Source organism: Coenobita brevimanus, chromosome 27 (genome assembly GCF_032717465.1).
Source record: "Coenobita brevimanus isolate Jiangsu-jjx chromosome 27, ASM3271746v2, whole genome shotgun sequence".
Taxonomy (NCBI): Eukaryota; Metazoa; Arthropoda; class Malacostraca; order Decapoda; family Coenobitidae; genus Coenobita; species Coenobita brevimanus.
In genome coordinates this window covers 5,980,001-6,105,000 of record NC_136980.1, presented here as the reverse complement: position 1 = coordinate 6,105,000, position 125,000 = coordinate 5,980,001, and the positions used below count along the sequence as shown (strand labels likewise).

The 125,000-nt window shown below is 42.1% G+C and overlaps 2 protein-coding genes, 1 long non-coding RNA gene and 2 other non-coding genes across 6 annotated transcripts in view; 2 read left to right on the top strand and 3 right to left on the bottom strand.

Annotated features, from left to right (window-relative positions):
* Positions 1-17,925: 17,925 nt before the first annotated feature.
* LOC145394612 (5S ribosomal RNA) lies at positions 17,926-18,046 on the top strand. The gene has a single exon (XR_013896469.1). It is a non-coding gene; the product is annotated as a 5S ribosomal RNA (ribosomal RNA).
* A 3,571-nt stretch (positions 18,047-21,617) lies between these two features.
* On the bottom strand, positions 21,618-21,736 carry LOC145394591 (5S ribosomal RNA). Its single transcript, XR_013896449.1, has one exon. It is a non-coding gene; the product is annotated as a 5S ribosomal RNA (ribosomal RNA).
* Positions 21,737-42,268: 20,532 nt separating this feature from the next.
* On the bottom strand, positions 42,269-70,314 carry LOC145394414 (uncharacterized). Of its 2 annotated transcripts, XR_013896415.1 has the most exons (11): positions 70,266-70,314; positions 57,836-57,890; positions 55,987-56,099; positions 51,334-51,402; positions 50,375-50,425; positions 50,040-50,202; positions 49,693-49,764; positions 46,463-46,507; positions 45,342-45,400; positions 43,074-43,122; positions 42,269-42,509 (listed from the first exon to the last, which is right to left on the bottom strand). It is a non-coding gene; the product is annotated as an uncharacterized LOC145394414 (long non-coding RNA). The 2 variants fall into 2 exon arrangements; XR_013896416.1 differs by lacking the exon at positions 46,463-46,507.
* A 9,598-nt stretch (positions 70,315-79,912) lies between these two features.
* Positions 79,913-104,863, bottom strand: car (vacuolar protein sorting-associated protein 33A). Its single transcript, XM_080268283.1, has 11 exons — positions 104,734-104,863; positions 102,919-103,112; positions 102,451-102,640; positions 101,996-102,169; positions 96,655-96,772; positions 92,769-93,083; positions 91,683-91,837; positions 90,116-90,369; positions 86,320-86,456; positions 80,412-80,534; positions 79,913-80,024 (listed from the first exon to the last, which is right to left on the bottom strand). The coding sequence occupies exons 1-11, from the start codon at positions 104,827-104,829 to the stop codon at positions 79,939-79,941; spliced, it is 1,842 nt and encodes a 613-aa protein (XP_080124409.1). The 5' UTR covers positions 104,830-104,863; the 3' UTR covers positions 79,913-79,938.
* A 4,459-nt stretch (positions 104,864-109,322) lies between these two features.
* The window catches only part of LOC145394364 (small G protein signaling modulator 2-like), a 186,205-nt gene continuing 170,527 nt past the window's right edge, over positions 109,323-125,000 (top strand). Inside the window, exons 1-2 of the mRNA XM_080268236.1 lie at positions 109,323-109,433; positions 109,626-109,745. Of these exons, the coding sequence (XP_080124362.1) occupies positions 109,323-109,433; positions 109,626-109,745 (231 nt within the window). The remainder of the gene's footprint in view (positions 109,434-109,625; positions 109,746-125,000) is intronic.

Here is a 125,000-nt window from a genome sequence, read left to right as displayed (position 1 = left end):
ATAGCCGAGACTGCTGTCCTGTTTCAGCTTATTCACATGTCTCAGTGGCAGAAAAAGACATTATCACAGCTCCACACCCTTTCCATAACAATTCTTCATGACAAGCACCATATTCTAATACAATCCATTCCATACAATAGTTCTTTCACATTAACCTGGCCTAGATTTTTGTCCTATTTTAGTTAATTCCACATAACTCAGTGGCAGAAAAAGGTAATGATCAACTCTTCATCCTTTTGCGTAACACTACTTCCTCACGATCAGCATCATATTCTTGTGTTAATCTATTATTACAACTCAGCATTCAAGGTGAAGAGAAGGCTATTTAAGCCAAGTTAAAGTAAAAAGGTGTAGAGAATTAAACTTGTCATAACTGGCAACTTTCCTGATTTGCCAACACTCCTTCACTTCAATTCCACCACCTGTAACTATATTTCTAATCTGGCATGCATTATAGTTACAGGTGATGGAGATAGAGTGAGGGCGTATGGGAAGGTACAAATAAGCGTGAGTTGTGGAAAAGGTAATTGTGCTTTCAAATAAACTATACAGGAGGAAAAGAGTGATAAAATTACATGTAAAGTAAGTGTACAACTGATCTTTCTTTGAACTGGAATTTTCCTGGATTCACTTAGTCTTAGTTATGAGTCCTTCTCTAGACTATTTTTTGTTATTATGTCCACAGTAAATTACAGAACAACTGCCTATTCAACCTGCACTGCTAGCCTACTTATAAAGCTAATTTGACTGTATATCTGTAGGTGAGACGGGTGGGGGGGGAGTGGTCTGGAAAAAGGGCAGCCTGTTGGCAGAGGACTGGGTGACATGGCATAACTGATTTGTGGCCACCATTTACGAGATCAAGATGTCTGAAAATACACAAACATAGACAGACAGACAGTCAGAGACAGACAGATACTTGGACATACATATACAGCCAGACAGATAAAGAGACAGATAGAAAGACAGGTTGATAGACAGACCCAATTTAAATATGAGTTGTATGGAAAATTCTAATATTTTAGAACATACCCTAATCAGGACTGCCTGTGCATCAAAACTAGTCCAAAAACAAAGAAAAATAAAGCACAGAGAGAGAGAACTACCAACAGCATGCCCAGTGAAAAGGCCCACACAATCATTTAAGCCTTCAAAATCCTGGATGCACAGTCAATACTGAATATCCTGTTGCCTCTCCTGTTTGTTTTTTGTTTTTCATTTTTTCATTTATTCATTCACTTTTTGTCAATAAACTTTGAAAATCTGTGTGGTGGACCTGCAGCAACCAAAATCAATGACTTTACTTGCTCACAGATCCATGTCATCAGACAGTGAATAAGTGTACAGAAAACAATTTATACATCACTCAAGGCAGTTCTGTCTGGGTAAAAGAACAAATATCATACTTTCTTCCTTTAAGGCATACAAGCTGAGGCTGGGATATCAGTCTAACGTACATTTTAAGCATTACACAACTGAAAAGACTTCAGTCGTCTCTAGCAGATCCAATCTATGGGGGGATATCACATCAACTGGGGCTTCTGAACACTACACCACCAGGTGCCCTAAGAGTTTAGGGGCCAATGATAAAGTTCAGTCTGTGAGTATTCATCATCATCATCATTTTGGATGTGTTAAAAAATATGACCACTTTTTCCATATTAAAGGTTCCATATTGTAAACTGAGTGAAAACTGGAAAACTGGCATTATAATTGAAAGTGGAACTCTATTGGACATTTTTCCATTTTTTCCGTAATAGCTACAGGAAAAAAAAAAAAAAGGCAGGAGGGGGGAGGAGTGGGATGTTGAATGTGGATTAACAGGTACAGTGAACTCTCAATTATCTGTCATCACAATATTTGGCCCAACATAATATCTGGCGCTGCTGGCTTGGCTTTATTAAAGCAATATCCTGCAAAATCATGCAACATCCAGTGGCAAAATGGGATGTAACTGGCGGTTCTATGCAATATCCGGCATTGAGGTGTATAGACCAGCTCACAGTTGGTAGCCAACTGGCACTGTATTTCTGTATTACTGTACTGTATCATTATTTATTGCATTTTATGCTCAGTTTTCATCTTTTACCCATGGGAAAGTTTGCAGGATAGAGGGTCGAGATGGATAGTAACACAATAACCGGCTCGATGCTGAATGTTGAGCCAATGGGAGGTACTATGCAATATCTAGAGTTTCATTGTATTCGGCATAGGGCTTGGCTGAATTACAACAGATAATTGAGAGTTTAAAGTACAGCAAATACAGTGCACTCGCATAACTCACGGACTTCTAACTCATGAATTATCTAACTCACGGTGTCCCTATCTAAGTCACCATTATCACCAAACTCATGGAAAATGCTTTAACTCGCGGTTTTCCACTAAAAAATGGTTTATTTTCTTAGATGTTCAACTCATGGTACTCTAGCTGAAACTCGCAACTAGAAGCCAATCATATATAAGCACACAGTCCTTGTGACTGTGCAGCCAATCAGAACAATGCTTTCTCCACTCACGCCACCTACACCTAGTGGCAAGTATTGCAACTAGGCTAGTGTACTGAAACCACTATCCGTCTCTCATCGACGTAAGCACTGTCATCAGTAAGATTTAGGTCAATGCTTTTCTGTATCTTTTATTATTACCATACAAGAATATGTAATGTCTTTTAATATTGTTTATTATCATTATAAGATATGCAGTACAGGATGTTAGTGTTAAGTGGTGTTAAGAGGGGTTCCATTAATGTTATACTAGGCTACCTGACACCATGGCAGAATCAAATATATTTTTCCCCATAAAGTGTGTTCTTCTTTAACTCACGTTTTTCCAACTCACGGCATGAGTTCAGAACGAAATTACAGTGAGTCAGGCGAGTGCAGTGTATGTTATAAGATGAGTTTCAAAGGAATATGCTTGGAGGTATCAGAAAAGACTACCCTGAAAGTATTCTTGTCACCCGTATAACTGGTTGCTATCATGAATTTTTGAATATTCTGTGAGTATGCAGTTTGACACTCAAGAGAATTAAATGTATCATTACTGGAGGGAAAAGGAAAAAACTTTCAATATGTCACATCCTTCATGCTCAGCATAAAAACCGTGAACTTAATCCAAACTTTACCTCAGCTGCAGCCATTATCAACACAAGCTGGAGAGTTACACCCACATCTGATACAACTTAACGGTTCTCTTTCCACCCTGCCCTGAACCTGATTTTTGTCCTTTTGCAGCTTACTCCAAGTAGCTCCTTGGCAGAAGACAATATGGTACTACAGCTTGACATCCTTTCCATATCATCTGTTTATGACTAGCACCATATTTTAGTGTTAATCTCTTGTTACAGCTCAGCATTCAAGATTGAGAGATGGCAATTTTATACAGGTTAGAATAAAGAGAGTAGCCTGCAGTCTGAACTTAGTAATCTCAGACTTCTGTAACATGTTTCTTTTAACCAGATGAAGTTCCCTGAACCCTTTCAGCTATGTTGAAGGCACGGTGAACTCAGATTGGTGGGCTGATCTGACTAATAACCAGGATGATTCATTCCTACCTCATAATTAAATCTCATAAAATTTCAAACAACCATGACCTAGTTGCTATTCAAGTTTATGGAGTGACCCAGTTGCCTAAAGTGAAAATAAATGCCTTAACTTCACCATGATGAAGGTCAGATAATCTAACTGTTAAGTAATGACTACACATTTAAACTTTTACTGCCAAGTAAAAGGCAATGCCCTCAATTTCTGATGTACATTTATGGAACACATGTGGTTGTACGATGTGCTTGCCTGCATTTACATTACAGGGCAAAGTCTGCAAAAACTGAGAGGGGCAAGACATGTTCCATCTTCATCAATTTCTTCATAAATTACTTTGACGAACTTGGGGCTTGTCTGACCCATCATGTATAGTTAAAGCTTATGGCCATGAAACTATCTACCATATAAGTCTGTACTCTTATAACTCATACTTGGTCTAAAATGTCAATACAATAATCTCATTACATTCAGACTGGAAAGACTTTGAACTGGAGAGGCTAGACAAAACATTCATTAGTCTCTTCATCTGCTATCCTTGTCTTTGTCCTGCTATCCTTTTCTTGCTTCTGTAGTTTAGTCACACTTACTGGAGCTGCCTAGCACGGGACAACAGGCCTACTCCAATTATCCTCTCATCTTATATTCTTATGCTCATTACAAGAGATCTCACATCAGTTTAATAAAAAATCAACTGGATGCATCAAAATCAAATAATGCTATACATTACCAAACCAGTAACCCACAGGTGGATTAGTACATACATACAGAGGTATACCCCGGTTTAACAATGTAATTGGTTAGGTAAAACCCCATTGCTAAGCGGGGTATCGTATATCGGGGTACTTTTAACATGTAAAGTAATGTGGAGCGTTTACCAGCCTTGCGTTTCCCCCCCCCCCAACCAAGCCCAAAAGCCACCCAAATGAGCCCAAAAACACGTTTAACCCCTACACCGCGGGCATGTTTACCGATGTTTTGCGTGTGCCGCGGGGTTATTCGGGCTCCGACAGACTCTCAAAAAATATTTGCCAAAAATCAGTTATTAGTCCTAGAATATTAAAATTATATATGCTTATGGCACATACCTTCAGCTTTCTCCTGGAATGTTTGTTGAGCCTTCGTCAGTTACCGTAGGAATTGTGGAGACCTCTGAAGTAGGGTAACGAAGTCTCCATTTTACAGTTCCCGACAACCCGTAATATGATTACCACAGCCAGATATAAACACTATAAATACTACTCTATGATTTTCAAGTAGTTTGGGATCCATACTCCAAAAAAAAAACACTGTGAAAGCAATGAAAATTATGAGCGCGTCTGACCGCCGCACTTCCGCTAGTTCACTCTTGGTACTCTGTCATTTATTATTCATAAAACCCCTCACACTTTATATTTCTATAACTACATAACACTTATATATATCTACAGTCTTTATCCATAAGTTTCCTTCAGTAGTATTAGTTTATTGCCACTGTAGGGATTCAATTTCTTTCAGTAAAATACGTAGCATTCACTTTCTCGTCCTGTATACTGGCATTGAGAGTGAATGTCACTTTCATCTTCACTCTCATAACTCATAGTATTCAGACATGCTATAGTGAAACTTTCACTTTCATTACTCCTAGGGTATATACTCGTATTCTTATAATACTGTACTACTCATTTACATTTCTATTTACGTTCTCTATTTTATTTACGTTATTTACATTTCTATTTTATTTACACTGTGTTATGCACTGTCACTTGAAGTAACTTATAAAACTATTTTCCATTGTTCACGTATGTTTACATTCATTACTTTCACTTGCTGTTTACACATTATTTACACATTATTTACAATTCCACTTGCACTGTTTTACTCAATAGAAAGATCGTAGTCACTCTTTTATCAATTGTCAGCCCTTTACCTCTTTCCACACGAGGTTTAGTAGGGGGTAAAGGTCACAGGGCCATTGCATGGGGGTGAAAAAAGGCCCTGAAGTCAGCAAGAGGATGAGCCGTACCTCCTCTTCGTAATCTGAGAGAGAACTGCTAGGAGGGCCGGCCCAGGTTGAGGCCTACTTGAGGGTTATTCAGCACTACCAACGTAGCTCTTGAAACAGCTAAGTCTAGCACTGATATGATTGGCAGGAAATCTAGACAATACATTATAAATTTGGTAGTTCCAGGTGAATGTAAATATCACTTAGGCTTCTCCCTTCCCTCCGTACGTGTATATTTATTACGAAAATAGATTAAAGGCCTACTTAGGAGATATATAATCAGAGCTACCAATGTTAAATCTTGAAACAGCTTTGTGTAGCACTGATATGATTGGCAGGAAATCTAGACAATACATTATAAATTAGGTAGTTCCAGGTGAATGTAAATATCACTTAGGCTTCTCCCTTCTCTCCTTACATGTATATTTATTACGAAAATAGATTATACGGCATATTTCAAGGGGAAAAAAACAGCGAAAATTAGCGAACGAGTGCACGTGAGGTGTTGTCAGGTGATAATTAGCCAATTCCAGGTGTATGGCACTCTCACTTACCTTATTTCTTTCTTGTATATATTATTTGGTATAAGAATACGACATAGGGCTTATTTCAATGGATGAAATCAGTGAAAAATTCCAGGGAAGATTTACTTAGCGTAGCATGGCCGGGCAGGCGAGAGGATAGGGTAATGGAGGGGGGGTAGGGAGGGGAGTCAAGAACGGGGAGAAATGGCTAAATTGTCAACAATGGATGGGAGTACAGATGAGATTAGGAGTGCTGACTAGTGTTGGACATCGGCAGTACTGATAGATGATACAAGCCACCACTTGGAAGCCCGGGTGAATTCAAAATAACACAGAATCACAAAAGCGACGCCCCGCGGTATGATCCCTTGCTCCCAAGCGTCACGAAAGTGACGCCCCGCGGTATGATCCCTTGCTCCCAAGCGTCACGAAAGTGACGCCCCGCGGTTAAGGGGTTAAAGCCAATCTAAATGGCCTAACACCAGTCAAGGAAGCTAACCTAAGCCTAACACCTGTAAATAACTCACTAAAACCAACAAATAAAATCTGAAAATCGTCAAATATAAGTCTGGAAAAAATATATCTATCTATCTATAGCCAGACGCCTCAATCCCGTTTGGGGTGGCCACAAACAAATCGCCTCCAAGTTGCCCTGTCCTCCGCCATTTCACTGCCCTGCTCCCAACTCACCCCCCCCCTCTCTCATATACCTCTCCACCCCATCCCTCCATCTCATCCTCAGCCTCCCCCTCCCTCTTCCCCCCTCCACCTCACTCACATACACTCTCTTCGTCAGTCTAGTAAATTGTACCCCAAAATGACAATGTTCACCCCATCTATGGCTAAACACATTAATCTAAGTCTAAAAACAGTTTATAAATCAACCTAAACATAATTGTAGTCTAAAATATAATCAAAATTGGTAAAAAAAAAATCAAAACCCATCGTTAAGTGGGGTTTGGTAGTATTTCCACCCCCATCGTTAGGCCGGGCATCGCATCTAGGGGTAACGTATATCGAAGTATTACTGTATTCAATTTAAAGTACATCACTCAAGGTTTAGTATGTATATAAGTAATCCCTCTATTATCCGGACGGCCACTATCTTAACAATCCATTACCTGGACACTGTGATCTAGCTGTCTGAAACCATTATTCGTACATTTTTCCATTCTGTTCACACAAAATGCTTGCGTCTGGGTGGAAGTTATGGTCACTGCAGGGTATGGCCTTGCGGTGGAGATTGCTTGTCTGTGGTTGATGGGTCTCCTTGACCATGGTAAATGCCTGGCTGTGGTTTATAGGTCTGCTTGACCAGACAGTGTTAAACAACAGGAACAAGTGCTGTATGATGTACTGTAGTGGCCTTTTATACTAGCTTTCAAAGTTAGGTAATGTACGAAGGGAGGTCAGAGGAGAAGTCCATTATTCAGATGGAGCCATTACCCAGACATGACTTTGGCTCTATTACATCAGATAATACATGGATTACTGTGTACCCTTGAGTATTTAAAAATTCCACTTGGTCACTGGGGTGGGGGCGGGGGTACAACTTGGTGCATCAGGAATGTGATAATGGTATACAGTACTGTATTTCTACCTCATGATTTGTTTTTTTAAGTGATGAAAAAAATAAAAATATCAGAAAATAATAATCATATTTGATATTTCCCATATCCTTAATTAAACAATTTATGGGTTAATAAATCATCAAGTACCAAAACTGCATACAAAATACATCACCGGACTGCTTAATGCTCGTACGGCACAGAAGCATATTATATCTAGGCCTATCTTTCTTGAGTAATTTGTGACCCCAGTATGATGTAAGAGCCTTGAGCTAGAGCTCCTTAACCCTAATGAACAGTAAATATTCAGCTCACATCCACATCACCCAGGGAAACAAGAACAACAATAACTTAATTCAAACGATAATGATGACAATCGTTATCAGTCATGTGGGATACTGTACTATGGACTTTGGTGCTGTTGAGGGATGCCTTCATGTGGTGACACTGATATGACTGGGTGATGGAGCTGCCTAGTTATACAAACATTGCTCAATCCCCTCCCCATTCCCCATCCTTGAAAGGAGGATGGTTGGATGCAAGAAGGGTAACTTCATGATGCAATCCACTGGATTCACATTTCAGATGAACCAGGGGCTATTACTACTACTAGTATTAGTACTGGTACTACTATTACTACTACTGTATTCTGTGTTTTGGGTGGCATAGGAGGCTTCATAATACAGTACCTCTCTCTTAGCAATTTACTAAGCATATTACATCTTGTATTCCCCTTTGTGGCATTATATATTTATATTGCTCATTCATTTTAACTATACATTGTACAGAGATTTCTGTCATTGTGCAGCGTATTTCCCTGGACATAATGATTGAATAAGCCAACACAAAACCTCAGCAGCCTTTCTGTAGTACTACTTGACTAGCATCAAATTACAGTATTTATCTCTTGCTAAAATACAACATTCCAGATGGCATGATGATATTTTATGTCAAGCTAAAGTGAAAAGAGTACGGTAACATGGTTCGCTTCAGTAATACTGTATACAGTACAGGTGGATAAAAAAACATGTAACAAGTAAATTAATCACTCCGGAAGCGAACCTGATACAATCTCAGAAGCAACCAAAAATCTATCTACCTAAAATCTCCATGGCAATGAGGAAACTATCTACCTATCTATCTACAGCCAGACACCTCAATCCTGCAAGGGTATCCAAAAACAAATTACTTCTCTGTTGTCCTTCCTCTGCCATTTGCCTGCCCTCCCTCCAACTCACACACACCCTCTCTCATGAATCTCTCTACTCCATCCCTCCATTTCAGTCTTAGTCTCCTTCAGCCCTCTCCTCCTCAATCTCATTCACATACAATCTCCTACTGTATCAGCCTCTCATTTTCCAGTCAGTTGTAGCAAGAACAAAAATGAAAGAATGTCACAGGACTGGAGGCCAAAACGAGGATGGTAAACTGCAGGCAGGCAACTTCAGCCTACAAATAAGCTAAAGGTACCAATTGGTCTTCTACTACTACTGAACTACTAGTACTACTACTATTACTACTACTACCACCACTACCATTACTACTACATCTACCACTACCATTACTACCTCTATTACTACTGCTACTACTACTACTACTACTACTACTACTGTACTACTACTACAATGGACTGAGGCAAACTAGCAATTCAGCTTAATAGGTATCTCTTTATCTTTTAGAACTTTAATGTGGAATGTTTCTGTAAATAAGGGACTCTACCATCCACTCATTTGATTTAGTGCTGCCTACTTCTTCCTTCACCTTTATCATTCTTTTTTTGTGCCCGCCCTCCTCTCTTTCTTTACCTTCTATCTTTCCTGTCACTATGTACCCTTCTTTCCTTTTCAGGTGGCTTACATTGAGTGTCAAGCCTAATGGTTTCCTGTGAGCCAAGAAACCATTTACAATGCTGGGTGGCAACCATATGGCCAACTCATACCTGTTTCTTACGTGTCAACAAGTGGGTTGGAAGAGGGTTACTGCCCCTCCCCGTAAAACACTAACTCAAAGACAAACAGCCACCCCCTACGGAACTGTGGTGTCTGGTTACGGACTGACAGATAGCAACAAAAATGATGTAAGAAATGGCAACTTAAAATATGCAATTGGCATTAAGTGTAACCCCTTCAAACCAATGACACACAGGGTCTTATTTTTATCTAATTCCTGCCACCTGTAAATCATTTTCATGAGAGACAATTAACCAGTGAAGTTAGATAGAGACAATACTAATCCCTTATCTACAAGGTCTTTCCTGGACTGAAAAAAAAGCTGCATGGAAAGAGCAAGACGGATGTAAAAGTGAAGAGTACTGTATAGTTATTTCAAGTCATATTCCTGACTAGAAGAGTGTAGGTGAATAAGATGGAGAGGGAGAGGGGGAGGCCAAGACCTGAGGATTCAATGGAGGGATGGACTGGATACCGGTATATATATATATATAAAATAAACTTTGGGAGTGTTCACCCGGCCACGTACTGCATTGGCGGACACAAGGGGTGCTGTGGCTGAACCAGTGTCACTTACTGTAAAGTATGATTGCACCCAGTCGGCTTGCGTGAGCCGATTACACTTGGTTCACGGACTACACACACATCCAATGCCACTCCAACACTACAATTACACTTACAAGCACTTCTCACTCTATAGTACATACAATCTCTACCAGACAGCCTAAGCCACTTGGTAGAGATACATTGGCTGTATCATCCCAACTTCGGTCGGGATAGGCCGGTCCTGCAGTGGATACTCAAACGGCTGATGATGATGATGATATATATCGTTTTCGTTTTCGTTTTCGTTTTCGTTTTTAAAGGCTCCAACATGCTTGCATGTGTCGGCCTTGGTCACCTAATGGCGGCTCTCCATGCTGCACGATCCATTGCAGCCTCCCTGTTCAGTCCCTTAACCCTAAGGTCACACTTAATGACCTCGTCCCATGTCTTTCTCGGTCTACCCCTCATAACCCCACCCCCAATATTAACACTTCTCACCTTCCTCACCCAACTATCATCCCCCATCCTCTCCACATGTCCAAACCACCTCAATCTGCCTCTCCTCATCACAACACCAATACACTCCAGTCCCATCCTACCTCTCAACTCTTCCATTGTAAACCCAGCCCCTCCAGGCCTTGGACCCAGGGACGCACTGCACATCCACCTAATCATTGTCATTTCTGTACGTCTGAGCCGGCGAATGTCTTCCTCCTTCACTGCCCAGGTCTCACTGCCATACAGCATTACACTCCTAACACACGCTGCATACAAAGACCCCTTAGCACGTAGGGAGAGCCCCCTCAATGTCAGGAGAGGCAAGAGCTCCCTGAACTTCTTCCAACCACTTCTCACCCTAGCCACAGAGCTAGCTCCAGCCCCACCTCCAGCACACAACATGTCTCCTAAATAACAAAACTCTTCCACACACTCAAGAGATTCACCAGCAAGTTCAATTCTTTCACGTCTGACGATCTCCACCTGCTCACCCCGGCATATATATATATATATATATATATATATATATACAGTAATCCCTCTAATATCCGAATGCCCAATATCCGAACATCCCCACTAACCGGACATACAGTAATCACTCCAATATCCGGATCAATAGAGCCATCGGTAGGTTCGGATATTGGTTTTGTCCGGATATTGGGCCCCAGCTTATGGACTTGTACTTACGGACCCTAACACAGAGAAACACCTATACAACTCCCTCCGGACATGCATAGCACCTATTTAACACCCAAATCACACCAATAAGGCACATAAATGACTGAAATAAATGCAATAGACACATAAAATGTGGGTTTAGAAGTATGTTCATACATTAATAAACATTCTGGTACTTATGGACTCTAACCGAACCTAACCTAACCGAACCTAACCGAACTCTGAAAAACACATTCCTACTGCACATGCATGAGGTAAGTTTAGTATGGAAAGAAGTACAGTATGACACTTTCTGGTAAGTATAGTATGGGAAAAAATACAATATGAAACATTCTGGTAAATATAGTATGGAAAATAGTACAACATGAAACATTTTGGCTACTTACAGCAAGTCCCTGGCCACCTCGATGAATAACCGCCTCCTCTCGGACTCTGACAGTAAGAACGATTTCCTGAAGCACTTGCACTACACTCTTCCTGAAGTCTTGCACTGAACTTAGTCACTAACACACAGAAGTCCGTTCTTTTCACAGTGTTCACTTTAGTCCAAATAATGTTCCATTAAATTTAAGTGTTGCACATTAACTTTTCCCAAGTTTTTTAAGTTTCCAAAGCCAAAACAAAGAAGGTTAGTTACGTTAAATTTCTTTTCTACTTAGTCTTTTTCTCCCAACTTGAAAACCTTAACACAACACACCGTTTTTCACTGCACAACACTCAAAATTCCCGTGTGGTCTAGTGGAGAAGTTCTTGCTGTTTATTCACTGTCAGAGCCCGAGAGTATCACTGGCAGGCGTCCAAGGGGTGCATCGGTGGGTAGTGGTGATGGCGTACCGACTACAGAAGACTCTGAAGACAGCCGCAAACTCACGTCGAGCGGTGACTCCACTGTAGCTGATGTGCTGGGCTGTGGCTCGGAGCATGAGGGCCTGTCTTGGGGAGGCAACGGAGTGGAACCAGGGCTTGGCACAGCGGGGGTCACGGGCCTGAAAAAACTGTCAATCGTTGACTGACGCAAGGACCGACGATTCTGGCGATTGATGATGCGCTGCCGGAAAGCACGCACTTCCTCCACGAGTCCCAAGGGCCCCATCTCCCTGTCGCAGTCCGGGTGTTCCAGGTAGTCTAGGACGAACTCTAGATGTTCCCGGAGTGCGCTCAGCTTGGGGATGGCTGGAGTAGTGTCCTGCTGGGCGGAGTCTGCATCATCATCGCCTTCGTCGTCCGGAATCTTCAAGTTCGGGACTGACACCAGCAACCGAAGACGCGATCTCGATATCAGACAACGTCTGATACCCAGGATCGCCCTCGTCGTCGTCCAACCACTCACGAACATCGTCCACATCAACATCGTCGCCGTGCGTACTGTAGCCGTGCATGGAAGTCATCCACGTCAAACCCTAGGAAATCGTACTCCACATCTGTTCCAAGAAGCAGACGAGACCAACCATTTTCAAGAGTTTTCACAGGGACTTCCTTCCATGCACTAGCCCAGTTGTACAGCGCAGACTTGATGTTGTAGCGGCGAAAGGTTTTCCAAAGTCCGCTTGCCTCGAGTGTCACGTCCTTCCCTGCGCTCGTCCTCGTCCTCGAGAACCACCATCACCTCGTCCAGGAACTTCCGACGGTACAGGCGCTTTGTTGCCACGATCACTCCTTGGTCCATTGGTTGAATGAGAGCAGTCGTATTAGGTGGCAGAAACATGCACCTAATACGGCCATTCTCAGCAACCAAGTCCTTGTCGCACGGGTGGGCAGGTGCATTGTCGAGGAGAAGGAGAGCCTTTACCTGGTCGCGAGGAATTCCCAGTGTCTTCGTCTGGTAATGTATGACCTCCTTGACGAAGTGATGGTGAAACCAGTCTTTGAAAATCACAGCTGTGAACCATGCTTTCAAAGAATGGTACCATACGACAGGAAGGACATCCATCACCCCACGAAGGCACCGAGGCTGCTTTGCACGGCCAACAATAACGGGCTTAAGCCGGTGCATGCCGTTAGCATTGGCACAACACAAAGCAGATATCCGTTCCTTAGAAAGCTTGCGGCCAGGTACACGCTTCTCCGTCTCATCGGCGAGAGTGTTCGTTGGCACCGAGCGATAGAATAGGCCAGTTTCGTCAGCGTTATAGACTTGACCGAGAGTGAGGCCCTCCCTGTCGATCAAGCCTTTCACCTTGTGCCGAAACTCGTCCACCCATCCTCGTTAGCGTCCAATGCTTCGCCATGTGCTTTACGGTTAGTAAGGCCATGTCGCAACTTGAACGCGAAGAGCCAACCCTCGGATGCCTTGAAGTCTAGGGCGTCGTGAAGCCTTGCAAACTTCTCAGCAGCAGCCTTCAGCTCCGTTCCACGTACCATCACACCAGCTGCACGTTGCTGTCGATACCAAATCAACGTGGAGCGGTCGATCTCTGCATACTTGGGAGTAAACATAACCTTCCTCTCCACGTTGCGTTTGCTTCTCGACGAGAAGTCAGCCGTGTACTGCATGAGGCTTGTCTCGGGAACGCTTGATATCAAACAAAGTCGACCGGGCCAGGTTGAACTCGCGGAGAATGCGAGAGGAAGACCAACCCGCATCAACCTTCTCCAATATCTCCCGTTTCTTCTCCAGAGTCAACACCACTCTCTTCCTTTTCTCAGGAGGCGGGGCCATCATCACACACACTAAGAGTAGGGCAGAGAGCAGCAGGAGGCCTTGCAGCAAGTACGGCACCACCACAAAAGCGAGCACGTGGGCAGCCATGACGAAGAGCGTAGGTCTTGTCGCGGTGAGAGACAGGCGGGAAGTGGGGAGGATGCAGCGGCGCTCTATCGGACGTCGGAGGAATGACGAACCAAAACAATGCTCTCACGCGGCGCGCGCGGCAAGTTCAAATTACGGACGGCAAAAAATCGATTTTTTTTCCAATTTTTTTGGATTTTCGGACCATTTTGGGAATGTTTGATCCCAGGACGATAAGGTTCGGTTAGTGGGGATGTTCGGTTATTGGGCGTCCGGATATTAGAGGGATTACTGTAATCGTCCCGGGATCCAATATTCCCAAAACGGGCCAAAAACCGCAAAAAATTTGAAAAAAATCTGACTTTTTTCCCTCCTGTAATTTGAAATTGCCGCGTGGCGCCGAACAGCTGTTACACCATGGTCCCTTCACCCCTTCCTTTCTCCCCCTCCCCCCTCCCCTGTCAGGGATGCCATTTGGTATTTTTCAATACCAAGTGTGGGCCAATTTGGTAATGAAAAATTCGTTTGGTAATGAATCAGAATAATGCATTACTATCTATCTATCTATTGCCAGACGCCACAATCCCGTAAGGGGTGGCCATTTGACTTTGAGATTACCAAATGGATTTTTCACTTGTATGAGGATACACAGGATGGAGATGGTGGACTGTTTGCTCTCTCTGATTAATCTGCTACCCTACATGGCGTGAAAATAATCAACATGGTGTTAATTATAAGGAGAGTGATTACACGTACTGTATTTCCACTTGTTTACTGTATATAATTAGTGAAGAATAAATGCTAGCTTCACGAATTTGGTAATGAGAAGTTAAATTTGGTAATGAAAGTTGAGGAGATTGGTAATGTGGCCGTTGCGATCTGGCAACTCTGTTACCCCGCCATCATCAACAGTCACAGCCAAACTCCGATCAAGAGCTGATGCTCATAGCAGTGCAAGCCACAGGTGCTTGTTTTTTGTGAATAAACAGTGAGTAAACTGCAATACCTCGCCACTAGAACACACGGGAATTTACAGTGTTGTGCAGTGTTAAGAAATTAGAATTTAGAGTGCAGAGGATTAACTCTGGACTGCAAACTGGCGGTTCAAACCAGTCCAGGAGCCAGGGACTTGTAAGTACCCAGAATGTTTAATATTGTATAAACTCACCTCTAAAACCTCATTTTATGGTTCTTTTGCATTTATTTCAGTCTTTTATGTCCCTTATTGGTGTGATTTGGGTCTTAAATAGGTGCAATGCATGTCCAGAGGGAGTTGTATAGGTGTTTTTCTGAGTTAGGGTCCATAAGTACAGTACAAGTCCAGGAGGCTGGGGCCCAATATCCGGACAGGATCACTATCCGGACATGCCTTTGGCTCTATTACATCGGATACTGGAGGGATTACTGTGTATATATATATATATATATATATATATATATATATGATGGGTGTGAGCTGAAGGGAGGGCAGCCAAATGGTATGGGACAGGGCAACATGGAGGTGATAGGTTTGTGGCCACCCTTAACCCCTTAACCGCGGGGCGTCACTTTCGTGACGCTTGGGAGCAAGGGATCATACCGCGGGGCGTCGCTTTTGTGATTCTGTGTTATTTTGAATTCACCCGGGCTTTCAAGCGGGGGCTTGTATCATCTATCAGTACTGACAATGTCCAACACTAGTCAGCACTCCTAATCTCATCTGTACTCCCATCCATTGTTGACAATTTAGCCATTTCTCCCCGTTCTTGACTCCCCTCCCTACCCCCCCTCCATTACCCTATCCTCTCGCCTGCCCGGCCATGCTGCGCTAAGTAAATCTTCCCTGGAATTTTTCACTGATTTCATCCATTGAAATAAGCCCTATGTCGTATTCTTATACCAAATAATATATACAAGAAAGAAATCAGGTAAGTGAGAGTGCCATACACCTGGAATTGGCTAATTATCACCTGACAACACCTCACGTGCACTCGTTCGCTAATTTTCGCTGTTTTTTTCCCCTTGAAATATGCCGTATAATCTATTTTCGTAATAAATATACATGTAAGGAGAGAAGGGAGAAGCCTAAGTGATATTTACATTCACCTGGAACTACCTAATTTATAATGTATTGTCTAGATTTCCTGCCAATCATTTCAGTGCTACACAAAGCTGTTTCAAGATTTAACATTGGTAGCTCTGATTATATATCTCCTAAGTAGGCCTCTAATCTATTTTCGTAATAAATATACATGTAAGGAGGGAAGGGAGAACCCTAAATGATATTTACATTCACCTGGAACTACCAAATTAATAATGTATTGTCTAGATTTCCTGCCAATCATATCAGTGCTAGACTTAGCTGTTTCAAGAAGTAATATTGGTAACTCTGAATAACCCCTAAAGCAGGCCTCTAGGCTAGCTGGCCTGGCCCCTGCGTTATCAGTGTAGTCTCATCTTCCAAAGTGAGAGGACGTATGTTTCATCTTGCTGACTTCAAGGCCTTTTTCACCCCCATGCAAATGGCTCTGTGACCTTTACCCCCTACTAAACCTCGTGTGGAAAGAGGTAAAGGGCTGACAATTGATAAAAGAGTGACTACGATCTTTCTATTGAGTAAAACAGTGCAAGTGGAATTGTAAATAATGTGTAAATAATGTGTAAACAGCAAGTGAAAGTAATGAATGTAAATATACGTGAACAATGGAAAATAGTTTTATAAGTTATTTCAAGTGACAGTGCATAACACTGTAAATAAAATAGAAATGTAAATAACATAAATAAAATAGAGAACGTAAATAGAAATGTAAATGAGTAGTATTATAAGAATACGAGTATATACCCTAGGAGTAATGAAAGTGAAAGTTTCACTCTAGCATGTCTGAATGCTATGAGTTATGAGAGTGAAGATGAAAGTGACATTCACTCTCAATGCCAGTATACAGGACGAGAAAGTGAATGCTACGTATTTTACTGAAAGAAATTGAATCCCTACAGTGACAATAAACTAATACTACTGAAGGAAACTTATGGATAAAGACTGTAGATATATATAAGTGTTATATAGTAACAGAAATAAAAAGTGTGAGGGGTTTTATGAATAATAAATGACAGACTACCATGAGCGAACTAGTGCCAGTGCGACGATCAGACGCGCTCGTAATTTCCATTGCTTTCACAGTGTTTTTTTTTTTGAGTATGGATCCCAAACTACTTGAAAATTGTAGAATAGTGTTTATAGTGTTTGTATCTGGCTGTGGTAATCATATTACGGGTTGTCGGGAAGTGTAAAGTGGAGACTTCGTTACCCTACTTCAGAGGTCTCCACAAGTCCTACGGTAACCGACGAAGGCTCAACAATCATTCCAGGAGAAAGCTGAAGGTATGTGCCATAAGCATATGTAATTTTATTATTCTAGGACTAATAACTGATTTTTGGCAAATATTTTTTGAGAGTCTGTCAGAGCCCAAATAACCCCGCGGCACACGCAAGTAATTGGTAAACAAGCCCGCGGTGTAGGGGTTAATGGGATTAAGATGCCTGGCTATACACAGGCAGACAGATTACACACAAAACCAAGGATGCAATTTACCTTTTGATTCAAGTAACATACTGTACCATGTACTGTACAGTGTCAATTATGTTACCTCCAGATAATTTTATACAGGTTAAGAAAGCCCTGTCATAATGCTGGAGTTTGTGAAGACAACTTCTAACCTCTACAGGCTACAACAAATAAACTCCCCTGGTGGTACAGTAGCATGAATATACGGTATGAAACAGGTGTAGTGCGTTCTTGAATGACAGACATGGGAGCGGGGTTAGGACTGTAAATGAAGAGCTGAGAAGCAAGATGGGACTTATGTGTATGAGTGTTGTGATAAGAAGGGGTAGACTGAGATGGTTTGGGCACATGGAAATAATGGGAAATGACAACTGGGCCATGCCACGTTGAGTACACCGCTTCCCGTCCGATCAGCGAAGTTAAGCAACGTTGGGTCTGGTTAGTACTTGGATGGGTGACCGCCTGGGAACACCAGATGCTGTTGGCATCCCTACGTGTCAAGTGGGGTTGGTGGAGGATTAGTGCCCCTCCCTGTAAAACAATTAACTCTAAGCCCTTGACCACCCCGTTTGGGATACATGGCGTCTGGCAATGGATGGATGGATGGACAACTGGGCACGGAGGATGAGGGGTTAATGTTGAGGGCAGGGTTGGGAGAGAAAGAGAGAGAGAAGATAAGGTCATAAGAGTGGGACCTTAGGGATAAGGGAATGAATACAGAGGCTGCTAGAGGTTGAGAGGATGAAGAGCTCCCATGATCAATGCATGCAGTAATGTTGCTTTAATAAACAAAAACTAAACATTATTGGACTGCAGGGGTTAACACACACACACACACACACACACACACACACACACACACCTCATTACTAGATCTCTCATAATTAGATCTCATATTTACTATGCAAGAAAATGAAACTGACAACATAATTTATCACCATCCTTTCAGCAAAGGTGACCATGCTGTGACAGATTGCAATTTCTGGATAGCATATGATATAGCTATGGTTGTGATCTGAAAATTACAAACAGAGGCTAAGCTACAAAAAAAGGTAACTATCATGACCTACAGAAGTACTTGATGGAAACAGATTGGGAAATGGAGCTAAGAGGACAAGATATAATGGTAAATGTTATAAATGAAAAATTCTGTGAATTTTATGAAACGGGAGTCTAATCCTACAGAACAAAGACTTGGAAATATGGGTAAAGAAATGGTTTAATACTGAATGTAAAAATGCAGAAGAGAAAAGAGATTTGTTGTGGATCAGATACTGATGACATAATAGTGAGAGAGCACATAACAACTATAAGCAAGCAAGAAATGATTCTATCTATCTATCTATCTATTGCCAGACGCTTCAATCCCGTTTGGGGTGGCCACAAACAAATCGCCTCCAAGTCGCCCTGTCCCCCGCCATTTCACTGCCCTGCTCCCAACTCACCCCTCTCTCTCATATACCTCTCCACCCCATCCCTCCATCTCATCCTCGGCCTCCCCTTCCCTCTTCCCCCCTCCACCTCACTCACATACACTCTCTTCGTCAGTCTTTCACCCTTCATCCTCTCCACATGGCCAAACCACCTCAGTGTGTTCCTCATAACGCTTCCTATCACATCCACATGCACACCACAACGCTCCTTTATATCCTCATTCGTCAGCCTGTCTCTCCATGTGACTCCACAGGCTCCTCTTAAATAACTCATTTCCACTGCTCTCACTCTTGACTTGTGTCCTTCCAACAACGTCCAAGCTTCACTTCCATACGTTAGAGTTGGTATCACAATACTGTCATGTAGTAACTTTTTCACTTCCATGCTCACTTCCCTGTTTCTTATCACTGCTTTCAAAGAACCAGCAACCTTTCTTCCCTGCTGTACCCTTTCAAGCACTTCACCCTCCAAACCTCCATCCTTACTCATCACACTACCCAAGTACTTAAACGTACTCACATTTTCCAATTCCTCACCATCCAACCTCGCTGTCCATTCACTGACTTCACCTCTCTCAAAGACCATCACTTTACTCTTCCCTACATTCACCTTTAGATTCCGTTTCTTACACACTCTCCCAAACTCATCCACCAAGCCTTGCAGCTCCCCTTCGTCTTCACTCAACAACACAGTATCATCTGCAAACAACAGTACAGGGAGTTTCCAAACACTCTCCTCTCTCACCAGGGCCACTCCAACATCCAATACCCTACCTTGTACCTCTTTTATTACCCTATCCATGTACAGATTGAACAACCATGGAGACATGACACATCCCTGTTTCAACCCAACCTTCAAAGAGAAAAATTCACTTAGTTCACCATCCACACGCACTGCAGCCTTTGCACCATCGTACATACTCTTCACAGCATTCAACAACTTTCCATCTACTCCATATATTCTTAACACTTTCCACAATCCTTGTCTATCCATCCTGTCATATGCTTTCTCCAAATCCATGAAAGCCGCATACAACTTCTTTCCCTTCTCTAGAAACTTTTCCACTAAAGATCTAAGAATGAATATCTGATCTACACAACCTCTTCCCTTCCTAAAGCCTCCCTGTTCTTCTCCTACTAATTTCTCTGTTCAAACTCTAACTCTATCAATAAGTATCCTGCCATACTGTACACTTTTCCTATTATACTAAGAAGACAGATGCCCCTATGATTACCACACACTTCTTTTTCCCCTTTTCCTTTGTACAAGGGAATAATTGTACCTGACCTCCAATCCTCTGGGACTCTACCTTCCCCCCAGGCCAATCTACCCATCTTCCACTTCCATTCTACTACTATCTCTCCCTCATGCTTCAGCATTTCACCACACACTCCATCAATTCCTGGGGCTTTCCCCGATTTAACTTTCTTCATTGCTTCCACAACTTCTATCCTACTGATTTCTTCCTGTCTTCTCATCTCCCTCCTTCTCCCAGCTCAAAGGCAATTTGAGAAAGACATTATAAATAAAAGTAATGATCAACTGAAGCTGTTTTACAGCTACATACAAAACAAAACTAAAGTCAAAGATAAAATACAGTTCATCATGGATGAGGGGAAAATTTATATCAATGAAGAAGATATTTGCAAAGTACAAAACAAAAAATTCCAGTCAGTTTTTATGGAAGAAATTAGATCTGAGATAGATGAAAATAAGCAAGCATGCCCACACATATTAACAAATATACACAGACTATATTGGAACAAGGCGTCCAGGAAGGGATGAGTAAATTAGACAAAGGAAAAGCTAAAGGTCCTGATGAGATTTCAAGTTGGGTTATTACATGAATGCACAGAAGAGTTACGCAAACCAATACATTTAATATTCAGGGAATCCTTAAGCCAAGGTAAACTACCTGATACCGGTGTATGGAAGAAAGTAAACATTGTTCCCCTCTTCAAGAAAAGAAACAGACAAAATCCACTTAACTACCAACCAGTAGGGCATCACTGACCAGCATCGTAAGATATTAGAAAAGCTGAAGGAAAATATGGGTAAATCACCAGGAAAAACTCAATATAATAACAGAAAGACAGTTCTGTTTTACAAAGGAAGTCATGTGTTACTAATCTATTAAGCTATGGAACTGTGGTAGAGTTGCAAAAACACTGCAGAAAAGAGAAGGCTGTGTAGACAGCATCTACTGTATTTGGATTTCAAGAAGGCATCTGACAGTGTACAACACCAAAGACTTATGGAAACTGTACCATCAAGGAGGAATCCAAGGTAATCTGTACTGCTGGATGCAAGATTTTCTCAGAAAAAAGGGAAATGAGAACAGTACTATGGGGGAAATTACTCATCATGGAGAGAAGCGACAGGTGGAGATCCACGGGACTTAGTGGTGGCACCATTCATGTTTTTAGTATATATAAATAACACAGACAGCAACACTGGAAATGGAAGCTATGTAAAGATGTTTGCTGATGATGCAAAAATAGCATTCATTCATTCATTCATTGCCAGACGCCATGTATCCCTGACGGGGTGGCCAAGGGCTTAGGGTTAATTGTTTTACAGGGAGGGGCACTAATCCTCCACCAACCCCACTTGACACGTAGGGATGCCAACAGCATCTGGTGTTCCCAGGCGGTCACCCATCCAAGTACTAACCAGACCCAACGTTGCTTATCTTCGCTGATCGGACGGGAAGCGGTGTACTCAACGTGGCATGGCCGTTGGCAACAAAGTAAAATTACAAACACAGACTCTTGCAGAGAGCTACAAGAGGAATTAAATAAGCTAAGCCACATGAATGGGGCAGAAGATGGCAAATGGAATTCAATGTGGACAAATGTCATGTAATAAAGTTTGGTAAAAAAAAAAAAAAAGACCAGGCTGGGATTATAAGTTAGGAAATTCAACCCTACACGCATCAGAAAAAGAGAAAGACTTAGGAGTGATTATCAATGACAGACTATCACCAGTTGACCACTACAATGAGACAGTACAGAACATGTACCGGTACACTCTGCTTGCTAATGAGAGTAGCTTTCACATACATAAATGAAGACATGTTGAGAACAACAATCACATAATTCATTAGATCAACTCTGGAGTATGCATCTGCAGTCTGGAATCCACATCTTAAAAAACACACAGATAAGACTGAAAAAGTATAAAGGGCTGCTACAAGATGGGCTCCATGCTTAAGGGATCTAAGCTACGATGAAAGACTGAAAAAATTAAACCTACCACCATTACAAGAAAGAAGGATAAGAGGAGACAAGATTAGGTTAAATAAATGCATCACAGGAAAAGAGAAAATAGGCACGAATGAGAATATAACCTATGGGGAAGGAACATTAAGAGGACACTGCAATAAACTATACAAAAGAGAAGTACTAAAGACGTAAGGAAACTCAGTTTCCCAAATACAGCAACTGATTAGTGGAATGCACTACTACATGAAATAGTGTGTGTTGACACTATTCAAAATTTCAAAGACATGCATGATAAAAATGGTTCAAAACATGGGAAGGTATGAGCCTGACTTAATCCTGTAAAGATACAATTAAGTAAGAACTATATCCCATTTCACCAAGTTTCGCATCATCAATGATGTCCTCAATGCCTGTAATGTTGAAGTAAATCCTCAGCACTAGGTAAACCTCTATGTTTTACCTCGAAAACCAATATATAAAGGCAAAACAAAAATGTATATCCAGTTCTGAGGACCTTTATCAATGCTACAGGTGTTAAGAACATTACTGATGGTGCCAGGCTCGATGAAATGAAGTATAAGTACTGTATCATGAGAAAATAAAAACAAACAGAACTGGTGTCATTATTTGGGAAAAAAAAAGGGGGGGGGGGAATATAATAATAATCACAAGAGTATCACGTTAAAGACACAAACTCAATCTATATCCAAACACCTAAATCACAGGATGGGTGGCCACAAACAAACTGCCTCCATGTCACTGTCCTCCACTATCAGGTAAACCTTCCTCCATCCCAAACCACCCTCACTCATAAAATGTAACTCTCCACACAGTCCCTCCACCTCATCCTCCTTCTCCCCCTCTTCTTCCGTCTCATCCTCAGTCTTTTCTCCCTCTAACTCACAATCAGCCTTCCTCTCTCTTTTCTGCTCACTCTCCAAGTCAATATTTTACCTTTCCCTTCCTCCAAATGGTCAAACTTTCATACATTATAAAAACACTAAACACAAAATCACGGGTATCACATTAAAATGGCATCACAGTGAGCAGAAAACAGCAAACATGTCAGCCGTTTTCATTAATCGAATAACCAACAGTCAGCTGGATTTAATTTGCTAGGAGGTTTGTTGCTTCAATAAATACACAAATGAGCTTGATATCAAACTTATAACTGTGAAGGGGAAGACAGGAGGAAACAGCTCCTGTGAGAAGAGTGGAGAATTTGCAAGATACTGAGAAAATGGCAGAGTATAAGAGCATGGTGGAAGAAAGATTGAGAAGGTATGAGCTAGGGCAGATGGAAGGGGTGGAAGACGTATGTAAGACATTCACGGAAGAGATAGGCGCGGTGTGTGAGGTGGTTTGTGGACTGAGGAGGAGTTGCAAGGGTGTGGAAGGGACAGCATGGTGGAATGATGAGGTGAAACGAGCAGTGGAACAAAAGAAGGCATATAGTGAATGGTTAGCGAGTAGAGGTAGGGGAGAAGATGAGAGAGAGAAGAGAGAGGTATATGTGAGCAGGAGATGGGAGGTGAAGAGACTGATGAAGGAGAGTAAGAAGAAAGTGGATGAAGAGTTTGGGAGGAATCTGAGTGTGAAATGGAGGGAAAGTAAGAAATTTTAGGAGGTAAAGAAAGTAAAGCAGTGTGAGAGGGGAAACAGTAGGGGCATGAAAGATAGGAATAATAGATTGTTGGTAGAGAAGAGAGAGAAATTGAGGAGATGGAAGGAGCACTTTGAGGATTTGTTGAATGTAGAGAGTGAGAACAGTGAGAGTATAAGTGGTTGGGGAATGGCTGGGAGAAGAGATGAGAGGAGGGAGGAAGAGATCAGTAGGGCGGAAGTAGTGGAAGCAATGAAGAAGATCAAGTTGGGAAAGGCCCCAGGAATTGATGGAGTGTGTGGTGAAATGCTGAGGTATGGGGGTGAGATTGTTGTGGAGTGAATATGGAAGTTGTGTAGATTGGCTTGGGAAGAGGGAAGGGTTCCAGAGGACTGGAAATCAGGTATAATTGTTCCTTTATACAGAGGAAAAGGGGAGAGAGAAGTATGTGGTAACAATAGGGGTATTTGCCTTCTTAGTGTGACCGGTAAAATATATGGTAGAATACTCATTGATAGGGTTAGGCATATGACAGAGGAGCTAGTTGGAGAAGAACAAGGGGGATTTAGGAAGGGAAAAGGGTATGTAGATCAGATAATTGTTCTAAGATGTTTAGTGGAGAAGTATCTAGAGAAGGGAAAGAAAGTGTATGCTGCCTTCATGGACTTGGAGAAAGCTTATGACAGAATAGATAGGCAAGGTATGTGGAAGGTATTAAGAATATATGGAGTGGAGGGGAAATTGTTGAGTGCTGTGAAGAGTATGTACGAAGGAGCTAGGGCTACGGTGCGAGTGGATGGTGAGCTGAGTGAGTTCTTTTATCTCAATGTGGGACTGAAACAAGGTTGTGTGATGTCTCCATGGTTGTTTAGTATATACATGGATGGGGTTGTAAAGGAGGTGCAAGGTAGGGCAGTGGATGTGGGAGTGGCTCTAATGAATCAGGGTGAGATTTGGAAGATTCCAGTATTGCTGTTTGCTGATGATACAGTATTGTTGAGTGAAGATGAATGGGAGTGGCAAGGTTTGGTGAATGAATTTGGGGCAGTGTGAAGGAGGAGGAAGCTGAAAGTTAATGTAAACAAAAGTAAAGTTATGATGTCTGAGAGGAATGAAGTCACAGAATGTACAGTGAGGTTAGATGGTGAGGATATGGAGTATGTGAGTGCATTCAAGTACTTGGGTAGTGTGATGAGTAAGGATGGAACTCTGGGGGATGAAGTGCATGAAAGGGTACAGCAGGGAAGGAAGGTTGTTGGTTCACTGAAAGCAGTGATGAGAAATAGGGAGGTGAGTATGGAAGTTAAGAAGTCACTGCATGAAAGTATTGTGATCCCTACCCTGACGGATGGAAGCGAGGCATGGACCTTGCAAGAGGGGAACAAGTCAAGAGTGAGAGCAGTGGAAATGAGTTACTTGAGAGGAGCATGTGGAGTGACATGGAGGGACAGGTTGACGAATGAAGAAGTGAAGGAACGCTGTGGGGTGGATGTGGATGTGGTTGAGAAGATTAGGAGAAATACACTGAGGTGGTTTGGACATGTGGAGAGAATGGAGAATGAAAGACTGACTAAGAGGGTGAATGTAGGTGAGGTGGAGGGAGGGAATGGGAGGGGTAGACCGAGGATGAGGTGGAGGGATGGAGTTGAGAGGTATATGAGGGAGGGGGGGGGTGAGCTGTGAGGAGGGTAGTCAAATGGTGGGTGACAGAGCGACTTGGAGGCAATTTGTCTGCAGCCACCTTTTGCGGGATTAAGGCGTCGGGCTATAGATAGATAGATAGAATAAAAAATACCATTGAAGCATGGGCAACTTAGGCTACCTGTACAGGTCTAGTGTACTGTAATTCAAAACGATTCACAAAAATTGCTAACATGTTAGCCGTTTTTGGCCCAGAATGATGCCACCTTTAGTATTATTGGTATGGTACTGACATTTCTTGTATAGTGGAAGTCAATAGTCAGTTCCACAATACACATCATTCCAACCCTAATTCCCCATAACTATTTTCACTAAAACCTGTACACATTAACCATTTCCCTTTGATAATGCTGTTTTAATAATAAGTTCTTGCAGTGCTGCCCAGTTACACAAAAGTCCCTCAATTACCCTCCCTATCTCCTGATTGAAGGATGTTGGACTGCAGAAGGACAATGACTTGAGCCCGCAATCCACATGGTTCTTATGCATGAGTCTGGGGCCTCACCACCACCACCAACAACAACAACAACAAGATCATGCTCATACTGGAAACACACACACACACTCACTCTCACTCTCTCTCTATCACAATTACAGTTCATGGAATTCTGAAAAATGCAGGACTAAGAAGTACAGTAGCTACTGCAAAACTAGCTAAATAACTAGCTGGTGATGGCATGATGATTCCACTGTAAATATATCAGTAGCGATTACAGTAAGAACTCGATATAACAGACTTCAGTAGACCGGAATTCGCTTTTTTCGGAATCGAGGAGCTACCGGACTAAACTCCTAGATATTGGAAAAAGTCCGATAAAGCCAGAAGCAGTCCAGACTACCTGACCACTTCAGCTATGTTCACCACAATAAGGTAAATAAAAGACATGTCTATCAGTGTACAGTATTACAGTATAATATATAATATACCACTGGATTATTGTAGTGAAGGTATAATACAGTACAGTACTGCAGTGGTAGTGAAAACAGTTTAAAAACCGTTGGTGCGATCCGGACTGATGTCCGATATATCGGAAAAAGTCTGGGTTGGGGGGGAAGTCCAGATGTCGCTTTTATCGGAATTTCGCTTTTTTCAGAATGGCTTTGGCCCCAATTACTCCATAATGGTGAGGTCTTACTGTACTGTATTTTAGACCTGTAAAATCATAACCATATATGCTTAATGGATAAGAAGGTTACTAAAACAAAACTATATACCGAAAACTCTCAATTACCCGGCATAATTCAGCCACACCCTACATCGGATATTGCATAGCACCCTCCCATCAGCTCAATATTCAGCATCAAGCCGGATAATGTGTTACCATCCATCTCGAGCCTCTATCCTAAAAAATTTCCCGTGAGTAAATGATGAGAATGACGCATAAAATACAATAAAATAATGATACAGTACAGTAATACAGTGCCAGTGGCTACCATTTACAAGCTGGCTGATACACCTCAATGCCAGATATTCCAAAGAACCGCCGGTTACATCCCATTTCAGTTGCATAATTTCGACGAATATTGCTTTAATAGAGCCGAGCCAGCAGTGCTGGATACTGCATTAGCCTGGATATTGCAACAATGGATAACTGAGATTTTACAGTACAGGTAAGAAGAATTGGTACTAAAATAACAAATACGAGAGTGGTCTATCTATCTATCTATTGCCAGACGCCTCAATCCCGTTTGGGGTGGCCACAAACAAATCGCCTCCAAGTCGCCCTGTCCCCCGCCATTTCACTGCCTTGCTCTCAACTCACACCCCCCTCTCTCATATACCCCCTGGGGGTAGAGGGATTTTCAAGAATACTCCCCCAGTAGCCTATCCCTGCTTGTCGTAAAAGGCGACTAAAAGGGTTGGCGGAGGGTTAGTGCCCCTCCCCGGAAAACAACTAACTAAAAAAACAAACAAACGAGAGTGGTAAGAACCAAAATAATAAATACCATACTTCACTGAAAATAAAATAATGAATAAGTGGACTTGTAAAAATCAAAACCATATGATGTACAGTACCAGCACTGTATGGTAAATGGCTAGGTATGTAATTATTATTCCAATACAGTCCATGTAAAAGGATATAGTACCAAAATACCATACACAGAAGAGTGGTAATGACCAAAATACCTGTAATACTTCAGTAAAAATAATGATTACTGAATATTGCAGGCCTGTAAAACCAAAGCCATATCAGTATCAGCTCAAAAAATATAATGAGTACCATAGGCAATAATCAAAGTTAACCGCAATATATAAAATGAGAGCTCAGACATAAAATACGCTAAATAAGGCCGTATGGAGAGAATTATGACTCCACTATCAAAAAAAGTGAAAAAGAAAAAACTAATAATACCGGGTACCGAATTTGTTTTTCCTTCCTCTGTCCATCTTCTGCAAAAAAAAAAAATAGTAACAAATACACCATCATAATCATATCCACATAGGCCTACACTCACACAAAACCACCACTGTAAGTAAACTATGGTATATACCGCTATATAAAACAAACACCAAGGGAGATAAAATAAGGTAAATAACAGGGCAATAAAAGCTGGATTATGAATCCATTGTATAAACAGTGATTACAATACAGTACCGGGTATTAAACATCTCTGTTCCCTAAAAGCATGTGGGTATTACCTCATAATACAGTACTGTATATACTAATTATAACCGCTCATAAAAATATAATAAAAATAAACAATTAAACAGAGACTGACTAGGAGGGGATTAACTAATAGGGGGCAGGAAGAACAATCCACCATATAATGAAAGATTACTGAATATATTAAACCAGTAGGGTATGGTAAAACTGTAACCTTAGAGACTCACACAAAACTATCACCACAGTTATATGAAAATGTTAAAATTAAAAAAAAAAAAAAATTACATGAAACACCGGTAATAAAGTAATAATGGCTGAATGAAAACTATTGTGTATTATGAATTTTCTGAATATATTATACCTGTAAATCTGTAACCATTCAAATGCAAAAATGTAGCCACACCATCAAGAAAATATGAAAAAGACAGACCAGAGGTGAAATATGTGAAACAAGAATGCAATAATAGTAGAATGAAAACTATCTACACACTGTATCTATAGCCAGACACCATAATCTCATAAAGGGTGGCCGTTTGTCTTTGAGTTAGCCTACCGGTAGTTGTTTTACAGAAGAGGCACTAGCCCTCTGCCAATCCACATGCTGGTACTGACACATAAGGAACACGTATGGTTGGTTGTATGGTTACCATCCAGCACTGTAAATGGTTTCCTAGCTTCCAGGAAACCATCAGGTTTGTTGCTCAATGTAAAGCCACCGCAGAAGGAAAGAAGAGTAATAAAAAGTAACAGGAAAGATGGGAGAAATTGGAGGAGAGGAGGGCAGACACAGAAAATGAATGATAAAAGTGAAAGAAGTAGGCAACATTACATCAAGTGACTATATGATGGTTGCCACAACCTATCACTAGAATGAAAACCACAATGCACCATATTTTAAAAGAATACACAACAGACTGGGCCTGTAAAATTGTACTCACATAGACTCATACAAAATTACAGTCACATTTATACCAAAACATAAAGAAGGACGGAGTATAATAGTGCTATACACAAAATAACAAGATACAGTAGTCTATTAAGAGTAAATTCAAAGCTTCATTGTATATTACAAAATTACTAAATGCATCTGACCAGTAAAACTGTAACCACACAGACTCATAGAGTACAATGGCCACAATTACTACAAGTTCTAATAAATAAAAGAACCATGGGAAATAAAATATCTTAATAACAAGGTAATAACTGATGAATGTTGGCTCAGTGTATAAATAATGATTATCAAAATTTTCAAATCCCTAAAACTGTACCTATATAGGCTTAATGTAAAGGAAGTTTAATATATTAATAAAAACGTAAAATTGGTGATGAGGGCAGTGAAATAAATAACACAGCAGTATGGATGGTAAGAACAATGCACTATTAAGTGATTATTAAACATATCAAACCCGTATAACTATACTCACATTGGCTCAAAATATATAATGCTTTAAATTACACCAAAATACAAAAAAAGACTGGCTACAGAGGTAAAATTAGGTAAATAACAGTGTAGTACGGCCACGAAGAAGGCTCCACTGTAAACACAGCGTCATTTATTCAATATTTAACATGCCTAGGGTTAATTTTGAGCACTCACATGATAGGAGGGTCGGGCATGGCTTCTCCTGGGCTACTCCACTGTGTCCGGGGGGCGTGCTGGAGGCTGGGGTGGCTGCAACATTCAAAACAACACTGCCATTTGCAAAGGTTCAAAACAAACTGACAGCCGCCGCCATCTGTCAGACACCCGGCCAAACTCACAGGCTCAACTCACGCTCCCTCACACTACTTATTTATCCCTTATACTATGAACTACACTAAATTATTAAATACTAAATTATTCTTGAACAAAAAATGACGTTATATATCAGAGTGGAACATTTCTTACAACCCGCATTTTGCCGTTTAAATCTTTGAATAGCATCCCATCTTTGAGCACTTCTTATATTTACTCATTATATTCATAAATATAACCAAATTATTTTCTTTACAAAGTTATTCTTCTGATTAAAATTGGGCTAAATTCACGAGGGAAGGAAAAGCATAGCGTGAAATGTGAAGCACTGTACCCAAGGCCCATAAGCTATCGAGTGGAGCCAGGGTTTCGAGGGTCTGAAAGGTGAATGAATGCGTGTTTGACCCAGTTCATCAGGCATGTTAGGATTTCCAACGTCATAGTCTTTACCTTACCTGGTTTTCCCCTAGGGAAGGCAGAAAGAACACTTGCCCAGTATCCCTGCATGTCGTCATTGGTGGCTAAAAGGGTCCGTTTCGTCTCCAGTCTCTCTCTTCTTGGTGTCTTCTGAACCTCTATGCTATCTCTCCCCTTAATATTTCCGTGTTTCTTCCGCCTTATATTTTTCCTCTACTCCCACAGACAGTGTCATAAAGTAATATGCGCGCTCCCGCCGCCGGATCCCCCACCCCACTATGGAGCCGCAGCCCTACCCCCACCCCAGGAGGACACAACGGCGGGCCAGGTGAGTGAGACATTGGCCCAGAGCAAGACGGGCGCCGATGCGCCCCGACCTTGTGTCCCTCTTCCCCTCAACCTGCCCAACCACGACGTCGCAGGAATGCGACACTACTTCTCGGCCAGACCAGCCCTCGTCAAGATCGGGGTGGGACTGCTTCAGATACAGTCCCAGGCAGTGCCGCGGTAACGGCCACTGAACGTACCGGGGAGGGAACAGCCACTGTACATCCCTCAGCTGTCTTCCCCCTGCACCTCCACGACGACGGCCACTGTACGCACTGTGGAAGGAATGGCCACTGTACGTCCTTCTGCTGCAGCCACATCTGGAGCCCGCCTCGGTGTGACGGCCACTGTACGCACACCGACAGGCAAAGACAGGAGGAATGGAGCCGCGATGACGGCCACCGTAAGCATCAGGGAGGGAACGGCCACTGTACGTCCCTCATCCACCTCCTTTGCCTCTTACGGGAGTAGCCCCACAGTATTGGCCACTGTGCGTACCGGGGAGGGAAGGGCCACTGTACATCCCTCAGCTACTTCTTGTTGAGCAGGCAGACCCGCAGTCACGGCCACTGTACATACCAGGGAGGGAACGGCCACTGTACGTCCCTCATCTGCCTCCTCCTCCTTCGGGAGCAGCCCTGCAACAACGGCCACTGTACGCGTTGGGGAAGGAACAGTCACTGTACGTCCTTCTGCTGCTACCCCTAGGGGCTGTGGAACCATGACGACGGCCACTGTACACGTCGGGGAAGGGACGGCCACTGTACGCCCTTTGTCCACAGTCCTGAAGGTTCTCCTGGAGGAGAAGGTCCCTTGTGCGGCCCACTCTCCATCCCTCGGGTGCACGGGAAGCCCTTCTGTCTCTCCCTCCAGGTGTGGTTCCCCAGAGGTGCTGCCTCTCCAGGAGTGGTGGCGAGGTCCTGTCACTGAGGACGGGGTTCACGCCCTTCAGTCTGCCCCTGGATGACGCCGGATCCTGACAGATGCCCCGCGGGCAAGGTGCCGTAGTCAATCCCTGACAGCGCCCCCACCCAGCGGCGACCGCAGTCCCCTTCCTTCCAGGGCTAGTCCCCAGACCTCAGGGCGGGACCGCTCTGGCCTCACCGTCAGCCCTCCGCCAAGAGCAAGAAGTGGCAGACCCGACTCCTGATGCAATTTGGCCCCAGTCCTGAGGGCCCCTCATCAGGTCGAGGCCCAAGCAGAGAAGGGCCTCCCTGCACCCCAGACCAGACACGCGCCTAGGCCGTGACGCCCCCGAGAGCTGTCCCGTGCCTTCCACAGGAGGGCCCCCCAGGAGGGCTCCCTCCCACTCCCGGGCGCCACCTCAGTTAAGCCCAGACCTCAGCAGCCCAGTGACGACGCCTCCAGACCCCAGTGTCGTGCTTAAGACTTAACAATGACAGTGACTGTAGGTGATATAGAAACAGTGAGACAGAAGCACTACCCATAAAGGTCTCTACTCCAGTTTATCCAGAGTGCTGTGTGTATGTCTAAGCGCCCCAGAACCAGAGTGATATACTAGTGTGTGGCCAAGAGACCAACCTACCACGTACAGTCCAAAGACACCGAGTGTATGAACAGTGTCACTACGGCTATGTGATATTCTCTCGTGTATTAACTCAGGTGTAAACACAGTGCCCATGTGATTATGTTATGCTACTGTTAATTAACCTGTCACTTTACCCCATCCATATTCAGTGTATCTTTGTATGTATATTGTAAGGGAATTGAACTAAGACAATAGATGTTAAGGTGTCCTGCCTAGTTTTTTATGCCCTGTTCCTTTGTAAGTGTTCTATTTCCGGTCTAGAAAGAGGACCCCGCTCAGTCCCTGGTGTCTTTAGAACGAGAAGTCGATCTAAAAACATCCAGCATAACATATAGCCATATCATGAGTTGGTGCTAGTTCTTCATTATGCTTTCTTTTACCTGGCTTTCTCTACCCACCTTATTCATATTGCATGTGGGAAGAAGAGGCAGGATGAAGAATGATGATTCCAGCAACATATCAGGGCTGTGACTGAAATGCTTTGCTTTGAACTTGAGTTTTTAGCAATATTCTAAAACATTTTCTCCAGCGATATTAGTGTTAGTGCGCTTCCTAACTATATTCCAGAATTCAATACTTTGTAGAAATGTTCGAGCTTTGACGTTCTTTCGTTGTAGCAATTTTTACCAGCAATTTTCTACATCTTAGCTGATTGTTTTAACGCCTTTTTAGCAATATTGTAGACAGTATTTTACAAGCGATTTTTCTGTAGTGCTTTCTGAAATACCCACCGCGACGAGATACCACTGGGACATTGCGACCCCCACTGCAGGAGGAGACCACGGAGGGGCTTTGAGGGCATGTGCACTATCCAGGCAGAGTGAGCCTATGTACCCTACTACCTTGTGCCCTGATTCCCCGCAACGGACCCAGTGGGAACTACTCAGTGCTAGGGCATTACCCTTCAGCCGGACCAGCCCTCGCCAGGTTCGGGGTGGGGTTGAATACCCAGTCCCAGGCAGTACCCAAATGACGGCCATCCACCGCACAAAAGCCGTGACGGCCTTTAGCCGCACAAAGCAAGTGACGGCCTTCAGCTGCACAAACACAGAGACGGTCATCAGCCGCTCAACCACTACAACCCCCCCCCCTCCCCTGCAGAAACTGGTGACGGCCTTCAGCTGCACTCGGGGAGGTACGGTAACGCCCCCTCTCCTTTTGCAGCTGCCTCCGGGAGTTGGACCTCAGTGACGACCTTCAGCCGCACCTGCAGGCAGGTGACGGCCATCAGCCACACCTCGACTGCTTGCCACTCCCCGTGCAGGACACCAGTGACGGCCTTCAGCCGCACCTGTAGACTGATGATGGCCTTCAGCCATACCTCGCCCACAGTCCTGCCAGGAAGTCGGGCCCTGGTTGGGGAACGGATGGCCATCACCCGCCCTCCTCCTGTTGCCCACGGGACCTCAGCAACGGCCATCAGCCGCACCAGGGAGAGACACCCCACCAAGCATCTCTCATCCTCTGAGACTTCCCCTGTGGAGGACGACCTTTCCTTGGCTCACCCCTCCTGTCACCAAGCGGGACGCTCCACTGTTTCTCCCCACAGAGGCAACCCCCAGGAGGAACTTTCCTGTCCGGAGGAGGTTTGGTGAGGCCCCATGGTGATCCCAGGAGTGTGCACAGTACAGCCAGCGCCTGGGTGAGACGACCAGCTGACAGACTCCCGCTGGCGGTGACGCCGCAATTCAACCCTGACGGCGGCCTGACGGGAGGGAGACCGCAGACGCCGGACTCCCAGAGGTGCCCCTGCAACCCCGGGGCACGACCTCCCCAGCCCCAGACAACGGCGACCTCCTCCCCAGGGTGGGCGCAGACAAGCGTGCATATACTGTGTCTGGCCCGAGCCCCGAGGACCAGACCACACAGCAAGGCCCCATGGGCGGAGGGCCTCTCACCATGCCCAGGAGCAGCCCACAGAAGATGACGTCGCCCCTGAGGGTTGTCCCGTGGCTTTTGCGAGAAGGAACACCTGACGTGACCCCTCCCACATCTGGCCGACACCTGTAGGGCACCAGACTCAGGCAGCCAAGTCGGAGCCAAGGTAAATGGTCGGAGCCCTCCAGTCTGCCTAGTGTATCTGTGACTGACTAATGTGTGATATGATACTGGTGTTCATATTGTATACTGTGCCTGTCTAGTGCCTAGCTTGTGACTAAATAGTATACTGTGTGTTACGTTCATATTGTGTACTCGTGACTGGATAATATACAGTGATACGTCCATATTGTGTACTGTCTGCTAGTGTCCTTGTGACTGAATAGTATACTGTGTGATACTTATACTCACATTATATGCTACATATAACAGTCCAGTTAGAGCCCTCTACAGTAGTCTGCCTGTGTGTTTGTGACTGAATAGTGTACTGTGTGATACACATACTGTATACTGTGAGTGGAAATCGAGGTAATACAAGTGTAAGGTTGTTGTCCAGAGTTTTTATGTCCTGCTCTTCTCGTGTGTTCTAGCTCCGGTCTCTAGAGAGAACCTCGGCTCAACAGCTAGTGTTTCTATGACGAGAAGTCGACCTAAAAACACCTAGTATAACACTTTCCGTCTTTAGAAAATTTTTAAATTTAGCAATATCTAATATGGCAGCGTACCACCGACCAATCACAGTGAACTAAACACTACGTCAATTATCCCGCAAAATGGCTGATGGAAATATTGGTTGTCGTAAACTGAGGACATATACAACAAAAGGTGGTGGGTCTAGCCACCGCACCGCTAAATCGAAATGTGAAAGTGTTATGCTACGTGTTCAGAGCCCAACTCCTTGCACTCTGGGCGCAAGCGACTGATCCGGGGTTCCCTTCAAGACCTGGTCTAGAGCATGCAACTAGAGGAACAGGGCATAAAAACGTGGGTCAACCAACCTTTCACGTATATTGCTATAAAGATACACAATGCCAAACACAATACATTGTGCAGATCAACACGCTCTCTGAGACAGGACTCGGGTTGGGCTACTGGCGACTGGGTAGCTACAGGTGTCGTCCAGGTATGGGAGAGGTCCCGTCAGGCGTACTCCCCCACAGGAGACACGGAACCACCGTCAGGGGCCGGGTCATCCAAGGTGGGCTGCTGGGTGGTAGAAGGAGGCCTTTCCCTGGTGGGGCCTCGGTGGATAGTTCAGCCCTCAGGACTGGGGCTGAGCAGGGCAAACAGGCGCACTTCCCTGCACCAGCTCCTGGAGGAGGATTAATCGTCAGTGGGGCTGGGGAGGTATCATCCTAGAGTCCTGGGGACACCCATGGGTGGCTGGGGGCTGCAGCCTCGCTCAGGTTGAGGGCCGTCAGGGGCTGCCTGCGGCGTCTCCTCCAGGAGTCCGGCAGTGAGGGGCAACGTAGGGGCGCTGGCTGCAGGAAGCAGATCCCCAGACTCACGATGGGGCCTCTCCAGAGCCTCTCCAGCTGCAACCCTGTCGGGGGCTGGCTCTGTGGGGGGAGCGAGAGGGATGTACCACTCAGCCTCTGGAGGGGTGAGGCGAGCAAGGGACGCTCCCCTTGAGGGGTGTCACAGGGGTAGCAGACGAGGGACGGACGGTCGCCAATCCCTCCCCGGGGTGGGCGATGGCCATCGCCGTGTTTCCGCTTGACCCTGGGACAGCAGGTGAGAGAAGGACTGTGGCTGTTCTCTCCCCGGTGCGGATGGTGGCCGTCACCACCGTACTGCTCCCTGTGGGGGTAGCAGATGAAGGACAGATGGTGGCCAATCCTTCCCCGGCATGGACGGTGGCCGTCGCTACGGTTCTGCCTTGGCCCTGGGACTGCAGATGAGAGGACGGTGGCCGTTCTCTCCCCAGAGCGGACGGTCGCCATCGCTGCAGTTCTGCTCCAGCGGAGGCTGCAGGTGAAGGATGGACGGTGGCAATCAGCGCAGTCCTGCTGGGGGTGGTAGGTGAGAAGCGTACGGTGGCCAACTACTCCCCAACGCGGATGGTGGCCATTGTCGCGGTTCTGCCTGAGACTGTGGAGGCACAAGTCCCACCCTGATCCTGACGAGTGCTTGTCTGGCTGAAGAGTAGTGTCAATGTCTGGACATTGAGTAGTGTGCCATGGCGGCATGCCTCTCGCTGGCTCTGTTGAAGGGAAGAGGGGCGCATGGTGGTGGGGGACATAGGACCGTCTGGCCGGGTCCCTCTACGCGCCTCCCTGTGGTCTCCTCTTGGGATGGGCATTTCACCACCCTGTCCGTGCTCTCCCCTTGGGGTGGGTACTTCAGAAGGATTTATTAACCATAAGTTCCTGATTGTCTTTCATTATCCGCAGAGCTACAGTTAAGAATGAGGAAAATAAAAATAAAAAATCAAATCGAGAGAGACCTTTGATCACCTAATGGCAGTGTTCGATCTCTGCCAGGCAGCTGTCTGGTTGTACAAATATTCCTAGAATTTCTAACCCCCCCAGGAGGAGGATGGTGGATTGCAGTTTGACACTTTCAGACTGCAGTCCAATGGTTCCACATTTCAGATGAGCCTAGGGTTGCAACTACAGTACTAACATTAGTACCGCCCTATTTACTCATCCCTTATCTGTAACGAAGACTGCCGCTATTCACACTTAGTTCAGCTTTCTTATTGTGGAAATTAAGTAGCTACCTGAAACTTATCTGAATATGGTATTTTGCAGTGCTCTTTCCATGGTCTGGTGGTAGAAATCTTCGGGTGGATAAACGTATTGACCTCTCACTCAAGGGATGTTTAAATTTTACCTTTGCGACCAGGCACTTTCATTCAGCTTAAGAAAGGTCTCGTCCCTCCAGTTTAGTGTTTTAAGCTGAAAAACACTGGATGGCAACGTTAATGACAAACATCCCCAGGCTCAATGGCTTAACATCCTGTTAGTTCAAATCACTGTCATAGGATTTGCCATCAAGTAAACACTGTCAAGGGTATAGGGTAGCCTAGTCTGTGGTTTAACCCTTTTAATCCCATATGTACCATACAGTTTACTACTCCCATGATTTTATTTACCCAAAGTTTTTAACTGATCAACCATTCACAACCAAAGATCCTGAAGTTTACCAAAACTGTCATGAGGGTGAAAGTGAAATTTGAACGTGAGTTGTGGGTGTTTGTGAGTGCATATGGGCCTGGTAGTGAAAGGGATGAAGAAGAGAGGGAGTCTTTCTGGAATGATGTTGATGAGTGTCTGCAGAGTTTTGGAGCGAATGTGAATGTAGTAATGATGGGAGATCTGAATGCCAGAGTGGGAAATGTAGCGGTTGAAGGTGTAGTTGGTATGCATGGTGCGCCTGGAAGAAATGAAAATGGGGAACGAATGATAGGGATGTGTGTTGAGCGAGAGATGGTGATTGGAAATACGCTGTTCGAGAAGAATGATATTTATAAGTATACATGGGTGAGACAGGAGGGTGGAATGGTTGTCGATAAAGCATTGATGGACTATGTGGTTGTGTCTAGGAATGTAATAGGAAGATTGTTGGATGTGAGAGCTCTGAGAGGGGAGGGTGGAGGTATGTCTGACCATTACCTGGTGGAGGGAAAGTTAAGAGTAGGTAAGAGATGGGTGAGAGCTATATAGGAGGGTTAAGTGTGGCAGGGAGGTTCTGAAAGTGAGTGAGTTGGATAAAAGAGAAAATGATAGAGTATCAGGAGAAATTGAAAGATGAATGGAACGCAGTGAAAGATCAGGAAAATGGCAGCGTGGAGGAGGAATGGCAGTTGTTTAAGAGTGCTGTGGTGGGGCATGCAGAAGAGGTGTGTGGTGCGAGACGTGTGGGTGGTGGTGTAAGAAAGGGAAGTGAATGGTGGTGCGAGGAAGTAAGTATGGCTGTGGCTGAGAAGAGGCATGCATATGAAGTGTGGCTGCAGAGGAAGGATGAGGTGTCATATGAGAGGTATAAGGGAAAGAGGAATAGGGCGAGAAGGGCTGTGCGTGGTGCTAAAGTGGCAGCAGATGAAAGGTGGGGTAGGCGACTGACTGAGAATTTTCGACAGAATAAGAAAATGTTCTGGAAGGAGGTGAAAAGGGTGCGAAAGGGAGAGTCTGGGAAGGAAGAGATAGTAAAAGCAGATGATGGAAGGATGTTAAATGAGATGGATGCAGTAAGGAAGAGATAGGCAGAGTATTTTGAAAGACTTAAATGTAGTGGAGGAAAGGGTGGCCGAGATTGTGGCGGATGGAAGGGTTCAAGGAATAAATGTGTTGGGAGAGTTGAATGATTCTTTGATCACGAAGGAGGAAGTGGAGAAGGCAGTAAAGGAGATGAAAACAGGGAAAGCTGCAGGTATGGATAGGTGTGCTGTGGAATGCCTGAAGGGTGGTGGAGTGACTATTGTTGACTGGTTGGTAAGACTGTTGAATGTGTGCTTTGTGAAAGGTACGGTGCCAATTGACTGGGCAAGTGCTTGTGTGGTCCCATTGTATAAAGGCAAGGGTGATAAGTATGAATGTACTAGCTTTAGGGGTATAAGTTTGTTGAGTGTTGTAGGTAAGGGGTATGGTAGTGTTAATTATGAGAGTTAGAGAGGGTACAGAGGAAGTGATTGGTGATGAGCAGTGTGGCTTTAGGAGAGGGAGGGGGTGTGTGGATCAGGTGTTCGCTGTGAGACAAGTGTGTGAAAAGTATTTAGCGAAAGGCAAGGATGTTTTGGGCATTCATGGATTTACAGAAAGCGTACATTAGAACTGATAGGGAGGCTTTGTGGACTGTTTTAAGATTGTATGGACTTGATGGTAGGTTACTAAAAGGGGTGAAAAGTTATGTAAATAGTAGAGCGTGTGTAAGAGTGGGTAATGCTGTGAGTGACTGGTTTCCCGTGAGAGTGGGGCTGCGACAGGGATGTGTGATGGCGCCTTGGTTGTTTAATATTTATATGGATGGTGTTGTAGGGGAGGTGAATGCAAGAGTTTTAGGTGGAGGTCTGAGTCTGGTGAATGTTGATGGTGGAGAGTGGAATCTGAAGCAGCTGCTGTTTCAGATGATACTGCACTGGTGGCTGATTCAGAGGAGAGATTGAGACAGTTAGTAGAGGAGTTTGGAAGGGTGTGTGAAAGGAGGAAATTGAAAATAAATCAGAATAAGAGTAAAGTGATGAAGTGTACGAGGTTGGTAGATGGTAGGGGGATGAATATAGTTTTGAATGGTTAGTTGCTTGAGGAGGTAGAGTGTTTTAAATATTTAGGGTCACATGTTGCTGTGGATGGAAGAATAGATGCAGACGTGAAGTTTAGAATGAATGGAGTAGGTAAGGTGCTGGGAGGAATGAAGAAATTGTTTAGATGTCGTTCACTTAGAATGGATGTAAAGAGAAGGCTGTATAAGGGTGTTGTGGTACCGACTGCGTTATATGGGGCTGAAACATGGAATATGGGTGTAGCAGAGAGGAAAAGTTTGAATGTAATGGAGATGAGGTGTCTGAAGAGTATGTGTGGAGTGACGCGTATGGATCGAGTGCGAAATGATGAAGTGCGAAGGAGAACTGGAGTTGTTCGGGAGATGGCTGGTAGAGTTGAGCAGAGGGTGTTGCGATGGTTTGGGCATATGGAGAGAATGGATAATGAGCGATTGGTGAAAAAGGTAACTGGATCTGATGTGAAAGGTGTAAGGCTGAGGAGACCACGAATAGGATGGATGGACAATGTGAAGAGAGCGCTGGATGCGAGAGGGATGTCTGTTGAGCAAGGAAGAGTGGCTGTGCGTGACAGAAATAAATGGAGAGAAATTGTGAATGAATAAATGATGACGCAGCCCTGAAGGGATATTCTCCCGCATTTGGTCTGATCAGCTGGTCAGGTCAGGTGCGGGTAAGGGGATGGGTCTATTATGATGTGGCAGGGGTAAACCAGCTCTGCTGTCAGGCCCTGCTGCGGATGTCACTGATTGCACTTCGCAGTTGACCCTTGTCCGGTATGATGCGGTGAGGATCTGTTCCTTCTCCCATTTGAGGCTAAGATGCAAATGAATGAGTTTGAATGGATGAGTAATAGGGAGTGTGTCGTCCTGTCTCGGCTACCTCCCTTTCCTTGGGGGAAGCAGCCTAAGTATATAGAGTGTCATGAAGGAGAGATGCCATTGGACGAAAGAGCTGGATGCACCCTACAAAGGCCATAAGTACCATGATTTTGAGGGGCATGAATAATTTAAAAGAGTGAAGTTCTTAACTAGGCTTGCTTGTTATACGAGGGGTGATTAGAAAGAAATGACAGCGAGTCCATAAACTTTTATTAGCATAAAGAACTATCAAACTATGACTCACATTCCTTCAAAGTACTCCCCTCCAACCTCTATGCAGCGTTCCATTCTCTTTCTCCACTTCATGAAGCAAGCGTGGTACTCTGAAGACGGTATACTGTACTTCGGAGTTCTGAATTGACGGTCCGTGCCAAGTCTTGGATGCGATGAAATTCCTTCCCAGCGATGGCAGATTTAATTTTTGGAAACAACCAAAAGTCACAGGGAGCCAGGTCAGGGGAGTAGGTACGTGGGTGGGGGAGCAGAGTTATACCTTGTTGTTCCAGGTACTGCATAGTGAGGCGAGCTTTGTGGGGTGCAGCATTGTCGTGGTGCAGCAAAAGGCGAGACCGACGGGGGGTTGGTGCGGTGTTGGCCTTGTGTTCCAAGACTTGTGGAAGGACCTGGTCTGTGTAGTATTGGGCTGTGATAGTGGACTTTTCAGGCATCACATCCACGCATATTGGTCCTTGAGAATTGAAAAAGATGGTGAAAAGGCGCTTCCGGCTGCGAAATCCTTCCTTCAAAATCTGAGGTCGAGGGTCTTCATCGCCCAACCACACCATGTTTGACTGCTTGTCACGGGTTGTGAAGAATGAAATCCAACACTCATCTCCAGTAGCAACATCTGAGAACCGTTTTGGACCATTTGGTTCAAATTCAGCAAGCCAGACACGACAAATCCTCACCCGTTCAGCCTTTTGCTCATCAGTCAACAAATGGGGTATCCATCGACAACACTTCTTCCTCAGGTGTAATTGTTCATGCACGATGTCATATGCACTCCCATAACTGATATCAAGCTCCAAGGCTAAGAACCTAAGAGTTACAGTTGGATCCTCGTCAATGATGGACCGTGCACGGACAGTTGTTCCTTCGGTCACGGATGTCCAGGGGCGTCCAGAGCATTGTTCATCTTTCAATTCAGTTTTTCCTGCTGTGAAAGCACGAATCCAGCGGAAAACAGTTTCCAGGGGAGTAGTGTCTGGATAAACTTGTAATAATTTCCCTCGAATCTCTGTTGCTTTCTTTCCCAGTTTCCACCTCGTAAAAATGTAGAACCTGCAGCCTTCTTTCGAGTAATCCATGTTTCTGGCCAGAGAGCAAAAACAAGAGTGAAGCATTCACTCACAACAATAAAACAAGAAAAGTCAGGCATACGGCGACAAGTTCAAACTCGTAAGGACAGGCAACTCTGCACTCTCCTTGCTCCCCTACCTCCCATCATTCAAGGTTTTCATGTTATAGCACGAACTGTCATTACTTTCTGATCACCCTTCGTACTTCCCGGAGTTCTCATTCCTACCGTTCTGGCGTACTTCACCCACCCTAATATAGGAACAATCAGGCAGGAGCTGCCTGTTATGGAACAACTGGATTATTATCGTTTCATGTTGAATAAATTAATTACCTTTTCCACTGCGAACTCAATCTTCATTCCTTAAGCACTCCCATCCAATTATTAATGGGAATGATAATGTACAGTACTCCCTTGCCTCATGTACATATACAATATATAAACAGGTAGTTTTGAGTTACAAATTAATTGCCTACTTTCACTTACGTCATTTTGATCGTTAATCCCTCATGTACCATATACGTTCACATCACACTCCTTAAGCACGTAAAACCCTTGAGTACCCAAGTACTCCCTTCAGTGTACACCACTAAAATTATATCACTTTTGAAGTCTGTCAAGAACACTACATATTACCTTCTCAACAGCAGCAAACAATTGAATGACCTTGTTAAAGTGGAATATCATAGTATGCACCGATTCTCAGCGCTGGTTATAGCATTGCTAGTATTCCCCCCCCCCCCTCATTAATGGAATCCATGTATGAACATGAAAATTGGTATGGATGAGCATCAGTATGTGAAAAGATTTTAAGGATAGAAAACTCTTAGGTCATTAAACATTTATTAGGTAAAAGTAGTTCATGTTTTGTGCAGTTACCCATTCAAGTTCCTGGCATTAGAGGCTGCAAGAATTATACTGACACAGAATAATTTCACAATCTCGAGGTTTAAGTATTCCACTGGGAGGATGAAACACAAGCTTCATTACCATCGATAATTTGATAGGTATGTTCCTTTATCCAAGAGCTTCCTTAGCATCGACAGTAATGTTCCTCAACCCAATCCGCCAAGAACCCTGAAAAAAAACAGTCAGAATATTTATGCAAATTACAAACTAAGTGCATCACTAACAACCAAATTACTACAAATACCTGTCATGGAATCTGTTAGCTAACTTCATGGAAATCAGCTCTAACTATTCCATATTAATATGTGCACATGAACGCCATGACTGCCACAGTCTGCAGGCAGGAGCTGTAGTGCACTTTTCATGCTGTAGTTCATACTGGATACTTAACAGTACAGTACATCCAATTTATGACACTTGCAATGGTGGATAACTACAGTTGTTTCCCTATTTAAAAATTATTTACAAGAGTTGAAATTGTTAGGTGATTTTCAGTCACACATAAGTTCCATAGATTATACCATCTGAAGCTGCAGACCATCCTATATCCCTAGCACTGTGTCAAGTGAACTGAAAATACATTAGGCCAACATTCAGGTAGTATGACTCAATATGGATTATAGTGCCTTTCTCTTGAAAACAAGACAAGACCCTTAGCAAGCTGTCTACCCTAAAGTGAATTAAATGACGCAGAATTAGCCAACAGAATTAGGGCATTCATAATATACTGACCTTGGGAACTGCCAAGATTGTGATGAGACACGAACACTCCACTGCCACTCTGAAATAAGTTAAATGATTCAGCTAGCATTCAGCACAGATGCAACAGCTGTATACTGGGCAGTATTGGAAGATTCCTAGTACCTCTCAGTACTGGTTTTGCATATTATACCTTAGCATTCTAAGTTAACAAACTTGCAGCAATAACACACACAGATACTGACAGTTCTAAGTGCAGAATAATTGCTATGGAATGACTGACTGATTAAATGAAAATAATCTGCAGTGCAATTGCCACTGAATACAACCCTTAATCCTAATCACATCCCAATTATTCTGAATGTACTAGTATTACCCAGACACTGGAAATTCTCACATCACTACAACTAAATGTTACTTCTAAGTCCAATCTCACAAGCTATGTCACTGGTTAATTTGTTATCTGGCCATTTAAAACAAGTGCAAGCACTATTCATCTACAGTTAAAAGGCGATAGTTAAAATTTCCCCAGTACCTGAGAAAGTTATGTGATGGGGTCATACTTAAACATGTAATTCCTACTCTTTTGTCATGAAACTTCGTGTGACAACTCCCTAGGGTGGGGAAGCACATAGCGGTTCCATATTTTTTCTCTGCACATGAACGCCATGACTGCCACGGAAGTGCAGGCAGGAGCTGTTAGTGCAGTACAAAAACAACACTTTTTCAATAAATCATGGCATAATACTGTCCCTCCACCCTGAACACAGAGCTGTAACAAACTATCCCTCCACCCTAATGCTTTATCAACAAACACTAGGATGATGGTTGTCATGAAGAGCTACGGAAAGAATGAAGAGCTGTAGCACTGCATTCTGCAAGTACGCTCGTGCTGAACGATGGAAATACAGGCCTGAACCAAGCTGAAGGTGAAAAGACTATATACAACGTCTTGTGGTAGGTGGGCGCGCTCACCATCCACTCACTCGATGTAGTGCTGCTGTCGGAGGTCTGCCCTTTCCTCTCCTCCATCCATCCACCCTCGTCTGACTTCCTTTACTTCATGCTTTCCTTGTCCTTCTGCCTACGGGTAACTTTACATTCCCTCTTCTGTCTTTCTTTCCTTCATTCTTTCCTGTTCCTTTTGCCTGTGGATGACTACACTGAATGACAAGCCAAATGGTTTCCTGTACACCAGGAAACCATTTACTATGCTGGGTGGTAACCATATAACCAAATTTTGGTGCCTGGTGGTTTGGCGAGTAATTATTGCGCTCCAGTCGGATTTGGCCGGCGAAGGTTTATATCCAAGGGATGGTTGGGGTTGATTGCTCATGTAATGCCACTCACGGATGAGTGAGGCTGGTCACTCTCATCTTAAATGTCGGTACCATCTGCTTAGCCCCGGGCTCCTACGCTCCTCATGGGGCAACGTAGGATTGGATGATTGATGGATGGATGGACATCGTCCAATCCTCTTACTACCAGGGCATGGCCTACTGAGTCTTCATGTGTAATAAACCATGTACCATTACTCAGAAGCAAGAGTACCATACCATTTAACATAAATGCAATGCTTAAACACCTTCTACCAGATTTACGGACAAAACAAAAACCCTTTCCTGACTTACAATAACTGCCTGCATTTTAACTGCTTACAATTATGGTAGACTTATTCCCATATATGGATTTTGGTTTAGAAGAGGGCAACTCAGGGTGGGAAGGATATCCAGTACTCTCTCAATTTGGGGGTACCTACAATCCTGTTAATCCATCCACCATCCGATACTATGTCACCCCATGAGGAGCATAGGAACCCGGGCTAGGCAAGTTGATCCTGACATTTAAGAGGAGAGTGAGGAACCTCACTCATCCCCGAGTGGCATTAGGTGAGCAACAAACACCAACCACTCCTTGGATATAAACTACACAGGCTCAATCCAACTAGAGCACCTTAATTACCCACTAACCACCAGGCTTGGTTATATGGTTACCACCCAGGGTAGTAAATGGTCTCCTGGTGTACAGGAAACCAATTGGCTTGTCACTCCGTGTAGAGATACCCATAGGCAGAAGGAAGAGGAAAGAATGAAAGAAAAAGATGGAGGAGGAGGGAAGGGAGGAAAGGGCAGACACCCAAAGCAGCACTACATCGAGTGGATGGTGAGCGCCCCCACCTACCACAATCCTGTTCATATGGGGCAAAATGGGACAGGATGATATTGCAGTTTAATGTGTAGGTCTAATTCTTTCATCTACAAAAATTTGTGGCTACAGAAATCACTACTATTTGCTACTTACCACAATGACTCGGCCTCAACAATCCTTCCAAGGCTCGGCCATCAATCTCCACTTTCACCCTGAAAGCAAAGATGCCACGTTAAATTTTTCATTTAAAAACCAAGTTCCTTGTTTTAACATGTTATCCGCATGCTGAGACACTGGTGTACCATTTGATGTCTTCTCTCCTAGAGCGCTGGTACACCGATGGTACAATAATGAGTAATAATTTGTTTTCACTTTTTCATGTATTTCACCTTCACGAATATTGACTGGGCAGATTTTTTGTTGCTGTTTCTACAGTAGAAAGCATTTTGAATAGGATGATACAAGATTAGTGTATTTATTAAGAGAATATTCAGTATATCAAATTTCCAGTAGTGACTATTACATTTTATTTAAAGATCAAACAATACTATTACTTGCACAAAAACGTTGCAAAACAACCTGTCTTGCAGAACTAGTGCCATGGGACGCAAAAAACGCTTTTCGGGGGGGGGATTTACTAATGATAAATATTTTTTTTTTTTTTTACTGGAAGAAAAAATGGAGTAACCACTCCTGTTTTGAACAATTCTACATTTACTTTGTTGGGGGGGGGGGGAATCATACAGTAAGTCCTGGATGTTTCTGGTTATTAGACATTTTTTAACTAATTATAATTAATTAATTATAGTACTTATAATTATCCTTAGCTTGATTTTGCCGATTACTATTATGGCATTCAACGTACCCAGCTGCCACGATGTTTGGTTATAAGAAACACTGTCTTCGGTGACTCAAAAACCTTCAGAAGGCAGGTGACGAGATTAGGAGGAGTAAATAGGAAGAAGAAACAAGATACTATTAAAGGTAGTGTTGGACCTTTCCTTGGATTTCCTTCAACTACCTAAATAGCTAGGTGCCACCTGGAACTTCACGACAAAGAATGACATGGTAACAAACCAATGAGAACGGAAGATCCAGGTAAGGGTGAGCGGGGACTACGCCACCTGGGCCAAAGTAGTACACCACATCAGTGATCCACCAGGGGTGCAACACGCAATACGAGAAGAAAATGTCAGGATACCACGTGTTGGGCCACCAGTGACATTACTTTTATGAAGGCATATCCCTCACTGGGACTCAGTGAAGCGACATACCTCCTCTCCCTGTGATAGCTCCATGCAGACTGGTGGGAAAGCATTCTGAAATGAACCGCAGCCTGGGAGAAAACTTATATTGCCTAAACGCGGATAACGTGTTAATTAACTAAAATCAGTTAAAATGTTTAAATCAATATAATCAGATGGGCGACTTTTGTATTTCTGCATCATATACTTTTTGATAGTTTCTCCTACTTAAAAAAAAAAAAAAATCAATATAATCAGATGGGCGACTTTTGTATTTCTGCATCATATACTTTTTGATAGTTTCTCCTACTTAAAAAAAAAAAAAAAAAAAAAAAAAAAAAAAAAAACAGGTACCCCTGGGACAAAACATGACTGAAAAACTTCCAGCCTTTTGGGCAGTGGCATACCAGAAAGTTGAAATTTTTTTTTTTTTTTTTTTTTTTTTTTTTGAGCGAGCTTGTATGGCCGTGGGTTCGGAGTGGGAAGGGAGGGACACTGAAGCCCCCCCCAAGAAAAGTTTGCATTTTGGCTAATTTTATGATCATTTACTAATGATAAATGTGTTTTTTTACTGGAAGAAAAAATGGAGTAACCACTCCTGTTTTGAACAATTCTACATTTACTTTGTTGGGGGGGGGGGAATCATACAGTCCTCGATGTTTCTGGTTATTAGACATTTTTTATAACTAATTATAATTAATAATTAATTATAGTACTTATAATTATCCTTAGCTTGATTTTGCCGATTACTATTATGGCATTCAACGTACCCAGCTGCCACGATGTTTGGTTATAAGAAACACTGTCTTCGGTGACTCAAAAACCTTCAGAAGGCAGATGACGAGATTAGGAGGAGGAAATAGGAAGAAGAAACAAGATACTATTAAAGGTAGTGTTGGACCTTTCCTTGGATTTCCTTCAACTACCTAAATAGCCAAGTGCCACCTGGAACTTCACGACAAAGAATGACATGGTAACAAACCAATGAGAACGGAAGATCCAGGTAAGGGTGAGCGGGGACTACGCCACCTGGGCCAAAGTAGTACACCACATCAGTGATCCACCAGGGGTGCAACACGCAATACGAGAAGAAAATGTCAGGATACCACGTGTTGGGCCACCAGTGACATTACTTTTATGAAGGCATATCCCTCACTGGGACTCAGTGAAGCGACATACCTCCTCTCCCTGTGATAGCTCCATGCAGACTGGTGGGAAAGCATTCTGAAATGAACCGCAGCCTGGGAGAAAACTTATATTGCCTAAACGCGGATAACGTGTTAATTAACTAAAATCAGTTAAAATGTTTAAATCAATATAATCAGATGGGCGACTTTTGTATTTCTGCATCATATACTTTTTGATAGTTTCTCCTTAAAAAAAAAAAAAAAAAAAAAAAAAAAAAAAAAACAGGTACCCCTGGGACAAAACATGACTGAAAAACTTCCAACCTTTTGGGCAGTGGCATACCAGAAAGTTGATTTTTTTTTTTTTTTTTTTTTTTTTAAGCACGATCCTGTATGGCCGTGGGTTCGGGGTGGGAAGGGAGGGACACTGAAGCCCCCCCCCCCCAAGAAAAGTTTGCATTTTGGCCAATTTTATGATCATTCCGAGGCCATATGGAATGGGTATACGATATAAATATAGCATATTTTAACCCGTTAACTGCGCATGGCGGTTTTTGTGGTGCGCAGATATAGGGGTAAAAATGAAATTTCCCAAAGACCAAATTTTGTCTTGGGAATTGAGAGAACACATGCCAAAGTATATAGTAATGAAATATTAGTTCAATATTTAACTTAGTAAAGCCATGGATGAACATCGAAGTGTCTGATTCCCCATTGGAATGTATGGTTTTAGTTTTCTTTTTCGGTTTCGGATTTGGAGGTTCAAACATGCTTGCATGGGTCAGCCTTGGTCACCATGGCATTAAATTCAAAATTTATCAGCGCAGCCAGGGCTGTATTGAGCAGTCCCACTCAGAACAGCCCAGGCTGTATAGAGCAGTTAACAGGTTAGTCATGTTTTAGTACTCTGTGCCACTCAGTTATGATTCAGTCTCTCCAACAATCTTATACTATGGTGGTACTACTCTAAACTGGCAGCTAGGGTGGGGCACCAACCTCTGTACAGTGTTGCTGTTTCCCACTCTCGCAATGTGAAACTGCTGTTATATATGTAAAAGGCATCACAAATAAGATAAACACATATGAATACATTGTTAACGTATGTATTATTATACATGAAAGAACAGTAAACTTATTATGCATGAAATATTTATACGGCAATACAGACACATGGCATAAATATTTAACAGCATTGCTAAAAAAAATGTAGTCACTTTTATTGTCTTCTACCTTAGTTCCAGGGTGGGTAATAATGTCACAATTATGGTTATAAAATAATGTGCAGGAATATAAGTAACAATATGCCAATTTTCTAGTTAAAAAAAATAATACATTAAACCCTCGTGAGCGGCAACACACACACCCAGTCTGACCTGGCCAGAGCTTCCTCGTGTCACTTTCCTTTGTGTCCTTGACTCGAGATGGCAGCTCAGCTAGCCCACTCCTCACATCTACATAGTCAAGCTAAATATAATGTAAAAGAAAATAACCAAAATGTATCCTAAAATACCACAGGTGGGGGAGAGAGAGAAAGAGAGAGAGAGAAGGGGGGGGGGCAGTGTTGAGTGCATTGTCAAGCTGAGGGAGAGATGTTGGAAGGGAGGGAAGGAGGGAGAGAATGATTGAATGAAAAATGATGGCACCACAACAGCGAGGTCATCTGGCGCCATACGTAAAACAATAATATTTTTAAATATAACAAAAACAAAGAAATGAAAGCACAAGTTTATAACTGTTACTCATAAAAGAAACAAAATTCCCCAGGGTGATGCACATCTCTCCCCAGGAGAGAGAGAGAGAGAGAGAGAGAGAGAGAAGGGGGGGGGGCGCCATCGCGGGTATGGAAAACATGCCAACACTGTACAGAAGTTGGCGCCCCACCCTAGCCACCAGTTTATAGTACCACCATAGTAAAATTCAAACTCTCATATTTCGATCAAACATAAAATAAACTAATAAATTTTATATATATATATATATATATGCAAAAGGGGTGGGGGGAGGGCATAGCCACATGCCCCCGCCCCTTGGTACACCACTGCTTTTGGGGAACAGACCTGTGCAAGACTCACCGATATGGGCATCCTAACCAAAACTCCATGTGTCTGTATAATAAAATAGCTCATTACTTACCAGTGACATGGCTGCATATATTCTTCACTGCTTCCAAGGCCTTACTATCACCATCCCACACTGTCCTGAAAGCTATTACACCTGGTCAGATCCTGTAGGTTTTAACTAAGATCTCCAAATTTTAATGATACATAAATCAGTTAGAATGCTGACATCAATACAATCAGAAGTTCAACATGTGCATTTAGGCATCATTTTGTACTTTAACCCTTTGTGGTTCCAACCAAAGAACTTGTACCTGATTATGGAAATGTAACTTATTCAGCTCAACAATTGCCTTCCATAGCATGAAGGTTGTGCAGTAAATTATGTTTTGCCTGAGAAATAATTCATATATAACAGCTTACCACACTGTCCCAAGTGAGCCAATTTTTATGCGAAGACAGCTGAGCAGGGAGTGATTCAAGACCCTTGTACTGAGGCCAGTCCTATGATGTGGCAGACAATACACAACATACTGCCCAAGCTTCAATCATCCTTCCATGCCCCAAGGCTCCACTCCAGACCATCCTGAAATCATTATATCAGATCAAATATTGCCAAATGGAAACATTCCACATTTTACCTAACTGTAATCAGTTTGAAATGTTTTACTTCAATATTCATTAGTAGTTCAACATGTGCATTGGGACATCATATATTATCCAACATTCTTATTACTCTATTATTTTTTAACACTCACCTGAAGCACTGACTGCTTTCTTGAAATCACCCAGGCCATATTTAGTAAATTCTGCAAGGAAAAGGTACACTAATTACTAGAGAGGCAGGTATTTTAGATCCTGTATATTCATTCCCATCTAAATCTGTCCTGGTAACCTAAAAGAAATTCCTCAAACCTTATTTGCATCTAAAAATGCAGGTGGGATACTAATTACCAGCCTTGTAGAAACCACCCAATTCCCATATGCAAGATAATCCAACTAAACTCTTCACCTTCACTTGGCCCATGTTGTTGTCCATTTGTTTTTCAACCGTTGCTCAATAGCAGAAAAAGAATACTCTGGTTGCACCAAATCCTAATGTTACACAGCTACAACTCAACAATAAATATGGACATGGCAATTTTAGACGAAGTTAAAGAAGAAAATGACACTGGTCCATCCATATTCATGGGCAATGCATATAACTCTCAGTGGGATCAGCACACAATCTGGCTCCCTAAATAAGCCACTGCAGCTGCAACTATGACAACACAAGCCTTTGCAATCTCTAAATATCATACAATTTCAGTGTACCAAGAATGCCTCAAAACCACTGGAATAAACATAAATATGGAGGGACTCTTGTAAATTCACTGTCATGGAACTTCGTGTGTCAACTCCATGAGAGTGAAGCAGCACATAGCGGTTCCATGTTTACTCTCTGCACTATTGCATCTGACTGCCACAGTGTGCAGGCAGTTGCTGAGTGTGCAGTATTATTCACTGAATCTATGTGGTTCCCTTTACACACATCCGTGATATTCATTTTTCTAAGCAACAACAGTTTATCAAACTATCGTTTGCTTGAGGTTTAAATTGCAAAGGGGAAGGCAAGCATCCCAATTTTTTATGATCCTTAAAAACCACAGGCTTTCCTTCCCATTTGTGGTATGGCCATATGTACTTCAAGGTCATGAATATAGTGTACATTACTAACCTTTGCCACAGTCATGTCTCCACATCTTTCCATCACATAGTCACAAGCATCACCTGGCATTCTTCAATCCTGAAAGTAATACACCGGGTCACAGAGTCTGTTGACATTAACCCCTTATCAACCCCTCTTCACTAGTGATATTACAGGAACAATATTCACACACATGATTATGTTAGTGTATCCTAAGCTCCTAGCAACATCCTACATAGATGTGCTTGACTTAGCCTGGAATTGCTCTGGCACCCAACTGATACCCTGGCAACAATGTAGTGCTGCCAGGACAGTACAGGGTGCAGTGTACAAATCATACAGGCCAATCCTGTCACAGAATCAACCCACCCCCTATCAGAATCAATGTCCAAGAAATTTCCGATTCGTAGGTCACTTTCCTAACATGTGAATCTGACCCGTCATATGGAATATAGATCTCCCGTGAAAGTACTTTAAACCTGAAGTTAGTTTACATTAGGTATAAGATCAGACAGGCCACTTCTATGGGGAACTGTTCTGACAGTGCCCCAGAGTTATGTTACATTAGTCCAGACTGACTTGGGAGATTAATCAACTGGGGACACTCACTACTGTACAGTAGGTGTGATATGACCTTGTAGCAGAATCATAAGAAAACAATTTGTCTTACTCATACACTCCTAAAGTTATCAATCATGTGCACTGGAGAAAGGATGACCTAAAACAGATGACGAGCCCATTACCAACTTCAAATGAGACTTGGCAGAATATTTGTGTGCATACAAGTTTCCCAGTTGTGACCAATGGGCAGAGATAATCAGAAGCCATGACTTCTCAACATGCAAGGATACCATGATCTATCTATCTATCTACTGCCACATGCCTTAATCCCGTAAGGACTGGCCACAAACAAAATCGCCTCCATGTCGCCCTGTCCCCCACCATTCACTGCCCTGTTCCCAGCTCACACCCCTCTCTCTCGTATACTTATCTAAAATCGTTAAATTATGGCAAACGTTTTGGAGAGCCTTAGAAATGTTTAGTTACAAAGCAAAAATACACAGCCACTCTGACTCCCACCAAGAACCCAGTGAGAGTAATGTACATGTAGAATTGGTGCCACAGACCTACTACCATAATCCACCTTTGAATACCCAGGACATTACCCAATAGCAGTGTTGGACACTGATAACTAAAAAGTTAACTTCGATAACAATAACCTGATAACCACAATCTAAAGTCCGATATTGATAATCCAGTAATTTTAATACTGTATGGTACGTAGTTATCGGAAGTTAACCCTATCAGGTTTCTGGGCAGGACAGATTATATCTGTGCTAGAGTCAGCCACTCACACTGACCCACATCTTCGCGGCCTGATATTTTACTTTGATCGCTTTGTGTAAGTACATTTTTCACGAAAGAATGTTGGTTTTGGTGTCATTTTAAAGCTGAATAGTTGTACTTTATCGCAGTGTGTTCAAAAGAGGAGAACAAAGAAAATAAAATGTCAAAATGACGAGCTGAAGTTGGGCGAAAAGCAAAAATTTTATACTGTACCTTGCCGTAGAAAAATATTCGGCAAAAAATGAATAAAGATACGTAAATTTGGTTTAAACCATGCAAAAATACAATAAATTACCTTTACAATGACATATAGATTATGGTAATACTTGCATTTCATTGTGCAGTAAAGCAAAAGGAATGAGATGCACAATTTTATTTTAGTCTCAGCCACATATTCGCTTCGCGATGTTTTTCTTAGATCGGTCCGTGTAAATACACTTTTTATAGGATGCTGGTTGTGGTGTTACTTTGAAGCTGAATAGTTGTACTTTATCGTATGTTCATAAAGGAAAACAAGGAAACTAAAAAGTCACAGTGATGAGTTGAAGTTAGGCAAAAACCAAAAATTTTATACCTTGCTGTAGAAAAATATTCACCAAGAATAAAGTTATAGAGAAACAAAGCCATAAGTCAGACCAGCTGTGCAGTACCACCACGCATAGAGGAACCATTCCGTGACATCATGCTCGAGCCTCTTTGTTATGATGAGTAAACGCGATTTATGGAATATTTTACAAGTTTTGTAAAACGACAACGGAATGCATCAACAGAATCTCTGATGTTAAAAAAAAGGGCTAAATTGAAGTAAACATTTGCTACAAGTTTTGCAACTTTTTTGTTTATTTTCTTAAATTTAATTTTAAAATGTAGTTTTGAAACCCTCATAACCAAACCAACACCATGAACTAAATTTTAATTTCCCTGATAATTACTAACGCTGGAACTGAACAGGTAAGTTTGAAATTTAAGTACATTTATTAACCATTAAGCATACCATAAAGTACAATATTTATATACAAACTTGGAATTAGCAATTACTAAAAAAAAGTACTTAATGAATGAGCAACAAAGTATATCAATTATATAACCAATTATAGTTTAAACTTTCCCATTACAAAAAATAGAATTACCAACAAGGAATAACGATTATACTTAAGGGCCTAGTATACGCAAAATGTACACCAATAAAAATTTTACTGGACAAAAAATTAACTGACGTTACTGGACTAAAAAACTGAGTTATCGGAAGTTTACTAATCTGATAAATATTATGGAAGTTAACCCCTTAGGTGCTAACCTCATCGATCGGGCTTTTTGAGCAATTTCTAAGCGGACGAGCAACACCGATCGTACAAGATCCACAAAAAACTGGCGGCAGCTGGCTCCACCCCGGCTGTGACGCAGATGGCTTCTAACCAATCAGAACTAAGTGTTGGACACACAGGAGGGGGGACCCAGGCCCGTAACCAGGCGGTGGGGGGTGTACCCCCCACCTCCCTCTACTCCACTACCTTGTTACTACCCTACCTCCCACCATTCTTACCACCACAACAACCCTTCCCACCCCCCCTCTCATGCATCCCCCCCATCCCATGTGGATCCCCCCCAGTCAACTGGGGGGAGGGTATTTCTCCCCTACCCTGCAAATGAATGTGTTTGAATGGATGTGTAGATGGGGAGTGTGTCGTCCTGTCTCGGCTACCTCCCTTTCCTTGGGGGAAGCAGCCTAGGTATATAGATATAGATAGACCCTCCCTCCATGTCCCTGTACTCCACTTTGGCCCTTCCTTTGTGTCTTGTGGTGGTCTCCTCCCATCCCTCCATCCCCATCCACCCCCTCCTGTCCTTACCAGCTCCCCCCACCCGCACCCCCTAGCACCTCCCCGGCCTCGAATATTTTGTGTATTTTTTACGCTTTCTTGCACGTGTTTTGAATCATTACCTGTAATTTATTGGTGTCTGCATACAGATATGCACACCAAAATTATTTTAGCTGTCTTTAGTCGAAACCCACTTGAAGAAGACATTTTATTTCATGGCGACGCATGGAAGCATGCTGGAGCCTTCAAAACGAAAACTAGATTTGACAGCTCGGAGGGGAGGGGGGAGGGGAGGGTATGTGAGGGGAGGGGAGGGGAGGGGAGGTGAGGTGAGGGGAGGGGAGGGAGGGGATTGGAGGTTTGAAGAGGGGAGAGAAGGGGAGGATAATTTTTACTATTTATCATATTTTTATTGGGGGGTTTATGACCAATTTCCCTTGCTAGATTTGACAGCTTGGCGGGGAGGGGAAAGGGGAGGGGAAGGGAAGGGAAGGGGATGGAGGGGATTGGAGGTATGAGGAGAGGAGAGGAGGGAAGGATAATTTTTATTTATCATTTATTTGGGGGGTTTGTCACTATTTTATTATTTTCTAAGCACATTACAATGGTTTATAACATCTATACACACACACAAAAAATTGATTTTGGTGATTTTTGTACGTACTCTTGCGAAGAAAACAGGTGCAAGTGGCGTATTTTCTTTCTCGCCAGGGATGCGATGGGTAACTATTATAAACTTTGACGGGCCATAGCTCGGTAACTATTGGGTCTAGGAGGGTGGGGTTTGTGTTTTCAGGTGTGTAAATTCAAGCTCTATAAATCGGGCATAAAACTTTTAACCTTTGAGGAAGTCGAAAAATTGGCCCGTTTTTGCATCCTGGGGGGCAGTCGAGGCTGGGGAATTGCGTACCCTAGGGGTTAACTTCCGATGATGGTCCGATAAAAATTAATTTCAATAATTACCAGTACCTGTTATCGGATTATCGCTTTAGTGCCCAACTTTGCACAGTAGCTACAAGCACATGAAAGCTGTACATAACTGATGTACATTTAATATTCCATCAAACAATTAATGGCCATCCATCCATCCACTATCCAATCCTATGTTGCACCCTAAGGAGTGTAGGAACCTGGAGCTAGACGAGTTAGTCCTGACATTTAAGATCAGAGTGACCAGCCTCACTCATCCTTGAATGGCATTACCTGAGCAATAAACCCCAACCACCCCTTGGATATAAACATACACAGGCTCAATCTGACTGGAGCACCTTAATTACTCACTAAACACCAGACACCAAAATTTGGTTATATATTAATGGTTTCCTGGTGAACAGGAAACCATTTGGCTTGTCACTAGGTGTAGAGCAATCCATAGGCAGAAGGATGAGGAAAGAATGAAGGAAAGAAAGACAGAAGAGGGAGTGTACAGTCACTCACAGGCAGAAGAGTAAAGAATGAAGGAAAGAAAGACAGAGAGGAAAGGGCAGACACCCCCAAGCAGCAGAAATGATCTTACCTCCAACATTATGCTTCTAGCGGCAGCCTATTACCCAACACCTGTCATGGTGTTGGGGCGTGAAGCCAGGATTCCAGTCTAACCTACTGAAAATGCCCAGCTCCCACACAATCCTGCAAATTAAATAACTCTGTACATCATTCCAATCTGAGGATATGGTGAGATATGACTCAGAAAGCATGAATAATGCAACTGGGAGAATTACATACCTGGTAACCCTGTACATTTACAAATAATTCTGTGTTTAAATCATGCTACTATGAAGGAGGAAAAGACTGGTAAACAGACATGATTCTAACAATTAACCATACCATGATAACCCAATTTCTCAGTAATAATAATCCGTATGGGTAGGATCCGAAGATGGGAAAGATAACATTCACATTATCACCAATTAAGTACTTTGCTATCTTAGATACTTATGAATGTTGCCATGGTATGAAACTGATCAGAGGATTGTGCCTCAGTCAGCGATTAGCCTGGCACCACTCTGCCAGTTCTGATTTGAGGCTTGGGAATCTGATCTCCCACCCTCATGCCCAGACACTGGTGGACTTTATGGATACTGTACTTATACTCTTTATTCATCTGTCCAACTTCTTACTCAGATGGAGTGGTAGTGAATAGATCTCCACATCACTCTGCATTCCACAATCAGACAATTCTCTCAATCCTACATCAAACTTAACTTTCAATTCAGTTCTTATTTGCAGGCCAGTAATGTGGTTCAGATTCAAGCCCTCCCAATGTCACTCCTCCCCTATCTCACTTTTGAACCCAACACTTTTTCCAACAATAAACAATAATTCTTCACCAAACTGGCACAGCCTTTTCATAATTTCTACTGAAATGAGTTTCACAGGTTACTTGCTATTTCTCCTGGATCAGTATAAATAGTGACGTCATCGCCAACATGGCGGCTGCTTCCCTCCAGCCGCAAAGAATTAAAGTTATCACGTCTTGATCAGTGCAAACAATAAATTAAAAAATACATATACAGTACCGTAAGCTTCAAAGTACGTGGCAGAGTGCACTGGCCATGTTTACCCAGAACCAGCAATATGTCTGTTTCTTCCCCTAACCTTGCTGCTCCCCCCTCCTCCTCCCTTCCCCAATGTATCATTTGCCTCCGCCATGCCCATCGACTCATGAGACAACATGCAAGCCACTTCTGGCCGCGCTGATCGTCTCATCTGAGGTGATGAGTCTCAGTGCCATATTTTCAAGCACGAGGCAGCGTCAGTGGTTTCCATGGGAATTTTATCTCTCCCTATATGCCATCAGACCAGCTGCCAAGCCCTGCCACACCGTTGCCAAATACCGAATATTTAGTAATTCAGATATGCAGGCCACCCATGGCCGCGCTGATCACCTCGTATGAGGTGATAGATCACCACATCATAATTTCAAGCACGAGGAAGCATCAGTGGTGTCCATGGGAATGATAAATTTCCCAATACGCCACTAGAGCTGTTGCCAAGCCCTCCCACATTGCAGTTGCCAAATACCACATATTTAGCAATGAAGTCCTTGTTTGTAGCCCAGAAATGGCAGATTCACACCCGTCTACCTCCCATGGTGCTGGTGACTAATTGCCGCCCTCACACCCACCCATGAGGAGTTAATTACAAAAAGACAAGGGCGATGAGTCTGACCTCAAACACCCGATCTGATGACAAAAGAATCAACCTAAAGTCTGAAACAATGACTCTGGGAAGGTAATCAAGTAGAAATAAATCAGCATGGCAGGGACTAAAGGGTAACTCAGGGACAACCTTGCTATATGTGCAAAAATTCCAAATCCATTCACTACTGACTAATCAAAATTCTCAAAATACCTCAGGCTTACCTCCTTTACCCTGTCCACTAGTCCCTCTCTTAGTACAACCAGCACCACCAACCATCTGAAGTAAAAAGGTAAAAATTAAGCAAACCACACATAAAAAGGAACATGTCACTTAGCAAGGCACTTAACATAGAGAGAGAGAGAGAGAGAGAGAGAGAGAGAGAGAGAGAGAGAGAGAGAGAATATTAATAAGTTTATTTCCACTGAAATATGGTTACCCTGTTTACATATTATACAATACTAATACATTGTTCACTTACCTGCATATGCATATACAAGCTTATGTATACATATATTGTACTACACAAACATATAGGTATACCCAGTATAACAATGCAATTGGTTAAGTACAAACCAATCACTAGGTGGGGTATTGTATATCGCGGTAGATTTAACGTGTAAATTATAGGGACGCATTTTTTAGCCCTGGGTTTCCCCCAGCCAAGTCCTAAACCCACCCAAATGGGCCCCAAAACAACTTACCATCTCACCTAAACCCCCAAATAGCTTTAAAACAAGCTAAACTAAGGCTAAAAGCAGTTTATGACTCGATCTAAACCCCACAACATGACAATAGTCAAATACAAGTCTAGAAAAAGTCACTTAAGGGGCTATCACACGGGGGACTCGTGAATGTCCAAATTTTGCCCCGCCGCGAGGGTCATGGACGTCCATGGGTGGAAGGCCACCTGACTCATTTGTGGACATCCACAACTTGGTAGTCTCCTTCTTTATGGAGTTTACACGTAGCTGTGACCAAGTAGTGTGTGTCGTCTGCTGTCCTGAACTCTGTGGTCAGATGAGGTGTTATGATTAATTCAAAACTGCCAGTAAACTTTGTATAATCTTTTATCATATGATTTTCAGGACTTCTGTCTGCTATAGAAAATTTTCAAATATACCAAAATGTGGTAAGTATGATGGAATGTCCTCCTTCTCCCCCTCCTTTGTCTTCTTGCAGAGGCTTCCTCCTCTTTCTACACGGTTGGGACTGCAACATCCATTGCAAAACTAACAATCAGGTTCACGTCCATTGTTGTTGTTAAACATGTCGTCTGCTAGGGAGTTGGAAGTGACCTCCCAGCCGAGAAGGGTGAACTCGATAAAGGTGGTGGTGGCCGTCGACGTCAACCATGCGATGGGGTATGGATGTCCATTTTGTGCTGCACAAAACATTCACGGGTACCCGTGTGATACCCGTTTTAGTTACCTATCCCAAAATGATTATGTTCACCCAACCTATGACTAAAACACATTAATGTAGGCCTAAGTCTAATGACAGTTTATTTAAAAAAAAAAAAAAAAAAAAAAAAAAAAAAATATATACCAATTGTTAAACTAGGGTTTGGCCATCGTTAGGTGGGTTATGGTGGTATGTCTACTCCCATTGCTAAGCCGGGGTATTGCATCAACGGGTATTATGTCTCGGGGTATACTTGTAATATACATTTGAACAGTATGTTTCATGAACACACACAAATATACATAGATGTAAATGCAGGTAGTTATTTATTGTCTAGTGTTTCTTTAGACGGAGGGGGGTGCAAGGAACAGCATGGTGGACTGAAGAGGTGAGACAGGCTGTGGCACAAAAGAAGAAAGCATACAATGAATGGATGAGAAATAGGGGCGTGGAAGAAGTTGAGAGGCGGAAGAGAGAGTTATATGTAGAAAGAAATAGGGAGGTGAAAAGCTTAGTAAGAGAGAGAGTAAGAAGAGAGTGGATGAGGAATTTGAGTGTAAAGTGGAGGGACTTTGAGAAATTGTTCTGGAAAGAGGTGAAAAGAGTAAGACAGGGTGGAAGTGAGGTTAGCAGGGGAGTGAAAGATAAAAATGGTGATTACTAGTGGAGAAGGGAGAAAAAGTGAGCAGATGGAGAGAACACTAAGGAATTGTTGAACATACAGGACGGAAGTAATGCGAGTATAAGTGGCTGGGGAATGGTTGGAAGGAGGAGGGAAGTGAGAAGACAGGAAGAAATCAGTAGGACAGAAGTTGTGGAACCAATGAAGAAAGTTAAATTGGGGAAAGCCCCAGGAATTGATGGAGTGTGTGGTGAAATGCTGAAGCATGGGGGAGATTTTGTAGTAGAATGGATGTGGAAGATGGGTAGATTGGCCTGGGAGGAAGGTAGAGTCCCGGAGGATTGGAAGTCAGGTATAATTATTCCCTTGTACGTGTCAAGTGGGGTTGGTGGAGGATTAGTGCCCCTCCCTGTAAAACAATTAACTCTAAGCCCTTGGCCACCCTGTTTGGGATACATGGCATCTGGCAATGAATGAATGAATGAACAAAGGGAAAGGGGAAAAAGAAGTGTGTGGTAATCATAGGGGCATTTGTCTTCTTACTATAATAGGAAAAGTGTATGGTAGGATACTTATTGACAGAGTTAGAGAAAGAAGAGAGAAATTAGTTGGAGAAGAACAGGGAGGTTTTAGGAAGGGAAGAGGTTGTGTAGATCAGATATTCATTCTTAGATCTTTAGTGGAAAAGATTCTAGAGAAGGGAAAGAAGTTGTATGCAGCTTTCATGGATTTGGAGAAAGCATATTACAGAGTGGATAGACAAGGCTTGTGGAAAGTATTAAGAATATATGGAGTACATGGGAAGTTGTTGAATGCTGTGAAGAGTATGTATGATGGTGCTAAGGCTGCAGTGTGTGTGGATGGTGAACTAAGTGAATTTTTCTCTTTGTAGGTTGGGTTGAAACAGGGATGTGTCATGTCTCCATGGTTGTTCAATCTGTAAATGGATGGGGTAATAAAAGAGGTACTGTACTATTGCGGCCAGGAGTTCTTAGCCACCCTCGTCCAGCCAACTCGTTTATGTGGCAGCGTCGCATTCACGAGCACAGAAGTTGCCTTTGATGCATTTCTGTCGAAAAATATCCCTTCAGCTTTGGGCTTGTACTAATGGATAAAGCAAGAGTACTATTTACTTTGAAGGTTTGACTGATAATACGGATATATCATAATGATTATTTAATAACTTGTTTCTCGTATAGAGCCAAGCAAATGACAAATATGTATATTTGGTTCCACTCCAAGACTTCCTATAGGTTTGAACCAGTGAACACAGAGTGAACAAGTTCGAAACATTCATTCGTTAACAGAAGAGAGAGAGAGAGAGAGAGCGTGTATGGTGGGCGCATGTGAATTTTGGAATAATGAGGTGGAGGCAGACTGGCACAGGGAAATGCAAGGGATGAGAAACCATGGATTTCTGTGATCCATTGAAAACAGGCCAGTGTGATTATTCCTTCCATCAGTCACTAGAACTTGCATTGCTTTGTGATAATTTTTTTTAGGATTGCTTTCGTTGAAGTAATGAATTAGGAGATAAATGCTGTTGGTTTAACAAAAAAAACTGTGCTTAAGAAAGTAATTTGCCTCTCTGTCCAGAGAGAGATATCCAGTTAATGAGAAAAATACTCATGAGTTTGCCAAAAATCTCCAGGTGCCAACCACCAGAGAGAAAAAAATGTGAACAAAAGGCATTTAACAGAAGTTACACGGCCTGCCTAATAATTTGACAAAGTCAACTGGCATTACCCAGAATAAAACACATCTTTCTTTATGTCCGACGAGAAGTTATCCTGGGATTAAACTCTTTCATCAGCCAAAGGAAAAATTCCCTGTTTAGCTTGAGCACCTTATTTACTTGTATCGCATAAAATCATGTGCATGTAGCTGGAATGAAGCCCCTTATCTATGGCCTGGCAAACTCCCTGTAAAGAGTACCCAGTACTATTTTCTGCCAACAGACTGAGTTAAGCAGTGAGACTCATCTTTCGTGTAAGGAAATCCACCCCGTCTGTGTGTGTGTGTGTTGAATTGAGAGTCATCTGACTTGTGGAGCATGGTATGCGGGTTGGTCGGTTGGTGACTGAGTGGGTTGATTGGTTAGTGTAGGCTGGTTGTTTCACAGGCGGATTAGGTGGAGTGGGTGAGCGAGAGGGAGGGGAAAGGGTTGTTGGGCTGGTTAAGTGGGGTGGAATGGGGTTCGTGCATTGTTTAAGTAGGGTGGGTGGTGGGGCTAATAGTAGGACAAGGCAAGAGACGGGTTTGTGTCGTCCTACTTTTGAGACATTCTGTATTGAGTAAGGTTGTGGGTATGTGCGTTGATGGGTGGGTGTGTAGGTGGATGGACGGACTGTGGGAAAACAGGCCACTTGGACTAGGTGATATGAGTTAATGTCAGAGTTGGGAAGGGTTTAGTGTCCGGAAAATTGGTCCACAGGGGATATTATTCTGGAATTATGCTGAAGTAGGTATATATATATCCAGTGGGTTACAACAGGTCCATCGTGCAATACATCTGTTGGTTAAGAGGTCTGTTTCAACTGCACGCATCAGTGGGTGATATAACCACGTCGGATAACAGGTTTATGGGGAAAATAGGTTCATTTATGAAAAATACATCCATGGGTATACGACCATGTAGGAAACCTGTATCCATGGAGAGATTCAAGGTCGACGGAAAAATTGGTCCGTGGGGAGAAAATACATCAACGGGGAAAACTAGTTCGTGGGAAAATAAGTCATTAAGGAAAATAGATCCATGGAGGATTGTGCTCCGAGTGGTGAAAATGTCCATTGCTAAAAATATTCATGGGGTGAAAATAGGTCCATAGGGGCATACACGTACTGTAAACATACATGGAATAATTAAAATAAGTGGGACCTAAAATATTCAACTTTTAACAGCGACCGTTGCCTGGAATTAGCCTTACCTCTGCACACCTTGGACCAAACAACCATTAGCCAGACCCTATTACCACTTCATCATCCAGTTATTATATTTCATAATTTACCTTCATTTAGTCATATAAAGCCAACCGAAACGAAAGGAAAAATTCCTGTTTAACTGTGCTGAGCACCTCATTTCTCCACCTCATTCCTCTAAAATTCATAGGCACCCGCTACTCTCTCTCCTGTTAACAAATAAATGTTTCGAACTTGTTCACTCTGTGTTCGCTGGTTCAAACCTACAGGAAGTCATGGAGTGGAACCAAATATACATATTTATCACTTGCTTGGCTCTATACGAGAAACAAGTTACAGTATTAAATAATCAGTATGATATATTCGTGATATCAGAGTCAAACCTTCAGTGTAAATATTACTCTTGCTCTATCCATTAGTATAAGCCCAAAGCTGAAGGGCTATTTTTCGACAAATGCATCGAAGGCAACTTCTGTGTTCGTGAATGCGACGCTGCCACATACACGGGTTGGCTGGATGAGGGTGGCTAAGAACTCCAGACCACAATAGTACAAGGTAGGGTAGTGGATGTTGGAGTGACCCTGGTGAGAGAGGATAGTGTTTGGAAACTCCCTGTATTGTTTGCAGATGATACTGTGTTGTTGAGTGAAGACAAAGGGGAGCTGCAAGGCTTGGTGGATGAGTCTGGAAAAGTGTGCACGAAACGGAATCTAAAGGTGAATGTAGGGAAGAGTAAAGTGATGGTCTTTGAGAAAAGTGAAGTCAGTGAATGTACAGTGAGATTGGATGGTAAGAAATTGGAAAATGTGAGTACGTTTAAGTATTTGGGAAGTGTGATGAGTAAGGATGGAGGTTCGGAGGGTGAAGTGCTTGAAAGGGTACAGCCGGGAAGAAAGGTTGATAGTTCTTTGAAAGCAGTGATAAGAAACAGGGAAGTGAGCATGGAAGTGAAAAAGTTACTACATGACAGTATTGTGATACCAACTCTAACTTATGGAAGTGAAGCTTGGACGTTGTTGGAAAGACAAGTCAAAAGTGAGAGCAGTGGAAATGAGTTATTTAAGAGGAGCCTGTGGAGTCACATGGAGACAGGCTGACGAATGAGGATATAAAGGAGCATTGTGGTGTGGATGTGGATGCGATAGGAAGTGTTATGAGGAACACACTGAGGTGGTTTGGCCATGTGGAGAGGATGGAGGGTGAAAGACTGACAAAGGGAGTGTATGGGAGTGAGATGGAGGGGGAGGCCGAGGATGAGATGGAGAGGTATATGAGAAAGGGGGGTGCGAGTTGGGAGCAGGGCAGTGAAATGGCGGGGGACAGGGTGACGTTTTGTTTGTGGCCACCCCAAACAGGATTGAGGCATCTGGCGACAGATAGATAGTTTCTTTAGTGGTAGGTGGTGGCAACCATCATCCACTCACTTGATGTAGTGCTGCCTACTTCTTCCTTAGCCTTTATCATTCTTTTTCTGTGTCTGCCCTCCTTTCCTTCTATTTCTCTCAACTTTCCTGTCACTTCTTATTGCTTTTCTTTCCTTTACAGGTGGTTTTCCATTGAGTGACAAGCCAAATGGTTTCGTGTAAGCCAAGAAACTATTTACAATGCTGGGTGGTAACCACATAACCAAGCCATACGTGCTCCCTATGTGTCAGCAAGTGGGTTGGTGCCCCTTCCCATTTAACAAATAACCCAAAGTCAAATGGCCACCCCTTATGGGATTATGGCATCTGGCAATAAACAGATAGAAGTGTTTCTTTAGCTTATATCTGAATGACTAGACTACCGGCCCCTGTAATGGGTGGTGGCAATAGGTTCCATAATTTTGGACCAATTATAGAGAACAACAACACTTGTGTCAGTGTTTGTCTTGGGGACAGAGAGGTTGTTTATCTGTCTGGTAATGCTGTCAGTCATAAAACGTACAGATGACAGAGATGGGATGTCATTAGTGTATTGGTTGGTTACTTTAAATAGTTAATAGCTTGATTCAGGGTGATTTGTTCCTTTATGTTTAACCATTTAAATACACTGAAAATAGTTACAAGATTGAACTTCTTGGCCCTTCCATCTGCAACCTTTATGGTGAAGTTCGGTAGCTTTTTATCTTTGATATGAGGGAGCAATTTGTGGTACCCTATATGTTGCAGTAACTAAGATATTTAAGGACTACAGACTGTACAATTATTAGGCGAGTTGCTCCATCATAGTTATGTTTTATTCTACAGTATTTACAAACATCAAGGCTCCCATGGCTTTTTTTTGTTACTTCATTTGTGTTTATCATAGGTCATATAGCAATCGATGCTGAATCTAGATATTTTGCAAGTATTGAGGGTTGGATTGTGCTGTTGTGAAAGAGGATAACGGTGGAGTTGGGTAGGCTATTTCGGAGACGAGTTGACATGTTCCTATGAAAATACATTAAGTTTTATTGTGTTTAACGTAGAGAGAGAGAGAGAGAGAGAATTAAAACCAATATGGTAGCCTATACTTTTTTATATATTTTCAAAATGTGGCCATGGTATGAAACTGATCAGAGGATTGTGCCTCAGTCAGCGATTATCCTGGCATCACTCTGCCAGTCCTGATTAGAGGCCCGGGAAAAGTTCTTCCCACCCTCATGCCCAGAGACTGGTAGAACTCAATCCTTTAGGCTTATAGATAATATTCTTGTAAACATTCCAAACATTAAACACATCAGAAACACCTGGTCAAAAGGAAAGCAACAGGACAGGTTAATTTAAACATTAATCCATGCTGTATTCTCAGGAGGCTTCCTAACATCAACAGATTTTACTTTACCTATTACACCTATAAATTCTCTTGTATGTTAATTTATCATTTTAATCATACTGCTACCCAACATTCTCCTTGAAATGGACCTTTTGGTATGGAGATATATATTTTGAATATATTCCACTGATAAGAGAAACTTCTCCCAAGCTAAATAAAATGGCCTGGTTGCAGTACGTGAGGTATCAGCTAACTTTTAAAAAAGGACATCATCCAGATTAGTATGGTTTTATTTTTCAATCAAATTCTAAAACTCTCCCTTCTGGCAATACTTTCCATTTACAAAATATAGCCTGATCAACAGTCACTGGTTTAAAATGGCACTGCAATGAGTAATTCACTGATATTCATTATAAAAATGCCAACATGGATCAAGCTTAACAAGACCTAACATCATGAAAAGGTAAACAACAGGGGAAACAAATATTAATTATCATGAAAAGGTAAACAACAGGGGAAACAAATATTAATTATCATGAAAAGGTAAACAACAGGGGAAACAAATATTAATTAAACTATTTACCATACCACCCCAGAAATAAGAAAAATATTAGACTATCAGGAAGAAACAATTTGGTAAGGTGCTTCTACTGCCCCAAATAAAGATTACAGTATGTATGCAGCTTTCATGGATTTGGAGAAAGCATATGACAGGGTGGATAGACAAGGATTGTGGAAAGTATTAAGAATATATGGAGTGGATGGGAAGTTGCTGAATGCTGTGAAGAGTATGTATGATGGTGCTAAGGCTGCAGTGTGTGCGGATGGTGAACTGAATTTTTCTCTTTGAAGGTTGGGTTGAAACAGGGATGTGTCATGTCTCAATGGTTGTTCAATCTGTACATGGATGGGGTAATAAAAGAGGTACAAGGTAGGGTAGTGGATGTTGGAGTGGCCCTGGTGAGAGAGGGTAGTGCTTGGAAACTCCCTGTACTGTTGTTTGCAGATGATACTGTGTTGTTGAGTGAAGATGGAGAGCTGCAAGGTTTGGTGGATGAGTTTGGGAGAGTGTGTAAGAAACAGAATCTAAAGGTGAATGTAGGGAAGAGTAAAGTGATGGTCTTTGAGAGAGGTGAAGTCAATGAATGTACAGCGAGGTTGGATGGTGAGGAATTGGAAAATGTGAGTACATTTAAGTATTTGGGTAGCGTGATGAGTACCGTAAGGATGGAGGTTTGGAGGGTGAAGTGCTTGAAATGGTGCAGCAGGGAAGAAAGGTTGCTGGTTCCTTGAAAGCAGTGATGATAAGTAGGGAAGTGAGCATGAAAGTGAAAAAGTTACTACATGACAGTATTGTGATACCAACTCTAACGTATGGAAGTGAAGCTTGGACGTTGCTGGAAGGACACAAGTCGAGAGTGAGAGCAGTGGAAATGAGTTAAGAGGAGCCTGTGGAGTCGCATAGAGAGGCAGGCTGACAAATGAGGATATAAAGGAGCGTTGTGGTGTGGATGTGGATGTGATAGGAAGCGTTAGGAGGAATACACTGTGGTGGTTTGGCCATGTGGAGAGGATGGAGGGTGAAAGACTGACGAAGAGAGTACAGTATGTGAGTGAGGTGGAGGGGGGAAGAGGGAGGGGGAGGCCGAGGATGTGATGGAGGGATGGGGTGGAGAGGTATATTAGAGAGGGGGGTGAGTTGGGAGTGGGGCAGTGAAATGGCGGGGGACAGGGCGACGTGGAGGTGATTTGTTTGTGGCCACCCTGAATGGGACTGAGGCGTCTGGCAATAGATAGATAGACAGACATGCATAGTGGTAGAGGAGACTGTCCTAAATGTTAGCAACACCTAACAAACAACTGCACCTAATAATTTAATTTAACCTAACCAAATCTAACCAAGCATCGTCAATTTTCAGTAATTTACATCACTTGATTTTGACAAAAAATATCTTTTCTGGTCAAGTTTAGTGTGATTTGATGTGAATTTGAGCATCATTTTTTCCTCCCCAGAAATAACTCATTTTGGAGATCAGGTAGTGACAGGCCAAATGCTTTCCTGTAAGCCAAGAAACCATTTACAACGCTGGGTGGTAACCATATAACCAAACCATGCGTGCTCCCTGTGTGTCAAGTGGGTTGGTGGAGGGTTAGTGCCCCTCCCTGTAAAACAAATAACTCAAGAGTCAACGGGATTGTGGCGTCTGGCAATAAATAGAATAGATAGCCTACCCAAGGAAAAATCTACCCACTTTTGGGTAGTTAAGGTTGCACCCAGATCACCTGCAGCAATGTTTGCCAACGGTTTCACCAACTGCCCGAGTTATTTACCGACCATTGCTCCAACTGGACCAAGTGTACCAGATATCTCGTGTCAAAGCAATGGGAATATTTAACGCTTTAACCAAACCTAACCTCATCCAACCAAACCTCACTTGCATTTGATAGCCAGCTTTCATATGTGAAAAATGAGCATTCGGAAAGTTAGATATGGCCAGCTACTTGCAGAAGCTGGAAAAGACCCGAGGTAATTAAATATAGGATTTTCACGTCATACATTTCCGAAAACAAATCTATAGTAGAATATTTTCAAAATAACGTGGTCTACAACATGGTCATGTCAGATTTCCTGAATTGAGCGAAGTGCCAAAAATTGACCCAAGCACCCAGTTGGGAAGTTGGGAAACACAATCCACCTCTCAGTACAAAGATTCCTCCATTACACCGTAACACTGTTGGTACGGCTTAAGTAACATGATAAAAAGTGGGAAAACTTTCAGCAGGAATAGGTAATTTACCACCTGATACTCACAAAAATACATAAAACAAGCAGGAAGAATATGATTTTAATTGGTCAAGTCCTACTGTCTCATACAAAGCATACATCTACCAACAAAACAACCTAGTTGACAGTGGTACATAGCTAAAAACAAACGGTGGAAACATTTCGCATCAAACGTTTATTAACCACCCCAAAAATAAAAATAATACAGATTGTCAGAGACACCAGACCTAATGCTGTGTAGCTCTTCAACGGGGAGTCATGGTGACTAAGCAAGAACTGATTTGGGAAGGACCTTCTATTATACAGCATATATTTACCCATGAAAATAAATGTGTCCTAATCACTTCGTTCCACAGAAATCTGGAGTCATCAAAAAATAAGATAATGTTCCATGCACATCTTTGGATCTCCAAGTTGTGTGTTAGGCTATCAAAAACTACAATATGGCCATTTCATTAATTTATTGATACCTCTTGCTACTCCAGAGCTATTATAGGCAGCTTGGGGGATTTTCGAACTGCAGTTTAGAAGCCCACACGTGCAAGAATATAAACTAGTAAGACTTTTATATACATGACCCCTTAGCACCCAAGTAACCAAACGGAAAAGTCCAGCCCTTGGATAGGTGTTTAATTTGGCAAAGGAAGAAAATATAACACCTAATGAAGCAGACGCAGCAACGGTAAAATTACAACCAGTAGCAAACACACCGAAGATAAGACTGCATGAGCAAGTGTATGTTTGGGTAACACGGCACAAAAGCCAAGCCAAGCCTTTGGTGTGTGCAAGGACTCAAGAAATCTGTTGAAGGAGCCTTCTTAAGTTCTGTAAGCTTCCAGTACTCAAAACAGAACCAACAGCCTGATTGGAGGAGCAAGGCCGATAAAACTTGGAAATAGTTAAAAGAAAAAGAAAGAAAAGAGGTTAATAACATCCAAACAAAGTATTTAACAAAACTATTCAAATTACCAAGAACGACACCTAAATGTGCCCTACTGCATGAAACAAAATCAATGAAAATGGAACATAAGATAAATACAAGAAAGTTAGAATATTACATAGAGCTAAACTACAGAAATGAGGATGCAATGGAAGTACAAATGAAACGGCTTAGTGAGGAAAATGAGGGAGAATACGAAAAAAATACAAGACCTGAAAAGGCTATATAATATTACAGAAAATATAACAAAAATGGTACAAAATGAGGGGAAAAAAAAATGATAAGTAGTAAGGTACAAGAAAAGAATGGAGAAGAAATCATAGCCGAAATGAGACGAGGAAACAAAACTAAAGCAGCAGCAGAACAGGAAATAGAATACAGGTATTTAGAGAAGCTGAATTTTGAAAAAGCAAAAGTTATATTTATGCTAACAACGAGAATGCTTGATATTAAGGTAAACTACAAAAATAAAAATGAACAAAATTTACTGTGTGAGTTATGCAAGGAGGAAGAAGAAACGCAACTTCATCTGTTTCATTATAAGGCATATGAAGGCATAACGGAGTACATAATAGTGAAACAATAAATGGAACAATTCAAGTAATCGATTTAGTTAAAGTGGCAGAAACTGTAGAAAAAATACTAAAACGAAGGAGTATAATACTAAGCATGAGAAAGGAACAATTGAAGTAGATAAGGGACAAAAATAAATAAATAAAAAGAAAAAACGCGTGTCAAGTGGGGTTGGTGGAGGATTAGTGCCCCTCCCTGTAAAACAATTAACTCTAAGCCCTTGGCCACCCCGTCTGGGATACATGGCGTCTGGCAATGAATGAATGAATGAAAAAACGCCATCTGTTGTAAAACAGAACCCCTGGATAGAAGAGTGCGCCAGCAACAACAAACTCAAAATGATGTCTTCGATATCAATAAGATACGGAATCAACATGGCAATGGCTATCATTATTTTACTGTGCCTCACTCCATTACACATTGCATTATGATATACCTACTAAATGCACGCCTCAAACACCTGTCTAAATTCACACACACACACACACACGCCCCCTACGGAGGAACAACTTATACTTCCTCTCCATAATTACATAAAAATGTCATCTACTTCATACAGAGATGTAAAAGAGGGCTACCTTAAAAAGATTGTCAACAACTACACACAACGGGAAGTCACAGATTTAGCGAGAAATTAACACCCCCCCCCCCCAAAGGAAAGACAGGACGTTGTACCTTCCCCGTCGGAGTCCGGCAACCGAGAGACACGAGGAGACGAACCGAGGATCATCATGAGTAGCTGTGCTCTCGCCTCAACTTTATTTATGGTTCTTTTATATCATTCATTTGTGTTTATATTGGATTCATTTATAAAGATTTTTATTTTGGAATTACTTTCGCGTTTTTTTTTTGCTTAATTGTGTTATGGAACATTGGTAATTCTAATGCGTTACTTGAGGTTGTGAAAGAAGCGGGAAATTCAAGTGACGTTGACAGGGTGAGAGACACATAAACTTTCCCTCGGCGATAGCATTTCTCCCCGAGGCAACAGTGAGTGTCGCATGCATCAATCTCTCATTAATGATACATATCCATATATGCAGTGTGATGTGCTACAGTATTATATTGGTAGGTACACTAAAGTTACCTATAATAAGTAAGCACTGCAGGGTGGTATTCAGCTGTCTCTGTTGCTTTTCTAGTCAGCTGGAATCCATCTCTAGGCATTACACTATTGTACTTACCGTTCATTTCCTGCTGATCACTGGCCTTCAACATTTTAGTCACAATGTCAGATTGGTCTCCTGTTTAACCATTTATATGTAATTAGTTATCGCCTCCTAGACCCATCCCTGTTCTGCTTACACTGTTGGCCCTAGTACTGGTTCAGAATTCAGTTGATATCAAAATGGCCACATGCCAAAAGGATAATTTGTGGGCTTCACAAATGAGGGAAATAATCAGGTGAAAATACTAGATAACATGGACAAAATATTCGTTTCATTCATGCATTCTTTTAAGTTAGCATTCATTCCCACATTGTGCAGTGCCAACGCATTTCAGACTAACCAAGCATAAGGATATAAAATTCTTCATTATGGAGTTGGTTATAGAGGATAAACAAAGCAAATCAGATGAATGACAAGATATGACATCATGAACAGATAATCAGATAGAAAGGCAGATAGGAAAAGTTTCATTTTGTTTCATTTTTAAAGGCTCTGACATGTTTGCATGCACTGGCCTTGGTCACCTAATGGTGACTCTCCATGCTGCTCGATCTCTGGCAGCCTCCCTATTCAGTCCCTTATACCTGAGGTCACACTCAGTGACCTCGTCTCAGGTCTTTTTCAATCTGCCTCTCACATCCCTACTCCTAACATTAACACTTCTCACTTTCTGCACCCTACTGTCATCCCCTATCTTCTTCACATGCCCAAACCATCTCAGTCTACCTCTCCTTATCACAGCACCAATATCCTCCAGTCACATCCTACCTCTTAACTCTTCCATCATAAACCTAGCCCTCCCAGGTCTAGCACTCATGGATGCACTCTTTTACTGCCCATGTCTCACTACCATACAGCATTACATTCCTAACACATGCCACATACAAAGATCCCTTAGCAGAGAGGGAGAGCCCTCTCAATGTCAGGAGAGGCAACAGTTCCCTAAACTTCTTCCAACCACTCCTCACTCCAGCCACAGAGCTAACTCCAGCCCCACCTCCAGCACATACCATATCTCCCAAATAACAAAACTCTTCCACACATTTGAGACTCACCAGCAAGATCAGTCCTTTCATGCCTGACAATCTCCACATGCTCTCCCTAACATACTACACACATGAAATCAGCATTATCTCACAGTCTGCCTCTAATACCACAACATCGCTTATGCACACACTTATCACAAACACTGCACAAGATGGAATTACTGTACTTCCCACGCCCTTGTGGCAAACCGCACATGGCCACTCTCCCTCTTCTTTGACAATACCGCCACCTGCCCAAGATACCACCATCTTTGTTTTATCTGCATTTACTCTTCAGCCCTTGTGCTACATGCCATCTCTCCACTTCCTAAATCTTTCCAAAAAACAGAAAAAAAAAATCTATCTACAGTATCTATCTATCTATAGCTAGATGCCTTAATCCTGTAAGAAGTGGCCACAAACTTGCCTCCATGTCGCCCTGTCCCCAGCCATTCCACTGCCCTCGACCCAGCTCACATCCCCCTCTCTCATTTACAGTACCTCTCCACTCCATCCCTCCATCTCATCCTCGGTCTCCCCCTCCCTCTCCCCCGCACCTCACTTACATACACTCTCATCATTAGTCTCTCGCTCTCCATCCTCTCCACACCGCTCACTGGTGCAGTGGTAACGCTCTTGTTTGCCAACTGGTGGACGGGAGTTCGCGCCTTGCTCAGGTTGCGAAAAGTTTCACTGACGAAGTGGGTGGTTACTGTCCCCCTTGAGCAAGGGGATGGGTGTGTGCGTGTGTGAAGGTCACAGCCTTGCCCTTAGATCGGACTATATGAGCTCTCAGCTCCCTTCCGGGAGGGTAAAAAGCTGACGATCACGACCATCAAGTGATCCTGACCGACCCGGTGAATTACATGGCCAAACCTATCTATCTATCTATTGCCAGACACCTTAATCCTGTAAGGGGTGGCCACAAACAAATTGCCTCCATGTCTCTCTGTCTCCCGCCATTTCACTGCCTCCCCATTCCATCCCTCCATCTCATCCTCAACCTCCCCCTCCCTCTCTCCCTCTCCACCCCACTCACACTCTTCTCATTAGTCTCTCGCTCTTCATCTGCTTCACATGGCCAAACCACCTTAATGTGTTTCTCCTAATGCTCTGTATCACATCCACACCACAACACTCCTTCACTCCCTCATTTGTCAGTCTGTCTCTCCAAGTAACTCCACATGCTTCTCTCAAATTACTCATTTCCACTGCTCTCACTCTTGACTTGTGTCCTTCCAACAGGGTCCAAGATTCAGTTCCATATGTCAGAGTTGGTATCACAATACTATCGTGCAGCGACTTTTTTACTTCTATGCTCACGTCCCTATTTCTTATCATTGCTTTCAAGGAACAGCAACCTTTCTTCCTTGTTATACCCCTTTCAAGCATTTCATCCTCCAAACTTCCATCTTTACTCATCACATTACCCAAGTATTTAAATGCACTTACACTTTCCATTTCCTCGTCATCCAACTTCACTCAGTGACTTCATTTCTCTTGAAGACCATAACTTTACTCTTCGTACATCCACTTTTACATTCTGTATCATACACACACTCCCAAACTCATTCACCAAGCCTTGCGGTTCTCCTTCATCTTCACTTAACAATACAGTATCATTTGCAAACAACAGTACAAGAAGTTTCCAAACGCTGCCCTCTTTCATTAGAGCCGCTTCAACATCCGCTGCCTTACGTTGTATCTCTTTTATAACCCCACCCATATACAGATTGAACAACCATGGAGACATGACACATTCTTCTTTCAATCCAACATTCAGGTAGAAAAATTCACTCAGTTAACTATCCAGACACACTGCAGCCTTCACGCCCTCATACATGCTCTTCATGGCATTCAACATCTTTCCATATACTCCATATATTCTTAATATTTTCCACATTCCTTGTCTATCCACCCTGTCATACACTTTCTCCAAATCCATGAAGGCCACATATATCTTCTTTCCCTTTTCCTTGATGATTTATTTGGCCATGTGGTATTCCACTAAAGACCACATGGCCAAACCACTTCAATGTGCAGTATTTCTTCTAATGCTTTCTATCACATCCACATCTGCAGCACAATACTCCTTTACTTCCTCATTTGTTAATCTGCCTCTCCATTTATCTTCACATGCTCCTCTAATATAACTCATTTTTACAGCTTTTACTCTTGACTTGTGTCCTTTCAACAAGATCCAAGCTTCGCTTCCATATGTTAGAGTTGGCATCACAATAATAGGCCTACCATGTGGCAACTTTTTTACTTCCATGCTCACTTCCCTATTTTTTACCACTGCTTTCAAAGAACCAGCAACTTGAACCCTTTCAAGCATTTCATCCTCTAAACTTCCATCCTTTCACATCACACTACCCAAATACTTACATGCACTCGCATTTTCCATTTCCTCACCATCCAGCCTCACTGTGCATTTAGTGACTTCATTTCTGTCAAAGACCACAGCTTTACTCTTCCTTATATTCACCTCTATATTCCATTTCTTACACACTCTCCTAAACTCAATCACCATGCATTGCAGTTTCCCTTCTTCTTCAGTTACCAATACAGTATCATCTGCAAACAACAATACAGGAAGTTTCCAAATGCTGCCCTCTGTCATTAGGGCTGCTCCAACATCCATTGCCATACCTTGTATCCTTTTTATAATCCCATCCTTTTATAGACTGAACAACCATGGCGAGATGACATATCGCTGTTTCAATCCAACATTCAAACAGAAAGATTCACTCTGTTCACCATCCAGATGCTCTGAGTGAATTTTTCTATCTGAATCACCATCATTATTATTACCATCCTGACCTCTTTTCCAGTTAGAATGTGGAAGTAGGATCTACAAATGTGAGGGATGGAGGACGACAAATGGTGCAGAGGGTGAGAGGTTTGACAATTCAGGGTGGAATTGAGAGAGGGAGACCAAAAAAAGACTTGGGGACAAGGTTATACAGTGTGTCCTTGGGATTAAGAAACTGATTAGAGAAGCTACTAGAGACTGAGCAGAAATGAGAGTCAGCATTAGGTATTCAAGGCTGATGCATGCATGTTGGAGCCATTATAAATGAGAAAACAAACAAAAAGGACCATCAACAGCACACCTTGTAAAATGGGCCACACATTCATTCATACAACATTCAAGACCTGGGAATCCTGGCTCACTAGCCTAACCATCACTCCTTTGGTGTTTCTCTATACTAATACACTTCTCATACACTTACTATACTCTTGTCCCTCTAATTTGGCCCAGATTTTTGCCCTTTTGCAGCTTAGTTCATGTAGCTCAGCACCAGAAAAGACAATGCTACAGCTCTTTATCCTTTCCGCATCACTCCTTCCTGACTTGCACCACGTTCTAGTGTAAATCTATTGCTATAACTCAGTACAGTACTCATATTCAAGATAGAGAACTGGCAATTTTAGGTTAAGTTAGAGTAAAATGAGCAATAGTCCCCCTGCCTCATCAGCTTCCATACCTCACTTTCTCACACATCATAATCATCTTTTTTTAATTTTTTTTTATACCCAAATGTGGTAAGGTAAGGTCCAGAAAGCAAGAAAAATAGAAGCAAAAAAGCTAATGGAGGGCAAACAGCTCAACAGACTGCCCAATTATATGTCTCACTCTCATTCACTCACCATTCAAGTCCTCACATTCCTGACCCCCATCTCATAGCTTTCTCATAAATGTACACTAGCTTCAAAGGAAAAATAAAAGAAAGCTTTTTATTTACTGCAAGTGTTTTAGATTCATATAAATATATTCCAATTAACAGACAACAGTACAAAGACATAAACATGACACCTCAACAGATTAGAGAAACAGTATCAGTATTTGGGTATTATTCTTCCATTCTATATTTCTCCTGTCAGCTGTACAAATATAAATGCTGTACACTTCACCATTTTTAAAATTAACAGCTGTCTGGATGTTGCTACTCCTCACCCTGCCCTAAGGTGGGAAAGAGGTCCAGATGACGATGATGAATAGGTAGTTCCATCATTTCTTACTACATCCAGCTCTTATTATAATTATGGGTTTAAATATTTTAAAAATTCTTAAGTAATTCAGTACCGTACAGAATCATAACAAATCTTGTCAGTCATAAATACAGACTCAGAGTTCACAAATATTACATGTCTCAGACCAAGCAGTGTACAAATACAACCCCTGTACATTACAACCTCCTAAATCTAAACACCTGATTTCCCAAAACCTCCACTTTCCTAAACATTTTTTCACATCAGCTTTCACACAATCAGTGCATATCTGAAGGCAAAGTTTATTTCTATAGCTATTACTTTAATAACACAACATACAGTAATACTAATACTGTACATGGTTCTTCATTGCATTTGCTGTTCATGGTACTGCAGGCCACTTTTTACATGATTTTCTCATTTTTCATTATGATTCTACTTTCCAAAATATTCCAATTTAAAGAAAGCCTTTGGAAAAAAAAAGCACTTTAGATTTGGGAGTTTGTACTGTATTTGAGTTTTACAGATTTTTTAGTGGATCTATGAATAAGGTGGGAGGTTGTCAAGTGGCAAAGTAGTGAATTTCCACTTCAGAAATGGCAAAGGGAATGGCTTGTGAATTTGAGTTTTGCCTTCGTTAACCTGCAATATTCACAAATAAATGGATGAGCGAGAGGTGTTTAGAGACCTTTCCAACCAGGAGGACTGTGGGTGATATTCTCATCAGTTTGGTGGGTTTTCTACTACATTTTCCTTGATGATTTATTTGTCGTACTAGTCAGTTTCATTGTACCTAACAGGGATCTGCATTCCCTTTAAACCTATCCTGTTATTTCATGGCAGAATAAGATGACATAAAATCCATACATCATTTCCAAAGCATTTTGTCATAGCTTGAGCTGGTAACATATTTTACCACCCATCTCCTATACTAACTTGGCATTTGGTATGGACAGGCAGCATTTTCTTGTTTTTCTGTCAAATGACAGTAAACCATCTATGAACATTACTTTTCTCTTGTATGCTGCTGGTATCAGTTTAATACCAATACAGTTTACATACAACATTGCAGAGGCTTAAGTGGATAATACTCTACTGGCTTCATCACTCACAATATTATTGTTGCTGGAATTTATCTAGGCTATATAAGGTGACTTGTAAAGTGTGCTCCACTAGAAACTCACATGACCATATCTAGTGTGTTACGGGGATAGTTCAGTCAGATACTGTGCATGTGGCTGTAGCAGTTTGAGTAGGAAATGAATAAATGATGCTGGGTAGATACAGATAACGGCGATTAAGGTGTCCCCACAACTCACAGTAAACTGCCTGGCGGAATGGAAATGAAGTGTTATACTGTACATGGACCGCCTAGCATATAACATACTAAACAATACCAATGTGTCATATACAGAAATCAAATGGTTAGAAAGAGGCGTTAGGGAGCGTCCCTAGCCAACAAGAACACATACTCACGGCCCGATGTCCAAGCTTCCTGCTCTTTTTTCAACTGTTACTTGTATGCTCTTGTACTAGCTACACTGATTACATAACCTATTTTGATTCCTTAACATTTTTTCAACATCAGATTTTGTTATAAACTCTGGCTGTACATGAAGTATACCATACTCACTGAGTTTATATATCTCTTGAAAGTTGTGGTTGGTTATTCTTTGATACATAATTACCCAGAAAAATTACTCTCCTATGGATATGCAGGTTTTTTGCTTACTGTAAAACCTCGATATAACGGATTTCAATAGACCAGAATTTGCTTTTATCGGACTTGAGGAGCTACTGAACTAAATTCCTGTATACCAGAAAAAGTCCGATAAAGCCAGAAGCTGTCCGGACTGCCTGCTCACTTCAGCAATGTTCACCTCAATAAGGTAAATAAAAGACATGTTTATCAGCATACAGTACAGAATTATTATATTTATTTTATACCATTTGATTATTGTAGTGAAGTTATAACACAGTACAGTATCGCAATGGTAGTCAAAACAGTTTAAAAACCGTTCATGCGATCCGGACTAATGTCTGATACATCGAAAAAGTCCGGATGTCACTTTTATCGGAATTTTGCATTTTTTGGAATGGCTTGGGCTCCAGTTAGTCCGTTATAATGAGGTCTTACTGTATTTGGAAAAAAAAAAAGTACTTATACAATGAGTATCCACCTTATATCTATAAATAATTTGCAAATTTGAGACATAAAGAAGTAAAGAAGAAGCAAAGAAGTAAGAACTAATTTATAAAAGTACTCTCAGCAACAAAGAATATTGAGCTTGATCACAATGTTTAAAATGTTATCATTTGAAAGCTTTCCACTCCCTGCACCCATTTACTCAACTTATGTTGGCCAATCCTAAGTGTTTTTGGTCAGCTGGTCCAGTGAGTATGGTATGATACCCTTAACATATTTGGTACCTGCATACTGTATTAATCAAACAAAAATATCAAATCAAAGTAAAACCCAACTTAAAGATGAGGTAATGATAGATACTGTAGTCAGCTACATACTTAGCATAAGGCAATGTCAAAGTTTATTTACATAATACTTTATGATTACTGTGTTGTGTCAATTTGTCAATATAAACCTGAGGATTCTCATATCTATGTTATATACTATACAGATGCAAACATAAATATCCCTCCTCTCCATTATCAGAAATAATCAGACAACGACCAATGACCTTTACGAGTCAATATTGCAAATTTTGAAGACCAATAAACTTCACAGTATACTGCATCAAAGTCTCATACCATAACTGTTCAACTGCTGGTAATTAACCAACTGAGTATGGGGATGTCTGTTTCATTTTATTCTTGCCATCTCCTGACAATTTTTTTTTTCCCCCAGAATAAGACAATTTTTTAAACCTGGGTGTTAGATACAGCCCCTGTAGGCTCCGTCAATATGAAAGTCCTTTCCTAAGTTAATTAAAACCATGTGGCAACAGCATGAATACACTAAAATAGGGCATAAAGGAATTAAAGTGAAGTGATATTACTGTACACAACTGACCATTCTGTAGAAAGGCTTACATAATGGATAAATACTCTTTCTTATAAAAATCTCACTTCTCGTCAAGGGATTGTTTACAAGTGACAAAAAACATCGCTTAAGTATTTCTATGACTCTTCCTGTCACTGCTATAATCATTCACGCTCTTAAATTAATCCTAACTTGGCCTAACACCAATATCACAGACTAGGAGTCTTTTTGTTTTATTCATTCAAACCTTGTAACTTTTACTTCATTTACATTTCTCTATCCTACCCACCTGTCAGCTGCTCAAGAAGAATGCCTTTCCCTGTTTTTCCTTATGAAGCCTTTTCCCTTTGTATATCTTAGCTCTCTCTCCCTCTCTCTCTCTCTTTACAGCTTACAGTTTCCAAGCACTTTTTCTTGCCCAATTTCTATCATCATTTTAATACATTTTCTTCTTGTTTTATTGGCCAATTACATTTTGTTTACCTTTTTTCTAAGCACCACCAGACAACATTTTCTTAATTATTTTCAATATCAACCAATTATATTTTTTCATTCTACTTTCATTATCTTCTTTTCTATACACATTTTCTTTCCCATTATTTTTATCATCAACTAAACACATTATCATTAGGTTATGTTTATTCCCTGCACAAAGTAAAAGTTTTTCTCTTTCCTTCGTGTTACTTAATTTTTGTCCTCTCTTCTTGCCTATCATAACCTTTTCCTTCTTTCTCACCTCTTCTTTGTTTTTCATCCCTTTTCCTTTGCCCTTCTTCCCTCACTCTCTCTACTTTACTTCATTTTTCTCTCTCTCACTTTTTCCTCCTTTTCTTCATCTCACACTTCATCTATGTGTCTCTTTATATCACCTTTCTCCTTACCTCCTCACCCTTTCTCTCTTTTCTACTTCCTCCTCCTTTCTCATACTCCCCCCTCCCTCCTTTTTCCTAACCCCTCCCCTTTCCTCTCTAATTTCCTTTCTCTAGCTTTTTCCTCCCTCCCTCCCCCCCCCTCTCTCTCTCTCTCTCTTTTACTTCTCCTCCCCCTCTCTAACCCCTTCCCTTTTCTCACTCATTGCCTTTCTCTAACTTTTTTCTCCCTCCCTCCCTCTCTCTCTCTCTTTCTCTCTCTCACTTTTTTTAATTCTGCTCCCCCTCTTATCACACTTCAAGCTGTTCTGAGAGGGAGTCCAGAAACGTGTCTCCGCTGATGATCTTTGTAGTAGCGATAACATACTCGGGGCCGCCTGGTGAAAAGAAAACAGCATTAGCATATCATCATCATCATCAATCATAACCACCAACACCATCATTATTATTATCACCATCATCATTAAGGTCATCATTATCATCAAAATCATTATCAACACCATCGCTCTTATCTCCATCACCATCATCAATATGACCCTTATTACCATCATCATTATCATCATCAAAATCAACATCATTATCATCACCATCACCATCATTAGTGTAAACACCATTACCATCATCCACCATCAGTATCATCATTGTTACCATCATAATTATTGTCATCATCATCATCATCACCAAAATCAACATTAAAATCATCACCATCATCAATGTCATCACCATTACCATCATCCATAATCACTATTCTAACTACCTCTCACCTTGTTCGCCTCGTGTGGACAGGAATCGCAGTGCCGCTATCTCTGAGTATGTACACCCACCAATGAAGAAGACCAATGCTGTGCCGGCCTCACCCCCGCTACTCACAGACCCTCCTGACCCTCCTGGGGGGGGGGATAAGGTTAGTGGGAGCTTAACTACATCATTACACTAAAGGCAGTATCATTACAACTTAGAAGACAAAAGGGTCAGCAAGCTCCAAAATTTTTAAGGTCATTTTGGAGGGGGGGGGGGGAAATGGCAGTATTAAAGTTTACCTTCTTCCCTCATGCAAATTTTTAAGGTCATTTTGGAACAACTGTAACTGCTGGATGGAATCAGCCTGTATCCCATGTTACTGAGTGCAGGCAGCAATGATACAGAAACGTCAGACATATTCTATCATAATTTCCTGGTACAAAACTTACTGTAAAAAAATGGATGCTTGTCTGTATAGGCTACCTTTGCACTCTCAGTGTTAATAATTTGGTGGTAAGTCCTTGCTATAAGCCATCACTCGCCCCCTCTTTCTCTTTATCAGGTCTTTAGTATATCAAATGTATAAAAATGCCTGCCTGTATATCTGTAGAGATAAGGCAGTAACCGTATCAGTAACAGTTAATCCCATGTTACCTACTTCGGAATGTAAGGGCCCAAGCTAGGCTACCAAAGTGCAGAATACTGAACCCTTTCACTTTTTTTTTTTTTTTTTCTGGATATCACACACATGGGGGTTTTTGAGATATACATTATAAAGGGAATTGTTTGATAAAATATTCCACATCAAAAAATAGACCGTAATTTCCTGCGTAAACTGATGTCTAACATGATGTAAAAAAAAAATAATAATTACCTATGTGGTAAGCTGTCAAAACCTGCGATGCAGGAGCTCCTCCGCTGCCAGTCATATGCCATTCGGTATAAACTCAAAGCTGTTTTTTTTTTTTTTTTTTTTTTTTTTTTTAAGTAGCCATTTCATTTTCACTCTCACTTTCATCTGACAACATAATCTGAGTGATCAGATGTCGCTTCCATCAGATCCAGGTAAGCTGCCATGGCAGTAAAACATCTCATACCACATGTCTTGACATACTTCTCATACATGACAAAAAAAACTGTAATAAACAATAAAATCCTCCCGTGATGGCAACTCCTAAGTCCTGCCACTCCTGATACTGAACCACTATTGGGCCCCCAGTACTGGCGTACAAATATAAAAAACCCAAAACATGTACAGTGTATATGCCACCCGATGGCTACAGACATTTCCTTAGTGGCATGTTGATGCGACACCCAATGTGAAAGGGTTAAGGTTAGGAAGTTAACTTATGCCCCCTGGTCATTTTACATGATAGAAAAGCCTTCATTCATCTGGGAGATATGAATAATTTACAACTATCACTGACTGTCACCTGACTTGGGTACTCAATCGTTAAGCCACCAGGCACAACTGCCGATTCCATATTACCCCTCTAAGCCAATGAGAGTATGAGGCCAAACTACCATGGTTCAAATAATTTCAGCTTTTGGAGAGGTGAAGAAGTGTTGTGGTGTTGCTGTGGATGTTATAAAAAGTACTTTGAGGTGGTCTGGCCATGTGGAGAGAATACAGAATCAGAGACTGACTAGCGAAGTGTACTGTATGTGAGATGAAGGTATAGAGGAGGAGGACAATGAGAATAAGATGGAATGCTGGGGTGGAGAGGTGTGAGCTGGAGATAGGGCAACCTGATGGAGGAGGACAGCTCTTATCGAACGATAAGAGCTTATTTTCGAACGGTTAAGAGCTTATTTTCGAACGATAAGAGCTTATTTTCGAACGGTATTCCACAGGGAGATTAGCTATTTGAGGGAATGCCAGGTCAGTGGGGACTCCCAGGTCATAGGTCAGGCGCAGGAAGCACGTGGGGATGTCCGTCAGGTGTCTGTGAGGGGGGAGGTGGTAGATAGGAATGTAGTCCAGGTGACGGAAATTAACTCAGCTCCAGTACCAAACAGACGTTCAACCAGTGAGAAGTATAACGAGTTAATAAATATAATACACGGAGGCCAAGATAGATATATTCCTTCAAAACCGTTTAGAACTAACAATTCAGAACCAAGATGGTTAAACAACAGATTAAAATCTCTCATAGGCCAAAGGAAAGGAATATATAGAAAAATAAAACGTGGAGAGGAACACTTACGTAACCGGTACACAATTTTAAATAGAGAAGTAAAGAGGGAGATAAGAAAAGCAAAGAGAAGTTATGAAATTAAGGTTGCAAGTGAATCAAAAGAAAACCCCAAGGGTTTTTATCAAATGTACCGAACGAAAAATAAAGATAGGATAGGACCACTCAGAACAGAATCAGGTGACATTACCAGTGAAGATAAAGAAATGTGCTCCATCCTAAATAATTATTTCATATCAGTATTCACCAAGGAAAATCTAAGCCTGGTCCCTCAAGCAGCAAATATTTACCATGAGAATACGGAAAATATTCTTAGTAAAATAACCATTAGTAAGGAGGACGTATTGAAAGAAATTAATAAGTTAAAACCTCAAAAATCGCCAGGTCCAGACGATATATATGCAAAAATTATAAAAGAAACCAAAGAAGAATTATGTCAGCCACTTTTAACGTTATTTAATGACTCTTTAAGTTCAGGAGAAGTTCCAGAGGCGTGGAAAACCGCAAACGTAGTGCCCATCTTTAAAAAGGGTGATAAATCAGCTGCGTCGAATTATCGTCCGATAAGTCTAACGTCAATAGTAGGAAAAATGTTAGAGTCAATTTTGGCAAATAGGATTAGAGAACACTTAGAAAGATTTAATCTTATAAACGAAAGTCAGCACGGATTCAGGCAAGGACGATCCTGCCTCACAAATTTGTTGTCATTCTACTCGGAGGTCTATGAGGCAGTAGATAGCGATAAAGCTTACGATGTTATTTATCTGGACTTTAGTAAAGCTTTTGATAGAGTCCCACACGAAAGGTTAGTTAGAAAGGTTCGAGCACACGGTATAGACGGCGATATCTTAAAATGGATAGAATCCTGGCTGAAAGGACGAAAGCAGAGAGTATTAATAAATGGAACTAAGTCGGACTGGGGATTAGTAACTAGCGGTGTACCACAGGGTTCAGTACTCGGTCCCTTATTATTTATCATATATATAAATGATCTAGACTTAGGAGTCAATAGCAGAATCAGCAAATTTGCCGACGATACAAAAATAGGGCGTATCATTAACTCGACTGACGATTGCCATAACTTACAAAAAGACCTCGATACATTGTCCAAATGGTCTAAAACTTGGCAAATGGAATTTAACGTTGAAAAATGTAAAGTACTTAACGTAGGCAAGACCACTGGAGATACTAAATACAGCTTAGATAACAAAGAAATTAGCAAATCGGAATGCGAGAGAGATCTAGGAGTTATGATTAGTAACGACCTTAAACCTAGGCAACAGTGCATTAATGCGAGAAATAAAGCAAATAGGGTCCTAGGATTTATTTCGAGAAGCGTGAGCAATAGATCATCTAAAGTAATACTGAAACTTTATCTAGCATTAGTAAGGCCACATTTAGACTATGCAGTACAATTTTGGTGTCCTTACTATAGAATGGATATTAATTCGTTAGAAAATGTACAGAGAAGAATGACTAAAATGATACATGACGTCCGGAACCTGTCATATGAAGACAGACTGAAAAGACTAAGTCTGCATTCGCTAGAGAGGCGTAGAGTAAGGGGAGACTTAATTGAGGTGTTTAAGTGGATGAATGGTATAAATAAGGGAGATATTAGCAAGGTACTTAAAGTGAAAATACAGGACAGAACTAGAAATAATGGTTTCAAACTAGAAAAATTCCGTTTCAGAAAGGAAATCGGTAGAAATTGGTTTTATAATAGAGTAGTAGACGAATGGAATAAGCTATCTAGTAAAGTAGTTGCTGCCTCTTCCATTGAGAGTTTCAAGCATAGGCTAGATAAGCATATGACAAATAAGGGGTGGATATAGAATAAAGAAAATATTATAACCAATACTAATTCAAAAAAAATTTCTTTTCAGGTTACACTATGATAGTCTCTATTCTCCTTTCACACTTTCCTGTAAAATGTCCACGCCAGTTTTTCTATCCTGCGTGGTGTTCTTTCTGACTTTTTCCTGCCGGCTTCGGCTGGAGGGTTTGGAGGGCGGGGGAGAGCCTTCTTCTTTGCTATCCTTATCTCATTCTAGTAGTTCAGTTACCCTTCTAGGAGCTGCCTAGCATGGGCCAACCGACCTACTGCAGTTATCCTCTCTTCTTATGTTCTTAAGTGTAATATATTGTTGTACCTTAGAGCTCATTCCATACACGTCAGAGGGGTTGATATGAGACTGGTTGTTGTTTATTTACAAGATGCATTATAGTGTTGAAGGGGTGGTTTTGCCATGTGGAGAGGATGGAGAATGAGAGACTAACAAGGAGCGTGTATGTGAGTGAGATAGAAGGGGGGAGAGGGAGGGGGAGGCTAATGATGAGATGGAGGGACGGAGTGGAGAGGTATATGAGAGAGGGAGGTGTGGTCTAGGGGGACGGCAGTGAAATGGCGGAGGACAGGGCGACATGGAGGCTATTTGTTGATGGCCACCCCTTATGGGATTAAGGTGTCTGGCAATAGATAGAGAAGTAGATTATTGTGTGTTAGTGGACTGCAGTTTGAATTCAAGAGGCGGCAAGAGGGTGTTTTATTATTTAATACTGCCAGGGACATTGAGTGGTCATCTGTCTGTCTCTCTACAGCAAGCAGAAAACCACTCTACGTCCCTGACAGCATTTGCATAATAAAACAACCTCTAGCCACCTCCTGAATTCAAATTGCAGTCCACTAACACACTGTAATGCATCTTGGAAATAAACAACAGCCAGTCTCATATCAGCCCCTCTGAGGTGTATGACCTGAGGCTAAGGGTACACGAATACAGTACATTTAAGGGTAGATGATCAGTGGACTTACTGGCATCACATAATTTTTAAAAAGTCAGTGACCTCTTGGTAATAAAATGTAAGAGTATGGAAGGCCATTGTTTAACTACAGTTAGTTTATTTTTATATTCATCCTTGTGCCCATAGGTATGGTAACCACATAACCAAATTATGATGCCTGGTGGTTTAGTGCGTAATTAAGGCACTCGAATCGGATTGAGTCTGTGTAGGTTAATATTCAAGGGATGGTTGGGGTTTACTGCTCACATAATGCCACTCAGGGATGACTGAGGCTGGTCACTCTCATCTTAAATGTCAGGACCAACCTGCTTAGCCCCAGGCTCCTACGCTCCTCATGGGGCAACATAGGATTGGCTGATGGATGGACAGATGGAATTAGAATTGGGTGACTCACATTGTGAATACTAAATTGTGGGCATATGAATTTTGATGAATCTGAGATAAGAGGTAAGACTGAATCTCCTTGGTTTCTAGTCAAATCAACCCCCCCCCAATCTGACAAAACTCTTACTTCGTGAATACTAAATTGTGGGTGCATGAATTTTGATGAGCCCTGGATAAGAGGTTGGACTGAATCTCCTTGGTCTCTTCTCATATCAACCCAAATCTGACAACACTTTGCCATTTACTGAGCTGACAAGGAATATGGATCTTTGTCATCAGAAAAATTTCATTACAGCTATGATATTCTAACTGCTAGACCAGTTAACAGGGTAAGGGAACTACAGTACCAAAATGTCCAACCATCTGTCTAAAGAACATAGGACTATCACTATGCAATTCAGTCTAAACTCTTAAGGTTAGAGCAATCTGTTACTGATCCTTGACTAGCACTATGTAAGGAATTGGCCACAACCACTCCTCTGATTTACTCTTAATGGACTACATCTGGTTGAACCAAAAATCAATAGATTTCTTATCAGATACATACGTCTGTGCCTAAGTGCCTTGGGCAACTGTTGTGTCTCAGTAAGTGTTGGTCCTGGCAACAGTGATAACACCCCTGTGATTGCCCTCCATCCCGGCCCTCCCAGGTACTCCACCAGACGACAGCTTAGTGGTGCATACCTGTTGGAAGAAGTACAGTTATTAATATCCAGGCTCATGTGTTCACTGTGCAGTACAGCAGCCTGAGGCATGTGTGACTCTCATTCTATACAAAAATGGCAACTTTCCATCTTGTTCATTTTCTGTCATTCTCTCCTGATAGCCCTACGTCCAGCAGGTCTTTATGTCCACAATATTTGAGGATAAGGTAAGTAAATACAAGTCCTTTCATAAACAAGCATAAGAGGTCTGTTCAGAAAGTATCTGACCTTAGGCTGTAAAAAAAGTAAACAGCTAACCTGTTGAGCTAGAACACTATTCCCCCTCAAAGTAGGCCCTTCTGACTTGACTCACAAAGCCCAATGTTCATTCCACTGCCTGAAACATTTTTCAAAGTCAGTTTTTGGTATCTCCAGCAGATGCTTTGTCATTCATCGTGATCTCTTCTTTCGTCTCAAATTGGGACCCATTCAGCGGAGTTTTGAGCTTGGGGAATAACCAAAAGTTGCATGGACTCATGTCTGGTGAGTGGGGAACCTGCCAGACTTGCAGGATGTTGTGCTTGGCCAAAAATTCCTGAATCAGTTAAGAAAAAGAAGTGTGTGGTAATCATAGGGGCATTTGTCTTCTTAGTATAATAGGAAAAGTGTATGGTAGGATACTTATTGACAGAGTTAGAGAAAGAACAGAGAAATTAGTTGGAGAAGAACAGTTAGGCTTTAGGAAGGGAAGAGGTTGTGTAGATCAGATATTCATTCTTAGATCTTTAGTGGAAAAGTTTCTAGAGAAGGGAAAGAAGTTGTATGCAGCTTTCATGGATTTGGAGAAAGCATATGACAGGGTGGATAGACAAGGATTGTGGAAAGTGTTAAGAATATATGGAGTAGATGGGAAGTTGTTGAATGCTGTGAAGAGTATGTACGATGGTGCGAAGGCTACAGTGCGTGTGGATGGTGAACTAAGTGAATTTTTCTCTTTGAAAGTTGGGTTGAAACAGGGATGTGTAATGTCTCCATGGTTGTTCAATCTGTACATGGATGAGGTAATAAAAGAGGTACAAGGTAGGGTAGTGGATGTTGGAGTGGCCCTGGTGAGAGAGGATAGTGTTTGGAAACTCCCTGTACTGTTGTTTGCAGATGATACTGTGTTGTTGAGTGAAGACGAAGGGGAGCTGCAAGGCTTGGTGGATGAATTTGGGAGAGTGTGTAAGAAATGGAATCTAAAGGTGAATGTAGGGAAGAGTAAAGTGATGGTCTTTGAGAGAGGTGAAGTCAGTGAATGTACAGCGAGGTTGGATGGTGAGGAATTGGAAAATGTGAGTACGTTTAAGTACTTGGGTAGTGTGATGAGTAAGGATGGAGGTTTGAAGGGTGAAGTGCTTGAAAGGGTACAGCAGGGAAGAAAGGTTGCTGGTTCTTTGAAAGCAGTGATAAGAAACAGGGAAGTGAGCATGGAAGTGAAAAAGTTACTACATGACAGTATTGTGATACCAACTCTAACGTATGGAAGTGAAGCTTGGACGTTGTTGGAAGGACACAAGTCAAGAGTGAGAGCAGTGGAAATGAGTTATTTAAGAGGAGCCTGTGGAGTCACATGGAGAGACAGGCTGACGAATGAGGATATAAAGGAGCGTTGTGGTGTGGATGTGATAGGAAGCATTATGAGGAACACACTGAGGTGGTTTGGCCATGTGGAGAGGATGTATGTGAGTGAGGTGGAGAGGGCAAGAGGGAGGGGGAGGCCGAGGATGAGATAGAGGGATGGGGTGGAGAAGTATATGAGAGAGGGGGGTGTGAGTTGCGAGCAGGGCAGTGAAATGGCGGGGGACAGGGCAACTTGGAGGCAATTTGTTTGTGGCTACCCCAAACGGGATTGAAGCGTCTGGCAATAGATAGATAGATAGTTAAGAAGAATAGGTAGGGATGTTGTCATGGTGCAGCATCCAACTTGCCACTTTCCAAAGGTCTAGTCTCTTCCGCTGAACTGTCATGAAGATGACGGATAACCAGGAGGTAGTAATATCTGTTGGTAGTCTGACCTGGTGCGTATTCGTGATGCACACACCACGGTAGTCAGAAAAAACTGTCAACATGTGAATGCATTTCACCTTGATGTGGACCTGTCATGCTTTTTTTGGCCGAGGCGACCCTGCATGCTTCCACTGGGACAACTGTGCTTTGGTTTCTGAGTTGTACCTGTACACCCAAGTCTCATCTCCAGTGACAGCAGTCTTCAGAAAGTCTGGATGGCAATTTGCACACTCCAACATATCTTGAGCAACGTTCATCAGAGAGAAATCATGACAAATGCCACAAAGCACCCGCAGGAGATACCGAAAACCGACTGTGAAAAATATTTCAGGCAGTGGAAAGAACGCTAGGCTATGTGTGTCAAGTCGGAAGGGGCTTAACTTTGGGGGATTAGTGTCCTAGTTCAACAGGTTAGCTATTTATTTTTTTAAAGCCCAAGGTCGGATACTTTCTGAACAGACCTCGTATGTTCACAAATTGTCGGTTTATGCAAGTGACATACACAAACTCAAACACATACAAACCAAGCCAGTAGAACTCTGCCACTTTCACATACATCATTCTCACTACAGACACCCCTTCCTGATTCAGTGTGTATTGGCCAGCAGGGCGAAGGATGATCCTAGTTATCACTATCCCAATGGTAAAGGTCAGGTTCTGCAATAGGCCTCATATGGGTTAATACAAATAGGTTCACACCACTACATCCCTGTGCCATAAAAATATAAAAATCCTCCAAACCTTCCAGTTAATAACAGGCAATCTGAACCTGTATATAGCACATGACCTTCAATAGATAACTCAAGTCATGAATATATATGGTTGTACAACAGTCATGTACGCCAGGAAACCAATTAATATGCTGGGTGGTAACCATATAATCAAATTACGGTGCCTGGTGGTTTCGTGGGTAATTAAGGTGCTCCAATGAGACTGAGGCTGTGCAGGTTTATATCCAAGGGATGGTTGGGGTTTATTGCTCAAGTAATACCACTCAGGGATGAGCGAGGCTGGTTATTTCCATCTTAAATGTCAGGCCCACCTTGCCTAGCCCTGCACTCCTACACTCCTCATGAGGCAACACAGGATTAGATGATGACAAGTGCTCGTGGGCCCTTTGGGCCCCTCGCACTTGCTCCTGCGGAGGGCTCTCGCATTTGTGCTGTATGTAATGTTGTCACTTGGATTTTTTGCAGCTAACCAACTGATCGTGTTATTTGCAGATTCAGGAATGGAACCCTGGTTGTCCAAACGCAAGTCTGAAGTACACACACAGACACACGGCTACTGCTAGTTTATTTTAGTTCTACCTCTGGGCAAAAAATTCTACGGAGATCCTATGCTGGGCTTCAGAAGCAGCATTTTTTGGTCAAAATGTGATCGCTCATTAAATAAAGTAAAAATTTTTCAATCATGATGGGACCAAGTTTTTTCACATCAGCAATTTTTTTGCGATTTTTGTGCCAATTTTGGTGCGATTTGAATGTGTAGTTTTGGCTGCCCAAAACACACACACACACACACACACACACACACACACACACACACACACACACACGGCTAGTGCTATAGTATATTAGATGATGATGATGATGATGATTTCTCCCCTCTTGAAGGAATTGTATAATGATACAGTCAAGGTACACTTACCCAGAATGCACATAAGCCATATCTGTTGGGTCATGTTCACTGACATCATCAACAGTGAGGTGGAGTGTCTTGCGTGCTGTGGGGTAAGGTGAGCGTTGCTGCTGGGGGTACAGGAGGCCAGCATTGCACAAGTTCTCCAGGGTCAGAACATGGTGGAACCCGTATGTGTGTAGGATGTCACGCCGATAATGGTCCAATACACGAGGTTTTAGACCACCGTTAACTGCACACTGCAGGCACATTAACCGCAAGACCTAAAAGGAGTACAGTATTAGCCACAGAGTATAGATTTTCAATCTCCACATACAGTTGCATCAGCCCTCTATATGAAAAAATAAGTGCTAATCTAGACTTCTGTATAAACAAAATCAGTGCATATGGGCCTTTTTAACTCATAATAAACCTAATATGTTTACCTAATTTCTCTGGCTTGACCTCAATTTGCTTTCTAAACATCCTCTATGACCGCCAACTAGATACAGATATGATTCCTTAGGACACAGTATATAGGTAAAGCACTACAGCCACTGTGCACTGTGAATCTGTGTATCCTGAGCCCATGCATATGGAGAAGTGTTGATGCAATTTTGCTTTGTGTACTCCCCTTTGCTCATTTGTTTGTTTATAAAGGCTCGAACATGTTTACTACATGCATGTCTTGGTCGCCTAATGGCAGCTCTCCATGTTGCTTAACCTCTGGCGGCCTCTCTTGTCAGTTCCTTAACCTTGAAGTCACACTCTATAACCCTGTCCCAAGGTCTTCAGGGAATAAGACTTTAGCCCTATTTACAGGACGGTTGGATACAGCAATGTCCTGTAGCATCATAGATGACTGTGTGACTGATAAGGAAAACACTCAAATATTTCCCCAGTCAATGACATGCAACTGCTGCTTTACAGTCCAGGGCCCTACACCAATCAAAGCATGAACAGATTAAGGCAAAGGAAACATACATACATACACACATACATACATCATCTAATCCTGTGCTGTCCCACGAGGAGCGTGGAAGCCTGGGGCTAGGCAAGTTGGTCCTGACATTTAAGATGAGAATGACCAGCCTCACTCATCCCTGAGTGACATTACGTGAGCAATAAACCCCAACAACCCCTTGGATATAAACCTACAAGGGCTCAAGCCGACTGGAGTGCCTAATTACCCACTAAACCACCAGGTGCCATAGTTTGATTATAGGGTTACCACCCAACATAGGAGATGGTTTCCTGGTGTACAGAAAACCATTTGGCTTGTCACTGAGAGTAGGGTCACCCACAGGCAGAAGGAAGAGGGAAGAAAGAAAGAAAGACATATGAGCAAGGAATGAAGAGAGGAAAGGGCAGCCGCCTGAGAGCAGCATTACATCGAGTGAGTGGATGGAGAGCGCCCCCACCTACCACTAATTCAGTTCAAAAGTCCTTTGGTCAGTGGGCTGGGTATGTTTTACCTTCACCTTAGGATATGTTATTCATATATTTATGGTATTTCTCAAATGCCACACTTTTTTTTTTTAATTAATAAATTTTTTTGTTAGCTAATGGGCACTTTCTGTAAAACTAAGGTACTCACTGTGTTAAGAGGTTCTTTCTGTGCAATGCAGTCCTCTATAAATGGGTTAACCTTGTCTGTGTCGATGCCCTTGAGGAACTCCTGCTCCATCTGCAGTGCTGGTCGGAAAAGCCCTGAGGCTATCTGCTCCTGTAGCAGTTCTGCGATGGTTGTGTCTGGGGAAGGAAGCTGGCTAAAGGACTCGCTAAAAAATTATGGACACTATTATTTATTTTCTCTATCTGCTCCTAATGCAGTTCTGTAATGGTTATGTCTCGGGAGGGAGGTTGGTTGAGGGACATGTTACAGAATGGAGACGAATACTTTTAATTCTTTTGAGGAACATGGTAAGGAATAGGTATACACTACACTGGTATGTATTACCATAAAGTTACATAGCCTATACAGTACTGTACTATGTTTATGCTTGTGTTTAGTGACTTACTGACCATGCTACCATGTGTAGGTCCTTTCACCTGATAACATCTTTTCGTATGTTGTGATCTTTAGCCATTTCCTTAATCAGTCCCCTATCCACAAGGTCTCCATGTAGAACATCACCCCAGATATACACCTGTGACCCTCCTCAGCCAATTATCCTTCTCCCTCCTCACAGCATGTCCAAAAAATTTCCATTTACCATTCTGCATCACCTCTCTGTACGTTACATCCAATTCCAGTTCTCTTTCATCCCTGACTATCATTAATTATGCATAGTAACACTGGTTGTACTAGTTCATCTCTGACATCATGAAAACAAACTGCTTAATCCCTTGAATCCAGTTTGTTCTGGATACTTCAATCCATCCATCCATTATCCAATCTTACATTGCCCCATGAGAATTGTAGGAGCCTGGGGCTACGCAAGTTGGTCCTGACATTTAAGATGACTGTGAAATACTATTTTATTCAACTTTAGAAATGTCACTAAGAAGGAAAGAGTATGTGAATGCTATATCTAACCTCTCACATTTGAAAACTCTCTCTTCGGCTGAGTTAAAATACCTGAAGATAGCAAGAATAAAATAAAAAGGACATCACTGTATAATTGGGCCTAAAAGCCAATTCCAGCCACCTGCCTCTCGCAAACATGGTTTATTTACTCACGTGTGGTGACGCTCTGTTTATACTGCTCCATCTGTGGCATCCTGGACACAAACTGCTTCAGCTCCCCAACTGTTTTGGCCGCATGCCGCTCCTCATACTGTGCCACGACTGACTTGGCATGCCGTGAGAGTCGTGGACCCACCGCGGAGAAGTTGCAATCCCTTATCTCCGCATACAGAGCCTCTGAGGCAGAGAGGTGGATGGTTTTGGTCTCGGGAATGATGGGGTCCTCAGGGAACTCAGAGGATGATTTGGCTGGGGAGCTGTTGGATGTGCCAGCCTGAGCGAACTTCTCTCCTGGTAGCTTGACTGTGCCTGATGTAGGGAAGGAAAGGAGGCTTGGATCTATTTATTTCATTGTACTTTGTTACTGTTAATTTTCTCTCTCTCTCTCTCTCCCTGTCTCCATCTGTCTGTCTCTCTTACTCCGTCTACTCATTATTGTGGAAGGAAGGAAGGAAAGCTTGATTTTTAAACCCTCCACGGCTGTGTCTCTGGAGTTTGTCGGGACCCACAGGCTGACCACGGACAGATTTTTCAGGATTCGAAAGTTCCCCTCCCCCCCCGATACCAATTGAAGAGGAATGTCAGACACACCTGGCAGTGCAATTCTGAGCTTCCTAGACCCATCCTGACCTGTGCAATGGAGCAAGGAAGTTGTACAAATTTACGCAGATGATATTGGCGACAAAGAAATCTTTTTTCACCCCCCAAAGTTTCAATGGTACTGAAATGGTTTGAAATGACTAATTATGAGTATTATGAACAAAACTGATATATAGTATGGTCGGTTTCATAAAAAAATATATATATATATTATTACTTTTTTCACATTTTTTGATGATTTTTATCATGTTTATACTAGTGTCAAGTTATTTCTGTGGTCTGGGTAGTTTAGTTTGTGTCCAAGGAAAGGCAAGAGATGATATTTTTTTACTCTAACCAGATACGGGTCCTCCTTTGTGTGAACAGGCCGAACCACAGCATCCGCAATTTGATAAGACTCGTGATTAGCACCTCGCATAAGGGAATTAGTGTGAAGGGAAGGGATGGCTTTACATCCATATATTCAGCACAAGAACGCCTCTTATGTTGCTGAAATGCTTGTCCAAAGCAAGAAATATGTAAAATGAACTAATTCGGTAAATAATATGTATACAGTACTTATAAATAAAAATACAGTATCATAATCATGTTTTCTCTCTTTTTTTATGTTTAGAATGTTTATTCTTGTATCGAGTTTTTCTTTTTTTTTACTATGGGTGGTCTAACTCATGTGGAAAGAGAGAATAAGGATGCAATTTTTGGTCTGCTATGTGTGTATAGGCCAAACCATTTCGACCAAGATTCAATATGACCCAAGATTTGCATCTCGAACGAGGGAATTAGCAGAAAGGGGAAGGGAAGGTTTTACATCCATAAATTCACGACAAGAACACTTCATATGTTGCTGAAATGTTTATGCAAAACAGGAAACGAGCAAAATGAACAATTTCAGTACATACGGTAGTATTTTATGTACGGTACAGTACTTATAAATAAAAATATCATACTGTAATAATGAATGTTTTCACCTTTTTTCCTGTTTGTTTTTTGGAAGCACATAAAGAGACTAGTGAAGAGGAAAAGGGAGGTAAATGATGATCTAGGAAGAAAAATTAATGTAAATTACTCTGAAAATAGGAAGTTATTCTGGAAAGAGGTACAGAAATGTAGAAGTGACAGTGGAAAGAAATGTGAAACTGTGATGGCTGTAAGTGATAGATTATTAACCCATGGGGATGAAGTACAGGCCAGATGGAAAGAATATTTTGAAAGTCTGATGAATGGGAACTGAGAAGCAGGGTGAATGTTAACATGATTGGTTTTGAGGATGTACAGAGAAGGAATGCAGTGCCAGGATATGTGACATTTGCAGCGGCGAAGAACGCTGTGCAGCTGCTGAAAAATGGGAAAGCAGCTGGGGTTGATGAGGTGTATGCAGAGATGATTATGTGCAGTGGGAAGAGTGGAATGAAGTGTTTGTTGGAGATATGTAAGAAGGCATGGATGAGTGAAACTGCCAGTGGAGTGGAAAATGGTAGTGACTGTAATTTTGTACAAAAATAAAGACGGGCGAAGTGAGTGCAAGAATTATCGTGGCATAAGTCTATTGAGTGTTGTGGGGAAGGTACAGAATATGGAAGAATCATCATAGAGAAAGTAAGAGATATCAGACGTCCTAGTGAAGGATGAACAGGGTGGCTTTAGGAGTGACAGAGGATGTGTGGATCAAACATTTGCAGAGACACATAATGCAGAAGGCATGTGAGAAGGAAAATGTGTTTATGGCATTTATGGATCTGGAAAAAGCATACAACAAGCAGACAGAGAAGGACTGTGAAAGGTTTTGCGCATGTACAGTGTAGATGGTAAGCTGCTCGGTGCCATCAGGAGTTTTTATGATGGCAGCGAGGCATGTGGTTGGGTAAATGGGCATCTAAATGAATGGTTCACGATCAATGTAGGCGTGTGACAAGGTTGCGTGATGTCCCCATGGTTGTTCAAAATATATATGGATGGGGTGTTGAAAGAAATAAAAACACAAGTAATAGAGAGAGGGATGGCACTGGTAACGAATGATGATGGATGGAATATCTCAAATCTGTTGCACGATGATGCAGTGCTACTTGCAAATGCCGGACAAGAGCTTGGTAGACTAGTGCAGAGTTTTGTAGATGTCTGTAAGTATCGTGCTTTGAGAGTAAATGTAGAAAAGAGTAAAGTGATGGCTACTGAGAAAGTGACTCCTAGTGTGATGTTACAGTACATGGAAAGAGACTGGAATTGGTGAAAGAGTTCAATTACTTGGGTACTGTGATAGAAATGAGAGGAAAATGTGCAAAAAGAAGTGGACAGCAGAGTGATACAAAGAAGGAAAGTAGTTGGTGCAATGAAGGCCTTGATAAGAAACAGAGGCTTGAGTGTTGTAGCTGCACGAGGCTTACATGAAGGAGTGTTAGTGCCAACTTTAACACATGGATGTGAGACTATGGTGTGGCATGAAAATGAAAAGTCAAGAATAAGAGCTGTGGAGATGGGACTGCTGAGGAATGTATGTGTAGTACAAAGACTGGATAGGATATGGAATAATGTGATATGTGAAAGATGTACAGTGAGGAAGTCTGTGGACACCTGAATCGAAGAGTGTGTGCTGAGATGGTTTGGTCATGTGAAGAGAATGGATGACAATAGAGGGGTGGAAAAGGTATATCTGAGCAAATTTGAAAGAGGCAGGAGGCATTGGGCAAACTTTGGCTGTCTGGACATTGCTACTCCTCATCCTGACCAAGGGTGGGAATGGAGGTCTGGATGATGATGATGATGGTTTATTCCTGTTTGGAGCTTCTTCTTCTTCTTCTTCTTCCCTTTTTTTTTTTTTTTTTTTTTTTTTTTTTTTTAACGAAAGAGAGGAGAAAGATAATGGGTGCAGCACCTTCTTTTCTTGACTTTCTTGCTTTCTAATTTTTACATACACTAACTCTTGAGGGGAGCAAAAGACTGAAATCCACTCATGACTGATTCACAAGATGTACTGACAGTTTGAGTGGCTTAGAGACTACAGTAGGTCTGTGTCATCTCCCAAACCTCTGTTCTTTTGCCCAAAATTTTTGCAGTCTTCTACAAGTCGTGCTGCATTGATGCAGGCGGCCATGCTAAGAAAAAATGTAGATCGATGCCGGCGGCCATAGAGGGGTTAATGTCGTATACTGTGGTCTGTAACTCTGTGTAACTCATTATCTCTCTCTCTCTCTCTCTCTCTACTTTCATACCAATTACAGTTTTCCTCATCATTCTGTCTAAATATCTGTCTCTCTCTCTAAAAATGCCAACCAAGCAGACTTACAGTTGTTGATGCTGAAGAACTGGTGTATAAGCCCTTCATAAGTAAGCTGGGTGGCTAGTGGAGTGATGAGATCCACTGAACGGTCTATCAGGATAAGCTGTTCAATCTGCGGAGTTACCTGGTGAGGTTGACAGAAATATGGGATTTTAAAAATGAATGTTAGATGATGGTTTAGTAATTTTAGTAATATATTCCCTTTCACAATCAGCCTTTGTGGTACGTGATGGTGACCATCATCCACTCGCTTGATGTAGTGATACCTACATCATCTTCACCACTATCATTCTTTTTCTATGTCTGCCCTACTCTCCTCCTATTTCTCCCATCCTTTCTGTCACTTTTTATTACAGTATTCTTAATTTCTTATCAGGTGTCTTTACATTGAGTGACAAGCCTGATGATTTCCTGTGAGCCAGGAAACCATTTACAATGCTGGGTGGTAACCATATAACCAACCCATACATGTTCCCTATTTGTCAACAAGTGGGTTGGCGGATGGTTAGTGCCCCTCCCCGTAAAAAAACTAACTCAAAGACAAACAACCACCCCTTATGGGATTATGGCATCTGGCTACTGAAAGACAGATAGGCAGTAAATCAGTCTATAGTTCTTTCACCTTAAGCTGACCCAGATTTTCATCCTTTTATAGCTTATTCCACAGAGTTCAGTGGAAGAAAAACACAAAGTTATGGCTCTACATCCTCATCATATTCTGGTGTTACTTGTTACTTGATGTTGGAGTGACCCTAAAGAAAGAGGGCAATGTCTGGAAACTCCCTGTACTGTTGTTTGCATATACAGTACTGTATTGTTCAGTGAACACGGAGGGGAACTGCAAGGTTTGGTAAATGAGTTTGGGAGTGTTTGTAAGAAATGGAATCTAAAGGCGAATATAGGGAAAAGCAAAGTTATAGTCTTTGACAGAAATGAAGGCACTGAATGTACAGTGAGGCTGGATGAGGAGGAAATGGAAAATGTGAGTGCATTTATGTACTTCGGTAGTGTGACGAGTCAGGGTGGATGTTTAGAGGGTGAAGTGCTTGAAAGGGAACAACAAGGAAGAAAGGTTGCCGGTTCTTTGAATGCAGTGATAGGGAACAGGGAAGTGAGAATTATTAAAAAAAATAAAACACTGCACGACAGTATTGTGATACCAACCCTAACATATGGAAGTGAAGCTTGGACCTTGCTGGAGGGACACAAGTCAAGAGTGAGAGCAGTGGAAGTGAGTTATCTGAGAGGAGCATGTGGAGTTACATGGAGAGGCAGACGGACAAATGAGGAGGTGAAGGAGCGGTGTAGTGTGGACGTGGATGTGATGGAAAGCATTAGGAGAAGCACACTGAGGTGGTTTGGCCATTGTGGAGAGGATGGAGAATGAAAGACTAATGAGGAGAGTGTATGGGAGAGAGGTGGAGAGGGGGAGAGGGAGGGGGAGTCTGAGGATGAGATGGAGGGATGGAGTGGAGAGGTACAGTATATGAAAGAGGGGTGTGTGAGCTGGAAGCAAGGCAGTGAAGTGGCATTAGACAAGGTGACATGGAAGCAATTTGTTTGTGGCCACCCCTAACGGGATTGAGGCGTCTGGCAATAAGTAGATAGACAGACTTGTAATATATTGTTATAACTCATCATTCAGTATGAAAAGATGGCAATTGTAGGCCACATTACAGGGAAAAAGGGTACAGTTATCCCTTTCCTCATCTCTACCCCCCCACTAATATCAGTTTTCCCCTCTCATTCCACCAAAAACCATGCACACCCAGTGGTAAGTTTCTGGGTGGGTATGCCTGTACACAATGCTCCAAAGATCAGGGGAGGCCTGACTGGTATTTAAGTGACTTTGTAAATTCGGAATAATTGTCCCAGGTTCTGTAATGTAATCTGCATCAAAATGCTACTTCAGAAGACCATTTTTGTGACTCAAATCAAGTCTATATGCAAATTTAAGAGGATAATTTTATGATGCAGTTTGCTTCATCACGCACCTTTGGGTTAAACTACTTTTTTCTTCCTTCCTCTTCTTTACTATCCCCCCAAAATAATGCTTCTCTTCCATTCCATTTTAAATCCCCCTCTTAACTTCCTGAAACTGAGTGATGTCCTTTTTTGTTTATTTTTCCTATTTGCACACAATCTTATTCAGCTTACCAAGGATCTGCAGTAGTATTAGTGTTAGTATTAGGAACGTGGAATGTGAGAGGAGTGAATGATGAAGTGAACGAGAGAGAGATTGTCCAGGTGCTTGAGGATGCAAAAGTGGATATATGTGGATTGACTGAAACTAAATGGAAAGGTGAAAGGATGAGAGAATGGGAATACGGTGTAGGTATATGTGCGGGAGTCAGTGAGAATGAGAGGGCAAGAGAGGGAGTATGTCTGATGATAAGCAAGAAGTGGAAGGAGAATATAAGAGAGTATGGAACAGTGGGTGCAAGGATTGTATGGGTGAGGATGAAAGTAGGTATACAAGCATGGGCGATTGTATGTGTGTATGCTCCAACAGAGGATCGAGTGGCAAGAGTGAAAGATGAGTTTTGGGCGAGAGTAGAAGCATGTATGGACAAGTTTGAGAGGAGCGAGAGAGTGCTGTTGATTGGAGACATGAATGGCAAAGTCGGGAATGTACGAGTGGATGGAGTGGTTGGTCAGTGGGGTGTGCCAGCGGAAGTAGATGGGAATGGTAGTGCTTTGGTGGACATCTGTGCTGGTAAGGGGTTGGCAATAGCCAACACCTACTTTCGTCATAAGATGATCAACCGGTATACATGGAGAGTAATGAGGAGGATGGATGGTGAACTTGTTGAACGAAAGGAAATGATAGACTACGTGTGTGTGGATGAGCGAATGAGAAGACAAGTGTTGGATGCAAGGGTGTGGAGAGGGTGGGGGAATGGAGTCTCAAACCATCACTTAGTGATGGCCAAGGTGGAGCTGCAAAGAAAGTGGTTGAGGAGGCGAAGGGGAAGACAGGAGGAAGCAGCTCCTGTGAGAAGAGTGGAGAAATTGCAAGATAGTGAGAAGAGGACAGAGTATAAGAGCATAGTGGAAGAAAGATTGGGAAGGTATGAGCTAGAGCAGATGGAAGGGGTGGAAGACGTATGTAAGATATTCACGGAAGAGATAAGCGCAGCGTGTGAGGCGGTTTGTGGAGTGAGGAGGAGATGCAAGGGTGTGCAAGGGACAGCATGGTGGAATGATGAGGTGAAACGAGCTGTGGAACAAAAGAAGAAGGCATATGGTGAATGGTTGGCGAGTAGAGGTAGGGGAGAAGATGAGAGAGAGAAGAGAGAGGTATATGTGAGCAGGAGAAGGGAGGTTAAGAGACTGGTGAAGGAGAGTAAGAAGAAAGTGGATGAAGAGTTTGGGAGGAATCTGAGTGTGAAATGGAGGGAGAGTAAGAAATTGTTTTGGAAGGAGGTAAAGAAAGTAAGGCAGTGTGAAAGGGGAAATAGTAGGGGAGTGAAAGATAGGAATAATAGATTGTTGGTGGAGAAGAGAGAGAAATTGAGGAGATGGAAGGTGCACTTTGAGGATTTGTTGAATGTAGAGAGTGAGAGCAGTGTGAGTATAAGTGGTTGGGGAATGGCTGGGAGAAGAAGAGATGAGAGGAGGGAGGAAGAGATCAGTAAGTCGGAAGTAGTGGAAGCGATGAAGAAGATTAAGCTGGGAAAGGCCCCAGGAATTGATGGAGTGTGTGGTGAAATGCTTAGGTATGGGGGTGAGATTGTTGTGGAGTGGATATGGAAGTTGTGTAGATTGGCTTGGGAAGAGGGAAGGGTTCCAGAGGACTGGAAATCAGGTATAATTGTTCCTCTGTACAAATGAAAAGGGGGAGACAGAAGTATGTGGTAACCATAGGGGTATTTGCCTTCTTAGTGTGACTGGTAAAATATATGGTAGAATACTCATTGATAGGGTTAGGCATATGACAGAGGAGCTAGTTGGAGAAGAACAAGGGGGATTTAGGAAGGGAAAAGGGTGTGTAGATCAGATATTTGTTCTAAGATGTTTAGTGGAGAAGTATCTAGAGAAGGGAAGGAAAGTGTACGCTGCCTTCATGGACTTGGAGAAAGCTTATGACAGAATAGATAGGCAAGGTATGTGGAAGGTATTAAGAATATATGGAGTGGAGGGGAAATTGTTGAGTGCTGTGAAGAGTATGTACGAGGGAGCTAGGGCTACGGTGCGAGTGGATGGTGAGCTGAGTGAGTTCTTTGATCTCAATGTGGGACTGAAACAGGGGTGTGTAATGTCTCCATGGCTGTTTAATATATATATGGATGGGGTCGTAAAGGAGGTACAAGGTAGGGCAGTGGATGTGGGGGTGGCCCTAATGAATGAGGGTGAGATTTGGAAGCTTCCGGTGTTGCTGTTTGCTGATGATACAGTATTGTTGAGTGAAGATGAATGGGAGTTGCAAGGTTTGGTGAATGAATTTGGGACCGTGTGTAGGAGGAGGAAGCTGAAAGATGATGTAAACAAAAGTAAAGTTATGGTGTTTGAGAGGAATGAAGTCACAGAGTGTGCAGTGAGGTTGGTTGGTGAGGATATGGAGAATGTGAGTGCATTCAAGTACTTGGGTAGTGTGATGAGTAAGGATGGAACTTTGGGGGATGAAGTACATGAAAGGGTACTGCAGGGAAGGAAGGTTGTTGGCACACTGAAAGCAGTGATGAGAAATAGGGAGGTGAGTATGGAAGTTAAGAAGTCACTGCATGATGGTATTGTGATCCCTACCCTGACGTATGGAAGCGAAGCGTGGACCTTGCAAGAGGGGAACAAGTCAAGAGTGAGAGCAGTGGAAATGAGTTACTTGAGAGGAGCATGTGGAGTGACATGGAGGGACAGGTTGACGAATGAAGAAGTGGAGGAACATTGTGGGGTAGATGTGGATGTGGTTGAAAAGATTAGGAGAAATACACTGAGGTGGTTTGGACATGTGGAGAGGATGGAGAATGAAAGACTGACTAAGAGGGTGTATGTAGGTGAGGTGGAGGGAGGGAAAGGGAGGGGTAGACCGAGGATGAGGTGGAGGGATGGAGTTGAGAGGTATATGAGGGAGGGGGGGGTGAGTTGGGGGGAGGGGAGTCAAATGGTGGGTGACAGAGTGACTTGGAGGCGTTTTGTCTGTGGCCACCCTTTGCGGGATTAGGGCGTCGGGCTATAGATAGATAGATAGATTAGTTGTAGTAAATGAGGTTTATGAAGGCTACAGCTAACCTATTTCAGTACGAAAAATATCCCATAAGCTGAATCAAACTGTCCTGACACAGCAAGAATAATCTACACCATACAACAATCAATTGAAATGAATAATTTCACCTGCTCCTCATCTCACCTGTGGTTCATTGCCTCCCATCTCCCTCCGCAGTCTGACCATGAGGTCGTATACATGTGTGGCAGCAGGACCCTTGCCAAAAATGCTGGGGATGAGGCCAAACACACCCTGGATTGTCATCAGAGCCTGTGCCACCAGGAATAGGCTTGTGGGATCCTTGTCCAACTTTAGGTCCTGGTGAGAGGATATTTTATTAGTTTGTATCCATATAACCTAACTTAACCAGATCTAATGACCTTCCAGTACTGTAAATTTATGTACCATAACCTTATGTAGCTTAACTTGACCTGACCTACCCTAATGTAACCTAATCAATTTGCTTAGAGAAGGGGCAGCTGAAGTACCAGCCATAGGTGGAATGGGTGATGATGAAAATGATGATAGTTGCTGCTGTTGCTGTTAGTAGCAGTGGTGATGATGACAGTGATGATAGTGCTGATACTACTACTACTAACCCTATAACAAAGGGGCAGCTCCATGGACACCAGATCACTCTCCATGCGATACAGCAAGAGTGAAAGTTCCTTGATGGAGGAGAGGGAGCCATGGATCTTGTGTTCCTCTAGGCGTTGCTCACACAGGAGGGAGAGACGAGGAACTAACCACAGGTGGAACTCCTTCTTAGATCCTCCTGATACCTCCTCCCTGGAATATGTTTGAGGCAAGAGTGAGAGTGTCACAACCTGCTCTGTTTGTTAATGAGGTCCATGAACTGTGTGTCGTGGTGAGACTGAGAAAATGAAGTACTGTAATTACAGGCAGTCATATAACAAGTCACTGATTTGTTCAAAGTATCACATTTTTTTTTTTTTTAACAAACAGAGCCATAAATTGAAAGAAACTGAAAATTCAACTGCAGTAGCCTACCAGCCATAGGTGGAACTGAATAATAATAATAATAATGATAATGACAGCACACTCACATTCTAATTTGTTTATTAATAAGGTCCATGAGCTGTGTGTGTGGGCGGGAGAGGAAGATGATGTGGGCAACAGTGCTGGGCGGCAGCTTATTGTTGGATATGTAAAACATCTTGGAAACATCATGGGCTCGCAGAAATGAGTAATCTGCCACCAAGCTGAATGGACCTGCTAGCTTCTCATCCCATACAATAGCCTGGGGGAAGGAGGTAAGATGTGAGAGAAGGGGATATTGATAGTGATGATGATGATGAACACAGAGAGTACTGGTAACGTAAAATCAGTAAAATGGCTGGCAAAATGAATGGACCTGCCAACTTTTCATCCCATTCGATACCCCGGTGGAAGAAGGCAAGATATAAAATGCTGAAGGGGCTAATGATGATAATGAACACAGTTAAATCAAAACAGTAACATGGCTGCCATGATAAAACAGACTCAAGAGATTTTCATTTCAAACCTGCAGTCACTCCTTTCTTAGATGTGTTCCTAAGGTTATTGTGCTATGTGAGAACTATATTATAGCAAGAAAGATTTTCTCATCCCTTAAAAACAAAGAAAGCCACATTCAAGGTTAATAATCATGAAAATGGATTTTATGATGTGACTGGATGCACCAGTATGTATGGTACTAAATGTTGAAAGTCCTTAATCTAGGTGAAGAAACAGGCGATATAGTGGGATCTTTGAGAGGTTAATATAACCGTATAACATCATATTCCATTTATAGCCCAGGGGCACCATTAAAAAACAGTCTTAACTGTGTGTCAGGAACATCTAACAGCCAACAGAATGTTTATCTGGTATGTATTGTACATCTGTATTTACACCTTTAAGAGATAAATATTAAAAAATGCCCAGTTTCAAGGTAATCCATGAAAAAAACCTGTGAAAGAATGATTTCAGTAAGAAATTCTGGTAAAATTATCGTTTAAGCCCCTAACCTCACTTTACTTTTTTTTTTAACCTACCCTAACCAAACCAATCCAACCTAATCTACATGAGGTTGTGCTGAACAAACTGAAGTAACTCGTACTCAAAATTCTTATCATTGGGAGAACTCTCCAATCGAGAACAAAAAAATAATGAATACCATTAGGGGTTGAAACGATAATAGAACCGAAATTTTGAAGCCCACACTCATGAAAAATATTAGGTATATATTTATTTCCTTTATTACCGTTTCTTTAGCGGACAATATTACCATACCCAGTGGATTTGTGCTATCATATAGTGTATGACTGTGTGTAAATCAACGTTACCGAATCTTGCTCAACATACTGAAAGGTGGATTTCGTTTCCCAACTTCCCAGCTGGATGCTGGGTTAGGTTAGGTTAGGGTAGAGTAAATTAAATCATTAGATACAGTTAAGCTAGGTTAGGTTAGGTTTGGTTAAACACTTAGATTAGGCCAGTCCCTTCCACCAGTACTAATATTTCCGACTTGATTGTCATAGTCATATTATGGTTATTAATCATTTGCACAACAAATGAGGCCTCAAAACACTCAAAAGAACTAAAAAAAAATATCAAATAGAAAAAAAAAAAAGAATCGGCAATAAAGGAAATATTTACCAAACATTAATCAAATAATTTGGGCGCGCAGGAAAACCAGGGATACCAGCACATTTGCCCCAAATTACAGTGATGCTCTAAACAGCTACCTTTAAAATTTACCCACAAAACAGATTTATGAATATATTAAATAAATATTACAATAAGGAAAAAATATCCTCACTTTTGCAGCCAGCAGTGTCCGAACAACGCAGCAGTTAAACAGTAACAAGGAACTACAGGAAATGCATAGGAAACTGTACCTTGGTGCCAGGAACACTATCCAATAGCTTAATAAGATCAAGACGAGTTGCCTCTTTGATTAAGGCAAAATCAACCTTCCCTCCCGTCATCCTCATTCCCGGGTTTGTTTACAAGTATAAGGTAATGGAGGCCAGCTAAACACTGCGAAGGGTTAGGATCCAATTCTCCTAACTGCATTGGGTTCCTCAATGTTTTATTGAATTAATACTGAAATCTGCTAGCTTAGCTGTTGGTTATTAACAACAAAACTTTCCAGTGTCATTTTAGAATGTCTAATGTTAACTACTTTGCTGCAGTTAGTGCAATTGGGAGTGTTAATACAGGTTTGATTGAAATATTTATTGTTGTAAAAGTGTACGAAGTACATATACAACAAAAAGTGGTGATAGGTCTTGCCACACACTTCCTTCTTCAATTCAGTTATACTGTCAGTGGTTACAAATTTGTGCATACAGTGAACAACAAAAAATGGTGGTGGGTCTTGCCACATACCCCTTCCGCAAATAAGAGCTGTAGTAACATACATATAGATATTCAAAGGCTTCATAAACTATCAAGTAACCATCTCTCCGCAACTGGTACATCCAGCAGTTTTATTTAGCCTAGCATCAGACAACTGGTCAGTCGTGACGAAGCCTAGTTGTCAAAGTGTAACAGAATGCCTTCCACTCGTGATATTACATCGTCTATACAATCAATATCTTGGGAGCCTCCCCTTGTAGACTCGCTTGGGGATCAGCTGCGGGCGGCTGGCGTGCGAGCTTCGGTGGGTCTGAGGGGTCGTGAAATATGGCAGTGAAGAGCAGGACAGTCGGGGTCGGCATTGCCCAGGACTGACACTTATTTGCGCGGACCAGTGAAGATTCTTAAACCCTAGGGTAACTCGGGATTAGTTGAGCTCCCAGTCCTCCCAGCAGGATAATTATATTCTGTGTGACATACTCGTTTATAAGGAAAACCAGTCAAGATGTCCATCATCATAGATGGTAAGTTAATTTCCAAGTAGTTATTACCTTTCGTTTGAAGATTATCCACTAAGTTAATTACATGTAATTACATTGATCGTGAATTTCCACAGTGTAGTAATGACGGGATTTCCTTTACCATTTCAGAAGAGGAGTTTAAGGAGAAGCTGATACGGAATATGAAAAAGGAGGTGAGTACACATATGGATTAGTAGACCCAGCGCTTAGATAAGGATTATATAGGGTCACGTAAGGCACATTTGATATTTATTATATTTTTCGGAATATTGTAAAGCATTGACAACAATACCATCACCAAAAAATAAATAGAAATACAGATAAGCATCTGTGAAGTCACTAGGAACTAATACGATGTGTAATTGCTCATAATAGAATTTATTGAGTGAAAGTCGGTCGAGCTTTAAAAAAATGACATTGAATCAACACTTCCCTTTCACCACTATAACGTTTTTATTGTTTAATTTATAGTGTCCAAACAACTTTATTGAACACAGGCGAGATTTTGAACTGGAGAGTGAAATACAGCCTTCATTAACCCCATTAAGAAGTGGCTTTTAATTATATCGTCTAGCAGTAACTTAGAGAGAGGGAGAGTGTTATAATACTGGTATAGTTCATTCACTTTAACATGGAGAGTTCGTTCCCGTGCAGTCTGTGTCCCATATCCTAATATCACGGCCAGGCATCTCTTCCATATCACTCCTTCGTGACGTGAGTCATATTGTATTGTTAGGGCTCGTACTCTAGCGAAGTTTTAAGTGAGTCCAACTGGCAAAGTTGTTCTAACATGCAGGTTTGAGTGAACGGATGCTGGGAAACCATGTATCCACACTCTCAAACCAGCAGATTCCCAGCATTCACAAGCTTCAAGCATGTTCGAATCACTTGTGCAGTTGAATTAAAACTGAACGTTTGTACGAGTTTGTAATCTTTTGTTCCAGCTCAGTACTGAAGATGGAGAGAGGGCAGTTCTACATCTAGTTAAAGTGAACAGAGTGCTATTAAAGAGAACTAAACAAAATCAGTGACTCATCGTTAGTGCATTGTCTTCGAACTCACTGAACCGGGTTGAGATCACGAACGAATGTCCAAACTTCGATTTTTTTTCTGTTTTCTTATTCTTTCGTATCCTTTGTATTTTTTTTTTTTTTTTTTTTTTTTTTAGTAAACTGTGGGAACCAGATCTGATGTATCGTTGTGTTTATAAAAGCAGCTACATAATATCCTATTCTCTATTTACTTTAACGAGGCTTAAAATTGCCGTATCTTTAGCTTGAATATTGAGCCATAACAAGAAATTACACTAGAATATGGTGCCAGTTACGAAGAAGTTCCACGGAAGGGATGAAGATCTGGACGAGGCGTAAAATTGCCCAATCTCCATCTTGAATGTTGATAGAAATTAACACTAAAATACCTTATGGTGCTAGTCATGAAGAAGTTTCATGGAAGGGATGTAGGACTGTAACGTTCTTTTTCCGAAATACGCGAAATAGACAACAGGAGGACGAAAATCTGGGTCAGATTTACGTGGAATAAAGTGTAAGCTAAAATTGTCAGCTCTTTATACTGAGTAGTGACAGGAGATTAACACTAGAAAATGGTGCTAATCACGAAGAAGTTGTACGGAGAGGATGTAGAACCGTTGTACTTATTCTGCCACTGAGATAAGGGATCTAAACTGCAAAAAGGACGAAAATCTCTGCAAAATAAATGAACTCTATAGCTTCCTCGTACGTCACCGAACTTTTACAACCGTCGTTCTTCAAAAGTCTCCCGCGCTTGTCATTCTTTTTATGTCCATCCTTCGACCTCCCTTTGTGGACCGGCTTGTTCATCCAGCTGTACAGTTAGGGACCTGGATACAAGTTTGATGGTTGCCTGTTCTATTCTAAGGGAACTCTGAGACTCTGAAGTAATTAATATTGCCTTTGTAACCCTCGTTTGTGGTAGGTAGGGGGTGTCTTTCCAGTCACTCGATGTACGGTAGTGCTGTCCACTCTCTCTCTCTCACCCCAGCATTCACACTCCCCATTGACCTCTGAAATGAACTAACTTGAACGTTCACTTAAAGAGTATGAACAGCACAAGGTTTGCACAGGTCGACTCGTGGCATTGGTAGGCTCCCATCTCTCTCTCTCTGCCCTTCTTCTCCTTTTCCTCCCCCTCCTCCTCCTCATCATCATCATCATCATCATCATCATCATCATCATCATCATCATCCTGTTCTATTCCTCTCTCTCCTCCATCATCATCATCATCATCATCTGTTCTTCCTCCTCCTCCATATCTTTCACCTCCTCCTCCTCCTCCTCCTCCTCCTCCTCCATATTATTATCATCATCTATTCTTCCTTCTCCTCCACATCCTCCTCCCCCTCCTCCATATCATTATCTTTTCTTCCACCTCCTCCTCCTCCACTACTACCACCACCACTACTACTACTACTACAACTACTACTACTACTGCGGCTACTGCTATTACTATTACTACTACTACTACTACTACTGCTACCACCAATATCACCACCACCACCACCACCACTGCTACTACTACTACCACTATTACTACTACTACAACTGTCTCTACCGGTGCTACTCCCACTGCTACTAACTGTACTGTTCTGTTTGTTTAGAGACCAGTAACTATGATCTATTAGTAGTAGTGGTGGTAATAGTAGTAGTACTGTAGCAGTAGTAGTGGTGGTGGTGGTGCAAGTAAGTCCATCTTGATCGTAAAACCAGCTTGCTATCAAGATGCACAGGAAACCCTCAGAGACACAAAGGTGATAGCGACAAATGAACGTCAGAGGCATCTAGGTGCAATGATTGGAACTAAAGAATCCAAAGACATATATGTGAGCGATAAAGTAAAGTCATGGGTAGCAGAAATACATCTACCGTACTGTACTATCCACCCCAAAACAGAACCCATGCAGCCTACACAGCATTTACGTATGGTGTAAAGCACAAATGGACCTTCGTGATGCCGACCATCCCCGACATTGAGTTGCTGTTCCAACCACTGGAGGATGCTATCAAGGAATCACAACTCTCATCACTGACCAGTGGCCACAACCCAACACCAGAAGAGGGGGATCTTCTAGCATAACCAACTAGGATGGGAGGCATTGGTATTTAAAACCCAGCAGTCATGGCAGGCTGTGAACACAGAAATTCACTTAGGCTCACTGAATCCTTGTCACAGAAGATTTGTGCCCAGGTTGAGATGAGTGAAATCGACCAACAACGACAGAAAGATATAAAGACAGAGAAGCAATGAGCGAGAAACAAATCAAAGGGACCAGCTGTAGCACATACCGGTAACCGAACATCTTACACCAGACCAGTGCAGAGGAGTTGAAATGACATAGAAAGATGGGGCATCGAACTGGCTGACAACCCTGCATCTCAAGGCAAAAGGCTTCCACTTCAACAGACGAGAATTTATTGACACCAAAACCTTGAGATATGGGTAACCAATTGAGAACCTACCTCAACACTGTGCCTGTGGCAGTCTTTGATGCAAACCATGCAGTGGTTTGCAAGAAGGGAGGCTTTGTTTGCATTCGAAATGGTGAGGTAAGCGACCATACTGCGAAAATGCTACAGGATATTTGCCATGATGTCACCATAGAGCCAGCTCTGCTACCTCTAGACTGTGAGCACATCATCCACAGAACAGCAAACACATCAAATGATGCAAGGGTGAATGTCAGTGCTCGATGTATTTGGACACGTGGACAGAGGACTTTTTTCGACATTAGGATTTGATCCTATATGGCAGCATGTTACCGCGAACTGTCTCTCGAGGCTGCACACAAGAGGAATGAACAAGAAAAAAAAAAAAACTTAAGAATGGATCCAACATGTGGACCACGGTCGATTCACTCCCCATGTGTTCAGATCAGGTGGGATGGGTCCAGAGGCAGGGAGATTCTACTTGAGACTGGCAGAGAAGAAGCATCAACCCCAGAGTTCTGTTATGACCTGGATGAGATGTCGACTGTCATTCTTCCTCGTGAGGTTTGCACTCCTTTGCCTCAGGGGCACAAGATCAGCCTTCAGGCCTGTTTCTCTGACGGGTATGGATTACGAAGCTACTTTGGTCGAGAGTCGCGTAGAGCAGCGACTCCAATAGATTAATGTCTTTATTAACACTGTAATGTTAATGAATGAAAATAAAACAATAAAAGTAGTAGTAATGGTTGGTAACCACAGCCGTTGGCGTGCTTGGGGCCAACGGGTTGTAATATGAGGGTTAGTGTTACCCTTCACATTACAACTCCAGATGGTGAATTGTATTAGCAAGGTTGGTTTTGATCTTCACAATATAATTCCCAAATGGATGGAGGTGATCTTCTGTTTAAAAAAGTGGTGGCAGTAGTAGTAGTAATAGTAACAGTAGTGACTAGCCGTAGTAGTAATGGTGGTGGTAGTAGTAGTAGTAATAGTAGGGGTGGTGGTGGTAGTAGCAGTGATAACAGTAGTAATGGTGGTGATGGTAGTAGTAGGTATAGCAGCAGTAGTAGTGGTGGAAGTAGTAGTGGGGGTGATGTGGTAGGAGTAGTAGTAGCAGTAGTAGTAGTGGCGGTGGTAGTTGCAGTAGTAGCAATAGCAGAAGTCGTTTCTCTTAGCCATAAATTCAGTGGTCTATAACACTCAAGGTTGACGGGTAATATCTTTCTCCAGTACATTTCAATTCAGGCGAGAGAGAGAGAGAGCGTATTTGTGTGTGTGTGTGTGTGTGTTTCTAACAAGAGTTCGTGCCCTAATTGTTTCTTTCTCCCTCTCTCTCTCTCTCTCTCTCTCTCTCTCTTTCTCAAACATCAAGCTGCCCTTTCTGTAATCAGTTAATAACCAGTCCTTATACTTTCTCTAACCCTGAACTCAATTTCCCTTCGCCCTTCTATTTATTCCTACCCCTGACCGCCTTAGCATACCTGTCAGCCCTCAACACCTGCGTTAGAGCGATTTATTCTGTTAACCTCATGCTGATTGCGTCTGACGTGAGCAGGTATAAAATCTGGGACAAGTGAAGGTGAAAGGAGTAGAGGAGGAATATGCTATGATTAGAATATGATGCTAGTCACGAAGAAGCGCTATGGAAAGGATGCAGAGCTGTAGTATTGTCTTTTTCCGCCACTGAGCTACGTGAAATAAGAGGACGAAACTCTGGGCCAGGTTAAAGTGAAAAAAACCTATGATGCTAGTCACGAAGAAGTGCTGTGGAAAGGATGTATAAAAGACAACGGTGTTCATTGCCTGTTCAAACGTTTATCAATACAGTCTAATAAACCTTCGATTTTTCTATTATTATCAACCCATCATCATTATCACCATCATCATCATCACCATCATCATCATCATCACCATCATCATCATCATCACCATCATCATCATCATCACCATCATCATCATCATCATCATCACCATCATCATCATCATCACCATCATCATCATCATCACCATCATCATCATCACCATCATCACCATTATCATCATCACCATCATCATCATCACCATCATCATCATCATCACCATCATCATCATCATCACCATCATCATCATCATCACCATAATCATCATCATCACCATCATCATCATCATCACCATCATCATCATCATCACCATCATCATCATCATCACCATTATCATCATCACCATCGTCATCATGATCATCACCATCATCATCATCATTATCATCATCACCATCGTCATTATCATCATCACCACCACAATCATCATCATTATCATCATCACCATCGTCATCATCATCATCACCATCGTCATCATCATCATCACCACCACCACCACCACCATTATCATCATTACCATTATCATCATCACCATCATCTTTATCATCACCATCATCGTCATCATCACCATAATTACAATCATCATCACCTTCATTATTATCATCAACATCATCACCATCATCATGACCACCATCACCATCATCATCACCACCACCATCATCGTCATCATTACCATCGTCATCATCATGACCACCACCATTATCATCATTACCATCATCATCATCATCACCACCACCATTATCATCATTTCCATTATCATCATCACCATCATCTTTATCATCATCATCACCATCATCGTCATACTCATCATTCATTCATTCATTGCCAGACGCCATGTATCCCAAACGGGGTGACCAACGGCTTAGAGTTAATTGTTTTACAGGGAGGGGCACTAATCCTCCACCAACCCCACTTGACACGTAGGGAGAACCCATACTCATCATTATCATCACAATAATTACAATCATCATCATCTTCATCATTATCATCATCATCATCACCATAACCACCATCATCATCATCACCATAATTACCATCACCATCATTATCATCATCATCACCATTATCACCATCCTCATCATCATTACCACCATCCTCATCATTACCATCATAATTATCATTACCATCATCATTACCATCATCATCACCACCACCACCATCATCATTATCATCATCATGTGGAAAGGATGAAAGACTGACTAGAAGAGTGTAAGGTGAAGAGGGAGAGGGGTGGGGGAGACCAAGGATGGAATGGAGAAGTTTATGAGAAAGAGGGGGTGTGAGTTCAAGGAAGGGCAGACAAATAGCAGAAAACAGAACGACATGGAGGCGATTTGTTTGTGGCCACCTCTTACGAGATTAGGGCGTCTGGCTAGATAGAGTAGGTAGGTAGATAGATATACAGATGGATGAATGAATGGACAGATTGATAGATAGGTAGGCAGATAGATAGATGGATGGATAGACAGATAGGTAGATAGATGGATGGATAGATAGATGGAAGGATGGATAAACAGATAGGTAATTGGATGGATAGACAAATAGATAGATTACTATATAGATGGATGGTTGGATTGACAGATAGATTGATAGAGAGATGGATGGATGTACTGAGATATAGATAGATGGATGGATGGATGGGCAGATAGATAAATTCAGATAAATAGATAGAAAGACATAAATAGATAGATAAATAGATAGATTTACCCCTGACATACATACAAGAAATATTAATAATGTTCACCACGTATTTGAACTCTCCTCATTATTTTTTTATATGTACATTTTAATCAACATTGAAATTCTTTATCATTTACAGCCTTCAGTTATTTAAATAGAGCCTTGGTAATTACACTTAACCTTGATTATAAAATAGAAGGTTAGTCAGTTGTAAATGACCTCGTTTCACTGTCTGTCTCAGGTTATAGTTTGTCTGTCTGTCTGTCTGTCTTTATGTCTGCATTTATTTATCTCTTTCTGTCTATCTGTCTATATTTCTCAGCATCTATCTGTCTCTATATCTATCTGTCTATCTATCTGTGCGTTTGTCGGTCTGAGTGTCTGTCTGTCTGTCTATTTGTTTAGCTATCTGTCTGTCTGCCTCTGTATTAATCTATCTCTCTTATCTATCAATGTCTGTCTATCTGTCCGTCTGAACATATTTATTTCTCTGTATATCTATGTATCTATCCATCTATCTGTCTATCCATCCGTCAGCCAATCAGTTTACCTACCTATCTGTCTATCTTTCTAGCCATCTATCTATCTGTCTATCTATCCATCAGTCAATCTACCAATCATCCCAGCTACCCATCAACATTTCCATCAATCACAACCTTCAATTTTACATCCTGCATGGTACATTGAACTCCCCATCAGCTCAGAAATAACGAAGTCAAATTTACCTGCATATTTAACCTGTGGAAAGGGACCAGGTGTGGGTGTGAGAGTGAGTGAATTAGGGTAGCCAGGTGTGTGAGAGAGTAAATTAGGGTAACCAGGTGTGAGAGAGAGAAAGAGAGAGAGAGAGAGAATAAAAAATGTTGGAAGGATACAGTTAGGTAGGTGGGATAGTAGGCAGGTAGATAAGTAGAAAGAGAGAGAGAGAGAGAGAGAGAGAGAAATGATGGAAGGATAGTTAGGTAGGTAGGATAGTAGGCAGGTAGATAAATAGAAAGAGAGGGAGAGCAAAAAATGATGGAAGGATAGAGCTGTTTGGGATGGATAGATAAACTGGTAGATATAAATAGATGGACCCATAGAGACCAATACATATAGATAAATAAAGTTAGGTAGGTAGGTATGGAGAGAGAGAGAGAGAGAGTAGGTAACAGGTGCGTATTGGGGTTGAACAGGTAAGGTTTTGGGGTAACAGGTGTTTAGGACAGGTGTGTGTGTGTGTGTGTGTGTGTGTGTGTGTGTGTGTGTGTGTGTGTGTGCACGCGCCAAGTGACCACCTTGAGAATAAGGACTCGCATGGCAAGACAGGTGTGTGTATATACCAATCATTGAGTGAGTAAGAGTGTGTGTGTGTGTGTGTGTGTGTGTGTGCGTACCCTCATTGCACCCGTTGCCTCCTAAACACTCTCTCTCTCTCTCTCTCTCTCTCTTTCAACACAACCTTAGACAAACTTTTACCTCATGTCCAACACGGTGAAAAATCAGACGACGTTAATGAGTAGGGACATACATGTTTGAAGGCCATGTATCTAAATGTGATCCCGGTAGAGTGCAGGCTTGATCTTCCCCCCTCCTGCATCCCACCACCATCCTCCTCTCGGGGTATAGGGAGGTAGGTGAGGGATGTTTGTGTGATATGGCAGTCCTTCCGCCAGGGTATATCGGTGCCACCACGTGAAGTCCCTCGTCCGCACGAAAATTCTAAGGGTAATCATCATCATCATCATCATCTTATCCCTGTTGCCCACTATTATAAAGGGGTAGGTAAGCTCCAGTCATCATTATCATCATTATCACCATCATCATCATCATTATCATCACCAACATCATCATTATCATCATCATCATCATCATCATCATCATTGTCAGTATCACCATCATCATTATCATCACCATCATCATCATCACCATCATCATTATCAGTATCACCATCATCATTATCATCACCATCATCATCATCAATAGCTCCATTTCCGTAGCTACAACCGGGTAGGGAGAAGGTAATTTTAGGCCAAGTTGGAGTGAAAAGAGTATAACCGATGCGAAGTGGGTTGTATAGCACTTCTTCGTGACTAGCAGTACATTCTAGTATTCATCTCATGTTATGACAGAGCATTCAAGATGGAGAGATGGCAATTTTAGGCCAAGTTAGAGTGAAAAGAGCATAGTATCAGTAACGAGACCCGGATATAAACAAAAGAGGGTCAGCATAATATAACAACTGTGTGAATTTGGCGTGGATGTAGTTTTGTTTATTTCCTTGTGGTTTTGATTCTCTCTCTCTCTCTCTCTCTCTCTCTCTCTCTCTCTCTCGTTTTGGCATATTTTGATCGAGTTTAAGAAGCTTAGAATATGCTCAAAATCCTGAGTGAAAGCAGGAATGTTTTAGAGAGAGAGAGAGAGAGAGATGTAATATTGTATGTGTGTGTAAATGTAAGTATATGTACTGTACATGTTTACAGTACATTTTAAGTAGTATAATATTAAGGAAAACCATGTAGTGCTGCCTACTTCTTCCTTCACCTTCATCATTTATTTTCTGTGTCTGCCCTCCTCACTTCCTATTTCTTTAATTTTTTTTCGGTCGCTTTTAATACTCTTCTTTCCTATTCTGGTGGTTTTACATTGACAAGCCTAATTGCTTCCTGTAATCTAGGAAACCTTTACAACGCTGGGTGGTAACCATATAACCAACTCATATTGTTCCCTATATGTAACAAGTGGGTTGGTGGAGGGTTAGGTACCCTTCCCGTAAAACAACCAAGTTAAAGTCAAACGGCCACCCTCTACGGGATTATGGCGTCTGGCTATAGATAGATAGATAGACTTCTACTCATGTATAGATTCATTTGTCTCACTAAGCTCACTAAGATCACACTAAGCTTACAAAACTCACGCTAAATTCATACTCGCTAAGCTCACAAACTTACTCATGTTGTCACACTAACTTTGCAGACTTGGGCCTACTTACTACCTCACTTGGTTTCGCACTCAATTTTATTCAGTTTCGCTGCTAATACTACTGCTATTACAACGGCTGCTGCTGTCACTATAATTACTACAGCTACTACTACTACTGCGTCTACTGTTACTATTACTACTACTACTACAACCACTACTACTACTGCTGCTGCTGCGACTACTATTACTACCACAACTACTACTACTAGGCTACTACTACAACTACTACTACTAGGCTACTACTACAACTACTACTGCCGCTGCTACTACTACTACTACTACTACTGTTGCTGCTGCTGCTGCTTCTACTACTACTACTACAGCTTCTGCTGCTGCTACTACCACTGCTACTACTATTATTGTTACTGCTACTACCCTCCTTCTACTACTCTACTACTGCTACTGCTGCAGCTACTACTACTACTACTACTACTACTACTACTGCTGCTGCTGCTGCTGTCGCTACTGCTACTGTTACTGCTGCTGCTGCTACTACTACTGCTGCTGCTGCATCTGCTGCAACTACTACGACTGTTACTTCTGCTCCTACTCTACTACTACTACTATAACTATAACTACTACTACTACTACTACTACTACTACTGCTGCTGCTGCTGCTGCTGCTGCTGCTGCTACTACTACTACTACTACTATTATTACTACTACTACTACTACTGTAATCTTCATTCACAGTCAGACCTACTGGTACTTACCCTCTCTCCTACACACACACACACACACACACACACACACACACACACACACACACACACACACACACACACACACACAATTTCATGTATTTATTCATAAATTTTGGGGAACGCACATGCACTCATGGACACAGGTGCAATGACTCATGTACACACACACACACACACACGTGGATATATACAGTCTTACAGTCAGCCATTTCCGGTCTTATTTTCAGATTTCTCATGTATTTATGCTTGTGAATATATCCACTCACACACACACACACACATACACACACACACACACACAGCAAACAAGCAAACAAAGATGTACACATACTCAAACAAACAAACGCCACCTACTCTCTCTCTCTCTCTCTCTCTCTCTCTCTCTCTCTCTCTCTCTCTCACACACACACACACACACCTGTGCTATCTCAGTCAAACACATTGTATTCCTTTCACTTTAACTCGGTGTAAAACTGCCATCCCTCCATTTCGAATGCCGATTACAATATGAAGAGTTGAATATGGTGCCGGTCACGAAGAAGTGCAACGGGAAATAGATTGCAAAAGGACGGAAATCGCAACAGAGTTAAAGGGAAGGAACAACCGTAATTGACAGAGTTTGCATATCTGTCTGTATCTGTGTCTGTCTGTCTGTCTGTCAGTCTGTTTACTCGTCTGTTTATCTATCTCTGTCGACCTATGTATCAATTTATCTATATGTGTCAGTGTCAGTCTATCTATCCATCTACTATATACATGTCTATCCTCTCATTTGTCAACATCTGTGTCAGAGGATGAATTAGTCTGTCTTTCTGTCCATCCATCCATTTATCTAACCATCTGTCTATCTATCTGTCTGTCTATCTACGTATCTATTTATCTCCCAACATGCAAACAACATTTACGATAATCAGGTACCGGGTATGTATGTAACAACACTCCCAAACCACACAAACGAACGTAACCGAACTAAACACACACAACCACTACGAATCCAACAGTCAACACGTCGAATTTGGTGAAGATTGGTGGCCTCTGAGGGGGTGCTTTTGGGTCGGTATTTTGCAGTGGTTTAGTGAAATGTGGGTGGCGGGATGCGTAGAGTTTTAGGTTTGCTAGTGTGTGTGTGTGTGTATGTAGGGGATGGATATGTGTGTGTGTGTGTGTGTGTGTGTGTGTGTGATAGATACATACAGTAGATGGATGTGGTAGACAGACATATGGATACGGATAGACAGATAGATTGAGGAGAGAGAGAGAGAGAGAGAGAGAGAGAGAGAAGAGGATGAATAAAGGAGGAGCGGGAGAGAGAGCGAGGGGGGAGAGGGTAGAGAATGGACCGGTGGGAAGGAGGGAGGGAGGGATTGTGAAGAGAGAGTAAGGAGGAGGGAGGGAGGGAGTGTGAAAAGAGAGTAAGGAGGAGGGAGGGAGGGAGTGTGAAGAGAGAGTAAGGAGGAGGGAGGGAAGGAAGTGGAAGGAAGGAAAAAGCGAGAGAGAGAGAGAGAAGAGGGTGAATGTGGAGGCAGGGAGTGTGAGTAAGGGGGAAGGAGGGAGGGATGCGGAGAGAGACGAGGAAGAAGGGAGGGAGGAAGTGTGAAAGAGTAAGAGGGGAGGGAGGGAGGGAGAGAGAAGAGAGAGAATGGAGGGGGAGAGGGAGTCAAAGAATAAGAAGGGAGAGAGGGAAGGGAGTCGGCTAGTAGAGAGAGAGAGAGAGAGAGAGAGAGGTGGTATTGATTGCTTACCTGGTGAAGCAACAGTTGAGAGAGAGAGAGAGAGAGAACCATAACAATTGCAGCTGATTACATTACCTTAGTTTGTACATAATAGGATGTTACAGGAAATTAATTGAACGCAAGCATTATGTACATAATAGGATGTTACAGGAAATTAATTGAACGCAAGCATTATGTACATAATAGGATGTTACAGGAAATTAATTGAACGCAAGCATTATGTACTACTACTACTACTACTATTGCTACTGCTGCTGCTACTACTACTACTACTACTACGACTACTACTACTATTACTATGGTACGACTATTACTACTACTCCTACTACTTCTATTACTACTACTGCCATTACTGCTACTACTACTATTACTACCGGTACCACTACTGCTACTATTACTGTACTACCGCTACTGTGACTGCTTCCACCACCACCACCGTAACATCAGCTACTACTGCTACTCCTACTATTACCACCACCACCACCATCACTACTACTACTACTACTACAAGTGGGCTTAGTGTACTGACCTCCTTTACTCGTGCGTAGTAGGGTCGATAGGACGTGTGGTAGTACTGGTTGTGGTGGTGGTTGTTGTGGTCGTGGTTGTGATGGTCGTGGTTGTGATAGTGGTGGTGGTAGTGATGGTAGTGGTTCTGTTGATGGTGATGGTAGTGTTGGTGGTGGTGCTGTTGCTGGTCATGGTGGTGATTGTTGTGGTGATGGTAGTAATGATGCATTTAGTGGTGTTTTGGTGATGGTGGTGGTCGTGGTGGTGGTAGTTATGATAGTGGTAGTGGTTATGGTTAGATTTTTACCCGTCCCCACCCCGGAGGGGCTCTGGGTAGGGTATTGTTTTCATTTGGTTTTTGTCTGTTTGTCTGTCTTAACTTTACGCGATAACTGTTACGATTTTGACTAAAATTACAGGGGTGGTGGACTACGGCCTGATTACCTGATTAAATTTGGGGCCAAACTGAGCCAAGGCCCAGGCTGTTGGCCTATTAAAAAAAAAAAAAAAAAAAAAAAAAAAAAATCGCCATAACTCCTTCAAAATTCGTCATATCGACATAAAACCAAAACGTAAAGGTGCATCTTTCAAATCTGCATCCTATAACATGCCTCATTACTTCAGGGGGGTCACCCCCCGGTCAGCGGTAGGGGGGCTTAGTGTCAGGTGGGTCGGACCTTAAATTTCAAATGGGCACAAAATCGTCCATTTTCACCCAATTTACTCCAAAATTGATATGTGACATCTTTGACCAGGTATCCTGTTGTGTTTACACGTCGGCACTAAAATGCCTGCCGGGGAAGGGTTTGCTATGCCTTGGCACCGCTTCTTGTTTCGGTTTTGTTTTGGTGGTGGTGGTTAAGGTTACAGATAATTTTACTTGTGGTGGTGGTGGTGATTGTGGTAGTGGTGGTGGTTATACTGGTGATTGTGGTGGTGGTGATGGTTCTGGTGATGGTGGTAGTGGTTATAGTGGTGATTTTGATAGTGGTGGTGGCTCTGGTGATGGTGGTAGTTGTGGTTGTGACTATTTATGTATGTTGTGGAAGCGATGGTTAGGAGTGATTCTGGTTGGTGTGGTGGTTGTGGTTGCCAGCTTCTTTAATATATACGACATGTGAGGACACCAAACCTAGGAACCTGTGTTTGTGTGTGTGTGTGTGTGTGTGTGTGAGAGAGAGAGAGAGAGAGAGAGAGAGAGAGTGAGAGAGCTTTCTTGAACCATGCGGGCACCTTTTCTACTAACAGTGTGACGTTTGAGTGACTCATGGTGTGACCTAATAATGCAAAACAGTTCCGTCTTATGTCTGAGAGAGAGAGAGAGAGAGAGACGATAGCTTGTGTATGTGTGAATATGTATGGAGAGAGAGAGAGAGAGAGAGAGAGAGAGACGATAGCTTTTGTATGTGAATATGTATGGAGAGAGAGAGAGAGAGAGAGAGAGACACGATAGCTTGTATATGTGTGAATATGTATGATGAGAGAGAGACGATAGCTTGTGTATGTGTGAATGTATGGAGAGAGACGAAGAGGACGATGTGAGGGAGAAATACATGATGAAGAATAATGAAAGAAATTTGAGAGAGAGAGAGAGAGAGAATAATTTTACGTCTCTACTAACAACTTAAAAAAAAAAAAAAGCGAAAACGAAAACAAGAGAAAAACCCAAAGACAACTTTGATCAACATTCTCTGTTAAGTTCGCTCATTCACCTCTAGTCTCTCCTTTCTGTATGATTCTGAACAGTGGCAGAGGAGTGTATTGATGTGAGAAGAGACGAAGTTAATTGAAAAGACGAAGCAAATTGAGAAGGCCAGAGTCCGTTATATTGCTAGTGTTGTTGTCTTTGTTTTTAGTTCTACGTCACTACCTCACCACACTGCACTGTACCAAGCTGCCTAACACACCATACCGCACCGCACCACACCACACCATATCTAAGCCTGCATTTTATCACAATGCTCTCTCTCTCTCTCTCTCTCTCTCTCTCTCTCAGTGCCACAGCTCACATCAAACCCTTCTTTGCGGCAGAAAGTGACTGAAGTGACAGACTGGTACTTGATAGCGGCTACTTTGAGAGAGAGAGAGAGAGAGAGAGAGAGAGAGTGGTAGTAGTAGTAGTGGTTGCGGTGGTAGTGATGGTGGCAGTGGTGATGGTGGTGGTGGTGATGGTAATTTTGGTGGTGTTGGTAGTGGTGATGGTAGTGGTTGTTATTGTTGTTGTTTTTGTTGTTGTCCCAGGTTCATTGAGACATGAGCACAGTGGACTGCAGGCTAAAACTGTACCGGTAGTTCTGCAGTCCACCACCTACTGCAACAACTACAATAATTACTACTACTACTACCACCACCACCACCACCACTACTACTACTACTATTACTACTGCTGCTGCTACTACACCACCACCACCACCACCACCACTACTACTACTACTACTACTACTACTACTACTACTACTGCCTTAGCTGCAGTACTTCTGCTCAGTGTTAATTTCATCTTACATCATCACTACCCTCATCACCCCCTACCAACCTCCACTACCACTACCATCGTTACTCACACCCTCATACTACCACCATTATCACTACTACCATACATCATCATCACTACCTTATTCACTCACCATAACCATCACCATAACGCCCACTACTACCATCCTCGTCCTCATCATCAGCATCAGCATCATCATCACTACCTTATTCACTCACCATTACTACCATCACCATAACGTCCACAACCACCATCAGTATCATCATCATCATCATTAGTATCTTATCCATTTACCTTACTACTACTACTACTACTACTGTTACTACTATTACACTACTACTGCTACTACGACTATTACTACTACTGTCACTACTACTGCTGTTATTATTTTTATTATTATTATCATTTTACTGTCACCGCTACTACCATTACTGTTATTACCGTACTACCACTACTGTTACTATTACTACTACAGCTACTACCATTGCTACTACTACTTCCACTACTACTACTGCTGCTTTTGCCTAGTTACTTATCTCCACTACTGCCTGTGTATCTGTCTATCTTTCTGTCAATCTCTAAGCAACGATTTTCCCTATATATGCTTTATCTATGTAGCTTTCTATCTATCCGTCTGCCCATCTATCTACCTATCTACCTATCAATCTATCTATCTTGCCAAGTCCCCTCTCAGTCCTGTCAGCTGGAAATAGAGTTGCTAGTAATTTCCGGGATGATTCATATCTGTGTATCTCTATCTGTCATTTCCTTGGCTCTTTGTATCTATCTATCTATCTGTCTGTCTACCTACCTATCTATCTATCTATCTGTCTGTCTACCTATCTATCTATGCCTCTCCATTTATCACTTCTAAAACTCTTTGTGTGTCTGTCTATCATTTCCTAAGCTGTTTTTTATGTCTATCTGTCTATCTATCCATCTGTCTCTCTGTCTATCATTTCCTAAACTGTTTGAGTGTCTGTCTCCCTGTCTGTCTGTATCATATCCTAAGCTGTTTCTGTCTATCTATCTATCTGTATCTATCATTTCCTAAGCTGATTGTATGTCTGTCTACCTGTCTATCCATCCATCTATTTATCCATCTGTCCATCTATCTATCTGTCTGTCTATCTATCTGTCTATTTATCTATCTGTCTCTGTCTATCTGCCCCTCCCTCCTTACGTCTCTCCACGTCAGGGTAACGAGCTAGAATTAGACAAAGAATACTAGTAATTTGTAGGTTAATTGCTTGTCGATTAACTTAATGAGAGTTCTTACATTCTCTCTCTCTCTCACTCTCTCTCTCTCTCTCTCTCTCTCTCTCTCTCTCTCTCTCTCTCTCATTTTCCCTCCTTACCCGTTTTTCCATCTCTCTCTCTCTCTCTCTCTCTCTCTCTCTCTCTCTCTCTCTCTCTCTCTCTCTCTCACACACACACACACACACACACATTTTTCCTCCTTACCGTTTTTTCCATTTCTGTTCCTTCTCTCGCGCGGAAAAATATCAGGGAACGTATTCTTTTTTCCCCTATGGACTCATAAAGTTGACCTGAATTAATGTTAACTGACCTGAATTGTTATCATGAGAGAGAGAGAGATACAAAGGGAAGAATGGAAGGTTGAAAGAAGCGTAAGAAGGATAGAGAGAGAGAGAGAGAGAGAGAGAGAGAGGGAAGGGATAGAAAGTGGAAATAAGGGTAACGAGGGAAAACAGACAGACAGACAGACAAAGACAGAAACAAACAGACAGACAGACAGATTACTTAGACCCCTACATATAAATAACCCGTTTATCAGTTACATAAATAAATAAATCTCCTCATCCTCAGTCAGACTCTTAAATCCTCTGTAATCCCCTGTGTAGTAGGGATGGGGGCGGTGGCGTGGGATTAGAGTGGGAGTTGGCTGACAGACGCCTGGATTAGTTGGATTATTTGTCATTATTTTGCCCTTGTTTTCATTTAACGTGTAATCCGGTTTGTATGTTTAATAGTAATAGTAATTGTGGTGATGATGATGATAATAATAGTAATAATAATAATGATAATAATAATAATAATAATAATAATAATAATGGTTATATCGATGATGGTGATAATAATGATAATAAAACAATGATGATAGTCGTTGTAGTCGTATTAATATTATGATGATAGTAGCAGTAGTAGTGGTAGTAGTTGTATGAATAATAATAATAATAATAATAATAATAAAACTTACCGTATTACCAGTTGTATTAATATAGTCTTTTTATATGTTTTACAACGCAGTCTGTACAAGGTTATTTTGAGCAAGATGCACAAGACAATAGATGGGTGTACGTGAGAGGCATGTTGGTGTGGGAGATTAAAGTGTAAGGGTAGAATACACACACCACTACACACTCCACCAGTACACACACCGCCACTACACACACATCGCCACAACACGCACCAACAATACATACACACACATCACTTCACACTCCACCAGTACACACACCGCCACTACACATTCCACCATTACACACACCACCGCTACACACACCAACACATTCCACCATTACACACACCACCGCTACACACACCACTACACCACCATTACACATACCATTACACACACATCCCCACTACACGCACCGCCACTACACACACATCACTTCACGTACCACCACTACCAACACTGTGGGTAGATTGTAAACACACACCACCGCTACACACACCAATACTGTGGGTAGATTTATAGACACACACCACTACACAAACACTATGCCAGCCCATCCACTCTGGTATTAAGACAACACATATTCTTACCAAAATTAACCTAACCTCTGCAATCTCTCTTAAGATACAAGACATTCCTACCAAGATTAAGCTGACTCCTCCACTCTCTGTTATTAAGACACCACACGTTCCTACCAAGATCTCACTAGGTAGCTGCTTCACCCTCTCTCTGTGTTTATTTAGTGTGGCGTGGTGTGGTAGACAATGCTGTGGTAGTGCGTGCTGTGGTGGTGGTGGGGGTGGATTAAGGTGCACGGGGAGATTACTAGCGTTCTCTCTCTCTCTCTCTCTCTCTCTCTCTCTCTCTCTCGATAATACTTCCTAATGCGCATTTAGAGTTTAGATAAAATTTCCTTCAATATTTCACCTCTTCCTCTTGTTTTCCTGCTGGCTAATATTCCTAAGCTGAGAGAGGCTTGGTATATTTCCCCAAATATTTCACCTCTTCTGCTTCTCACTTTCCTCTGCTGGCTAATATTCCTAAGCTGAGAGAGGCTTGGTATGTTTCTCTGCCCTACTATTTCACCTCTTCTGCTTCTCACTTTCCTCTGCTGGCTAATATTTCCAAGCTGAGAGAGGCTTGGTATGTTTCTCTGGCCTAATATTTCACCTCTTCTGCTTCTCACTTTCCTCCGCTTGCTAATATTCCTAAGCTGAGAGAGGCTTGGTATGTTTCTCTGGCCTAATATTTCACCTCTTCTGCTTCTCACCTTCCTCTGCTGACTGATATTCCTAAGCTGAGAGAGGCTTGGTATGTTTCTCTGCCATAATATTTCACCTCTTCTGCTTCTCACTTTCCTCCGCTGGCTAATATTCCTAAGCTGAGAGAGGCTTGGTATGTTTTTTTTTTTTCAATGCTTATTTTTTTTATTAATTTTTATTTTTAGAAAGCTTCGAACATTTTTACATTGATAATTTATGAACACTTAGGCTCCTATGACTCAATATGATGAAAAAAAAAAATCATGTGGCGTTGGCTGGAATGGAATACGAGAGTTGCTTCAGTCATGAGAGGGTCATTATTATTATTATTATTATTATTATTATTATTATTAATATTATTATTATTATTGTTATTGTTATTGTTATTATTATATTATTATTATTATTATTATTATCAT

Excerpts from the sequence above, each read along its gene's own strand:
- car (XM_080268283.1), bottom strand. The coding sequence starts at position 104,829 with ATGAGGATGACGGGAGGGAAGGTTGATTTTGCCTTAATCAAAGAGGCA. Across the intron at positions 93,084-96,654 it reads GTTCTTCAGCATCAACAACT|GCACAGTCAAGCTACCAGGA; the intron begins GTAAGTCTGCTT and ends TCCCTACATCAG. Across the intron at positions 80,535-86,319 it reads CAAGGCACTTAGGCACAGAC|GAGGGTCAGGAGGGTCTGTG; the intron begins GTATGTATCTGA and ends CCCCCCCCCCAG.